General features: G+C 37.7%; 1 protein-coding gene and 1 long non-coding RNA gene across 7 annotated transcripts; one reads left to right on the top strand and one right to left on the bottom strand.

Moving 5' to 3' along the window:
* Positions 1-9850: 9850 nt before the first annotated feature.
* LOC135300081 (uncharacterized) lies at positions 9851-11132 on the top strand. The gene is made up of 3 exons (XR_010361959.1): positions 9851-9931; positions 10014-10125; positions 11008-11132. It is a non-coding gene; the product is annotated as an uncharacterized LOC135300081 (long non-coding RNA).
* Positions 11133-77310: 66178 nt separating this feature from the next.
* Positions 77311-138067, bottom strand: RAB28 (RAB28, member RAS oncogene family). Of its 6 annotated transcripts, none has more exons than XR_010361472.1 (9): positions 137720-138067; positions 131261-131357; positions 126075-126163; positions 117076-117205; positions 86934-87037; positions 84053-84130; positions 80615-80673; positions 78881-78978; positions 77311-77976 (listed from the first exon to the last, which is right to left on the bottom strand). XR_010361472.1 is itself a non-coding variant. In XM_064418633.1 (8 exons), exons 1-7 carry the CDS (start codon positions 137795-137797, stop codon positions 78886-78888), a joined length of 669 nt encoding a protein of 222 aa, XP_064274703.1. In that variant the 5' UTR covers positions 137798-138057; the 3' UTR covers positions 77311-77976; positions 78881-78885. The 6 variants fall into 6 exon arrangements, 3 of the variants coding, with proteins under 3 accessions (XP_064274703.1, XP_064274702.1, XP_064274704.1); XR_010361474.1 differs by lacking the exon at positions 80615-80673 and adding an exon at positions 80990-81154 and having other exon boundaries at positions 77899-77976; positions 137720-138060; XR_010361473.1 differs by lacking the exons at positions 78881-78978; positions 80615-80673 and adding an exon at positions 80990-81154 and having other exon boundaries at positions 137720-138060.
* Between the last annotated feature and the right edge of the window lie 6112 nt (positions 138068-144179).

Genomic DNA, 144179 nt, shown 5'->3' with positions numbered 1-144179 from the left:
TGAAAGAATGCATCTTCCACAAATCAAATCCTAGAACAAATATTGTGAGATATGTTAAGAAGGATATGCTACATTTATTTATACAGTGTCTTTCAGGCCAAAACATTTCAAAGTGCTTAACTAATTATTGATCAGCACAGATGCCCTCACAAGTGTATTCAGTGAGCAAAAGGTCACAGCTATCCTCATGTGAGGAACAGCTATAATTAATTCCCATGTGGAGGAGGAATATATAAGTTGTCTTCAGAAGTGGGGCAATTAGTAAATGTTACACTCCCTGCATGCACCTTCTCTGCCTGTGTCATAATGCAGTGGTCACCTTTTTAAGTAAGCGGGGACTTAAGCAACATAAAAATAAACAATTTGTGAAGGATGTGCTAGGATGAGAAGAACGGGAGCAGAGTTTTAAACATTATACCAGGCACTGAAGAAAAACATCACTTATTCCAATCATACAATGGGGAGGTCTTCACTTTGCTGTTGCAGAAGACTAGCATTAAGATTTTTAAAAGTAACCAAAGGTATTTTCACACTGGTGTTTCCAATTCCAGCACCCACCTTCACATATTGCCTATGAAAATCTCTTCTGTATGCTGACATACAGCGCTCCATATATGCTCTTCTGATTGAGACAATCTTGCAACAGTTTTGCTTTGACCTTGAAAGGAAAGCAAAGAAACCACTACAAAATAATGTCATCCAAAAACGGAAGTTAAAATAAGATCTAGATGCAGATTGCTGTGTCCTGCTTGGGCTGATTGTAAACAATACCTACAGATAATTTAATCTTTCTCATATTTTAATGGATCATGACTCTATCTTTGACTGTCAATTGCTGCCACTTATATTTTTCATCTCCTTTTTTATCTCCACTTCCATTTACACTATCAGAGCTACACTGCAGCCTACAGGTATAAATAGATTAATAATCAGTGCAGATCCTTCTCCCCCCATGTAGGCTACAGGTAGCATTTTGTTTCAACCTTCAGCAATGCAAATAAGCTGATGTTGGCAGTATATCATGAGCTGCTCACCAGTCATTTCCTTAATGACTTGCTAATTTTCCTCTGCATATCCTCCACATGACACACTGGAACCTCATATGATTGTGCAGACCAGCACAACTGAGAATGCAGCCCATCTAGATAGCCCTATGACTTTGTTTTTATGCCAGCTCTGGTTTCTCTGTTTTCCCCTTAAGGAATCTGCTCGTAATTTTTAATTTAGTCTCTGATGGTGACACAAATATAATTATTTAGATATTTACCTCCTCTGACTACTGTTCCTCCTGTTAATCCTCAGCTGCCTGAATTCTGTCATGAAACGCAGATGATTGTTTTTATTTTTTGTTCAGCATTTTATTCTTGTTCATTCAACTTACCCAAGTAAATACTATAGAGCTCTGAACCTAATCCTTTTTACTTTTTTCTTTTTAATTAAGAATAAAATAATTGTATCTTGAATTTACCCTCAGAACATTGCTTAATACATGCAGAACACAATGTAACCTTTCTTGGAATGGAAGACTATTTTCAATGAGTTTTAGAAGCCTTAATAGCTGAAAAGTACCATTGTATCCCAGGGTAGGCAATCTCCTTAAGCCTCCAGAAATAACAAGAACATTGTTTTTCTTTTGTATCATAACACTGGGATTTACCAGACTAATATAGTAGGACTCTCATTCTGAAAATCGTATTTTCCTATCTATTGACTGAAATAACCATGCTGTGCAACCACAGACCGAGGAACTTAAGTTTGTTTTCTCTTAGAAATACCATATGCTCCAGAGAGAAAGTCCTTAAGGCTGTCCTAGTAGGGTGTGTGCCTATGAAGCCACTGCCTAGAAGTCACTGCCTGGCTGGCAGTGGATGGCACAGCCTGAGGTGTCAGAAAACGGAGGAGGACTGAGCTCACACAGCTCAGGGCTGGGCAGTGGATCAGCAGTGGATCACCCTTTTCAGTGTGCAGAGCCTTGAAATGGAGCTGTCAACCAAATCGGGACTCCACTGTGTACATGTCATATGTGAGGGTTTAATACTTACAGAGTGCTTTTCCTTGGCCTGGTGACCAAACTGAAGAATGTTAGTAACAATTAATTAATGAAATATGAATAAATATTTTAAAATAAAACCTACGTGCTTGGTCTCCCTTCCTGCATACAATGGCTGGCACAGTTACCTGGAAAAGAAGAAATTCTGATTCAAATCTTCTTCCTTTAAAATCTCTAGAGATTTTAAAGTGGTTGAACTACATGTTATCCTACATTTACATCTGCCTAGTGCACACATTGCTTTTTGATTTTCCCTGGCACTTGTTACCCTTGGGTCAGCAATGTGTCAGCTCCTCATACTACGTTGTGCCTGAGCTGACTCTCATTTTGCTAGCATGATTCCAGGGTTAGAAGAGCAGAGTCAGTGTTGGTGACTTCTGGCAACTTTTTATATAAATCCAAGGCACAGCAGTACCATCAGAGGAGAACATAAATTCACTGCACATATCGTAGCTATACTGCAGCATCCTTACCCCAGGGAGTCATCCAGATGAGTAATCAGTAACGGGAGCTCAGGGGGAGAAAGCAAAGAGTTTCCTTCATGCTGAAATAAAATAGAAAGCACAGTCTGCATAAAAACTGAAGAATTCGATCATTACAGCTACAATACCAAGAGTAAACACATGCTCAGAGCAACAGAATAAGTCCAAGATGCAAATTTCAAAAAGTAGAAGCAAGGCTTTTTTTATGTTCTGTTGGATTGTTTTTCTTAATTCAAAGTTTTAAGAACATAAACATCTAATTTATGAAATGCATTACTGAATTCCCCCATGCTACTCAGATCACACAACAGTCTCTTACAAGCCAGTATTTGCTACTTAGTGTGTTTTTAAGAAAAGCCATCAGTGAAGCAAACCACATTCTGGTACATGTTTGACTGCTTTTGTAGTTCAGGACATGAGGTACTTTTTTTTTCCTTTTTTTGAAGGTAATCTAAGGAGATGGAGCACAGCCAGGGAAACAGCCAAGAGAATGGACAAGTAACATAAGAGAAACAGAAAGAGCTGGCAAAGACAAAACACAAAGGAAAAGAGTTGGTGAACAATAAATGAGAGCCAGAAGTACAAGGATTTGGAATTGATGTTTATTTTATTTGAGATTAATGGCAAGAAAGAACCTATAACTCTGGTACAAATTGCTCAATGCCCCATGTGGTGCCAATATTATGCCATTCATTATACTTGCAGGTGTATTATTTCTAGTTCCCCAGATAAAAAAATGTTTTCCATGTATTCCTTTGTATTTTAAAATGTATTTTTTCGCACTAAATTGCCAAAGGTTCTTACTCTTCCAAACTCAATAGCAACTAATCATTTTCCTGGCTGCAGTTTGGGAGTATGGTTACTATTTTGTACAGGTAATTCTTCCATCTTTATTAAAGGACCACTCTAAAATTCTGATCTGCCTGTATTTCAAGCTCTTTCATACACATTTGTTTTCCTCTGTGAGAAAGGTCTTTCTGTTAAATCTTATTCATGTCCCTAATTACAAATCTGGTTTCCCTCTGTTGGGATGAAAAGTTTCTTATTACAAATATTATGTACTTTCTTTTCAAAGAAAATTTTAAAAATTAACAACACAACAAAAGGAAATCAAACTTATCAACATCCTTCCCTAATTCTTGCAACCACTGTAAAGTTGCTGTTATTGCCTGACTTAATGGTGCTGCTCCACAGCAGATGTGGAGAGGATATAGACAGAGATAATAGTGTCCAAAATCCAGACCAAATGAGGCTGGAGGGGGTCCGTGCTACTTCTGATTCCCACTCCTCATATCCATTGACAGAGAGTCCAAATCTCTGTGGCTCCTGCAGTGGCTTAGCAAATCTTCTCAGTGAGGAAAATAATTGAGCTCCGAGTCTGGCCCTAGGACGTTTGTCCTGCCTACACAGACACCCTCATGCAAAAGGGAAAAGCCCCAGCTGCAGCCGGCCCAGGGCACGGAGATCCTCCTGTGTGACACCCCCAGGTCCTGCTGGGCACCTCCTCACCAGGCCCCTCCAGGGCATAATGGATCCAAGCTAAAAGCTCATGGGAATAGCCTAAAGTGTTAGCCTGCTAAATTCGGAATACTTAGCAGGCATCTGTCTACCCCTTGAGAAAGTTTTTGCTTTGTTTTAAGCGGTGTGCCAGCTTTATGTTACTGATTCTACCAGACACAGCCCAAGGAGCCTTTCTGGGTTTCCAGGTGAGTGTCTCAGCTTTGATACAAGATCTCAGCAGAACTAACTCCTGAGTTTTGCTTGTTTTTGAATTCTGTAAGTGAAGACATTTAAGATAGTGGTGATTAAGGAGAAATCATTCCCTCCTTTGGCAGTTAATCCTCCAAACTGAGGGAAAAAAATAAAATTCTGATATTGCCTTATGCTTTCCCTAGCATTTTAAAAGAACATGACCATGACAGTGTGGAGAAGTCCAGGCTCATTCATCCTCTTTTGAAAAGAAGATCTTTAGACAACATTCCAAGGGAAAAGAAGCTTTTAATAAACCTCTTCTTATTTTACCTTTTCAAGGAAATGAGAATTTTATGTTCTATCAATAATCCACTCTAATTGTGGATTATTACTGCCTTACTGTCAAGGAGTAAATTTCCTTCAGGCTCCATCCTGCAAAGTGTAATAAGGCATTTATGAAACAAACAAACTAAATCATGAAATCTGGTGCTGTGCTTTGCTATATTGTTACCCGTACCCTACAAGAAATATCATTTGGGAGGACGAGAAATCCAGAAAATCCTAGTAGGGTGTGTGCCTATGAAGCCACTGCCTAGAAGTCACTGCCTGGCTGGCAGTGGATGGCACAACCTGAGGTGTCAGAAAATGGAGGAGGACTGAGCTCACACAGCTCAGGGCTGGGCAGTGGATCAGCAGTGGATCACCCTTTTCAGTGTGCAGAGCTGAAAAGGGTGATCCACTCCTGCTATTTCCTCTGTCTCTCATGTGCACTCACACACCCATACAGATACACACATTGCTTCCAGTGATCACAGACATCATCATCTCTTTTCCTCACTGATCCTCCCTCCCTGCTGTCCTTGGAAGTTCATTGTTCCAATGCCAATTTCATTTCTTTGATTCATTCATTCACCACTCTGAACAATGCCGCTTTTCCACAGCATTTTTAGATCCTACCACAGCTCTGGTTATCTTACATACCATTGGCCCCTTTCTTCCAGATAACTTTATAATTGCAGAGAGCATTTTCATTTCTCAGTGGATGAGTTTAACATGTAACAGCAGCTAGAAACCAGAAGTAAACTCCACACAGATTAATCAGTCTGATCTGCAGACCACCAACAAATTCTCTCTGTATTTGTGAATGTTTTGGATTTAGGCTTTGTGAGTTACTGCCTGGACAACACAAGGTTTGACAACTCTTCTCTTTGTGTCCATTAGGAAATTTACTCCAAATGAAACTAGACCTGGAATCTACACAGATAATGAAGTATGACCAAGTTTTCAGAAAGATAGAGCTTTTGAGGAAAAAGCTGGTGGGTGATCACTTTCATATCAGTTCTCTGTGGGCATAGAACCTCCTCCAATTTTGCCTTTCCTCCATTCTATGTTGTTATAATAATCAACACACACAAAAATAAATAACACTCACTCCTCTTTCCATTTCAGAAATGCCTATTCTGGCTAACAGAGTGATGAAGAGTAGAAGGAAGTATCAGGTCCTTTACATAAAGGTGTTTCCTACAAGGCAATTTTGGCACTCATTTCCCCATTTAAAACATGGAAAGAGAGAAAAAAAACTTAACAAATCAATGCTGCAACTTAAAATCTGGCAGTGCTTGTCTTTCTGCTTCCCAGGAGAGGATTAATTTGTTTCTTCTCATTCTTTGCTCTTTATTATTTCAATTGGAGGATATAAAAGTGCTATTGAGAGTTTTGAAGGATAAACACTTTATGTGGTAACTGCTTAAATAAGAATAAAATTTATTGAGAGTGCAGACATTTTTATCACATTAATGTGACCTATTAATGATAAAGGAAATTCCCATCTAACGAGCTCTGTGTTTACAAATGTAACAAGAGATGTTTTAATTCTCACCATAAATCTAAGGAAGTTAAAATCTTAACCCCAAGGTACTTAATATAGTTGATTCTGTATTTAAAGGGAATGTTGTTAACATTTATATTGTTTTTGTTACCTACAACACAGAGATCAGCTATTTCAATATTCATTTCATTTTATTGGTAAAGTTAAACAGGTATTTCAAAGAAACTTACCTGTAATAAAAGTGAGATAAAATCATACCTGCTATAAAAGAAAAGGCTGCAAATTTCTCTGTTAACACAAGTAACACATGGAGTTGCACGTGACCAGAAAACCACAATCTTATAATCTAAACATATTTTAAAAATCAGACACAATTAATTTGACTGTATTAATTTAATAGAGACAAAATAAGACAAGGCTCAGCTATCCTTTCCTTCTGAAAATGCATTTTGTTGCATTTTAGCACAGTTTTCAGCAAATTTTTTTCATTCAAGTCAAAATATTTCCCAGAGTTGAAAGACTACCCATATTCAATGTGGAAGGAGTAGGGTTTGATGACTGGTGTATGGTCAGGTGCAGTTCTGCCACTAGGGACTGCCTTTCACACCCTATACTAGTCAAGAATGTCTGCCATTGGCTGTATCTCAGTTTCCCTAAAATTATTATTAACTCATTTATAAAAATTTATAAAATTATATTAACTCATTTCCCTAACTCATTATTAATCACTTTGCTACAGTAAGGAAGTGCTCAAGGGCTCTGGTCATCTCTTATATGACCAAGACTGTGCCCATCAAGTGATAAAAGTGTAGACAGTGTCTCAAAGTTTCTGACAGATTTTCATGTGCCTGGATGGTCCTAAGGATTCACTCACATGTTATGGGGATTTGGTTGGGTTGAGAAATGCAGGATGAGGCTGTGAACAGGTTTCCCAGCTAAAGCAAAGGGAAGCTTATTAAAACAAGAGGTTTTGTGGCTGGAGAGAAATCTGAGATGCAGTCAGGTGCAGATTCCACGTTTCTAAGATAAGTCTCCACCATTTTGAGCCTTTCAGTCTTGTCTCCTAGTGTTTCAAATCCATGAATATCTGACTAGTATACCTTTAGCAAGTACTGAGCTGTAGTCTCCAAGAATCACTTTACTTGTTAGCTCAGCTAAAGTTTAAGATCAACTCCTGCATTGTTGTGTGAGTTAAAGTTGCACCTAAAGCTATAATGCCATTGTGCCTTTCAGGAAACTCTCAGAAACTGGAGCAGAAATTTCTTGTGCCAAAAATGAGCCACTTCAGAGCCAGGAATCATGCCAGGTCAGTAATGTTCACTGGCATTGATGTATTCTACTGGGGAACATGAAAAGCAAAGAATATAGAAGTCTTAAGAATGTAATATCATATCTCCTCATCCAAACCACTTCAGTACTAGATAACACAGGCCATGATTTTAATATATTTCAAGATTCTTTCTCCATTTAAAAATTATAGGATTTCACAGTTTTCCCTATGCCACTTCCAACATCACAACCCTTTTTTCTCCAAGAGCCTGTCAGGTTAAATGAATGATACATTTAACCATCCACAGCAATTAAAGTGCATGGCCTGAAACCAAAATTTTCTGAGTTTCAGTTGCAAATATTTGCATAGTTTAAAAGGTAAAAAAATTACTTAGCAGTCAAAGTTTCATAAACAACTGGAAAAATTATTGAAGAGAGTGCTTTATTTTTAATTCAAAGTCCAAATAAAGAATAAGTATACTCTACATTTCTCTCTATGTGTATCTCAGCCATCTGTTAAAAAACATTAAGTTCAATAGAAACTGGCAGTATAAGAATCACATTCCTTCTGCCCTTTGCTCAGGCACCATGCCACATAAGTTTGATGCCATAAAATTTAATTTTTTTTTCATTTTGAATGATTTACAGTGGAGCAGAACCTATAAATCAGAACAGTAACAGGGGTTATGAATAGGGATGTATGTTTTTCCAAAATGTCTAAATGAAATATTTTGAAACATGGTAAAAGAACTGCACAGTTCTCCACCTGGCAGCCATAATTGAAGTTAATAACACTTGTTTAGACATAAGGAAACTCTTTGACACCTACACTTTTTTTTTTTTTTTTAATAAAATGATCAAACAATCATCATCTAGTTTTAAGAAATCAAAGCAGTTAGTTCTGGCAATATGTTATATGAAGACAGTCTTTCTTTCAGCTATGTCTCCAACTACGTCTAATAATTTTGAAAATACACACCAATTCCTTAGCACAATTCCTTATTTTAATCATACACCATATTATTAATCTTATTGCAGCTCTTAGGAGCCATTACCATAATGGCAGTGACAGGCAATATAAAACACATTCTATGAGGAGGCATTGATAACTTCAACATGTACTACTGATTTTACAGCATTTCAGATGCATGTTTAGATTTTGCAGTTTCTCCTTTGTGTATGTCACAGGCAGCGGATGATAAGGTACAAGTGCTTATTTCCCCACAGACAGTTGTACCAAGCCTTGGAATATTCCAATTCTTGTCCATAATGGCATTCAGAAAGCAAAACCTCATAAATGAATAGTTTCTTCATTCAAGGAAAAACGTTTCTTAAAGAGAATGAAGCCAAACTGGTAAAAGTTTCTCTGTTCACTTGCTAATTCCTTGTGGGCTTGGTTTTCCAGTGTTCTTGATAAACCTAAGGACAAGGGTGCAGGGAGATTGATGAAACTCTTATCTTCTGGATCTGAATCTTCAACCCAACAGATTTGCTCAGTCTGGAAAATGTGAAATAGCTTATCTCTCTTCCTAGAAGCTTTCTATGATCCCTCATTGATTTCTGGGTAGAACATCTAGGTCTTTTGTTAGCTGCTCATTTCTATTGTTTCCCCAAGAATCATGAAAGAATCACATTTACAGGCCATCCTGTGTTGGAGAGCTCCGTGCTTCCAGCCACCTCTATCTCCACAGTGGAAGGGAGGAATCTTTCATGTGACCAAAGTGCTGAGTAAAATATTTAGGAACAGGCATCTCACAACTAAGGTTTGTTCAGTAAGAGAAGGAATTATCCTTGTATTTAAATTCAGGCTCCTTTATCACATTTTCCTTGCATGTGTGGCTTTTCCTTTCCCTATTCAAAACTGTCTTTATCTCAACCCATGAGCTTCCTCATTGTTACTTTTCTGATTCTCTCCCCATCCTGCTGTGGGGGCAGTGAGTGAGAGGCTGTGTGGGGTTGAGTGGCCAGCTGGGGTTAAACTATGGCACCTATCTTTATATCATGCAGGCTGAAAATTCTCACTGTGAAGATTAATACTTCTTCTCCCAGATTTGTTAAACATCAATCACTCAGATGTTTTACAGAGTGCACCAATTCAACATAATGTGAGACTATAAACCTATTAATTTAGAATAAGTGCCTTGACTTGATTAAAACATAGATAATTTGTAGGGAAATTTCCACTTAGTTGGGAACAAAGCAACCTAACCAGACACCAAATCAGAAGTGTGTATGCTTAGGAATTTGCATTAAACCCAGATTATTTCAAGTTCATGTGTCTTTCAAAGCCTGAAGCATACTTATCCAGTAGATGAATATAAGATCCAGTCTACAAGAATATAATTTATATTGATCAATAATAATGACTGACAACCATCAAAAGTTGGAGTTTTTTTAAAGTTGTTGTAAAGGATCTGATCCCTCATGTTCAGATAAAACTCTTGTAGATTTCAAAGGGAAAGGAGGATCTCTGGCATCCCAGCAGCCCAAGTAGGCACAGGGCAACATGAAAAGCCATCAGATGGTGATGTCACAAACCAGGGTCTGCCCTTATAAACCCAGGAAATACCAATCCATTTATATCTCATCGTCTTAACCCTGAACTTCTGGGTAATGGTTTTACCCCGTATTCCCTCCCTTTCCAAGATGTTGTCCTGTTACCTCTTAACTTGATTTACTCTACTTATTTCAGCTGCTGACTTTGGCACTTTATTCCAGCTCTAACCAACCACAGTAAAAAGACACACGCCTGAGCTGCTCCGGTGCAGAGTGGCAGAGGACTCGTTCACAAAGCTCCAGCCCAGGTGAAGAAGATCCTCCTTGTAAATTGGGTTAGAAACACTTAACAAAGACCTCCAGACACCATGGGCAAGGATGCCCATACCTAGTAAGCACAGGACAAAAAAACAAGGTGGAAATGCTACCAGCATTTGATTTATTATTCCGTTTGGCTGTTTTATGTAGAAGAAAAATCAATCAAAGGGAAAGGCACATTTTGTAACCTCACAACCCAAACAGTGCACTCACATGCAGCTGAGGGAAGCCCTGCATTTTGTCACTTGAAAGTCTTCCTAAAATTTTATACATTTTTCACTCAAAAATCAAACACCAAGTGCATGTGCATAAAAGGCACAGTCAGATTCCTCAGCTGGGCAAATGAAGTTTGTTTTTCCAATTTGAACTACAGAAAACTCCTCCTCATATAATTCTCTTCAAAGTCTAAAATTTGTTCCAGTGATAATTGCTGAATTTATGTGTATTTAGAACCCAGTACTTAAATAAAACAGCTACATTGGGTGATTATGTTTAAACACTGTGCCAATTTCTTTGAATAGGAATGTAGTAAATTACTACTGATTACACAAATACTGATTAAAATTTTAAGGCAAATAAATAATGAAGAGGGATGTTATTTATTTGTCCAAATGCTCTTAAAAGTGCAGCCATGCCAAGCACAACTTCCAAGGAAAGCAGTGGATGGAAACACAGTGTTATGTCAGTGGACAGCCTGGACTGAATCATTAGGACAGCAGTGATTACTGTGTTAATATTTGCTCCATCTGCCTCTCTATTTTCCCTTATTCTCTCTATAACACTATAAACTGCTCTCTTACCAGGAAAATTCTGACATTAACTTTACACTTGCAGTTTGTGTTGAGCTTACTTGGGTTTTCCTTTTGCACAAGCTGACAGAAAAGTTAAGATGCAACCTGTAAAGTCAAAGGAAATGTTCTCAAATCTTCTATGTTGCTCCTCCATGCAGCACCTGTAAGTACCTTCTAAAATATTTTGATGCAAATGCAAATCTGCCTCTGGAAACCACTAATGCCTCTCCCAAACACTATCTTCAATCTGGTTTACAAGGAAGGATATTGACAGATGAATAATTTCTGCCTAGGGCTAGGCAGAGAATTATTATTTAGATACTCCTGAATAAAAATTGCTTCTAAACTAACCTGGTCCTTGGTAGACTGTGGTAATAGCATGTAGCATACACAGAGGATAAAAGTATTGAAGTTCCACATAATTCATAGTGGAGTCTCAGGTGACACCAATGAGTAGAACTTCAATTATACTGACAACAAGGACCGGAGGCTGATTTCATGAGCTGATGCTATGAGCAGAGGCAGTTGAAGTGATGTGACAGTATTGCAAAGAAAATCTGGGATCCTGGGCTGATGTACAGCTGGACAAGGATGTGTTATGCCTTGTCTTTGTGCCAGCTGTGAAACTGATCCCTAAGAATGTCAAAAACCATGATGGCCCATATGGAGCTGTAGGGCTCTAGACAGTATTTCTGTATTTCTCTCTTTGTATCAACATCTCTTCACACAAGCTCAAAGCATAGATGCATCTCTTCTCAGGTATATTGTTTTGGTTTGAAAAGACAGGCGTCTGCTAAGAAAGTCAGGAGCCTCTCTTGAAATGGAAAAATGTAAACCCCTCTCTGAATTATTATTATTTTGAAATTAAAGGGCTCTCAGGCAAAGACATGGGAGTAGGAATAGCAGTTCTTTATCAGGAAAATAAAAATAAAAATGCAGTAATACAGAGCATCACTGACAGAGTCAGGATACAACCTGATACCCTGTGGGTCAGCGTGTTGGTAGCAAGGCCATTGAATGGTGGCTGCAGTCCTCCTGCAGTGAAGGTGTGGTTCTGTTGAAACCGTGATCCTGTAGAAAGGTGTCATTTTCTTCTGAAGATCCAGTGCTGTGCAGATGGGCCTGGTCTTCCTCTGGGAAATCCAGTGATAAAAGGCTGCCTATGGGTTTCCAAATCTCAGATTATATCCAGGTAGGAATGCTTGGCTGGTCCCCCTGGGCAGAGCATCTCAAAATGGGATGATGCCATTTTATCAGTCATGCAGTGACACTCAATAGCCCATTAACAGAAGAGATCTCCCCAGAGGGAGGATGGGTCCTGGAAGAGGTAAAGAAAACTGCCCCACCTGGTTCTAACAGCTGACCCATTAACAGAAGACAACTGCCCCACCTGGTTCTAACAGATGGCAATAGAATACACACCCCCAGCCACATCTTGCATTGCAACCTAAGACAGATATTTAGTCCCCTTATGTTCATCCTGTTCCCTTTTAAAAGCAACCTTAAAAGGAACAAAATGGTCCAAGCTAGAAGAAATAGGTACAGGCATTTTTATGATCATGTTTCTAATGTGGGGGTTTTTCTTTAATTAAATTTTGAAACTGAATCATTCACACTCTAATTTCTTTTGGCAACTGGGAAAGAAAAGCTAAACCAGATGAAAACCTGTGGTTTATACACTGATACCAAATCTCATTCACAGATTTTCATACAGATTTTTATTAGAAACAGCATACACCTTAAATGAAAGGAGCTGCCCCTGCCCATCAGCCACAGAACAGTATGGTTCAGCTCACAGCAGAGCTGACCTTTTACCTTCACATGTGCTTTATGTGGATAAATATAACAAATCCACAGACACTGCAGAAGCAAAGCCTTTACTGATCATGAAGGAAATCTATAAACACATATACAGGCTCTAATTATTACATATAATCATTAAAACCTGGAATTACTTATCTGCTACTTCACATGAAGTACAATATTACCACACACATTTTCTGTATTTTTGTCTTTTATTTTCTCATTTCACCAACTGTACTGGATAAACAGAAACAACCCTAATGTCCCCAAAATGGAACTAAAAATAAAACTAATAATTTAAGTGTTAACTAAAAGGTCAATCTGTATTTGCTACTTCCCCTTAAATATTTCAGTGATCAGGTATATGGATCTCTTATCTATAATCTGTAGGGAAATTAAAGTAGTATGTCCAGTTTCTGCTCTAGTTTACATGGTTTTCAGCCCTGGAAGTACTCACTATCCCTGTTTTTTAACTACACCATTACTTAATCAAAATATTTTAAACACAGTCATAGGAATAAACAGAGCTAAACTGAAATGTTATGGTGTCTAACTTTTCTGTAGCTCTCTTTGTCTTTTATTTTAAGAAAAACTGCTATGGTACAATGCAGATAACAAAAATATGATGTCATTGGGGAAATCTATGCTTATTTTTAAAGATTCTGCTGGGAGTCAGTGTATATGTAGAACTGCTCAAACTGAAACTCAGGTTTTGTCCAGTTGATTTCTTGCAAACCATAAACCAGATTTCACTTCTCTCTGGTGTTATTTGTAGAAATACGTATCAGTGAGATCAGAAAAATATTCTACATTCTGTTTTTTAAACATGTCCCAATAAGAAGTCTGTTATATTTCTAGTAGTGGAGCATATTAAGTTACCTTTTAAGTCCCTGCCATTTGGGAGCTCCTTCATTCAAAGTAGAACCTCAGTTTAGCTTCAGGCTAGAACTTAGCAATAATCATGTTATTTTAAGGATATAATTTAGACTTTCTATAAATTCAAAGTGTTCAGTTAACCGTGTTCTGTTTATTTGTGGAATATTTTCTGACACCTTGTTACACAATTAATCTACACCCTCAGTTTTGACCCCAGTCCTAAGAATAGAGGCCTGACATACATAGCCCATGCCACCTGTAGCATAATGTATCCTTTCACTCTTATCCCACTCATAGATAACAGTCTTCTGAAATAAAAATGGTCACACTGAAAATCAGCTGCTCAACACTGCCAGTAGAAACAAAAATGTACAGAAGTGTAAACAAGAGAAAAGAGTGGATGAAAGAAATCATTAACATCTAAAGCCTCCGACTCCATTTAAGCAGGTAAGGATTTTGTCTTGGGCTTCATGTGGGCAAGAATTCATCAACATCCAAAGGCATATCAGGATTTGCATCTCAGCCTGACTGAATGATGCTATCAGTAGCTCCTGCAGTCAGGAGTTATGGACTCCTGCCGTGTGCATGACCTCCAGCACTTTCTTTGACTCAAACATGAAACAAAATCAACCAATTGAAAATCCAGGCTATCATCTCAATAACACAACAGACACTTACTCAAATATGACAATAAATAAATGCAAAAAAAAAAAAAAAAAAGTTGTGGAAATGCTTGGATAATTAATAAAAATATTGAAGAGCTATTTTTTTCTGAGTTACTGTCACCATAATATTATCCCACTTGTTCGTCTCTTTTTTTAGTGTATCCTAAAACAGCAGAGATTAATGGTCCTGTCTTTTCAGTAAAATCCAGTCTCAGCTGGTGTTGTTGCAGTAAACGACAATATTAACAGATACAGAAACAGTACTTAGAGTCTACCCTCATTTGGCAGTCTCACCATGTTCACAAAACCACCTAGTACACAGCATCCTGGTTGCTCTTTGTGACAGTATCAAAAAGGTACAAATAAATTTCAAAAAATATTTTCTTTTAATTTAAATAGAAGCTAAAAATTAATGCTTACAATACAATAGTAATTTTCATACAGTAGATTAATAAATAAATGGGGTAGTTAATCTGGGATCCTTTAAGATCTTTCAGACAAATTAAGGAAACTCTCCAGTCAGTAATAAATCTAAAACTCTTCATTCCCTTTAGCTACTTCGCTAAAGCCTATTCCCTTTTACTTTGTAGTAAACTTGCTAATATTTCATTTTCATTTCAGCTAGAGCTACTGAGAGATCTGTATGAGTAAGAAAAACTATTCAAACTAAGCAGCAGTTCAATATTTGTCTGTCAGAAAAAGGAACTAATCAAAGTCATCCCCACTTAGGGCACTCTAGTGCAGAACAGCATGGGCATAATAATGTATAGCAGCTTTTGTACATACATGACAAATGAAGCAAGATCTGATTAATTGTCTAGCAGTTCTAAAATGGTCTGTAATTTCCTTCACATGTCACTCCATTAGTTCTTAGCTCCTGAACTTGCCACTTAGAAAAATTACTTGTGATTTGCTGAGCAATAAATGTGCATTTCTATTCAACAGAAAAGTTTCCACCTTCCAAATCTTGAAATATGTGCAGAGTGTCAGATCCTATTATTGCTTTTAGATTGGAATTCTGTTTACAAACATTAACATCATCTTAGAAATGCACAGAGAATACTCAGAGAAATTTCTCTGGAAGAACAGTGAAGCAATAACTTGATCTCATAAGGGTTCCTAGCTTCAAATTCAGAGGAAGCCAAACAGAGAAAGCTCAGTGTTCTGGGATTAATGTCTCAGAGGTTCTATATAGGCTCAGCCAAAATGGACCTTGGGCATCTTGAGATGTATTTCTCCAAATCTTACTGACCCAATTCAGCCATCCTGTCTGTGCTGTCTCTGCACCGACAGCTGGAAAACTCACGGGTGCCAGGCTCCTAACTTAGGTTCCTTGTTTAGGTGTTCAGAGCTGGAGTAAACAAACATGGGTCTTGGAGTTCAAGTGAGTTGCTCAGGGCGGTACAAGATAAGAAATGGAAACGAGTTGGGAAATGCCAGCTGTCTTGTAGCACACCCCAGAATCACCGAATCAATAAGGTCAGAAAGGACACAGTCCTGAGACCTCAGCACCAAATACTGGGCAGAGATTCTGAGACTTCAGCATGCTTAGTGTAAAACGGCACTTGAAATATAAACTGTCTAGGTGTTATGGACCCTGACAAATCTGCTGAAGAGGCTTTGCTTTTAATGGGTTTATATGTTATATTACAATGTACAAAACACCAACCGGTACCTTGGTATCTTCACCTGAAAATACAGTTCTCCTGAAAGAATAATGAATAAAATCTTCAATAAAAAGAAAAACAAATAAATGAAAGTAAACCCCATGGGTTTAACACAAAGCTTTTCTTTAAAAAAAAAGAAAAGGGCAACAAGGCAGCAGAAGTTCAATTCAGCTTTGTTGATTACTATTTATTGTACACAAAAGATGTTTAAGTAAAATTATGGTCAATAGCAACCTAAAATACACATGCTATGAGCTGTGATCAAGAAGGGCAGTCCCACTCAGCTTCTTGAATGCTTGAGCCCAAGCAAGATTATTTATTTGTGAAATGCTTTACGTGACCTGGGCAATCTGACATTTTAATGATCTAGCAGGTAGATTTTTGCTTGAGTTGTGAAAATAGGCTTTCTGGAGAGTGGTTACAGGAGCCCAGGAACAGCTGCTCCTCAGGCCTATAGAAAGCTTTTATTCTACAGGCTGGCCTCCTTTCAGTGAGGCCCTCTCTTTAACCTGCAGGGATCATGCAGGAAACATAAAAGTTACTGAGGCCTCACTGACCTTGTCAAGGCCACGTGTGGGAATTTTTAATGTTTGAGTTGCTTCAAAATTATAGCAATTACTAGAAATATTCCAAGAAAAAAGGACTTTTATTTTCTTCTGCCAGTTCAGATTTCCCATCTGAAATTGTCATTTTCATCTGCTAGTCCTTTAAAAAAAAAAAAAGAATTATAGACACTGTTTAGTCGCTGGATAACAGATGTTATCAAACTTTGTGGCACTCAGTCATAATTAAGTCAGGCTTAATATGCATCTGTCAGAAACCATTGACCTTTTCTGATGATGGCAGGGAAAAGGCTTTGATACTCTAGCACACATTTAAAGTTTTTTGATGGAAAAATGTCAAAGGTTTGGGTGTTCTGGCAGGAAATTACCTCTTGCGCTCTTAATGACAAATGTTTTTAGCTTAATCTAAGTAAACAATTAAATGGTGTTGCTTCAGTTGGGATTTCTAATCCAAAATAATATCTTTCCTATGCTTCCCTACCAAAGAATCAAGGAATTGTAGAATTTATGTAATTTTTAAGGTGGCCATCTATTAGAGCAAAGGAGTAAAATGCAACTCATAGCTTTCACATACAAAATGTGGAGATAAAGGGAAATTTGGAAAAGGAATTAAAACAAATTTTTTTTTTAGGTAGAGTTTAACCATATGATTTTCCTTTAATACTGTGGACAGCACAAGGACAAGATACTCACAAAGCTTTTTGAAAAAAGGACACGTAGCCCATAAACAGCCAGCATTTGAAACTTGTCACATAACTAATGCTCCATGTTGCTCTTAGGTCTCCTACCATAAATTTTGCCAAAAATTGGACATCAGGTACCTGCTAAAGATCCTTGTTTACAAAGTCAAGACACCGACTTGAAGTACCCTGAATGTACGGGGAGCTAAAATGTCTCATCCTGTTGGTACAACCTCACCAAGCAGGCATTCCATGAGCTGGTGGGGGCTGCGAAGTGGGCTCAGGAAGAGAAGGCAGCACACAGGAATGCTGCCCAGTGGCTGCAACACTAATCTGACATCTCTGCAGTCCCAGCTGCAATCTCCTCCCTGACCAGGCTAATGGTGTTTTCTGGGCCAAAAGAATTTCAGTGCAGGTTCCCAAGCATATAGTCTACCAAAGCCTCCTGGCATCAGCATTATTGGAGGATTTATGCCATGAAATTCCCTTAATATCAGCCTGTGTCATAACTCTATACATAAAATATTAGTAATACTTCTTCAGGGAAGTGTTGCAAGGATTAATGAGTTAAAGATGAAGATGTAAGGGAGAGCACTAAATGCTTTCAACAGAGAAAGGTAACATTATTTTTCAAGTGCTATCACTTTCAGAAAGCCAGATGTGTATGCATTCATTACTGAATTTATTTAACAAAATTTATAAAGCCTGTATTGAGGAGTTGCAAAGAATATTTTAAAGGTCTTATTTCAGTATTTTACACTCATTTAATCTTTTATCAAGTTATTTTTATTATCTTTCAAAGGTGTGTGTCTATCCATTTAGATACCATGCTCCTAAATATCTTATGGATTTACCAGTGCACAAGAAAAAGGTGGTGTTTTTATAGCTTGATTATTTTAAGCAGGTTACTGTATTCTTTAGCTTCAAGGAGAACAGAAATTTACCTAAGCCCACACAGAAATTCAGGCTTGAAAGCTGTACAAAAGCCATGGCAAACAAACAAAAAGTTTATTTGGGAGATGAAGGAACATAATCCTTTCCCAGTGCATCTGCAGTGTAGACTGCAAGACAAATGGCAGCAAGCAAAAGATCAAATAACATTCCTCATTGGCCAAAACAAATAAATAATCTAATACCAAGGATTACAGATCAAATTGTTTAATATATATCTCCTTGGCCATTGGAAGAAATGTACATGGGTAGCATTTTATGTTTAACCTCACAAAAATTTGCGCCACGTACAGGGTAATCTGCATAATCGGATTTCAGTTTTGAAATAGCTTCTGCTTTCCTATTCCACAAAGGAAGCCAGTGCTTCCCAATGCTGCCCTGGGAATGCCATTACTGCACCTACCTAAACAACAAAAACAGAATGGAAAATAAACTCCCATGGATGAGAGAGGAAGGGAGAGGCAGCAGCCCCAAGATAGGAAAATAAAACTCTCCTCACATTCAGATGTGGCAGGGCTTGAGTTAAAGGGACAGTGCCAGGTGTTTCAGTCATCATTCACCTTCTGTGGTTTGATGGCACATAATATTGCTTGGTTTTTTTGTATTAACAGGGCTTTAATGGGGTTTCAACCTCTCAATGTCACACTGGCAACTTAAAATTTTGAAGTATGTTTCCAGTTTTTAGGAAAGACAGTGAAAATCACTTCAGTTAAGGAAGTGGTATTCAGAAGGAAAGCCATGACTCTGCTTTTGGTCTGGATTTTATGCAATGACATGTAAATGTTTTTATTAATTTTTTCCTTTTTATTGCTATTAAGTTTTACTGTAAAATTTACACTATCTTTATTATGAAATACCAGGCCTTTCTTCTGAAAGTTATTTTCCAACTGAAATAATGGGTCTGGTAATTTCATCTGAAAGCAATTTCCTTCAATGAGATTTGAAAGGGTAACAGATAATATTTTCTCCAATGAAATACTACTATATTGCATTTCTTGCTATTTCTCCAATTTCTAATCTTAATTAACCATGACAACATTAATTATCAATATTTTACATTTGTATAAGTCAGCCCCGTCACTGAAATGTAATTTTCTTCCCATTAGACCTATTCTGATTTTCTACAACCAGACACACAGAGGGCTCAAATTGGAAATTACAGGAGCAGTTCCAGAGAAGAGATTTGAGCTGTGCACATTGTCGTGGTTCAAGACCAGAGTCTAAGAACTGCCACACTCTAATTTCTTATCTCTGTCTTCAGAACCTGCAGACAGAAGTTGCCAAAGACATTAGTCATAACTTTTAATCCCAGGTGAAGACATTAGTCATAACTTTTCATTCCATAACTTTTAATTCCATTAGTCATAACTTTTAATTTTGGTCACTTTTACTTTCATTAGTCCACTGAAAAATTACTTCATTTTACTCTAGTATAGCAGTCCATTATCCCATACCTGTCCTTTTTCTCCGTTTAGTGCTACTCCCTTCCTAACTTATCATGCCCAAGAACATGGATGGACACTTTTTGGGTTCATTCCATATTTTCCTTCATTTAATTCCCTTATTAAACATTACTTTCTTTTCCCTCTACTTTTATGGGAGGCTCAAACCTCCACACTGATCTACAAACACAGCAGATGGTGTGGAAATTTGGACCCAAGCCTTGTGAACAGCTTCTACTTTTCTTATGATCCAAACTAAATGCCCTGATCTGGCAGGAATTCAGAAATCCAAACAAGAGTGCTGATCCCGCCAGACTCCAGCACGTATCACACTGCAGGGAGGCAAAAGGGCCGTTTTGCTTCCATGTCCTGGCTTCCACCTTCAAAGTCAAGCATGTACCTTAGCTGCCAAAGGGAAATTGCAGTCAGAGCTCTCTTTCACTCATGCTAATCCCTTACTGCTGGAACAGCATTCACTTTCTGCCCAGAGATCAGGTCCACACACAGGTGTCACCAGCCCTCCGGCCATCCTCTGCTCAGGCTGGGCTATCCATCCATCCTGAGCTATTCAGCTGCAGAGAGAAGGATGAGGACCTACACGTGCACAGTCAGGACAGAGCTGTCACAGCCAACAAGGAAGCATTGGATTGAGTTGACCTTACCTCCAGAGGTTGTTTTGATTTTTTTCTCCATCTGGAGGGCAATGCTGGGGTCTAATATTTATCTGAACATTCAGGGAACACTCAATGCTTTGTCAGGACTTGGTATGAATACTGAATTCTGAAAAACTTTGAGTGTACCATGAAACTGGAAAAATTCAGTTGCATGCTGAGAGGGGTGCCTGGGATGGAGGGTAAAGTTATAACCAGGAGTGATAGAAACTATAAATCTTGAAAAATTGTTGTTTGACCAACAAATATTCTTCCCTTGATGTCTATTAAATGCTACAGTGAAGGCAGTGCTCAAAAACTCAGAGGTAAATGTGTTACATGCAGACCAGCCTTGATGGTAAGCACTTGAGGGAAAAAAAACCCTTCAAAGAAGATGATGAAAGGCTTAAATCTAAACTGAGATGTTTCTTGCTCAAAATTAGGCAGATTCAGAAAGAACCAGCCACCGTTGAAGGGAAGGAAAATTTCTCTTGGGAAAAAATGCCAAAGCCTCTTTGTCTGAGTCTGGCTAACACTGGGAACACAAAACTGTCTGGAAGATTTCACTGGCCACACTGTGGTTTCTACCTCACTCTGACAGAGAAGAGGTAAAGAGGTATTTTAAAAACTTTTAAATACCTCATTGAGGGAAGGAAGGCTTTTGATTTCCCATAAAGGCCCTATGCTTAAGAAAAAATCACATCACTCAGACAAACCAAATTTCCACTGTCCACAGAAGGAGCTGTGATGAGAACTCTCACAGGGCTTGATTGACCAGATGCTATTGACCTGAACAGGATAGGAGATTGATATGATATGTGATGATATGATGATACAACCTGTTGACATCTATCCTCTTTCATCTTTTCATCTCTCCATGGCTGTGAGTGAAAGTCTAGTGCTGTGTCAGGAATTTCTCCTGAGACCTGTGCTGCTGTTAGGCAGGTTACAAACACAGGGAAAGCTGTGAAGGACTGTTCCTTTTCCAAAGCCAGCCACAGGCAATTGTTGTGCTTACTGTTGAGGACCTCATTTCAGACAGGTTTTGTCTCAGGCTCCTCAACCACAGGTCCTCTGAAAGGGTCAGGGAGCAACTCTGCTTCCACACAATGTCTCAGTGAGCAGATGGTACCACTTAATTTCCCTGCCTCCTTCTACTCTGCATTGACTGTGTTAGCAACACGGGTGGGAGCTAACAAATAAGACTCAATATTGTTAAGCCTGAGCCAGTTTTGGCTGGAGAGCAGAAAGCAGCTAGAACACAGCTCAGTTTAGTAATCTTTGACCACTTCTAGCGTCTGTGACAACAGTCAGCAACCTGTGGGGTTTATATCCCCACCTGCTGCTCAAAGTCTATGTAGCAGCAGCTCCCTTTTCCTTTTCTGTTACTGTGCCTTAGCTGTGGTCCTTTCTTTCATCAATAAATGTAGACCCTTGAGCAATTTATAGCCTACAAACATAACTGCGGGAAAGCAGGGGAAGTCACACTGGATAGGTAAAGATGAACGCCAGTCCAACGACAGGAAGTCATTAATCAGCTAAAGAACGTAAGTTAACATATAGCTTGCCAAAGGCATTTGTGATTTCCATTTGTCTCTAAACAACAAAAGGCTTCACATGGTTTCCTATGCCATCACAACTATGTAAGTAGATTTCTGCAAAGGTTTTCATGCTGTCATCAACTCACCTACACAATTGTGTCAACAAGCATACAGCAGATATAGGAAGCCCACTGTACTTGGAACCCTACAGACACACAGGGATGGAGTTGCCGCTTAGATCCACCCAGAAACTGAGTAAGGTGTGTTAATTCTTAGAAATAGCACTTGAGCAGTGGTCCAGGAACTATACTGAATACTTACCTGTTTCCAGGGGGAGCCAAGGTGTAAATGTTGATGAGTAAAGCCCCATGAGACTCGTATTTCTCCCTTTGTCATGTTACTGGAGCTGTTGATGGCAGCAATAACTCAAAATGAAGTTCTTGCTCCATATAAAGGAAAGTTTATCTAGTCAGAGGGACTTCCTTAATTTGCTTCTTGCCCTTAGACCAATATATCAGTCCATTCACTGGGAAGAGACTGTGATCTTACAGTGACTTTGTAACAGCAGAAAAAGGTGCAGAGATACTAGAACTCATGTCTCTTTTTCAGTGATGTTCTGTTACAATTTTCTAAGCAGGACTCAGATTTCTAGGTTTCTCTAGGAATTACATGTCCCTGAAAAAAAAAATCTCAGAAGCAAGAACAAGCAGAAAATTGGCTGCAGTCTGAGAAGTAAAAGGGAGGAACTTTTACAGCCCTCTTCAGTTAAGGTGCAGACAGCAGTTAACCCTAAGTTTCTCTCCCCTTGCACATAAGGGGTCATGGGTAATCACTTATGACTAATTGCACACTTGTGTCAGAGAGATGCCTTTTCACATCTGGTTCAGATAATCCCACAGTCCTGAAATGTTCCACCAAATGTTGCAAAAAAATACAACCTGTGCAGTGTAACAGCTGGCGGATGACCTGAGCCTGCAGACTGACACCTAATAACACATTTGTACCCTGCAAGAAGATCTTATTACAGCATGGTCATTTTACATGATGAAGGATTATCATCTTCAGGATGAGAATTCCACCTTTAAAGTAGAGCCATAAACATTTGAGGAAATGCTGACTACAAACTGACCAATGTGCTATAAAGCCAAATGCCAAACTTGGGGAGAGAGGTCAGGATAAGGAAAAAGATCCTCATTATGAAGTTTGAGTAGCAGCTTCCCAGTCAGGGGTCTGAACTTTGTGACACATCCACAGCTTCAACCTGCCCCATGATTCTTTTTTGTAAAGCACCCCCTACCCACCTCAAATGCCTTCTTTCTAATCTCTTTACAAAAAAGATTCAGTTAGATATGGCATTCCAGATACATGAAAATGGTGAAAATGGTTTTTTACTCCCAAGGAACTTGTGTTCCAGAATTTCAAATGGCTTCACCAAGATATCCTGTACTTCATTCACAAGTGCTGACCACACTTTGCCAGTCCACTCTCTAAGTGTTCTGAATTATTAATTAATAGTGAACTAATCAGCTCTCTCCAAAGTTTATGAACTTAGTGTTTCAGAAGTTTGATCCATGTATGACTTCTGTAGGTAGAGTTCAAGCCGTATACAACATGTTTTGTGCCCAAACACAGACTGCAGAGTGTCAGTTCATAGCACAACCTTACATGCATGACATTGAGGAAAAGCATCTCTCTGCACTGCAAGCACTCTTCCAGGACACTAAATTACTACTAACTTTTCCTTTGAGAAAAGGTAAAAAGATTGTCCTAATCTCCAAAGACACAAGTAATTAGCCTTCTCAGTTTTAGAATACCTGTCTTCCAAGATAAAACTGTGTTCCTACAGATAGTATATTCAAACATATATAAAGATTTTGTAGTGTATCAGAAAGAAAAGTGACAAAACTTATGGAAGGTATGACAATTGTGGGGATTTTAGCTCCAAGGTCTCAAATGTTTGGTTCAGTGATGTAAGATTTGTATATTCAGTGAACTATAATCACAGTGGATGTCTAGAGCTACAAAAGTAGCTCCAGAAATTTTGGTATATGTCGTTCTGTATTGTAGAGACATAGTGAGCCAAACAGTTCAAAGCTGCTTCCCCTTTGTTTGTGTGTTCTAAGAGTAAATTGAAGCTGACTTACAAAATTAATTGTTGACAATTCTGCAGCCAGGACTCTCATCCTAGGCCTCAGTGTTTTAAATACTTTAGAAAGAGAATACAACAGCAGATGTATAAAATTCTGTACTGGTCAAGAATCATGGATTTTGTAAAAGTGAGAGGAAATAATGTGCAAATACTCTTGCACATTAATAACAAGATAACAATAAGGCAATAATAATAATGAGTTTCAATAGTATTAAAAATAGAGAAAGACAAAAACTACACCCAATTCCAGAGAAAAGGTATATCAGAGAGGAAACTAAAATTAAATAAATCACCAAAAGTGAGAAGATGTAATACTGTAGCATTCAGTTCCTTCTACTCTTCCTTTCACAATACAGTCCTGCTGGTTATAAAGATTTTGCTTGTGTTACAGATTAGGAAGGCACATTTAAAAAAAATACACTAAATCCTGAAAGACAACCTTGTCTGACATTAAGTACCCAAATTGTCAGCCTGTTCTTCAGAGCACTGCATCCTCTGTGCCATGAGGTCAGCCTTAACACGTTAGCTAAATAACCATTTACTCCCTGGTGTGCTTGTAGAAGCGCCCCACATTAAATTTATCTACCTGACACAGACATATGAGAGCACCACAGCAGAGCTCTGAGTGCACCTGGCAGGTCCTCCCTCCAGAGAGGGGCAAACTCAGGTCTGTACTGACACCTGCCATAGTCCCAGGATGTCTCATCTGGCATGCACTGAGGCTGCCTTCAGACCACCCCATGTCATGGGCTTACATTCACACTGTTTGGAAAAAAGATATACCTGTGTTTGAGACCAAAATAAAAAATCAGTACAGTCAGCAAGACTGAAGTGAGCATTTGAATAAGGTAAGATGCTCCACTCAAAGTTGGTTTTATTACTTAAAGAAAAATTTTAAAAAAACACCAGGCTACATAAAAAACCCACACACACCAAACAGAGGCAAGATCCAGTCTGTTCTATTAAAAAGTATGGAATAAAGGCACAAACTTTTGGTGCAATTTTCTGTTTTCATGAGAGACCAATTACATTTAAATGCAAAATGTTTCTGTTAGCTGTGCCAGATACTGTTTCATGGAAGTGGAAGGCCAGTCCTTCTAACCAGAGGAGAGGGATCAATATCTGGTGAATGATGCTTCCTTTACAAGACCAATAATATGACTCTTGGAAAAAAAAGTGCTTTTCTTTTATTAGGATAATCAAGAATAAATTCCACCATTTAAAAGACTTAATGCTAGAAGAGCCAAAATCATTGCAAAAACATTGCACAACATGGACAAAATAGATCTCCAACACACAAATGGAAACCTACATTAATGAAACCAGATGGGAGTTCCATACATCCTCCAGCACATGGGCTGTATGTTCTACAAATCGTGAACTGCAGATGTAGAATAAGTCCTAAAAAGTTTATGTTAGGTGAGAGTCCACTTTATGGGTAGCACTGGCAAGACTCCACAGACCAAGTCAGTTTTGCATAGTGAAATACACTCCTAGAAACAAAACCCAGCCCTAAAGCATAAACCATTTTGTCAGAGCTACACACTACAGACTAAGCTGGAGAACAACACCTTGTGCAGTTAACTAAGTTAAAAATATAACAAAAAATAACTTTCAGAAAACAGTAAAGAAAATTAGGAAAAAAAACCCACAATGTAGTAGTTATATAATGTAACAAAAATTCCTGCAGTTGGGACCCTGTTCATAATCCCATCCCTCCAGCAGCTCTGCTAAGGCAGAACATGCTGGCTGCTCCAAAGAGCACACGTGTTTATTCACATCATATTGTGCACTCTACCTCTTATCCACGCTGGAATATTTTATGTCTCTGGAAAATAGAACCTAAAAGGCCATGAAGGGGGCAGCTCTTAAGGCTTTGTATAGCAGAAAGCTGCATGCAAACACATGAGACACATTATCAGCACCTAGCTATTTCAGAGCACCTTCAGAACTTTCACATTGAAATACGTCAGAGATGTAGATACATCTTTTGCTTACAAAGTCTAAAACCACAACATATCACAAGATTTAAAACACTAATTCTTTGACTGTTGTAAAATATGATTTTCCTTTTCTTCTGATCCTGGAAAGACAAGGCAAGGGGGAAAAATAGCATAAATCACAGAAAGGTTTGTGTGTGAAGGGATCTTAAAAATCACCCAGTTCCACCTTTCTGTTATATGTAGGGACACCTTCCACTAGATCGGGTTGATCAAAGCTCCATCCAGCCTGCCCTTGAACACTTCAGGGATGCAGCATCCACAGCTTTTGTGCTTAACTTGTTCCAATGTCTCACCATCACAGTAAAGAATTCTTCCTAATATCCAATCCAAGCCTGCCCTCTGTCAGTTTGAAGCCATTACTTCTGTTCTATCACTATGTGCCCTTGTGAAGAGCTCCTCTCCAGCCTTCTTACAAGCTCATCTTAGATATTAGAAGGGCTCTAAGGTCTTCTTTGGAGCCTTCTCTTCTCCAGGCTGATCAGCCTCAATTCTCCCAGCCTGTCACAGGAGAGGTTCTCCAGCCCTCTGATCATCTCCATGGCCTCCTCTACACTTCAACAGCTCCATGTCCTTCCTGTGCTGGGGACTGCAGACCCCGGTGCAGCACTGCAGGTGGGGTCCCACCAGAGCAGAGGGGCAGAATCACTTCCCTTGCCTTGCTAGCTGCACGTCTTTTAATGCAGCCTGGGATATGGTTGGCTTTCTGGGCTGAGTGCACATTGCTGGGTCATGTTGAGCATCTCATCAGCCACCACCCCTGAATCAGTCTCCTCAGAGCTGCTGTCTATCTATTCTCCACCCATTTGTGCTTGGGATTGCCCTGACTCAGGTGCAGGGCCTCACACTTGGCCTTATGGAACTTCATGAGGTTCTCATGGGCCCAACTCTCAAGCCTGTCAAGGTCCCTGTGGATGGCATCCCTACAGTCCAGTGTGCCAATTCCACCACACAGATTGGTGTCATTGGCAAACCTGCTAAGGGTGCACTCAATCCCACTGCCCGTGCTGACAACAACAAAAACAAAATATTTAATGAAAAAGCTAATGATGGCTTAATACAAAATTATTTCAAAACTGAGTGTCATTTTCTGGAACTATACAAGTAAATAATTCCATCATCCATTATGGCCTTTTTATGCTGTATTAATAAAGCAAAGGCAGCATAAATTTGCCTTGAGAAATTCATAGATCTCAGCAATGGCAGAGAACCAACACAGGCAGAGCCACAGTGCCCTGTTGCACTGGCAAGCTGGGAAGATGCTGGTGCAAGTTGTCATTTCCTCAAACTGCTCTAATTTATACCCTGGACTGGTCCTGACCAGTTTTTTTTTTTGTTTTGGTTTTTTTTTTACCCATGGTTTGTTTTTGTTTTGTTTTTTGTCATGCTTGTCTCCCTGGAAGTGGAGATCTTGAACCCTTAACCAGCATGTTAGTTGGAACTAGGAACAACTTCTTGATCTCGCCCATATTTTTCTATTTAGATTTACAAAAGAAATTTTAAAAAGCTTTATGAAAATCAGAGACAGGCTTGAAAACTTTAAAAAATATGTGTTAGTCCCAGCGGTGTTCTCTTGTTTTTTCTACAACCACAATATATAACTACATAAATAGTAAACTGCAGATTGACAAACCTCTCAGCCATAGGCTTCCTTGCTGAGCTAATAAGGTAAAATATGGATCCAGGTTCATGCTCATCCTTCAAGTTTTGTTTAGAGGTATTATTAAATAGGTTTTACATTGTTCCCCCACCCTTTGCCCTAAATTTTGGGTACTCTTGGCAAGTAGATTGGGTTGCTGTGGGAATATTTGCAGTGGAAGACAGAATTTTTTCCTATATATTCCTGTTGAGACCTTCAATAAATTAAATTGGTGGTTTTGAAGTTTTTCTGCCTACTTGCTACCATAAGTCTCTAAATAGAGCCTCTATAGTTTTTTCTGCATAACCCATCTTAGTGTTTATAAGGTGGTAGAAGTTGTGGAACTTACCTGCAGGCTTGCCAAGGTCAGTGTATGAGCATAGCTCTGCTTTATTAGACTTTGGAAACATTCCCATTTGGAGGTTCATTTTCAAATGTATAAATCTCAGTTGGTAAAATACCATGACCTTCTAGCAGCTTCTAAGCAAAAACCTACACTCACCTCATACATCAGCATAAATTTAACTCATATCACCTTTTATTCCTCCTCCTTCCACAGCTGGTCCAGGGCTCAGTGGGAAACTGCTGAGTTTCACATCCCAAGGGAGCACTTTGCTTTGCAGTGGTTGCCACTGTACCAGTGTGGCAAGAGCCGTTTTTATCTCTGTGGGTTCTTGCCAGAAAATAAAAAGATCCTAAAATTACTCTGAACTCCCAAAAATAATTGCTATAGCAAATAATTCTGAGCTATAAAAAATGTGGAAAAGAATTGCTCTGCTTCTTCCCCTTACAACCAAAGGCAATGAGATTAATTTTTCTTATGTGATTTCTGCAGAGCTGCTACAAATACATTCAAAGAAACTTTGGGGGAAAAAAATCTAAGACAAGTTTTATTCCAGCAGGTGAAGGAGAAACAATTTACACCTTCATGCATGATCAAGGACTGCTGCCCTCTGTGATGGTGCCCTCTCTACCCCAAGAAAATCATACCACACTGCCCTTCTCCCCAGACTTTAAAACTCCCTTGAACTCAGAGTCATCCCCAGAGAAGCTCCAGACCTACTCATAAATCTTCCTGGAGGATGTACAACACAAGCCTTGTCTACTGGTACCAGCCAGCTTGGCTTAAGTGATCCTCATCTGAGCCAATTCCACTAACTCCTTGGATGGTGGCAGTCTCCAGAGGTGGAAAGACTGCAGGCATCTGCATACTTATGTAGAGGTCCATGTTGGTGGGTGTTCTTGTCAGGATCGTGCTCAGCCAATTCAAGTGTGACTGAAAATGTGAAAATTCTACCATGTTGCTTCTTGGACTTGGAATTCTTCCTCCTAAATCTTGAAGATGAGGTTAGATCTTGCCTCCAGTGATGGATAATTTTATACAATCAGTTAAAAACCAAATGCTTGCACCTTTTTCACTTCTAGAAACAAACGAAAATAGAAAGAAAGAACAAAAGACAGGCTCAGAAAAATGGTACAAGTAAAATGTTGCAATTACCACCTCTTTATTACCACCTATAACCCAACATTTCCTCCAGCCCTCGGGACTGAACCTGTTCATGATATACCATGGGCTACGTCACATAGTATTGTTCAATGCAAAATACATGCTTTTATGATCAATACAACTGTGAAAAAGGGACAAAGAACAAATGCATTATTAACTCTCCAATGTAGAAACCATTTTCATTCTATTTTTCTACAGCATTCTTGTGGAATGTCTGCTTATATCAGAAATTTTAAAATGTTGCGAAATAAAAGAGAGAGACAGGAGTAGAAGACTTTTTTTAAAAAGGAGGTAAGACCAAAAAAAAAAAAGAAATTTGAAGTGCAGAAACCTACAAAACAAAGGAAACCAAGGAAAGGAAAGCAAGAGGGAAAGGGGGCAAGTATTGCACAGGAACACTCACAACCTGTGTAAAGACTGGTCAATAAAAGTGTATGCAAAGATATTTCTAAATATTTGCATGTGCAGGGAGAGTAACACTAAAAGTGGTGATGACCTGAGAGAAGGTAACTCCACCAGCAAGAGCTCTTGCTCCTCAGCCTGTGAAGTTTGGAGTGGGGGCTTCTCCACCTCCTCATTGCCTGGAACCCACGACCAGCTCCCCCAGCCCACCAGCCCCACACAGCACAGTCACTGCTGGGGACCAGAGGAGCCCTGTGCACTGTCACACACACACATGAGCAGAGAGGGAAACTTGTAGTCAAGGCTGCTCAAAGCATACTTTTCTTAAAAGATTTTCTTTTTAAAAAGTTCCAGAAATCCAGGTCCCCTGCACTACTCTATTTCTTCTGCCTCCTATAAACACTAGCATGCCCTCAGTGTTGGGGTGAGAAGTGCACTCCTACCATCTTGAATAAAAAGATCAATTTAAAGCCTTCCAGAATTCCCTAAAATCAAAATACTTTCTGACTATTACCCTGTCGGAAACATTACAGTCGACTGCTCAACAGCAGTATTACGGATATAAACAGTAGCATACTCTATTAATTAGTTTACAAAATGCCATGTACATTTTAGATGTTCAAAAAAGCTAGTTTCCTACCCAAAGAAACTACTTCATGGCACAATGACAGCACACTGGGTAGAAATGAAAGTAAACTGAGAAAGCAAACAGCAAGAGAGGCACCATTAAAACACAAGTGAGACATTCTACTTTGGCTGGGGATAAAGTGGGAGACAGAATAATAGCCCTTCTAGCACTGAATCTACACAGCTATTAAAAGAAAGTTTTTAATTTAAAGCCAGTTCAATTCACCATAGTTAAATCTCACTGAATTAGGGATTCGTACAAGCCAGATATTTGTGCGCGTGCTGCCGCTTGTGTAATTTACACTCCAGCCCTAAGTGATTACTGGATCGTCCAGCTGACATATGGGAAATATTTGCACAGAGCTGTGACACAGGGAAGTTTGTGGTTTAAAAAAAAAAAAAGGAGGGGGGACACACACACACACACACAAAAAAAAAGGTGCTGTTAGTACAGAGCCTGTGCCACTCCAGCTGAGTGAAGCCAAAGTTTCACTTGGAAATTTTCCCACCAGAACTTCCATCCTCTCAACAGTGTTAGTTAGAAAAGTCGTTTGCATTCATAATGCTTTGCTTTCACAGGAAGAGAGACCTATTGCAGCAGAGCAGCAACTGCATCTCTCTCTAAAAACCTACCTATTCAAAGACATATTACCAACTGAAATATTACTTAAATGAAAATAAGAGTTGTCAGGGGAACTCAGATGTTGAGCTCTACAGATGTTTGTGATGTCTGTCTAAGAGGAGAAATCTCAGCTGCTCTTGGTAGCAGTGCTGGTGACATGAATTCAAGTTTCTTTTCCTTTTCTGCTAACAGTGCTACTCTGCCACGCTGCAGTGCCAGGGAGTGCCAAAGAATAGCAGCGCTGCCTCCTTAGCCAGGCTCAGGTTCCAGCTCATCCCAATCACTGATCATTAACCACCCCAGGCAAGTTCTGCCACAAGTCACCTCGAGCTGCAAAATGTCTCTGAGTATGCATTGTGCAATTTCATTTCTCCCTGCTGCTGCTCTCTGGGCATCTTCAGATGGAGATGTTTGCTGTGCTCAGTGCGTGCCATGCTGCAGTCTGCTGCTACACACTGTTGAGCTGATGCCACATTTCAGGCCAGAGGTGGTTGGCTTTCAGTGGTGGGAGAATTAACACATTGTATAAACAAGCAAGGCTGTAAAGCCCTTTTAAATCCACCTGAATGATAACTGCTTATGTAGAAAAGGAGAGAGAGTTCACATTCAGTTTGTCTTTTCTGGGGTTGGGTTATGTTGCAGAAAAGGCACAATTTTGTACCATGGAACACCAGCTCATTTACATGCTTTGAGCTTCATCCTGTCTCACTTATTCAGCTTACCTCAGAAGGACAGGCACAGAGAGAGGGGCTACCAGGCCTTCAGGCTACAGCTTTGCCAAATAGGTTTGCCATTACTGAATTACTGCTAAGATATAGCTTCTACTCATATAACTAGCTTTTAGTAGGGAGAAAACTGCTCAAAATTCTTCCAATGTTCTTCATGCTTTAAAAAAAAAAAAAAGATTTGACACTTCATGCACGAGATGAACCAAACCAATTCATGGAAACGTACATCCCATAACTAGGGAAAGTATTTTGTTACCATTGGTGTTAGTAGCTTATGAGAACTGACAAGATCACAGCCCACAGTGGTGTGGCTAAATGCCTGCAGAAAGAAAAAGGCTTTTGTAAGTTTGCTGGAAAGAACCTACTTGCAGCCCTGACTTCAGACTGAAATGGAAGAAATATTCTACTTTCAAATGTGAATCAAAAAAATATCGCTAGCATATTTCTCATCGGCCAAATGATTTGTCTTATAAATACAGTTTTTTGCTAATTCCTCAGAGGATGACAGCTGGGTGGTAGATTTATACAGCTAAGAAAAAATTTGAGAGGAATCCAGGCATTTTGAGGCATCTGAACTTTTCCAAGCTTCCAGACCTTTAGAGCTTCATTCCTCGCTGTTAAACACACAGTAGATCCTCTGACTGTGTCATTACAGCTTACCATGAATAAAACCACCCAAAGCCTACATATTTAGGAATGCAAATCAATAATATCTTGCAATTTTATCTGAGGCAAGAGTCTAAAATTAATTACTTCTGAACATTCAATGGTTATTATCAAGGATATTCTTTCAGGATTCAGGGAAAATATGGAAGGGGAAAAAAAGATGGCATAGTCTTTGGCACGTTCATCCCCTTAATTTTTTAAAAAATAAAAACATTGAAATTTTTTTACTATTTTCCATTGGTTTCCTATAAGTAAGGGAGGAGTAAATGGATAGCATGATGGTGTGAGGCAAAGCTCAGTACTAGAAATCATGAAATACTCAAATTAAAATTTTTCATGATGGATTCAGAATTTAGGAAAAACTATAAGTTAGTATTGGCAAGAGAGTTTTCAAAAAGCAAACCAGGACATCTTCCTATAAACGAAACAACTGAGATAGAGATGCCCATAGTTACACAGAAGAAAGAGAAAAAAAACTAAGGAAAATATCACCACACTTCTGGCCTCACTGAAAGAAATATAATAGATGTGGAAGAATCAAAAGACATCAGGACTTTCAAGTAAGAACCACCTGCGTTTAATCTGAACAAATGCAAGCAAATAAATTTGGATCACAGGCAGAGTCAAAAAAGCCTTTCAAGCTGTAGCTCCAAGTTTTTTGAGAAGGGCTGACAGCTTGCAGAAACATCTGTAGAGGAGTCCCAAACCACCTCAGGAGCGCTGTGCTGAGCAGTGTGCTCAAAGCACGATCACGTCAGAGAAGGGTGCTCAGGTGATTCCTACCTTAGGTACCAAGAGCAGCTGAGCTCTGGAAGCACAGACTCCTGTGCAGGCTGTTCAAGCACAGCTGAGGATCAGGTTCTTCTCTGGGGTGTTTGGTGTTCACTCTTTGTTGGCTCCTGGTATCCAAACAGATTGATAAAGTGAATGGATTTTGCCAACAGTGCAACAATTGCTTCTTCGGTTTGCTTAAGTTCAATTACTGGTATGGATTACACTGCAGGTATGCACAATGAAAGCAGTTCAGCACCAAAAATTAAAATAAATAAATAAATTTTAAAAATAAAAAAATACTAAGTCAACCAAGGAAAAGCAAGAGAAGTCCCTTGGCTAAGTGACTAAAGCTTGATACCAGAACCATTTTCTGCAAAATTTTTTCCTGGCTCTGAAGTCAAACAGCAAGGACAGACATATATCTAAAAAGACATAACTCACATTCCATAACGCTTATGCTTTGCATCCTTAAAAATATCCTGTCGTTTTTACCGCAAATATTAATTTCTGTCCTAAACACTCTGTAACCTTGCTGTGTGCTTTTAAACAGCAGCCATGTTTTGACACAGGATCGCTGTATTCCAAGGGTGAGAAAAATCAATGCACTACTGTTTAAGTGGTCTGTAGACTGCTTTGAGAACCAACCAGCAAAAGTGCCCTGCATTTATTTCATTATTTATTGTTATTGTGCAGAGGTGGCTATAAAGTCTGCTGGAATTCAGTCCCCATGTGTATTTGATTGCTGGGCTCTGTGTGTGGACAGAGGGCACCTCTGTCCAATTAGGGGCTTTCCAAGGGAACATGGCAGAGGTATCCACTCCAGGGATTGTGTTTTATTTACTTTGCTTCTTAAACAGAAATATCAACCAGTTTTCCATTGCAGGACCTGACTTAGCAATCCTCATTCACGTTGGAAGGCAAAATAAGGTGGTTTTTTTCTTAAATCTGCCACACAAAGAAGTAAAATACACAAAAGTTCTTCCTAGTCAATATCAGTAATATGCATATTAAGAACAATATAAAGCATGTGCATTTCATAAGAACAACTAATGGTTGTTCTTATGAAATGCACATGCTTTATGTGCATTCTTAACCTTGGTTTCCTTAACAAATACAAATCTTTCATACGAATCTGTCCAGGAATACATGATGCTGAGAACATCTCAGACCTCATGGATTCATTCATAAATTATATATTCCAACTATTACATTCTACACCATGAGTTTTGAGTAACTTGTTGAAAATATCTGTACTAGAACTAGAAAATTAGCTTGTTTGCCCAAATTAAAGACCCAGGATTTAGTTAACCTGATCAGCTCTCTTTTACAGTGATAAACATTTGGAAAAGTAGATTGGATTCCATGTCATTCCATTCAATTTCATTTCAGAAATCAATCTGTAAATCTTTATTTTTCTATTTGCAAAGTGCAGCTGACAAAGAACACTTCATACAACCATGTTTTTCATGGTCTAATACTCCAGAGAGTAGACACAACTCTAGTGACAAACTGCTGTCATCTGACTGTCATCGCCATCCTCTAGTATCTAAATATTAGCAAACTGCCTAGGAACCTGCCAAGAGATAGGCCACAAGCCAGCAGTAAAACAACTTGAATGGAGGATTCTAAGATTGCCCACTTGCTATGTAGGGAACTTTTTAAAACATAGGATTTCTGGACTCTTGCCTTTAGGCTGGATAAACTTATAAACCCTCTGACAAAAACACCACCAAGAAGCACACCATGTACCCAAGACTAATGTTCAAACACTTCTTGAATTCTGCCAGGCTTGGTGTTGTGGAACTTCCCTGAAGAGCCTGTTCCAGTGCTAAACCACCCTCCCTGTGAAAAGCTTCTTCCTGATATCCAACCTAAAGCTCCCCCAACTCACCTTCATGCTGTTTCCTATAATCCCGTCACTGGTCATGAGCATGGAGAGATCAGTGTCTTCCCCTCTGCTTCAGTCCAAGTTGTGAAAATTATCTTCAGATTAATGACAGGCTTGCTTCAGTTAATAATGACAGTTATTTTAGTGCCCAGCAGTTTTAAGGAAGCCATTGCTCATTTCATCAAATCCTACTTTAAATATTCAGGTACTTTGCCACTCACAAGAGCAGAGGCTGAATCCACTGATTTCACTAGTATCCATTTATTGCTGCAGCATATATTACAGTTGTAATGAAAAGAGTGGCTTTTGTTGTGTTTGTTTGTTTTTTCTTTTTATTTCAGAATTACCAGAGGACTTGGGAAACTGCTGAGTTCAATCCCATGTAATACTATGCAAGAAAAATTAATGTACCTTCCATAGGCATTGGAAGAACACAACTGTAGAAAAAACAGAAGAGCAGACTATTTGAAACAGGCTGAAAAGGACAAACCTACATGACTTCATGTTGTGTTTAATGCTACATTTGCATGTAAAGATTACTCCACTAGATGTGGCCACTGCTGATATTTGAGACACGATGCAGAATCCATGCAAAATCCCACTAGGAAAGGGGATCAAATAGTTGTTTTCTCTTTTCTGCGTTGCTTAGGCATATTCATTTGTCTTGAAATAATCAAGTAAATTAAACAGATTCTTCATCTCTGCCTCTGCCTTAGCTCTTTACTCTCAAAGCTATTCCCAAAGCAAATTATATAGAATCCTATAAGGTAAATATCCCTAGTTGTACAAAAACAAACTCACTATATGCTGTTTATTTTTATGAACTGCTAAGAATCACAAGAAAAGTCATCTTCTCAAAACACACTCAAGAAGAAAAAACGGTCATATGAAGGTATTGGCAAAAAACTGATACAAAAGAGTATAATTTAAATCAGTCACAGCATTCATAAACAGATTTGTCTAAAAACATTACTTTGTCAATGCTTCCCAGATTTACATTCTTAAAGTAGCACTGTAATTAGTAGAATGTAATGCTAACAAGGAACATTAATCAAAAAAACCCACTGGAAACGGAAATTCTTTTGGTCACTCACAGTTAATCTATTTGAATTATCCTATCTATTTGAGTTATCCTATTTGAACTCCAAATTCCTCAATTTTTCTCAGACAAAAGCAAGGATATGCCTCACTCACTGACTGAACCAGTTTTGTCAGAGATTATTCAATAAATGTTTATGCAATGGACATTAAGGGTTTTGAGGGAACTTTCACAACCCTTGTTTCCTTCTTTTACCTCTGGAGGGAGGCACCTCAAACCAGATCCCATAGGCAGGGAGTAGCAGAACCTGGGTTGCAAAGATTTCACTTTGCTGTAGTAAAGCTGTGATGCTACATAAATTTCCTCAGAGCAGGGCTCACAGGGAAAGCATGTGTGGGGTCCCCACTACAAAGGAAAAAAAAGAGAAAATCTCCAGTTGGAAGGCTCTTGTGGATCCAGGATCTCACATCCCAGTGAACGTGTCCAAGTGACCAAACTCACAGCTAGAAGCAGTAACTTAATCCCCTCTTCCAAACACATTTTGGCAACATATGGAAGCCACTAAGTGGGTTGCAACAGATAAGTGACCACACATAACAAAATGAGACTCTTCAAAATAGTTGTAACAGGCTGAGAAAAATAAAAGAAACTAACAGAATGAAATGAAGGCATATTAGACCAGGCCTGGAAGGTCTGAGTGGAATCCAATTCACCTTATTTATATAAAATTTTGTTTGATGTGTCTGATTTCAGCTTTTATATCAGCATGAAAAGGGTTTATAGGAAACAACTAGTATCACTGTCCAGAGCTGGTATCAGAAAGCCCAGTATCAGAGCAGAAAGCTTTCAGCTGGCAGGCAGACTGAAGGAAGTGAGTTCTTGAATGAGTAAATGCCTGAATGAGTAATCTATCTACTTAGCGCTAATAAGAGTTAGTACAAGAAAGTAGAGAATCAAATCCATGCCTTTCTGAATCCAAATGATTTTCAACAGAAGCACACTACACAAACATTTATAGAAGTGAAAGGGTGACTCACTGCTTGCATATAAGTTTGTTTTAATGAAATGATTGTCTTACTTGCAGAGTTATATTTTAAGTAGGTGGTCTCCCATTTTTTTAATTAATATTTGCTTCCTTTTTTAAAGGCAGCTACACAGCCCATAAAATGTTAAGGCTAGTTTCAAAGTCTGGCCATTCTGTGCTGTTTAAATAGCACAGCTCTAGAAACGAACACATTTTGAACACATTACCCACCCACATTACTAGTCATTAAAGGAGCAGCTGTATCCCAAATCCTCATGCTGACTGGAGGAGTTTGGAGATACCTGAAGTCAGTGTGGGACCTACTGACCCACATTGCTCCTCATCTGGTGCACTTACAGAGGAGATGAGGCCACTGTTCCAAACACACCTCATCACCTCCCTTTGCTTCATTCTTTGTGATTTTCACAGGGTGACCTTTTCAGTCACCTGCACATTTTAGTTTAGAGGTCTTTGTTTGTTTTCCGAATAGTTCATATTTGTGGCTCTCAAGCATGTGCCCTTTGACTCCATCTTCCCAAAGGACAGTCATTTTGGTCATACCTACTTGCTTTTCCTAAACCACAAAACAACACTCTGAGTCTTATCATAAGGTGGTTACTTCTGCTGCTAATCTCCAGACACACAGCTCTCTACATCTGTTGCTATTGTGTCAAATCTCTTTGGAGGTGTTTTATCTATCAATGCTCATTTTCTTTGATCATAACCAAGATATATTTCTTCCAGATTTGATCAAATCAAATTTATTTTTTTTTGCTTTTTCCTCTCCTTAAGAATTGTTTTAACTCTTGAAAACTGCATAATTGATAAATGTCTGCTTGTATGATTTTGAAGTAAGAGATGAGTGTCATCAGAGACACCTTTGGGTATCATCTGGTCTGCAGTAGGAGAGCTACGTCTTCCCAGGGACACATGAGACCTTCAAAACTTCTGTATGATGCCTGCCAGCTCCACAGAACTGTCACACCCCCACCCTAGAGAATGCTTATAACATGGGTGCACGTGTCTGGGCAGCAGAACCGACCTCCATCGCTTACATCAAGCTTTCAGTGTGCCCTGCAAAAAAAACAGGCCCAGGAGCTCCCATCCCAATCACTGTACAGCACAAGAATTTATAGCTGCAAGACTAAGGTGCAACATAATGCCTATTTATACCTTGAAGATAACTGCAGGTGTAAACTAGCCAGGAAACAGCAGTCAGTACAAATTTTCAGAGGATAGGGACAGCAGGCTCTGAACCGGAGTAAGACAGAATTTGACAGTGAGTGTGAATCTAAGGGAAAGATGAAGGAAACTTTCAGAGGGACTGGATGGACAGATTTTTTAATAATTTAGAGGAAAGACAACAATCATCTGTGGTTAAATAAGAGTTTGCCACAATGACCTCCAGATTTAGAATTCTCCCTGCAACTTGTGTATACTTCAGGTTGAAAGATTGATTAACACAGATGAGGGGTCTCCACGGTTTTATGTTTTATGTGTTATGTGTAAACACACATATACAGAATGTCTTTTTTTCCTTTCCCTTCAGGTTCTTAAAAATCTCAAGAGACAGAGAAATATAAACAAGTAGCTGTTGCAAGTTAGTTTTACATTGAATAAACCTCTAGTAGAACATGAAACTGAACCCAAAATCCTGAGTACATGGTCAGTAGAATTCCTAAGCCCTAAGCTAGCATAACCCATCTCCCTAATAATGTTTTGTGCACAAGCACACACACATATGTCTAAGACACAGGATTGAAATATCAGGGCTGTTCTTAGCTATCCCAAAGCTTTTCCACCTGACACTAAACATTAGTTCCAGACAGCTTAAATCATCACAGCTACATTGAAATCATTAATCCTTCTTAGCAATTATGTGCACAATCTTCAGACATCAAATTTATAGTAAGCATACAAAGCTGAACTAAAAAAAAATAAAATTCATGTTCTGTGCCCATGTTTGACATAGTAAGATGCAATAAATGTTTTGCCTTAAATAACATTCATAGGAAATTTTAAATTATTGAGTGAAAGACTGTCACCTATCACCCTTGGTTTTTCAAACAAGCTGCCCATCTTTTGCTTGCACTGATTTCAGCCAGAGCTGCACTCCCTTAGTTTGTGTGAAAACTTCACAGTTTTCATACTGTGTAAACACAAGAGTAACAGAGAAAATAAGGACAAAGCAAAACACCTAAAAGGACAGAGCTGGAATATTTATCTATTACAGCAATCTAATTTTTATCTTCTTTGTATTCAAATTGACCTTGAGAGGGAAATCTTGACATGTTTTTGAAAATAGCTCTATTGGTAGCTGTAGAAAAGCTGTCAGAGGTACCTGGCCTTCTGCTGCTGGGTCACTCTTGCAGAAGATTTTTGAGCCAGTTCAGCCTCCCACTAATAACAAACAGATGTACTTAATGCTACTGAATGTAAATATTATTCTAACGCACTTTTGCCTAGTTTTCCATGAGGCCTTATTTTGAACTGCACATGCTTGTGAATCCCCCTGCCCAAGGGTTCTGCAGGTGGCCTATCTCACAGTGCCATTAGAAAGTTAATTACCTACAAGGGAAGTTTAAACAAGTTGTTCCAAAAGCAGTGGAACTAATAAAGCCTGGTTTCCTAGAGATTTGTGGCTTGCATCATTCCCTGCTCTGTAATGCTACAGTCCAAGCCCCTTTCCCATACTCCTTTGATAAATTCCCCTCTCTGTGATCCACCATGCTCTCCTCCACCCCTCCTGTATCCATCAGCTTCAGGTCAAGCAAGAGGCACTCTGCTTGTTTCTGAACACTGCACATGCCAGTGGCTTCATCAGGATATGTCTGCTGAAAATTTTCCATCCACCCATGTATAAATGCCTTTCCTAGCTCTAGTTTTCTCATAATAAAGAGAAACTTCACAAATTTGAGAAAACATTGCACTTAAATTCAGTAAAAATGGCCAACAAGTTCAAAAATTTCTTTAGAATAAAAATATCTAATCATACTCAATGAATGATTTTATTATATTTACTCCTTTAGAAATGTAGTTGAAACTATTCCTTCCTCTCATATCATCTGTGTATATTTTCACATTGGTAAAAAGGACATTTTATCTCTTAATCTACTAAATAGTAATCAAATCTTTAAGACCATTTCAATCATTGTCTTCTTCATCTCAAAGATAATTACGTCTACAGAAAGATAACTGCACACCTTCCAAAACTTATCAAGTAACATGTAGAACTAAAATTAAAATGAGAATTTTAATTTTTTACTGCTGCAGGGAATGAGATTACGGTCTGAACTGCTCTCAGATACCTGAACTCTTCAAGGACCAAAGTGTTTTATTTCCTTTTGATAAGCCTGTCCCACAGCTCTCATAGCATCTTTTCTTCACTAAGCAATGGTCTAAAAGTGTAATTTTCTTGGACTTTCCACTCAGTCCTCCTTATGACTGTTGTGAATACCATGGGTCTGTAATCTATACAGCGCAGGTTTCCTAGCCCCTCACTCACAGAGAGATTAGACTTTTACAAGAGAGACCTTTCTTAATAGCAAAAATAATAAATGTACCTCCTAAAATAACATCTGTGAATCTGGCCCAACTCACCCAAAGATATTTTTCTATCACCCAGTAACTATAACATGCATGCATATTATTATCCCTGAGCTCTGCGGGCCCATTTTGATTAATCTTTCCCCAGGACACAGAGCCTTCCAAGCTATGAATCACTTTTGCTTGATTTTGTCTGCACTTTTCCATGTCAGCAGTTTTCCTGCCCCACCACATGATGACAAGAGCAGCATGCAGCGTTTGTTGACTGCCAAGTGTTACACTCACTGTCACACAAGTAGAAAATGCAGTGGAAACAGATCAGCTTTGTTTAAGGACGTGCAGTGACTTTGTTGGCATCTCCAGCTTCATCTATCAAAATACCAAATGTCTCTTCCCAAAACAATCCTCAAGATTCCCCACAGACTGTGTGAACATTTGAGGCAAAATTGCTTATCACAGGTTGGTATGACACAGCCCACAGGAGTTAAAGTGGTCACCACACACTTGCAACTCCCTAGGGTAACACCCATTCCTGTAGGCTGATTCTATCTGGAGAGCCTGACCAGGAGCACCAGAAATTCCCTGTGGCACACCTGACCTCCCCAGCACACTTACTTTGCCCTCTTTAATGAGCACACAGCTGCCCAGCTTCTTTCCAATACCCACCAGTTTCATATCAGCCTTGCCCTTTGAACCTCTCCTTGCCCCTATTTTGATGTGTTGCTGACTCTGCAGCAAAGCTACACCCTTCTTTTGGTGGAGAATATGTTAAATACTTTTTCACGACAATAGTCATTAAAGATCTATCATGAGTCAAGCCTTTGGTCAGGACTTTGTTTATTCTGCATGAGAGTTTCAATGGAACTTGTTCCAACTGTGTGCATTCATCTTACAGCTGATGAGAGACATAGAGAGAATTTTGTTTTGACCTACCCAAAATAAACACTTTCAAGAAAAGAGATACAAAATAAATAGCAAAAAGACTGTAAAATATTGAGGAAACTTGGAATGTCTTCGAAGATTACATAGTGTCTTCCCATGTAAAGAGATTAATTTCTTTTCAAAATCCTCTTTAAATCGTAAATTATCAAATAAACATCTATTTCAGTCATTATTTAGAACTTAAAAGCAGAGGGATAAAATTACTACAGAGAACTTTTGAAGGAAGAGGAAGTTAAGGTTCTAATTTATTTTAAAATTGGTCCTGTCTGAAATCTCCAGTAGGATATTGTACACAAGCACATGGGCAGCAGCAAACGAAACCAACCCTCTGCTCAGGGTCCGGGAGAAGACGAGTCCTGGGGTGGGCTGCAAGCCCCAGCCAGAGACACATTTACCCTGCATACCACAGTGTCCCACTCTTCCCCATGCCCAGGCAGCTCATCTGGTTCTGCCCCAGTGCCTGGTGACCCCACAAGGACAGGGAGTGAAGGTGTTTTCCTTGCAGTTTTTCCCACTTCTTCAAGGGAAAAAGAGAGGCCGAGGCGCGGAGGAGGTGGGAAGAGAAATGAAGGCCCAGTTGTTCTCTGCAAGGGCGGCTATGAAGAAATAAACAACTCACATTACTCACAGGAGGGGGTGAAAGGAAAGTGGAGCCAGTCTGCAGGAGCTGGATTTTCCTGGCTCCAGCTAACCCCCCCGGAGCAATACATTGAGCCACCTCATACCCCTCACTCCCCTATCTGAAACAAACTGTCCACTTGCAAGAAGTGCTTTGCCTTCCCTCTGTTCCCTTACCAGCTCCTTCACACAGGTAAGGGAACAGAGGAACCAAGAAGTCCAAGGCACAGGCTGAGACTCCTGGGAGGAAGAAAATAGCCACAGGAGTTGCAAGGAGTAGGAAATTCCAGTATCATCCAGGAAAGAGATGGGAATAGGCTACGCTGTTTGCAGAGAGGTGTCTTCACTGTAAAGTTGCCAACTTTCCTTTTGACCTGCAACAGAGTTAGTGGTGTGGCTACCACACAGCAGGGAAACTGCACAGGGACTGAGGAAAGTGAAAACACCACCTCTATTTACTGCCGCAGATTTGAGATTTGAACGGCAGCATGGCAAACTGGAACACACAGTGCATCTGCTGTAGTTTCTGCAGACACAAATTGTTTGAATATGCTTAATCCAAAATATTTTACCAATTTTGAGAGGAAACTAAGAGAGGCAAAACACACATCTTCTTAGAGGCTTACATTTTAAATATACAATTTCAAGCACATGGAATGTTCAGAACTCTACGTATTTGCTTTGAAACCCATAGGTTAGATGATGCCCATGCTAGAGCTCTTGTCTTTCAAAAAAAAAAAATTAAAACTTCGAACTTATTTTACATTCTTCTGCACCCAGTACAACCTAAAATTACCTTTTCAACTCTCCCATTTTTTCAGAAAGATTGCATACTACCATCTATTTCTTTATATTTGCAGTAACTAACAAAATTGCAACTAAACTCACAAATTGACATAACCCCCCAAAATTATGAAACATACTGTGAGTAGTGGAAACTTCTGGGAAACACTTCTCTAATATGCAACCACCAGATGACTGCACAACACATTTATAACTGTATTAGGAGAGTAGCTTAAAATCTGAATATAATCATTGCGATGAATGATGGTATTTGAATTGTCTTAGACGACAGACCTCTCTTCCACTGAAGATACATCCTAGGGGAAAGATTTATGGAATTCACTTTTCATTCAACCCCCGTTTTTCTTAAAGCAATACAGAGGAACACACAAACTCCAGGTCGGCCCTGAGAAGACTGCAGTCCAATGGAAAGCAGTGACAATGCAGACTGAGCAGAGGACCTGCTGGGAGGAATGTTGGGAGGATTTTGCAAGGACAGGACCGTGTGTGACCCATCTGCTCCCAGGTCACCTTGACTCGTGAGTATCTCCAATACCAGCCTTCCACCCATAACCTCATTAGAGACTGCCAAACTAGGAATCCCACATCCAGCTTTCTGGCAGGAGCCAAATGACAGCCTGGTAGGCAAATGGACAAACTCATCTCTCAGTCACTTTCTTCAAACCCATTGTTTGGCACCTTTATTCAATGTCTGGGGTGGATTCTGGCCCCTACCTTGAATTTGAGAATTTCTCTTCCAAAGAGTAGAGCCCAGAAGTCAGGCACAGGCAATGCACAGGAACACCGAATCACCTCTTTACATTTGCTTATCAGTAGATAGATGACTTTGGTGTCCAACTCCATTTTTTCAGACATAAATTAGGCATCAAGAACCTCAAGATTCACTGGTCTGCAATAAAGTCAGATCTAACCACCACTGAAAATTTGAAAAATGTGTTAAGTTCCTTATCTCTGAGTTGACTTCTGTAATGTTTTTCCTTCAAGCCATTTTGGAGACAGGGACATGTCAGAGGACAAAGCTGAATGAATTTGCATCAGCTGTGTGTCTGTCTGCAGGGCAGCATGAAGCAAACGCTCATTCTGGTAGAGATCCAGGGATTCCAGGTCTCCTCTCCTGCATGATCCATTCTCTCTGCTAGTTACATTACATTGTCAGATAGTATTTTCAGTTATCCCAATTCTGACCAAGTCTCTTTGTCTAACATTAGGATCCCATGCAGGACTTTCCCACTTGTTGGCCAAAATTTACAAGAGTGGGCTTTGACCCAACTCAGTCTAACATCATGCACTGCCTAGCAAATGACAGACTTTATTAGTGGGCTCCCAGTCTTTAATCACAATATTGCTGTGCTTCAGCTAGCCAGAGTCCGTGCTACCATCATCAACATTGAACTTTCCAGAAAGAAAATTTCCTGGGAGTCATTTTGCAGTCTAGGGCCAGGGATGAAGCAACTTGCAGTAGTAAAAAAGAAAAGCTGAAATGTAGCTCCACTGGAGCTGGCTAGTGACAGAAAACCTGAACATTCACATACAAAATCCCGGCCCTGTTAAAGGCAATGAGCAATTCTCACTGATTTCAGCAAGATCTGGATTTCTCACAGATGCACTCAGAAAAATGTTTTAAAAAATCAGCCTCGACACTGAGTCAAATATTCACATTCCTGCTTCTGTAAAGAACCAAAATTCTCTCAACCCCCAGAGCATGAAAACCACCCCCATGTCTTATGTAATGCTTTTATCTTCAAAAGCATGGCAACTAGTCCAGAAAATGGATCAAGAGGCTTGTTAAATGTTAAACAAGTTACACTCTTCTGTCTCTCCCCTATGTTTCCTCCTGTTTATTTTAAAAGGGAGCTTTATAATCCAAGAACCTAATTCCCATCCTGCAATGTTTCCAGCAAATGAGTTATGGGCATTACTAGGCCGATAAAATACTTACAGGATTTCAGAATTAGTTTTACTTTTTCTAAAATCATCAATTCTTAAAATAAAGTAAGAGGATTATCCGGTGGAAATGTGTTTTATCAAAAGGAAAAAGACTGCACCTATATTTAGTCCCATTCAATACAGACAGTTTCAAAGGAGTACTGTAAGTAAAACTCTTAGACAACACTATATAAACACATTATTTAACCTACATTCTGGATCTGATTAATTATAACAGGAGATCAAATGTTAACAACTTAAGAATCTTCACTCCCATTGACACATATGGAGTACTTTAAAAAGAACTATAATTTCAGAGTAATAAATAAGAGCTCTCACCTAAATTATATGGACATTATCTTTTGATTGCTTTAAGGTGAATGCATAATACAGAGTTTTCATTGCAGGCTCATTTGGTAAAAGTTGCCCATATATGGCTGCTGAGAGAACCAAAGAGGAAAATTATGTTCTTTGTAAGAACATTTAATTCACAATCCTGTTCTGTTTTCTGTACAACAGTTATGCTTATGACAGGTATGCATTCCTGCAGCACTTACAATGTGCTTTTATATGAAAAAGACATTCATATTCATCCTTAGCTGAGAACATGTCTTGCGTTGCTCTGAGTGTTACAGTAATCCTGTTTCTTAAGAGAATAAGCCAGGCCAACTTTCTCGGTATTTGAAGTCCAAATTCAATTTGTATCCTTACCATTTTGCTTCCAGCTATTTTCTCAAATACTGGAAAACTTCCACTAAGCTCCACTTCTTGCAAAAATATATTGAATGTTTATTGCCTGATAACAATTACAGCAATTTTCAGTATGATTAGAACTGCCACATCCTGTAGTCACCAATTTAAATGAAAGGGAAAAACCATCTCCAGTCCAAACCATAACACAGATAGTCCATGCTCACTCCAGATGAGAAAGAGCAGAAACACAAGCATGTGATCCCAAGCTACCAATACAGGCTTTTATATGCCACATATCGCCTTATAAAATTCAGTAATGGAAGTGAATCCTTTATTTGAGGTTTCAGCTATTTTCTTTTTTCTTTCCCTTTTTCAGAAGCAGACATACTGGCCCAGAGTTTCATTTTGAATTAACAGTGGAAGCAGTCAACCTTTAATATGGAAGACTTACAAGGAAAGCAAGCCCAGTATTTTGGGAAAATTACAGCTGTAAACTACAGCTGAAATCTACTTCCCTGAATTTTCATGGTGCACAATCAGACTTTTAGGAGAAACACCTTTTGCTTAACATATATGAGTCTGGCATCAACCAGCAACCTACTTCTGTTGAAGGAGTTCAGCAGTTCCCAGACCCTGAATTTGGGTAACTTCAGCCCATGAAACATGGAAAGAGCAGAGGAACAGACACACAGCATTGCTTTTACTCTTGCTTCAGAGTCACATTTGAATCAGAAGTAGGCAGGATTTGTACCAAGTCACCACAGCACTCTGGTAACTCCAAAGATATGTCATCTTTATATGCCACTGTATCCACCTTCCATTCAAAAATGAACACCAGAAACCAAACTTGGTCTTATGTGTTCTGATGGCTGTAATAAAAACCAAAAGATGTTCCAGAATTCAAAATGTCCACTCCCCTATATCTATCACATCTTTATCCCATTCACCACAGATAACTCAAATACAAGATTTACCTTTTTCATTTCCTTTTCTTCAGAAAGCAGCAATTAAATGGTTCATACTGTTTGTTGTTTGACTTCTTAAATACAATAATTTTTTTACCTCAGAACTCAACTATAGTTTCAAAACAAACTTACTTTCTATTGGAAACATGGGAGGAAACAGAAAAAAACCCCACAATGTTTTATATTGAAAATTGTTACAGAAGAAAAATAAAAGTATCTTTCATTAAAATTGCACTACTCAATGTAACCTTATTCTTTGGATATGCTCACTTGTTTTCCATTGTATGCTGTTGCTTTCCAGCAATAAATGGATAAGCAGAATATATCTAATGAGATGTAATCGTTATTTCCAGAACTGACAAGGGAAGAACTTAGATATTTGATTGGTGTCTGAGTTCAAATGAGCAGTGACTCGACTGACTTCTATCTCCTGAAATGAGCCCCAAGACATCAGCCCTGCTGGACTGTCCCACCCTCTCCTCTGCCCTCCCCAAAACCATCCCACTGCACAGTGACATCACCAGGAAATCACCTCCTCTGAAACGTGACCTTTCGTTTCAGCCCCTCCATTATCTTCTTTGCTTCCCGAAGTTTCCATTCCTCACCAATTCCCATTTGGTCCATGGGCATGCACCACATTTTCTTTAGACATTAACCTCATGTTTCCTCATAAACATGCAATGAAGAGAAACCTTCAGAAAGAAAGGCAGATGATATGATAAAACTCAGAATCTGGGGTATTTTGCATTCTTTGTCTTACCTGCTGGGGAAGGCAATTTGCTGTAAGTCTAAAGAGGCACTGTGTTATTCATTGGCCTTGACCAGCTGGGTGCATATAAATATTTCTGTATAGTATAATTTCAGTCTAGATTATGCTTAATATTTAAAATGTATATCACACACTTAGGATGGTTTGTGTAGAAAACAGATATAAAATGCTACAGTGATGATGACAGCATTAACTGCATGGAAAACTATCAGTTAATTTTTTTACATTAATTTTAATATTTTTCAATACTGTGTCAGAATGATTTACCTTTTCAAAACAGCAAGTGGTAAATACAAAAACATAACTCCTGTGAATAAGCACTTTTTAGATTTCAACTGCATGAACTTCATAAGAAAAAGACAGTAAACCTTCCAAAAGGTTAGGTGATGCTTCTAAAAACATCTTTGTTGTTAAGGAGCTTAAGCATATATCTTTTGAACTTGCACTTAAGCAATTATGAAAAATATCATAAAGCAAATATGAAGACATGTAAAGTGTTGGAGTCTAACACCTGAACTAAGTTCAAGCCCTGTGGAATATGTTCATTCTTTTAAACTTAGCTCAGGATTAACAAGTAACACAAGTCAGAGCCAGGGTGAAATATGGAAACTGTCATATTGAGAGATGAATGCATAATACAAGCTTACAGAAACAGGTCTGGACTTTTTGCTTATATAATGGGTCAACCAGACAAAAGCTGTAGCTCCAGGTTAAAGGTACATATTTATGAAACAGGTGCCACCACCTTCCTCTTTCTTCTCTAGTCCCAGAGCATTTCTAACACAGCAGAGTTTTGTCTGCTGATGGTTTTCACTGCTATGACACTGTAGTGACTTGAAGGATGGAGCTCTAATTCCTTAACCTTTGGGAGAGAACCAGCCCTCCAGCTTTGTTACTTATTTACTCCATATGTGACTCATAGCTAATAGTAGTCCCCTGCTTTATTCTCCCTTCTCAACACTGCTTAGAAAAAAAAGAGAGCATATTTCCTGTCCAGCTAAGACCCGAAAGAATTATGATCTCTTTGGCCTTCTTGAAACTAGGATAAGGCAAGGAGTCTTTGACTTTGAGGGCTTGTGAGTCCTGTCACAAAGCCAACAAATCAGCTCAGAAGGCATAAGCAGCGGTGCTCCGTGTGCCGTGCAGTTTATCCAGGTCTGGCGTGCCTGGCCCTGAGACACTGGAACACGTGGCTAGCTCATGGTCCAGGACAGCCTCAGAGTGCTGGGCTCATAGGCTGGAAGCTCTTGTTTTGTCAGCTGCTGCACAGCCTCACCCCAGGAGGCAGGATCCCAGGAAAAGCAGAATCCCAGCCATGGTCAGCACAAACAGGCTCACTCTGTTCATTTCAGCTACAGCACATTGTCACAAATCCCACTCACTGTGTGCACGTGGCCAAGTGCCTCTGAATGCATGACCTGGGCAGCAAAAGGTAGAGCCCTGTCCGTAATGGAAATGGCTCTCCATGTGTCACAGCTCAGCCACACTGAGTACCAGAATGCTTGGATTAGGGGGGACAAGTGTCCACCTTGGAGCACTTGCTGCTGTCAATGTCCATGAAGTGGTTGGGTGATGTTCTTAGACAAAGAGTTTCAGTTCAAGATTGCTCTGTGTGAAGACTGGATTTGGACTCACTGATCCTAAGGGGTCCCTTCAAACTCAGGTTATTATTAATCCAAGGAGCTGGGTCTGGGGTGACTTCGTGGTTTTGGAAGACACCTTATTCAGTGCTCTAGTCCAGCAAATGAGCTTCACATGCTCCTTTCATGACAGAGATGATTGACATAAACCCTGCAAGGTCTGTAATTTTTAAAGACTGCTTTTAAAGGGAACAAACTGCTGAGAAGTAGAATCAGCTGGGACAATTGTGTCCCAGTATAAATATTTTGCTGTTATATGTGGACTGTCATTAACTTCTATATGAATGAAAGTTTCACAAACAGAGGTTCCACCTCCTTCAAAAAAAATAAAAATAAACAACTATGGGTGAGCCAGGGTAAAATTCACATTGTAAGCAACAGAGTTCAATGTGCTAAAAACCATTAATCATGCTGAGGTCAACCAGTGCTTTACATATTTCCTCCCCAAACTCTGTCTTGTGGGTGTCTGTCTCCTAACAGATTTTGTATTGCTGAGTTGTAAAGCGTTCCTGATGAATTGTTTTTGGCACTCAGTCCAAAGTCTTGAAAGCCCAAGTCCCTGAAAATAAAAAGCAGAACCTTGCTTTAACATTGCTGTTGGACACAGCACTAGAACACACTCTACATTGTGTTCATAACAGGAGAGGAGTCTATTGCCTGTGCTTTTGTTTGTGATATCAGGGAGGCACGAGGCTATCAGCAGTGTTATAAACCAAAGCCACTAGAGAAATGAGAGCACATTTGAAAGAAAGGCTATTGATATTAAATTTATTCCTCCTTTGCTCTACCCCAGTAACTCTGGGACTTGTTATGCCTCTCTAACTCCCACCATCAGACAGTGATCCAGTACATTCTTCCTGCTGCCCTGTTACTCTCCCTGCCTTTCCTTAACCTCTCACTCTCATTAGTTTCCTCACACTTCTGACAGAAATGTGCCTTACTCTCCTTCACTGTTTGAAGAAGAAATGCACAAAACCCATTCTGGCTTCCATCCTTTTATCCTGCCATTTCAACAGTTGCCATGAACAGTCATTCTGAATTCTTCCTCACTGACCTCATTCTTTACCCAGTCCAGTCTGAATTCTCCCTTGAAATTTCATCCTTCCAGATACAGTGAAGCACACCTCCTACCTGAATCCAGATGTTCTTATTCCACCTTTACAGTCCCTTAACTTTCATCTCTTTCTCATGATCTTCCTTACATACAGCCTTCCTCTGCTGTTTGTGTTTTGATTTGGCATTCAACACATCTTCCTTTTCTTTCCAGCTTTCAACAAAGAATCTAAACACTCCATCTTTTGCTTATGCCCTTTCTCTTTCAGTTTCCATACCTTCCATACCACCTTAAAATTGCAACCCACACAAATTTTTTGAGCAGAATAATTTAACAGCTGTGTATTAAAGAGTCAAATTCATTACATTCAAAATAATTAGTAATGAATTCTGTTATTCTGTAAACAGCAATGTTCATAGACTGCAGAGAAAGCAGAGCCCCTCTTTTTCCTTTTTTTTCTCTTTCTATCATACAAAATTATTTTCTGAGCACTGCTATGGTATTTTTAAGCAATAAGTACCAAAGCAATATATAATTCACTGTCATATGGCACTGTTATGGTATGCCATACAGTTATACCTCATCTACACATACTCTGTCATAATTTATTTTGTCCTTCAGAAGACTGCTCAGAACTTCCTAAATTTATGATCCATAATCAATAACATTAAAGGACAATTCTATTCTCAGAAAAATAAAACTTCAATTTATATTCCCTTTCAGGTGTGTAAATTATAGTGTTAATGTGCCTCGTGACTGGGGGTTTTAGTGTGTTTAACTACACAGGCTAATTTTTCATAAAGCTTGCATATGGATTTCAAAGATCATTTCTCTTTTTGTTTTCACAAAGGTCAATAGGAATCTATTCCTGGATTTCAGCAGAAGCTTGATCAGACACCTTCTTTTCTGTGATACTCAGCTTCATTCATCACTGTTATCTACTATTTATTCTTCACCACTTGACTAGGGTTGTGATTAAAACACAACTAAACTAAACAAGTCAAAGAAAGTTAAGAGACTTTAAAAATCATGGCAGCTTTAATTAAATAATAAATGCAAATAACTGTTCATAACAAAAATATAGTCTGCATAAGAATTAATAAACTGAAATGAAGAAAATTTTAATTAAATTCTGCAGTCTTCATTCCAGCAGGAATTTGTTTAAATACAGCATACAATAATTTTAAAAAAAAAACGTTATAGATTGTTCAATGGGATTAAAATTTCATCTATGAGTGATAAAGCATATTAATGTGAGGATCATCTCTTTCATTCATGTGATTACATTCACTTAGTTTTATTCCACTTTTTGTTGGATTATTTCTCCATGTCATGTCTTGTTCTTTTTTACCATTAAATGCTCAGAAATGGAATTTTCTACTCTATGTTTATAAATAACCTAGCACAACAGGACCTCCATCCTGGTTATGAGATTCAGAAACAATTCAACTTCTAATTATAGTGACTTCATAATTACTAATGGCCAGCCACAAGAACAGTCCCATTTAACTCTAGTTAAATAGGTCTGTAAACATTATTGCTGTCAGTCCCTTGTTTTTTGTAATAAAAGGTATAAAATAAATTAATGCTTTGAACATTATCATTTTCCCTCTCATGTATGAGACAGTATGTTTTTGTATAGTCTCTTCTGCCAATAAACTGATCATTTCATTCTTCATGGAAATCCCTGATCAATGTTCCACCCGGAAATTGCTAAGAAGGGCTGTGTTGGCCTCTAACCTCAGCTGCCCCAGTATCTGCTGGGGGTAAGTGGATGCAGCAAAAAAATTTCTTGGTCCTTCGAGCTTGCCCGTGGTCTGATTTAAACCAACCCACGCCACATCTGACTAGCTGTGACCCCAGGGCTGCCTGCCAGCTGGGATCTGCCAGAACATCGTGTGCTTTGGACATTCCCCTGTTCCCACAGTAACGTTTTGTCGGGGGCTGCAGGAATGTGCTAAGCAATGAGAATACCCAGCTGAGGAGACGCAGCAGTTTTCCAGACATCTACAATGTAGAATAGAGGAACTTATATTGACACACTCCAAAGCTGTTTGCAAAAGCAAATTCTCTTATTCCAGGATTGAGAGATCTCACCACGCTACCCCAGCTGTGGCTCTGAAGGAGAGAAGGGGCAATGCTGCCTATGAAGGCATTTCTATTTAAATTTATAGGATAGCTAAGATAAACATTGCAAAACTGCAATTGTATTCAGACAGAGAGCACTAAAATAAATCCAGATAACGGGCATCTGTGTTTTCAGGGCACCATTCTGTCTTGAAACAGTACTATCTATCTTGTCCACAATTTTACATGTGAATTTAAAACTGCCCATCCATGGAAAAATCATTTTTATAAACTCAATGTGTATAAATTAGTGAGATATATTAATGAAATATTTTTGCACCACAACTATCTTTGCAAGGTAAAATACATACATGGGATGGGCCTGAACCAATACCATCAGCATGTTAAATTACATGCTTCTTAAAAATGACTTTTTTTTTTAATAAGGCTTAAAAGTGAGGCTCTAACTGCCAGAACACTTAAAAGTCCCAACCCATTTCCAGCAAGGACCTAATCCAGTACCTTGGCTCATCATCTCCTGCTTGTTCCCGACCCTATTGACTACCCAGGGCTGCTCAACAGCATTGGGTGGTTATTGAATTCTTCTCCCATCGATCGTGGTGCTCCAGTGCTGGGTTTCTGAAGCTGTGAATAGTTGTGCAAATCCCCGATGAAATGCAAAAAGCACTTTGGGGGAAACTTGATAAATGAAAGCTCCATAGAACTTTTTTGTTTAGCACAAGAGCTTAATGGAGCATGATTGTGGTGGGTGGTGTGCACCTTCCATGGGGGGCGAGGAGCAAGCCAGAAAACAATCTTGCTGAGAGGAAGGAGAAGGCAGAGACAGTAAACATGCAGCCACGGGCTTTGCAAGAGATGATTTTTGAAACAAGCGTATTCCAGTATGCAACACATATTTTTCTATTGCTTTGAAATTGCATCTGCTTTTTGTAAGATTATTATGTAAGAAAGGCCTATTTGCCAGAGTATGTGGTTACACATTTTCTACTGACTTTACAAATTGTTCAAATTTCAGTATTTGTTGGCTTCATTATAGACCAGTGTTATTACTGGCAACTACTATAAGGTATTATAAAAACTTTTTTTATTGTTACTATAGTGTGGCATTAAGGATCAGAAATTCATCTGAAATAAGTGAAAGCTGAAAGGGCAGGAGTCAATTTACATTGTATTACATTTTAAAATCTTATTATAATAAATTATATTTTCCCAAAAGGTCAAGGTACAAACAGATCTCCCAGATGTGTGATGGCTTCTGAGGTGTCCTCAATAAGAGCCTTCTGTTTCAAACCAAATCCTGCCTGATTATTCTGCTCAGTTGAAGAGGCTCCCTTTGACTGGCCTTTGTGCTTCAGCTCACTTCCTGTCTAAGTCACTTTCTGGACTCATTTACAGTTGATCTTCCCCCCTACTTTCATATTTTCTATTGGTTTTGATCTCATACTAGCTGAACAGAGATTTTCCACCACAATCACCCATAAACATAGGCAGTAAGGAGGAAGCCACTGTGTGATGAGCCATGCAGAAGCTGAAGGGTTGGCCTAGGTCAAATGAACAATAACCAGCCCTGTTCTAGACAAATTGCCCACTGCTGGGGGAGATGTTTCCGTGTCACATTTCTGCCAGGGTGGCACACTGTGACAGGCAGAGGAACCAACAGATTTCAACCAATTGCTCGTCTAAGTGGCTGCTAATCTAATTTAATTGTGCAACTAATTGCCCATCTGAGTGGCCAAGAACCAGGCAATCCTGTGTCAGAAATGCAGGCTCCTTTGTAGCATCACAGAGGGAACAAATGCAGCATCTGAGGAAACTAGAAAATGAGAAAAAACTCCATTCCCAAATGAGATGGGTTAAATCTGTTCATTGCTTATGTTTTTGCTTTGTTTCATCAGTAAACTGAAACACATAAAATTGGCTTGTAAAATCTCCAATTATACACTCAGGTAAGTATTTTCCTTCAAAATACTAAACTAGAATTGTAGAAGCATGCTGAGTTTTAGGGCAGCAAACCTGTGCCTACATTCATCCTGATAAACTTAGACCACAGAACACTCCTACATTAATTAACAAGCAGAAAAATTTAAGGCTGAAAAGAATAAACATATATGAGAATGCTACATAAGCTGTTGATTTGGAAAATTCTACAAAAACATCACTTATTTTTCTGTCTTTGAAAGTAAAGTGGTCAAAGAACACGAGAATTGTTTATAATCCAAATGTCCTGAGTATGTGCAGGGCTTCCCTAACTTTTCAGAGACACACCAAATGCAGGGACTGAACTATTTCACTTCACAGAGCTGCATTGAGTGCTGATGTCAGCAGAAGCCACCACTCACCCCTGAGGCCAAAACTCATCAGGTCTGCTCTCAGGTCAAGGCATTCAGAAAAATCAGGTTTAAGGTCAAATGTGGTGGGACAAAAGGACAGAAAACAAAGCCAAGAAGCCAGCAAAATGAAGCTTTCATCTCAATTTATGGCAGCACTATATGCAGACTAGTAGAAAGTATACATCCAGTTTGTTAAGGTTTACTGGGGGATAGGGAAGGTTAGCCTGAGCAAAGGTCCAGTATCTGCTGGTCTCACTAGATTGGACACAACATCTGTAATAGAATCACTTACAGCATTGCCACACTCTTGATTAATTGCCACAACATCAGCCCCATTCTTGGGTAAGGACACAAGACCTCGCTGGGCCCACTCTTCATAAACACTGCACAAGAGAAAAGATGATCTCTCACCCGTCGGTGTCACACTGCAGTGGTACAAATGACAGGTTATTTTGACACCTACTGGCCAACTCCACGTACAGCATTGTTAAATTCCCAAATTCCCAGGCTGCAACAGTGCCAAGAGAAGGCAGATGTTTAAGCCAGAGTCAGTACAGTAAAAACTATTTTTCTTTCCTTTTAGGTTTGTTTTTTTTTTTTTTTCTACTGGAACTCAGTGTATGATTGGAAACTGTAAAGGCAGGACTGACTGCTAAATATCCCAAGCTAGTTTGAATCACAGGTTTACTTTAAAATAATTTGAGAAGATAAGGACAGAGAGAGGATAGGAAGGAAGAAGAACACAGGGACTGGGAAACTTGGAGAATGTAACATTTACTTTGTAAGCACCGGTGTGGTTAATGGCTCTAAAATAGCTCTTATGCATTGAGGCATGAAATCCATTGCCAGGTCCAGGTGTTGAAAAAGGACTTGACTGATAAGAAAAGGCTGGCCAGAACTGAGAGCACCACCAACGATATAAACAGCTGTCATTTGGGGGAAAAAAGGATTAATCACCACTGGAAGCTAATCAGAACACCATTGCCCCTAAACACCGTTAGGGGATTATAGTATCAGGATCCATGCAGAGAGAGGGTGCTGGTATATTACAAGTCAGTTAAAATGCATTATGAAAGCAAAACCTGTGGATTCACGATGAAAAGATTAATGAACCTTGCAATGTGTTGACACTGGGAGTCAGAAAGCATGGTTACTGTCAATCTGTCCTGACTGGCTGACACAGGTAGAGAAGCAGTAGATGCAGATACAAAGTGATGATTCTGCTTAGTTATTTAGATCTACAAAATGGAGACATTATTAATTGTTAATACTCTTTGAGAGAGGAACTGAGTGCACTCATTTAAGCACCAATCCCTGGGATCTCCAATCTTCTTTGCAAGAGCTTCCACACTCCACATTTCTCTGGCTGTGCAGCTGGACAGAAGAGGGATCCCACAGCACAAAGCTGTTCATAGTTCATAGTTCAGAGAAATGCTCAGTTGAAAGAGAACAAATTTTCCAACTTTCTGCTCTTCCCAGCCAGTCCTTTGGATTTAGCTACACTGTAAAAAGCTCAAGCAACAAGTCATACCATATTTTTTGCAAGTAAGTAGTACAAGCAACATATTGCAAGAAAACAAGACAAACATACTTTCCAATTTTTTTTAACCTATGAAATTTAACAATTAGCACCATATATCACATTATGCACAAAGGAGAGGTGAGAAATGGGCAAAATAATAGATTCTATATTGTTGAGATATAGTACTAGCTCACCTTAGCCAGCCAGACTTGGACATGCAGCAGCTGTTCAGTTGGAACACTGAAGTACATTTATGATAAGAGATGGAAAAAGTTTTCCAAGCTGAAAAGTTTGCAAAGAATCTTCATGCTGAACATTGGAAGGAAAAAAATTTTATTTCTTCCCTCTTTTATTATGCTAAGGGCAATTTATTTTCACTCTGCCATTAAATGGAAAATTGTCCTCCATGGATAAGGAAACTTGTTTGGGCCCATGGTGATTGCTCATATAATACAGATAGCACAGACATTTTCATACAAATTTCTGCCCTTTCTAGTCCTATTTCTTTATCACACTCAACCTTTTTTTGTTTGTGTTTTTTTTTTTAGAGAGAAGCACTCCATTACCTTTTTTTGCTTTTTTTTTCCACTGTTTTCCCTGCCCTTTTACCATACTCTTGAAATGAAATGTGAACCTAGTAATGCTCAAGATTGAGCTGAACCTTGAAAGTGATGATATCTGAGCAAGTTTCAAATTAGACAAAATGAATTCTTCATTAGTTGCTTAGGAAAAGATATCAACCTGTTTAGAGAGATGTGGGGACTGACTTCAGTTTTCAAACAGCACAGAATGTCTTTACAAGAATTCTGTGCAGTATCTGGGATACTGAGTCATTGCAGAAGGATTTTGTACCCTACCACACAGAGGGATCCAGTGTTGAGAGCACTCATACAGAGTTCTTATTTTACTTGGGACTCAGAGAATATAACCTTTTTTGAGGCAATCAGTTTATCAGTAATATCACCTCTGCATGGTTGCTATAAAGAAAGCAAAGCAAAGCAAAGCTGAAAATTGAATACTGTGAGAACCTCTTTTGAAGTTTGTCCTTATCTGGCAAAATGTGTCTGTTCAGGCTGTTTATCCCACTGAGATGGGGAACATTTTTTGCTCCCCTCTGAAAATTATAGTCCCAGTAACATAAAGCATTGTGGTGAGGGTGATATGAGCATAAATACAGATACAAGAGGAATTCCACGTGAGGATTTAGCCTGTGCCTATAAGGGCAATCATTGCACCTGCAGAGTAAGAGGTGCTGAGTGCAGTTCCTCAAGTGTTATTAAAAAACATTTTTCTTTGTATTTGACTTCACTGGACATGGACATCAGTGTGTGGGTGTAGCCTGACCCTGAGCAGAAGAATGTCCTCCATGACAGAAACAGTGCAATTCCAGTACCAGAGAAGAAGGTACAGAAACTGCAGATGTGCAGGGAAAGCGTAAAGAAAACTGAACAAGTCATCTTGAGGGGCAGCAATCTCAGTGGTCAGGTGCTAATGCTCTTTTTGTAGGCTTCTTGGGAAAACAGAATTTTAAGACCTGATACTTAAAATTCATCTGCATGTAAAGCCAGTGTCACGCTCTCCTATCCAATAAAACAATAAGAAAAATTCTTGAGTTTTTGCCCTCCAGCTAATTCAGCTAAAGAGCTAGAGGGAGCATCCATTGCACCTCATTTTAGCAGTGCAGAATCAAGGTTCTTGAAACTTTATACCAACAAATTAAGCTAAAAGTCCCTGGTAGCCATTGAGCCTGAGGTCAGATATTCCACAGCTGCACTCCAAACACAAAAAGAACTTTTATCTTAAGCCTCCCATGATACTTCAGATGCCTTAAGCAAAATTCTCCCCTTTCACATGCACGCTGGGTTTCATCTCTACTGGATTTTGCTCTCCTCCTGTGGGCAGTTAGTGGGATTCTCACTTGAGCAGAGCAGGCAGGAACGATCTCTTGATTCCTCAGGGAAAGAAGTTTTATTTTAACAAGGCTGCCCAGGAAGATCAGAAGGGATATTAACATTAATGTTGGTGTTGTTGTTTTGTTGTTGTTATTGAGACATTCAGCTCCCTCCAGAATCAAGAATGCATGTACCCATTCCTGTTACATACATGGAAGAACAGGAGGATTGTGAAAAAATTTTGTGGCTTCATTCCCCTACCTCACCAAGATTTCATCTCCTCATTGTATCATTAACAAACACACCACACTTTTGCTGGTCCTGTATGTTAACACATACCTGAGTGTAATAGCTCAGGGATGGGTTAAGAATTACACCCAAAAGCACTTAATAAAACCTTTACTTGCAGTGATGAAGGCTACATGCAGGTACTGAAGAGAATGAGTACAGGAATGACAGGGCTAGTGTAGCATTAGCATTAGTGTTGTGTGCTACTTGCTGTACAGCTGTGGTTTGTATAAGCAGAAAGAAACCATGTGTCAAGAGAGGGGAGAGAAGAGGGAGTCAGTAGTCGGCCAAACTAAGGCAATTTTGCATCTGTATGGGTTGCAGATATATATATGGGCAAAACAAAGGAAACCCCAGAGCCCACTTTTCCTTCCACTAACTATCTGGCCTCTGAACTCTGATCATCTGCTCCCCCTACAGCTATAGTTCTCCTGGCTTGTTTGAGGATTTAATTTCAAATTATACATGTGCAAAACCAGACTGAAATCCCATTTTACCACTGGCTTGATCACTACTGCCTGAACTATAATTCTAAAATATAGTGACTGTAATGTAGTTATGCTTCTTGTTTGCTCTTTGTAGTGTAATAAGATGCAGAAGTCAGGAACTCACTGTGTCAAGCAACGTGCAAACATATCCCTGTGCAATTCTTCCTCCATGAGTTTACAATTTAAATACACAAGGGTTGAACTATGTTAACAGTACTGCTACTTCCCTTTTTTTTAACTAGGCTCTGAAAGACCTAAACACCAAGTTGACTGTATATGTTATAAACATTTTCTAAACATTATTTACCCAAAAGGCAGGGTAGCAGCTCTGAAAGTATAAGTATGATGTAGAGTCACTTAAAACACACATAACTTTCCCATGCCTCTCCCTTGCAATCCATTTAACACAAACACCCACTACTGTTTTCTCCGAACACCTTTATGTTAAGTATTTCCAAAGCTTCCCTTTACCTTCAAGGCACCATTTGACAATCACCTCATCCCTTTGCCCAAATACCAATATCTTCTAACTGCCCCATTTCTGACTGTGGATTTTTCCCACACTATCATAACTTTAGCTGAACTTCCAACTAGACATGGCAGAATCCGTTTAAAAATATTTCTGTTGCAAACTAATTTTCTCCTTGCTGCATTTAGTAGATAGCAGTTTCTGTACTGTGCTAAATTACCTTTTTTGTCTTAGATGATGCCCAAAGATGGCAGGTCCTGTAGGGCCTATGACTGAAATGGCTCCAGTGGACAGCTTGACATGGAAACAGAGCTGAAATTTATGATAAATATAATGCTACCTTCACTTCTGAGTTAATTCCATCTTCTTCTTCCCAAATATGTAACTTGAAAATTAATCCTTCCAGTGTGTTTCCCAGTGCATATTCTCTTTCCACCTTTAAGCACTAAACTGAATGAGCAAGGGACTGGTTCTGTTTTGTATCTCACATGGAACTGAGCAGCTCTGTACTTTGTGATGAATATGTGAAAGTGAACAAGGGAACATACCACCTGAAGTTTCCATTGCAGACCACTGACTAAATTCATACCCAGACATTAAATACTGACTTCCAGAACAGACTGGAATTGTTTCTCCTTTGTGACCCACTAAGAGACCTCTTATAATTTAGCTTTTTTCTTTCAGGAATCATATACTTAAGGTTTAACTAGTTGATTGAAGTTGTGTAAATTTATGGTCTTGATGGAGATTCTCACTTATTGTAAAAATATGTTTCTTGCCCTATTAGAGAAGCTATTGCAGTCACAAATTATTTAGAAGTCATTATAATAAAAGAATACCTCAGAATCTTTTTTCTGTCACATGTTGGCATTGCTGGCATTGCTCAGGATAACTTTCCACATTTTAAAGTTTACCCTTATTGCCATCAGTGTCTTCATCTTCATATATTGAATATTAAATAACTGATTCTGGTGATTAAAAAGATCCAGACATTTATTTAATGGACATTTATTTGGTAGCTTTTAAATTACCATTTAAAATGGTAGCTGAAGAGGCTACCATTTTAAAGCCATTCATCATGTGTTAAGTAGTTTATTACATGTAACTAGCCCATTCAAAATTCAAGGAGCTTTGATTTCACTAATATTAATATTTGTCCTAAGTTACTACTAATGATGGATACCAGTTTGAAACAATCCCTTTTCCTTTATGTATATGACCTGCAACCACCCAAGCTGTGAGCCCACTGCAGATGCACCAAAGTATCCATCTTCGAGTTACAGTCATGTCTAGGTTTTCCTCTTTGCTCTATACCTTATCAAAACAGCTGTAGGAGTTTGGTGAGAAACGAGCAATCTGATTTTATTGTGTATTCTAAATAGTTGACTACTCAGCCAAAATAAACTTTGGCCCTCTAGTAGCTTAAAGGCAGTATTGGCACACGTAAAACAAAACACACAACAATGCATACCATGATGAGTGCCAGATGTTCATGGCCAAAAACACACAGCTGTTGGGCTTAGATCACCTGAACTCATTTTAAAGCCAAAGACAGCAGTCACCTTTGTTGAGCTGTCAGATTAACAGCGGGACTGCAAAGACTGGAAGCAAGGGTGGGTCGTCTCAGTTACACTGAAGAATGCCAATTTATGCCTCATCAGCCAGCTGTCATGTAAAATTCCTTATGATAGACAGAACTAAAAATAACCCATTTGTTTTAAATGCAGTTTTGTACTTTGAAATAATCTAGTTGTAGTTACTCTTCTATCAGAAGTTGAATGTTTCTCAAGCTAACTGCAAAACCCAATAGACCACAATTCTTCTGTTCTTCTATCCAGAAATATCATTCAGCAGTTCAGAGAGAACTTACTCAGGAAAACTAAATATCACCATGCCATCAATCACGAGCAAATGGACTGCCAAACCCTGAATTCTATATAATAATAAAATAATAGCTAGGAATTATTATTATCCTGCATACTCAAGCACAAGATAAATATTGGGTGATACATATCCCTGATATAGAGCTTCAATAAAGATTAATAGATTGCAGCAGACAATTAAACTATTGAAGGTGGAGTTACCCTATTGCTAAAGAAACTGGCAAAACAAGTCCCCAGAAGAGCACTTCCCTTAAAAGGATATAGCTACAGGATTTTAAGTCATTTTGATGAAAACCAGTTGTAAGACTAAACACAATATTCCATTCCCAGTGCTGAATTACAGTAAAAGTAATAAATATTTTCCTCAGTTTTCTGAGCATTCAAACAGCAGGATTGTGTATTTTGTAAGGATTCAGGAGTTACAGTGTTTGGATCAGTGATCTAAAATTCTGCTAGTTTGCACAGACACAAACACAAGCAAACTATTTGCAAATGGCAATAACCAAGTGAATAGTCTATTTCTAAACCTATTTTTGTTGGTATTTATCCTATGAATGTATCCTGTGGAAGGCACTTAAAAATCTGTTGTGTTTACACTTGTTTCGGTTCTTTCTCTGAAATTCAGTTGGGGCCAATTCCACAAGTATGTTTATCTGTGTGTTTTATTTTCTCATCTTCTTACTATTTGACAAAACCATCTTTTTCTCTTTTTACTTACATTAATACATAAAATATAACTCCTTTTGGCAAGATATTCTTGCCCATTGTAAGTAAATTTAAAAATGTACTTATGATCACATAAAGAAGCAAAGCTTGAACAAAAACTATCTTAACTGGCAGCCATCATTCTACTTAAGACACGAGAGCACATCTAGGATGTTTTCCCTTACTGAAAACAAAAGTAAAATTCACATGGTGCTAGCTCACAAAAGATTTGGCTCCCAGAGTCCACACCTCAAATTCCTTCTTCTAAGTGTCCATGTGCACATCCATGTTGAATTTCCCCAGGACAACGTTGTAAATGGTAAAATTATACACTGAAGTTTTTTTGTTTTGTGTCTCTTACTTAAGAGGACTTACTCTGGCCTCACTTAGAACCATTATGCTCTAATATTTGTCTGATATACAAATTAGGTCATGACAGAAAGTTCAGGATGTGTTAAACATTTTCTGAAAAATTTAAATCAGCCTTTATGGAAAGACTTTATACAAAGAATCTATGAGGCCCATCTGCTTTGCATAGGGTATGAGAGCCCATGAGATTCTTACAGTTTCATATTCTGCTATTAGTTAAGGACTTTATTGCTTCCTAAATAAATACGGGAATTCAATCCATAAACTTACCACTGTATAACATATTTGGTATGACAGGCCTGACATTACCCATCTGAACATGTGATTACCAGAGACAGGTGAACAATTCCTCCTTCAAAGCACTGTATTTCTACATATGCTGAAAGAAACATCAAGGAAAAAAAATGAAACTATCATAAGGAAACATAACAAATATTTTAAATATTTTCATTGCTGTAAAATCTCACAGGTGGTCTCATGGAAATACCCCCTTTTTATTAAGTCTAATAAATTCAATGCTTCCTAAAGTTGTAGCCTCAACTGAAGAATTTAATTGCTAAAATAGCACAAACCTTTTATTCACACATCTGGTTGAAATTCCTTTTCTCTGACAAATTTAATCAGTAATTATCTATTTGACAGACACATAGACAAGAAAAAACCTCAACAAGATACATGCTTCAATTAATCTTTCCAAAAATTTGTATAATCTAACAGATGGATCAAACTTTATGCAAGTATTTGACCAAAGGCTATAAATCAACAGTGACATGTTTTCTTTCAGGCAAAGAAATTAATGTTGTTTCACAGATAGACAAAGGAATTGTTAATCTTACAATAGTTCCCTTCTTCATAAAACTATCTGCTACGCAGAGAATATTAATGATACAGCATTCTTAACCATGGCAAAGAAAAGATAGGTGTAATATGTGTTGTTCTTGTTAAGTAATTTTCTTTTATTAATGTAAGAACTTCATAGATTTGCACTACAGCAAATTATTTCACAGTAACACTAATGAACAAACAGTAAAACTGCCCAAGAGGCAGACCCCACAGTTATCATCTAATCTCACAGCACTCTGTCAAAGTGACAGTGGCAGCACTCTGTCAAAGTGACTCTGCTCTGGTTTCATATTTTTCATTGCATTTTAAAAAATGCAAAAAATCATCATATGAAAATAAAATTTGACCAAGGAAGGTGGCAATATTCTAGGAAAAGCTCCAAAAGACGATTTGTGCTGTACAGGAGAGAGGCCTATGTCACTGCTGACCCTCCCTGCACAGATGTCACCGCAGCACTGCCTGTCCTGGCCAGGAGTTTGTGCTGCTCCAGTGTCCAGAGCACTGGCACCACCGGGCTGGGCACACCTGCAGCTGGCTCTGAGAGCTGCTCTGGGTGTATCAGCTGAAAGCCTCTCAGTTTAGAGCAGCCCGGACCTCCCAAGCTGCCCTCAGAAGGAAAAGTAAACTCGCAGCTTCTCCCCCACTAACCAAAACACACAGCAGCTGAGGAGCCGTGGTCTGCAGCAGGTCACCGTGTCACCACCCTCTCGCTCTCCGTGCCCCCACACACCCACCTGGCCACGCTGACAGCAGCACTTGCAGCCTCAGCAGCCACAGGAGCTCCTGCCACCCCCCTGAGGAGTGACACACCAGACACAAGGCAGATCTCATCAGGGGAGGGGGTCTTCTTGCAGCTGAGTGCCTGCGGGCCATATAAAGATGGTCAGAGCTGCTGCTGCCTTCTACACAGTTGTTGCTGATCAGCTGGGTGCTGGCATCTTCCTGCTTCAAATAAGGGAAGAATTAAACTTGCAACTCTCTCCTGCTATGAGAGTGAGCACCATAGCTAAGAGGAATGCCAAATCCATGCATTATTTAGGCAACCTTCAAAATGAAGCCTCGTTCCTCAGCAGAGCATGCTACCATGCTGCTATCACAGAATGCCCTAAGACTGGTACCTTGGAGTGGCAATACTTCTTGCTCTTTTAAGCACAAGTGAGAAGCCACAGGAAAAAAATTTGTCTGGCACAAAAATATAGTCTCTTGGATATGACCTTCAGCATTCTGCTCTGTGAGAAGTAATAGGAGCTTTGACAGCAATTAAGGAGCTGGTAACATGCAGAGCAATCCAGACAGTGTAATGTAGAATTGGGTGGGAGCAAGAATTTCATTTAAATCTTCCACTTGTTAAATACATCTTTCCATCTGTCTCTGAGTCAGCAGCATCCCCCTCAAGGCTGACACAAAGCTCAAGAGGAAACGAAACTGCTCCAAAATATTGTTGAACTTAACCTATCAAGCTAAAATTTAAAACCATCTGAGGTTCACTCACTCTCAAAGAGAGGGTGGGGGTATTCCTTTATGAACCATGAGTGGACTTCAAAGGTATACTCTTTTCACTTCAATGTGAAAAGCAGACCTAGTCCTCTAAAGCTACAAAGCCCTAACGCCCTTGATGTCTTAGAGATTATTTCAAATCAAATCAAAATTAATACCAGATGGGGAGGGGCAAGAAGGCCAGAAGAAGTGAAAAAAAATTAACTTTCTGTTTTATCTGCAGTTATTTTTGGCATTTCATAGAGGTACTTTAATTTCTTTTCCCTTTAGTCTGCTATGACTAACTAATTCCAAACTTAAATGGTGGTGACTATTGGCAATTCTGCTTGCTTGTCAGATAATCACAGCAGTTAATTTTTCCAGATTTTTTTATTTCATAGTGCTAGGCAAATACATAAAAATTTATTTGCAAATACTATTCCCTTGTTGATTATGTCTTCTGCTTTTTCACTGCACTGGTATTTGCAACCTGCTTCTTTACTTGGGCCTGGATCCTGCTGGAGCTTGTGGACAGAACTTGCTGCTCAGTGGAGCCAGGCAGTGGGACAAAAGCTATCTCATGCAGACCATGAATATGTGTGGTCAAACTTTGCATTTAGAGGAAAAAAAAACCAAAACCAACTCTTACTTCACAGTATAGAAATAGCTATTACAAATTCAACTTGGAAACAGGGAGCAAGATAGCACATTTTTCAGTCTTATGCTTTCCATACGGAAACAAAAAGAATAATGTGCAAAACCAACAAATGATCCTATGGCATGAAAAACTTGCAGGAACCAGCATAAGAAAAAACCCCACAGACTAAAATTAATTTGCACGGATTACTGATGGAACTTTAAGAACATGAACTCATTCCCAACACAACCTGTTTGTGGTAACTTGGAATAATCTTGAGGGATATATTTTAAGAAGATGAAAAGGTCCCTTTTTACAATGTTACTAGTTCAATCTAACTGAAAACCCAATAAAAATATAAGATAATTTGCTTTAAAGTATACTAAACTTCTCTTGGCAGCATTGGCTTTACCATAGCTTATTTATTTATGCATGTATATTATATCCAACATATATATTATATTATACTATATCTGTAATATAATGTAATGTAATGTAATGTAATGTAATGTAATATAATATAATATAATATAAGATAATAATCAAGAAAGCCATATGGAAAACAATTAAGGTTCCAAAACCAGAACCAGGAATGTTAGCAATAAAGGCAACATTGCCTGTTCCACCACAGTGCTGTCTGCTCATGCCTATACATTTTGACACCATCTCCCATTACACAACTGCTTACTCTTTCCCCTAAAGAAACTCCCACCCAGATACTGGATGAGATATTTTCTCCCTCCCTCACCCAGAAAGGTGTGGCACATTCTGTTACTGCCTGAAAGCCTTGCTGTGAGGGCAGGATTCATTTCCTCAGTGGTGGATGTGGTGTTGCACATTCCCATAGTAACTGACTGCTTCAACCACGAGTGCATTTTCACAACACCCCTGTCTCCATCCTCCATCACTCTGCTTGCTCCCAATCCCTTTGGCAGCCCACCACCTTCCACAGTTTCATGCCCCAGTCACCCAATTCCTCACACAATCTCGGTCTCAGCCACACCTAGAGAATAAGGTTCCCATCCAAGTCATAACTCCAGCAAAAAAAAAATTTAGAAAAGGTGGGGTTTAGCCCAGACTTCCTTGAATTCCTTCTGATGAGCTCCTCTCCAGGGCCTGAAGACTCACTCGAGAGGCGAAACAACTCCAGCAGCCAAAATTTGGCAAAAATTTTAAAAACCCTGTGCAGTTAATTGGAAGGGATAATTTAATGAGGTGAATCATTACAGAAGAAGTTGCAGCAGCTCTGCCAATAATTTTTATACAAGACACCAGTTTCTAGGAAAAAATTAATTTAAACTGAGAAAAAAAAAAAGAGAAAAAAGGGTTAAAACCACCCCCTGGAGTAAAGGGAAGCACCCACAAATATCACTTTCAAGATACTTCATTCTGCACCAATTTAAGGACCAGTTCTCAGCAAAACATGCCAAGGAGAGAAAAGTAATTTTGTAGAAAGCAGGCAACATTAACAGTTGTAGTGAGAAGTGCTGTTAATATGTATTTTCTAGTTCATAAAGTAAAATATATTACATATTCTGAATTGACTCTTGCTATCTTTTCAGATTTGAGGCTTTTTAAAGAAAAAACCAGTAATATGAAATGACACTTCATTACTGGATTTGTTGTGGGGCAGGAGTAATGTTTAAACACAAGGTTAAAACTTCTTGTCTCTACAGTAACTAAAAAAAATATTCTTGGAAACTTTCTCCATTAAAATACATTTTGGCAGTATCAGCACACTGATGCATGTTGAGGAACAAGCTCTGTTGATGAGTTGGTCATTCACAAACACAAATCCAGATTCTCATTACTAAGGCTGTCCCTGCCTGCAGGCTCTCCTGGAACTGACCAAAAAAGCTGCCTGACAGGATGTGATCTGGATAATTCAGGCAAACCAGGTGTGGGTGCACATCTGGGACCAAATGTATCTCTTCTGCACTACTCCAAGGCTGAACTCCATGATCTTGGAGGCCTGTTCCAACCTTAATGATTCTATGATCACTGAGCCCCAGTTCCTAAGAGGAGACCATAGAGCCACATGGGGAGCGCCACACTAATTTAAAAATTTACTGCCCTAAAACCCAATGGTCTGTCCTCTGTTGGCCTCTGGACAGGTGCCTCTCCAACCCTCAGAGAATGGCACTGTCTCAGAGTTCACAGTCTGAGTGCAGATGCTCGGGGCCAAGTCTGGTGGCCTTGGGGGCTGCCGGGCTGTGTGCCCTCCCTGGGCCACCGCTGCCCCTGGAGCCCTGCTGAGCCTCACGTGCACTCCCACAGCCACAACAAAACATTTGCATTCATGCAGACTCAAAAATGCCACGGCAGCATGGACACACTGGCCTTTCGCTCTGCAGTTCCAGCTCTGGTAGCAAATCACTGTACAGGCATGAACAAAACTAACCTTTTCTTTTATCAAATAATTTATACACCTGCAATGTCAGCTTCCAGAGAACTCAAAGCAATCAGGAGGATTCAGACTCCACTGGAAGCCTCCCCACCTCCAAACATCATAGAACAAGGCAGATAAATCTTTTCTACTTGAAGCTTTAAGAGCAAGTACAATATGTCAAGTAAAGAAAATAAAAAATTAGCAGCATGTTGAAAAAAAAAATGGACTGGGGTTTATTTCAGTTTTATTAAATCCCAGTAAATTTCTGGAACATTTATTCAGCTGTTCTGGATAAAGAGTAATATCTTAAATATTTTGAAGTATCATCAGATATAAGACTCTCTCATAAATTGCAAATTGAAAGGTCAATGACTTCTGTGAGTTTAAATGGTAACCAATTAGAAATCAAAGGCAGCAATCCAACTATTATGAGATCCACCTCCTCACTCTACTAAGAAGGAGATTAAGTAATGTGTAGCTCCATGGATAAACTCTTAGTCCTTTATGCATCTATTATTTATTAAAATTTAACAAATGTTTTGAAGGCCCCATCACCTTAGTATAGGAACAACTTTTGATTATTTTGTGACAAGACCACCATTTGTTTCTGCATTAAAACAGCATCAAGTTTTGGTAATTCCAGAACAACATTGGTGTTTTAGCACTTTCTGATAAAGATAACATATAGATATTTTTCTATTTCCCCTGGCAAAGAAACAAAACCCTCCAAATCACAAAGAGGAATGTCTAGATTTGATTGATTTGACCAAATGTCTATCATTTACATGGCATCTTCACTTATGCGGCATAAACATTTACATACATGACATACTCACACGGCAAATACAAATTAACAGGCTGTTCCTAAGGATTGTAGTTTCCACACAAGTGGCCAACTCCAGCTTTGGTGCAGGTGGGCATAATGACATTAGTCAGTGACAGCCATATGCTAAACACATGATTCTCCCACATGGTTGTTCTTGATCCAGGAACAAAACAATACAAGAAAGCTTCTAACCAGTATGGAGTCAAACATGCCATAAAGTTACACTCCCTTCCTCAAGTCTCTTATTCACCTTCAGATGGAAGAAGAGAATAGAAAGGTACACTGGAAACTGCAACTGTTCCTTTTGTGGAAAAAGTGCCAGAAAACACAGGGAGGAATGTAAAGTGTTTCTTTGCAATGGATTTGAGATAGGCTGAAAGGGGACTCTGTGCATGTCCTCTCTCTTTCTTCTCTGCTGTTTCAAGAAACCACTAAAGAGGTACAGAAAAAGGGTAGGTCATTTTGTGCTTAAGGTAATCATCTTTTTTTCATTGACATTTATATTTAAAAAGAAAACACAAATTATTTTATATAAAAGGAAGTTAAAGATATCAATTTTCAAAACCTCAGGTAACCCTAGTCCTGGAATCAGATGCTCAAGTACTCATCTCATTTTAGGCATCTGAAATATCTCCTATATGGAACATAGTCAGACCTGTTTTGGTGCCAGATATTCTTTGATGGGGCAACTGATTATAAAAAAAAATCTTGAAAATCATTATCTGTTGTGTTTATGCCATTAACAGTAACACGAAAGGGAAAACAAATGATGGTTTGAATATCTAGGAGCCCAGGAAAGGATGTGTTTGCTGACTGGCTTTCTGCAGGTGGAACTGATGTCAAGAGGAGGTCATACAGTGGTGAGCAGGATGAGAAAAAGGTCGCTTGTCTTTGCAACTTTTGGATGGCCTGAGGACTGCAGGTCATAAAAAGGTATACATTTTGCCAGGTCTGTGATTCCATGAGTTGTCTTCACTAAACACTGACCACTGGTGCCTCTGTGCTCCAGCTGTCACCTCAGCCATGCTTAAAGAATGCATGCCAAGCCACACTGATCCTGTCTTCTAATGCTGCTCTTCCATGTTTTTTAAGCTGGATCATTTTCCCAGTTTATACTGTAACATAAATAATTGTGCTGCCTTAATGACAGTGAAGTGGAGGGAGGATTTGAAATACTATAGTCTGATACTGCTGTGAACATCCAAGTGCTTTGGTGGAATGACAGTGAGAGTTTGCATTCCTATTCTCCAACCATCTTCCCATTGTGCTACTTTGCACTGCAGCTCTTATTGCACCATGTAAATAAAAGAAGGTGAGTTCTGGTCAGGAATGCCATTTTTGCTCCACAGCAAACAACATTGCAGTGCTCTGCAGGGCTCCTTGGACCTGCTTTATTTACTGTATCGATGTAGGCAACATAGTTAGGGACAGATGTAGCTAAAATGTACCACTAAATATTGCAGGTATTTCCAAGTTTTAGCCATGTAGTCTAATATATGCTTCTAGCATATATTGGCTGAAAACAGTAAATAGAGATAGGTGAAGAGAGAACTCTATGTTGAGTTCATAAAACTCTGCTGGCTCCAACTAGCAAGACACTCGTTATGTGCCAAATTGTATGGAGGCTCCCATACATTTACATATACAAAGATGCACGTGTGTGTGTGAGCAGAACAATGTCCTCCTAAAGTACACAGGGAAAGAAGAAACAGCTCAGAATTATTGCTGCTGAGGGTGGCTGCAGGTGCAAAGGGCACAACAGAAACCACAGCTCCAATGATTGGAACAGTAAAAGAAAAAAAATATTTTTTAAAAGGGGTTTTGCCAGAATGCCTCAGTGATCACCTGCATTAGCCTTCAACTACCAGTTGTGTGTCTTCAGAGCAGAAATAAACATCTTTTAATGTTTATGGTTTGCACGATGTAAACAGTCAACTAACCTTGCTGGGTTAACTTTCATAAACTTGGGCCCATTTGTTACCTGAAATACATCATGTCCAGGTCCATCCCAAATATTTGGCTACATGAGGGATACCATCAGACTGTACACTTGCACAATGGAAGCATTGACAAGAATCCTAGAAAATATTACTTGATGCCTCCCATGTCTAAACAAGGAACCAGTCAAAGCTCCCACTTCACCACAGTACACAAGCACAGGACATTCCCACAAACGTCCACAGCAGCCCTCTGGATGGAGTACTGTGGTCAGCCTGCAAAGAGTTCCAAGACATAGACAGCTTAAGTGGTTTGTACAAATGCACACAGGGAGCATTTGCAGCTCCTCCAATTCAGAGCCAAAGATTCTGCCAATTTCCATTGAAAATGCTGGTCTGCAATGTCCCATTCCAAATAAATTCAAAGACATTGTCATCTGAATTTCTTGGTGAATAGGTGCCAATTAGATTAATAAGATCCTATAAACAGGCAAAAAAACCCAATTCACCAATCACCAATTTTCATTGCCTAGCACTTGTACCATGCTAGGGAGTAGAGTAACAATCACAAAGATCAGAATTCTCATGAGCTGCTTATAACACCCCCTTTGAATGGATACTACAGCACCATACTGAATGCTCCTCGGAGAGTCAGCTAATGAAGTGCCTGCCCAAGGATCTGGATTCAGACTTTCTCAAAGCTGCATCAGAAACCATGTCCAACCTGAATCAGTATGGTTAGTGAATCTGCACTGCAACAAGCTTCTCAACCAAAGAAGAAAAGACTGTCCACAGCAGGAGGATGCAGAAACATCCAACCTGCTGTCACAACTAGAACAACTACACTAAGTTTGCACCCACCTGAAAATAAATAATAATAGTAATTTTTAAAAAGTCAGTTGGTGCCTTATCCAAAAGACAGTGGAAGACATTCAACTCCTGCTGACATGTACAAATCAAACTAATTGTGTCTCAGTCAATTGGTTTGCATTTCCCCAACTGCAGTATCTGGCTGAAGCTTCTCCAAGCCTGCTCAGCTGCACTTCAGTGTCACCAGTACCTATCACATCAATCTCTGCTGTTGGGGACCTGGCTGGCTCCAGCTGCCCTTGACAGAGGAGATTGGGAAGCCACCTCATCAGTTCAGCAGCTGACCATATGGAAACAGAGTTAGACTCTGAACTTTCACAGGTTGGTTATTTAGTCAGGAAAATTAGCAGAATCTGAGTGATATAGAGATAGAACCTGATAGATAGAGAGCACCCTCTTTAAGACTCCTGATGATATTCAAGCTTACTGGCACAAACACAAGTCGCACTTTTGTATAACCTGTTGAATACAGGCTTACTTGCATCCCTGAATTTCTGCATGATAAAAGCAGTGAAGAGATTCAACTGAAAAACTTCCATTTCCTTTCTTACATCAGTGTGTGATTCCTGGGGGATATGATTCGTTTTCTGGTCGTTTATGCTAGGTTGTGAGCTCACTCCCTGTTATAAATGGGTTGTCTGTATAATTGTTACCAATTACATGCAAATTGCTCCTAAATGGCACAGACAGCCCATTTGTGCCAAACGTTGGTTTACACTTTGCTCTCTTTCCAAGACAGTGGAGAGATAAAAAAGCAATTGGATTGATGAGTGGGATGTCAACATTTCTCTCCAGTTTCCATTATGCAGTTAAACATTGCCTCACCATTCTTTGACAAATATTGGAATATTTCCAGAAATCACACTTCATTTTTTCCAAGATGGTGATCAAATACCTCCCCAAATCTGAGTAAGAAGTACCAACTCTTGTTTATCCTCCACGTCAGATCTGCAATTCAGACACTACAAATGAGAACTTCATATGTTTTCCTGCACAATCAGTTGGAATTCAGCTTGCAATGAGACTTGTCAAGCACCTCCAGATTCTTTTGTTTTTGATTCATTATGGATCTGAGAAGCATTTATTCCAAAAACAGCAACTTGCCCAATGTCAAGTAAATGTTCTGCTCACAAAACTGAACCACATTTCAACTTCTGTTTTTTCAATTTCCATATCATTCATGCTAGGGAAAATATCAGCAAAACAACCGACCATATGAAAAACATTTTTTTTCTTTCCTTTTCTTTTCAACTTGGAAATGTCTTTAGTTTTAGTGGCTTTAGTGGCTTTATACCCTTCACAATGGGTAGAAAATTTAACACTGAAATTCTTGAAAGAATTTTATCCTCAAAGGCATTTATTTCAATGGAGCCAGAATTTCTGTGTCAGCAAAGTATGACAGAATGTATTTAGCTTCAAGTGTGTACTTAAACAGCATAGACTTCAAGGGAACTTAAATACATGCTTAATTTTGAGCATATGCTTAAGTGTTTTTGGTGAATAGTATTGAACCACAGCATTCACCTCTTTTTTAAAGGAGAGAATGCCTTCCAAAGCAACATTTACTTTTCAGGGCACAGTGTGTGTTTTTTAAATCCTCCTTTGATGTTTCTTGGTCTACTTTGTTTTTAAAAGCTCACCAGAAATCAAAAAGGATTAGTAGGTCATGATCCTCCAAGCTACCTGGTATAGATCAGCCCAGGAAAGGACAGAAATGGAGTTTAGCTAGCAAAGAAAAAATGCTTGCCTGAAGCAGTTTGAAGAACTTTTTCTGAGGCACAAATTAATTAAAACTGCTTTGGTATTTTGTTTTCTATTTATAATCATTATCATTTAAAGAACACTTTAAAAAAGTAGAAAGCAGAATATAGGATATTTCACAGATCATAACAACCAAATATGAATATTACTGTGTATTAAATATCTTCAACTATGCCAGTAATATTTCATACAACAAGCAGTTTTTTCCACTCATCCTTAAAAGAAAAACTTTCCTGAACCAAAGTATACTTACCATTTTTTTTAAATGGGAACTTGAATTAATATTTTCTTAAAAGCATTGATTGCTAGTATGACATTACAGAGTAGAAGTAGAGGAAGTCTTGAAAGTGATATTAAAAAAAGATCTGGATTCCTACTTCCTCCAGAATTCAGTGCTCTAAATGTGGTATCTGAGCAAACACCAGCTCTTGACCTCAAATCTATATTCTTCGCTGAGGTTCATCCACTAGGATAAGGACTGCTGTGTAGCAGTTAAATACAAAACAAACCTGAAATTTGTACCTTCTGAGGTTTGGTTCTGACCAGCCTTTGAAACAAGATTGCTTTCAGTCCATCGGTTATTTCAGCACTTGACATCACCCCTACATAAAACAAGGCAAATGGCCAATTAGCTAACTGGAACTTTTCCAGTTCAAAATGGTGCCAAAATGAATGAAGATGAAGTGGAGTAGAAAAAAAAAAGTTTAAATTGGCTGAACAGTCAGCTCTCTATGGGAAGCTGAAAATAGAAATCAGTTCATGGAACTCAGGAGCTTCACTATCTTCTATTTGGGGAAGATCAAACTTCGGCATTTGCAAGTTAAACAGGGATCCCCAAGGCTTCTAGAGAGTACTTTATAAAAAGAGGTTTTATACAGGACCTGTGTATTTTGCAAATAAAACTGCAGCACATTAAATTCTAATCACATTCTATTCATAGCATCTGAAATCAGAGTATAAATTTGCTTCCTACAGATAATTATCTGGACTGAAGTTTTAATCTTATACATATGCCATTACCCCTATGCAAACATGGGTAACTTTTGGCTTTTTCTTTTCAGCAACATTCAGCTATTTTGACATTTTAAATGGTTATGAGTTGGTTTTAAATAAAGACAGCCTAAAGAAATCAGATTATATGTTAAGCAGTAGTATTTGAAGTGAGAAAGAAAAGAATACAGCATTGTAAAATAACATCTCTGCTTGGGAAATAATGTGCAAATTCCAGAAAGAAAAGTAGTTAATCACGCCAACTTTGTAAATATAACTTCTATAAAAGTCAGTGCTGCTTTAAATACATCTATCAGGCCCCTCATACAAACTGCTAAGCTACATCAGAAATGCATTTAAGTATTCTAAATAGGAAAAATTCCCCCGCAGAAAATTTCCCATTATTATAAACTTGTTAGTTATGCTACAGAACAGCACTTCAATCTTCTGTCAAAACATTAGCAGCACAGTACAGTCCAAGCTACATATACCAATGTTTACCTACTAAACAATACTCTCTACTACGACTTTGTAAAACTGTCAAGAACATCATGAAGCAAAGGTTATAAATCTTTGTGGAAAAGCAACCATATTCCTGATATAAAATACACTTTTAAAGGTATAAAAAGTACAACTGCAATTTATCTAAATTGCCATTCTCAAAAAAAAGCAGAATAACCAACTTCAAATATTACTATGATATTTTTCTTTACAAAATTATTATAAAATTTTGGCTATCAGGCTATCAGGTGCACCTGCTGACAAGCAAATTAGCTCTGCATTTAAAAGACACTGCCTGATGCAAAAGCCCTTTTCTTCCAGTGAAAATCAAGCAGTGATTTAAAGAAATGGGGGTTTCAGACAGCTAATGATGCAGATAGATAGAACTGACAGTAATCAAATTCCTCAAATGAGTACATTTCACATAATTTGGTAGTGGCCTTGTATGTGTCCAAACTTTAAAAAGAAAAGTTAGTCCGGTTAAAAAGCAGCTTCACGTGTTTTTATGACTTTTATGAACTGTCAAAAGAACAATGTATTCAGAGAGATTATGAACTCCTCACAGGTTCTGGCACTCACAGCATCTGGTTGCAAGGGAAAATAACTTCACGCTGTTGTTTGTGAAACAAATTCAATTTGACTCCACCAAACTTTAGAACCACAGAAGACAAGAAGTTGCATGAGTCCAATAATGCTTCAGATCCATGTTTTTAAAGCACTGATACTTGGCCATGCAGACACAATGAACCTACTGCAATCCACCACATCACGGAGACTGACCTCAGCAAGGAGCTGAACTTAGCAACAACCTTTAGCTGCAGAGCTGTTACTGAAATGATTAGTTACAACAGCTCTGAGCAGGCAGATCACTTCACCAGTGTGCATCTGTGTAAGATCAGGGCCTGAACATGTTTCTTCCCTTCATCTGGCCTCAGCTTCAGGAAAAAACATGTTTCACTTGTCCCAGCTCACTCCCCATGTCAGTGGACATTAAGCACATGTCGCCTCACTTTTGGAGAGCATTGCATTTTTTGACCTCGTAACTGTTTGCTGAATTGCATTCCACCAGTTCTCACCTTGGAAAAAACTTTTTAAGTGCATTAACATGGCACAATTCAACTGTACTATACATGAATCACATGAATCACATGAATCAATAGTAGTGGGACATTACTTACATAAGGCAACCGGATCCAGATTCCTTACACAGTCTTTCTCTAAGTAGATTTGTATCTATCCCTCCAGTCACCAGAGCCCTTGCCTTCCCTGCACAACACTGTCTAGTCCCTCTCTCCATACCCCTTAATCCTCCAGAACCATCTCTAACCTTTCTGCTCCACCTGGAGGAACTTGTGCCATAGCACCAGCAACAGCAGTGCTGAATCTTCGACCATAGCTGCTGCAGCACTTCAAAGGCAGATACCACAGCCAAGGATTTAGACTGCAGCTGGAAATTGAAGGCTCAAGGTGGGGTCCCCAGGGCTGAGCAAAAAGAGTGAAGCTCATTTGTAAGGATTAAAAGGTGGACAGGTAATGGATCTCTGTGGGGCAGGAAGGAGAGGGAAAAGCAGAGAGAGTGGAAGTCAGTATACAATACAAAAAGCTGAGGAGGTTAAGAGGGGCAGCAAAGGGAGGGGCTGAGGGCACAGAAGAGAGGACATTCCTGGTTAGTGTAAATAAAATACATGTATGTTAGGGAGGAAGAATGAGGGCAGTCTGGAAACATAAACAAAAATATCTTCAGAAAAGGTAGGCCTTTAACATAGCAGTTGGTGGAAAGATTAAGAGGAATAAAATACAAAAGGATGTACAAGTCAAAGACAGCTAGAAAAATAGGCACTGAGAATAAAAAACTGTGATGAGACCAAGAAATAAAATCAGTCTGTAAAACAGCTTGCACTGGGACACATATAACATCTTTCATACTGCAGGATACCCAAAATGTAAAAGCAAAAATTTTTTATTATTCAAGGTAACAATGGACTCTGCATATGAAGTTATAAAAAAGCTTATATTTTCTTTTGAAAAGTAAAATTACAGAAATTTTTAAAAGAAAAAAACCCCAAACTTTACCCAAGAAGTCAGTGTTTAAGACCATGCTACATATTAGTTGGGAAGCAGGACCATGAGGATGATACACATGGACTAGAGAAAGACCACAGCTACATTGTGCTCAGCTTCTCAGAGGGGGCAGTTCTAGTCAATATTTGAACATATGAGCTGAGGCCACAAACACACCAAGAAATGTAAGGGTTTTAAACTTTCCACCTGCCTTGGAGACCATAAACTTGTGAAGTGAATAACTATTAAGAAAATAGCTTTGAAGAGAAGTTCTCAGCTGGTGGTAGTAGAAGAGACTTATCCTCACAGTTGCAGTTAACTATACAGTAAAGCAATGCAGTGGGACACAAACCCTATGGAAAGGAGCAAGAATTCAGACTAGAATAAATAATTCACTGCAAATCACACCTACCTTAGTGTAGCATAATTTCTCAATATCTCAGCTTCTTAGAATTTCCCACATCTGAATGCTAAACAATATACACTAAAGTCATATCACAGAGTTATATAACTGTGTTAAGCTAATAAATAGGATTTTTTGCCATCTGCAATACTTTCGAAAATAGTTAAAATAGTTTAGCTATTTTGTTAAACTACTAATAGTTTAATTGTTGCTTGAACAGCTTAATAGTAACATTCACTTGAAGAACCTCATAATTTTCACTTGTGATATACAAGCCTCCTTCATAGCCTTATTACTTTCTGAATCTCCAAATGTTTCCTTGTAGTTATTAGAAAGCACATTCTAGAGTTTAAACAGGAAAAGATTTCTAGTTTGGGCATTGAGATGGCTTAATTTTTTTTCTCTCCTTAGCCTTCTGTTCAGATGTGCCAGCAGAGAACTGTGTGCACTGCTAGGAAAGCAACAAGGGAGAAGTGTGAAGATCACAGAGGACACAGCTTTTTATTTGTCATTTATTCTAAATTCAAAATAAAAGAGTACCAGGCCAAAAGTCATTCTGTTAGTTATTTAAAGTGGCTGATGCTAATTGATCTATCAACAGTTTCTAATGCATGTTGAATATATCACTCATCATTTACAGATCCAACTGTTCACTGACATTCATCCATATTCATAAAGATGTATAAGCCTATCTATTAGTGCAAGAAGTAATGCTGATGTGGTAATAAAAATACACAAAAACACTAGCATTTTTCAGAGCATCCATGGAGACAATTTGAGACTTCAGAGAAGTGACTATTTTTATAATAACAGCTTTATTTCAAGCACTGTTTCTCACTGGATACAACATTTTGTGCTAAGTGCATATATATTAATTGAACACTTTCAAAATTATCCCTAGATAAAATATATATTATGTGTTTAAAACTATTCCAACAACAGCTTTTCCAAGTAACATTTTGTTGAGTGTTAGTTCAAATAAATGGAGGGAAAAAATTAAAAATGCTTTGGCAAAATACCCTTCCATGGTGATGTCTTTAAAAGCATTTTGAATGCAGGGCTTCCTCATCTATTTTTATTCTGGTATCAGTCAAATAGAGAGGAGGAAACATAAACACAGTTATACAGTTTCATTTAAATATAATTTTAAAGAATATAGACTGAAATTTTTCAAGTGTGTGGTCTCATGTTTGAATTTGAGCCAGTTTAAAAACTGCCTGCTGCTTCGTAATGGACAGTGGTACATGTTTCTGAAACCTCTAATGGCATTGTTGTGCTGGTCCCTGTTAAAACAAAGTTCCTGGTTTCCCAGAGCCTGCATCAAGGCAGGAGCACTGCAAAGGTATCAAGCCAGAGAAGAACAGGCTGGTCACTGAACTGCACACATTGAGCTCCTGGAAGGATTGACGGATCTTGTCACAGGCTCCTGACTGTAGTTGACAATATCTGCCTTCACCACTCTCTGTCATAAAAGAAAACACAGTAACAATCAGAAAATTGAAACTTCTTGCGGACAAAGCATTCAACAGATTTTTATGAAATACAAAGGGAAAAATAACAAACAAACCAGTATTTTTTTTCACTACCTTACAGGAAACCTTATCGGGTGCTAAGTCTCATTATAATTCGAGGTTTATTCATGCTAAGCAGAAGCAAGTGCCTTGGTAGGTTATCACAACACTACAAAAGCAGTAGAATTATCTTGCTGAAGCAATGAATGCAGTTTTACTTCCATGAAAATTTTTCTGTGTCAGAGTAATAAAACAGAATTTATTTGCAAAAGTTGTGCCATTCATTCTTTAATAATAACTGCACATTGTAACTGGAAATTGTACCTAAGTCTTTTTGTCTTTACTCCAAGCATTTCATCAGAAAATATGGACAGAATTCAAACTGAATTTTAAATACAGCCATATTTTTAAAAAGCTTTGCTATGCATACTGGCTAACGATTACGTTAACATAAAAAGAAGCTCTGCATACTATATTTCTTCTCTAATACAGATCTAACAGGTATCACGCATTCTATTTACAAAGCATATGATAAGACTGATGCTCTCTCCTACATGAGGAGACAGAAATGTAGAATTTTGTATCCATTTCCATCTGAGACAGCTATGCAATATTTTGAATGTACAGCACTGAATACAGCAACAGGAAGAATTTCAAAGTTTCTACAAACTATCTGATTATTAGAAACACTATGTAATTAATTGTACACAAAGTTACAAAATAATATGTTGAGTATTACAAGTACTTACAAGTACAAAACACAATCTTCCAAAAGAACTTACTTTAACAGTTGTTACTTCATGTAAAAGCAATGCAGCTTATAAAAAAGAAACAAACCAAGTTTTTCATCAATACCTGAACTACTGCATTGAGCAGACTTTGCTCTGGCAGTTGGAAGTGTGATGTTGGTTATCTTCTTCAGGATATTTCACTAGTTCTGCCCTGACAACATTCTGTTAACCATGTATCAACATGATGGATAGAGGGCAAGGAGAAGAATGTAAAAAGAAAAGAGAAGGAAAACAATGGAGAGATTAATCAGTAGTTGAAAAGAATGAATGGATAACATAAGATTATGCAGAAGCAAAATGAAAGTGCATTTTCAGGCCCTAGGCAGATATAAGAGCAACACGTCTGGCTGAAAGCAGCACTCCCAGCACCAGGGCTGCTTGTCGAGCTTTCTCCAGAACATGCCCTCTCAAAGCACCAAAGTGAAAGGCTCATACATGCAATCAGCAGGAGTGTGTTAAAGCTAGAGAAAGGACAGAATAAAAAGGCAGGGAATTCAGTGAAAGAAAAGATGACAGTGGCCTATTCCTCCTCAAGTGAAAGATATTTAAATATTACATTATCGGCCTGTAACAAGTGCATTAGCTGCACACATGCATCTTTTCCATCACATAACTATCACATTACACCTAAATATGTAATCTAAAAGCAGTGATCAAATTAACAACCTCATGTCAAAATGCTTGCAGCTTTGATTTTTCTTTGCTTCATTTAAAAATAAAAGGTTCCAATTTTTTCCCTTAAAGACAAACAAAACTGTTTTCTTATTGTTAATACAGATAATGGATACAGGGTTCTCATTATTAATACAGGGTCAATACAGGGCTCATGGAAAGGGAAGTAAAATTCATGGAACAATTTCAGTAAAGAAGAAGCAAGAGGAGGTAAGTCTGCTATGAAGGATACCCTAAACCAGTTTAATATTTTTTCTTAATTACTTCAACTTTCCTTCAATATATTTTCAAGGTCAAAATGAATTAATAAATAATTAAATTCCATTATTTTAAGGGAAACAATATATAAACTGGATTAGGAATATATAAACAGTATACATTAAAGATTACCTCTGTAAATAAAACCTGTATGTCAAACAAGCAACAATAATTGAATAGGCTGGCAAAGAACCTGGATTTATTAGCTGCTGAAGTACTCTTCTTGAGCTTAATTCATCACATTCATATTATCTTATCTAGTGGAAAACACTCATGATTTACTGGACTCCTGGCCTGATGTTATCAAGAGAAAGGTTGCCAAATCCCATGTAGGGCAGTAGTAGGAGTTTTAGCATTAAACAGCATTATCTGACCTCACAGGACCTAGTTTCTTCATACCAATCTTTTGACTAGAGCTGAAGGGCAAAAAAACCCCAAAAGAAAAAGTCCTGCAATCAGTAGGCAATTAATTGTTCCCCAAACATTGGTCTAAATCCCGTCCTGTAAACACAGGCAGATTAGTGACCTATGCTTAGGTACACTGTAGCAAAAAACTGATGATCATAAATGACTTGGATTTTCCAATGGAATTTCATCCAAATAAGAGTTTAAAAATATCATTGCAACATTTCTTTCATTAACTTTTTGGTAATTAAAAACTTGGGCCTCTGCATCAGATTCTACATCAAGTGTATAATTGCCATGGTTCAAATCAACATAAATAATGAGAAGTAACCTTTTCTTGGTCCAGGTGCTCTGTATTCCAGATCTGACTTATCTGCCAAACACTTTATTGTACAAAGCTGGCACACACACACTGGTCTGCTGAACTGGTGTTTAGTTAGAGAGAAAACTACACATCACTTACAAAAATGCTAGCTCTTGCCAGTGCCAAGGAACAAAGCTGTACCCCATGCAGTTTTTACACTACAGTTGAAAGTAAAAAATACAGAAAGAAAAACATTTGATTAATAAAGGAGCTATTTCCTCACATTTCATCAGACCCTTGCAATTTAAAAGGGAGAGTATTTTGAGGACTGAAAATAAGTCAGAATCTGCAATTTTATTATTTTGGAACGGTTCTATTTCAAAAAACATGCTCTACTTTCCAGTCACGCATGAAGAGTAATCTAGTTCTTTGTTTCACCACAGTTTTGTCCAAATAAAAGTTTGATTAACAGCTATCTCAGCATGTTACCAGACAAGGTTTAGTAGCTCTAGCTGAGATAGTTTAAAGACTTACCACCCCCAAATGTCTGTCCTATTCCTCTGCTGGATGCCATTGCTGCCAAAGGAGAGCTGCTGGAATGTAACGTGGACTTGCACCTCATCCACTTCAGCACAGTCTGGCAGCTTCTCTTTAAAACAACTTTCAGCAGCAGTTTAAGCTAAGCTGCTCAACTTCACCCTGATGTGGCCAAAGCACATGATCACCTTCCATGTTCTGATTCTGATGTGGGAGCAATACATTCCAACAAAAAGGCAGCAGAAAATAGCTTGGGCTGCATTAATATCTTAAACTGCTGCAGCTGTTTTCTGAAATAATGCAGAGTAAATATAATTCAATCTCTAAGGCTTGTTCTTGCAGTCAATTAACAGAAGTTGTGCTGCTAATTTGAAGACAACTAAGAACCTTATATACTTTTCACAAGAGCATCTGCAGTTCTGCTAGTCATCAAAGCTCAAAAGTCATGAGCCAAAATCCAAAAATTCATACAAGTTAAAATACTATGTTTGGGATTCCTATTACTTATTTGTATCCACCTATGACTCACATCTAAGATCCTCCTAGACTGTAACAATCATAACTAACTCTAAACACAAGAAATAAGATATTCAGGCACAAAATCAAGCACTAGAAATAATTTTAAAGTGTATTCTCAATACTAGACAATAAAAAATACACATATAGCATTTGAGTGTTGGCATTTTACAAAAATTCAATATTTTATCTTATATTTTGCTACTGCCTAGATTGAATGAACATATCTGATTCTCTCTGACAAATGGATTCAAGCAAGAACCATCTCAGCAATAAGGAAATCTCACATTGCACAAAATATGGAAAACTCAAATATACAATCCAGTGTGTAAATAGTGCACATTTGTAAAAACCAAAATCCTTATTTAAAGATTGAATCCAAGTCAACACTTGTATACTTTATGGATGAGTCACATTTTCTATTATCTTGTATTTATTAGATTCTTTATAGCATTTATCTAGCATCTGTTTATCCACTGATCTAATTTTATAGCCCAGTAGCTAGAGTATTCAAGGTCTAAAAACTTTAAGGAACACACGTTATATAATTGTCCCACAAATTAAGGAAGACACGTGCCCATTTTAGAGATGAAAGAGGAGAAAACTCCCACCACCACCACTGTACTGAAGGGGCCTGCACCTGTCATACAAGAGTCTGTGGTAAAACAGAAATCTAATAATGGCATCATCCTCTAACACCACCTCCTTCCAGCCAAGAGACCAGCTCCGCGCTTTTGGCAAACATCATCCACACATCACTTCAATTAGGCTTTTCTACTGCAGACAAATGAATTTCTCTAAAGAGAATTTATCTTTCCGAGAATATGAAGATTCAAGTTTTCGCTCTCCAGATTATGAAGAAACTTTCCCTTTTCTATTCTTATGAAGTAATGGGGATATTTGGTTCCATACAACAGTGAGCCTTAAGATACAGCTAACAGACATTCCAATACAATTCTCATTGGGGAAACTCTTAGAATCCCTTCAAAATAACCCTCTCAAATGGAGCAAAGGTTTTACTGATAACAAAGACCTATTGCTTGTTTGGAGTAGATTTAAATTATGCTCCATTAACAGAACTTTGCAAATTAAGCATCTCACACTCTTTAGCTACACACACTGTTGCACCACACAATGACTTCTCCTGTACCTAAAAGGCAACAGTGAAGTTTCTTTTCTGTCCAAATTAATTTACTGGCTTTCTTTTTTTTTTTTTTTTTTTTTTTTTTTTGTGAGTGGTGGTGGTTTTTCAGAGACATTTTTTTACCTTTTTTTTTTTTTTTGATAATTAGAGCCTGGATTCACATCAATAGTAATATATGCCACAGTATTTAATTTATGCAAATTAACTATTTATAGGCTATTGGTAATGCAACTTGTGTAATATCAACTGACCCATATATTGCATATTCCATTGATCTACTCAACAAAATTAAAAGCTAATTACAATACTAAAGTAGAAGGAAGCCTACTTAAATCTAATACCAGTTTGACATAATTAATGTACTCTTGAACTGGGGCTATATGGAGCTTCCTACTTTAAAGACAACCTATAAGAATGCCCTTTCTTTAGAATTATACAGTTTTCCCTATAACCGTATTATCAGTCTCCTTTAAATTTAAGGTATTTATACACTTTTCTACAATCTTAGACCTGAGTTACAGAACACCACTCAGAGCACAGAGAGGTCTAGGAGTGACAGTCCAGTGCTAGCTAAACAACCAAAGTAAAATTTAAGAACTCTATGTGCTCAATTATTTAGCACAAATAATGACAGAGCTCAAAATAATAGATGGATAGTGCCTTAGTAGTAAAAGAACATTTAAAAGACACACTTAGTATTTCTCTGCCTATAAATTACAGCTTTTTAAAACTAATTTGTTGCTAAGTATGCTCTGTAAGTTTATTTTACAATTTTACTGTTTGCAATACAGTTTTCTAGTCAACCACTTCAACACAGATTGCAAACACTGCTGTGGCAAAGCACTTTCAGAAATTACATATTTATTGTATATTTCAAAAAGAAGGACACCAAGCTGTACATAAGGAATGCTTTGCCATTTATTTTAAATAAACTTACTGACTTATTTTGTGGTACTTATTTAACACTGGTACTGAAAAGCAGATCTAGGATGTTACACCACTAGAATAGAAACATTTGGATTCACTAAGTAAATTTAAATTGGGTTGTAGAAAAAATTTTCAGTTTAAACCCATGCATATAATATAATTTATATCTTCCATACTACCTGTATATGCACACATATTTAATTTCTAAGCTAATCTTAAGTGCTATTTCTAAACAAACATCCTTAGAACTAAAGTTTTTTCTTAATTTCTGAACATGTTTTTTCTTGTTTCAGATAGTTGATCATGATGGATAAGTAAGGAATTATCATATTTCATAAAAGCTGTTGTGAAATTGAATATTTATCTTCAGAACAACAGATGAAGATTTATTTAAAGAACAGTTATAAATCCACAAGATCACTTTTAATACTAAATAAAATACTAAAAAAATCCATGTATTTGTGAAAAATCACCTGTGATTGTTCCAATTCTGCTTTGTTTAATTTGATGCCGAGTATGTCAGCAGCAATTCTCTGAAAACACAGGAAGACCTATGGAAAGAAAATAAATTGCATTTCAATGATTAAAAACAGACATCCTTGAGGTTCTTTCAAATATATCAAACCATTCCTGAACAGTAAACAATGATATACAAAATTATGACCTGTGCAAAACAGATCTGAAAAAAAAACCCTCAGCTGGTACTTTCAATTTTGTTTAAAAAATTGAGAAAATAATTCAACAATGGTACAAGGAATGAACAGTATGCTGGATTGTTAAGCAACACTTCTACTTTGCCTCCAGAGACCTAAGTTTAAACAAGCTTTTACACAACCCACCTCTCAAATACTACTCCCGGTGCTATAAAATATGAATAAGGGTATTCACTAATGTTGAGCACAAAAATGTATTAACAGTGTATTGTGAAATAAGAGATGTAGGTTTCTGAAACTGAGAATAACAGAACTGTGCATCGACATCACCAAAATCCCTACTACATATGTCCAAAAAATAGCAGTATGAAAGAGTTCTGAAGAATCTTACAGAACATACACTGAAGAGAAGTATCTAGGAACAAGCAGGATGTTGTACAGCCTGTAGCAGCAGCCTGGCAGAGTTAGACTTTGGACGTGGTTTAACACATAATACTGGGTGGCAATGCTGTTTTAAATAATTTCTTTAATTCATCTCAAGACAGTCGACCTATCTCACTGTTTAGGTAAAACTGCATTTTAAATGTAATTAAAGAATATGACACATTCAAGAGGAGCAGCTTAAGTGTGCAGTGCTGCTAAACACTGTATTGCCAAGCTACAAGTTACATTTTATCTGCAGGGCTGCTAACAACATCTGAGCTCACCATCTAAATACCTAACAAATGTTGTTTTGCATCATGCAGCTGATACCCACAAAAAAAAAAAATCTACGTAAATGCTCACCATCATTTTCAGTGAAAATTAAGAAAAAAAATACTATTTACACGGTCTCTTCTAATATCCAAGATGGAAACCAGAAATAAACTAGTGGCACAATCAACAAAGTGTGGTTGCTTCCAAAACAATTGCTCTTTCTCTCAACTCCTTGGTGTAGTACTGGTCTGTTCTACCAACATCTACACAACAAGAAAGGGCACACTGAACAGAAATTCTGAGGCTCAGAGACCTACTTTAACCCACATCAAGATCACAGGTGCTCTGAGCTACATCACCTGCCCTGAGGACACTCTGTGCAAAAAACATCAAGCACAAGTGCAATGCTTCAGCTATGTGATTTGGTGGACAGTAACACAGTTAGTAATAATAAATCTTCCATTAATTTTTTTTTGCCCCTGAGATGACTTTTGGAATTTTCTATACACACAAAATCATCTTTTGCAAATAGGTCTGTTGAAAAGATCTGACATAAACAAAACAAATCATTGAACTGAGTAAGACTCCTCTAGTCTATATTCACAGTAGCAACGGATGCCTCTTCTTAAATCACTGTCTAGGATAAACACTCCATCTTCTGAATGATCAGTGTGCAGCAGCAGTGAAAGGGATAATGCAAATTTATATTCAAACTAAAAATTAACTACTGAAACTACTTCTTTTGTTAGTATATATTTAGGCAGAGATTTCCTGTTAATATTTTCTAGTCATGTTCAGATTTACTTTTGCTTTTAAACAGTAAGCTATTAAAAGTACAATCAGTATATATAGTGGAATGCTGATGTAATTAAAGACTTAATTAAAAAGCTGAAATAAAGATTCTGTCATAATTAGCAATGATAACTGTATCAATTATAACATGAACTGATTTTGGTGGTCTCCTTGAGAAAAGAATACATTTTATCAGATGCACATGTTACTAAGGGTAGAATTATGATTTTTTTCTTCTGTTGCTAGCATAAAAAGCCAGTATTTCCACACTTAAAACAAAAAAAATATGCCAAGGTTTTAACACAAACTAAAAAGAGAATCAGGACTCACTGCATTTGTAACAGTAGCATTGTTAGACTTCACAGAAAAACTATTATCTTACAAAATTAGGCAGTTCACTGCACAAGATTCATCTAAGACCTTAACAAGTGATTCCATTTGTGTACTATACTTCCATGTACATGACCATGGTCTTGCTATTCAATAACATTAAAATAAAGTAAACTTTCTTGTCAACAGTAATATTAAGGAGACAGATACAAGACTGTTTTATGGGAATGACAAACTCATTAGGCATGAGACAGAAATCAAGCAAAACAATATAATAATATTTAATTTGACTGATAGTGTCAACTCAAAAAGAACCTTTTCTTTCATACACTTCCAACTAAAACAAATAACCCAGTTAGCTCAGAGTCAAAAAATTGTTCAAAAATGTACTCTGCAAAGCATCTGGTACAAATGTCAGAATGTTCAAATTTCAATGGAGCTGCAAAGGGAATGTCTGTCATGGCTCAGGACTCATATTAAAATCTTTTATTGCAACAGGGTCTTGTCACATTATTTACCAATTGTTGGAAAATGCTATATTGATGGGCTGTAGATGGGACTCCACCAGGAATGAAGAAATATACTTAACTACAGGCTGACAGCAAACAGAGATTTAGTTGGTCTCAGTTTTCACGCTGATGTATAAGTCAGATCATTTCCATTAAAATCTGTACCTCAAACTGAAAATCAGATGAGAAACCACTGTAATTTAATAAGAATAATACACATTCATACAAAGATCTACTTTTCATGCAACTAAGGGAGTCAAAAAAGGGCCTGCAGCACTCAGAGTTCTCAACAGTTCATATGAAGTATAATATAACTGCTGCATCTTGAAAAAAAACTACAGACATCTACAAGTTTGGGGTTTTTCCTTACTTACAGAATCTCCTGTCTTGGCTGACACAAAATGGCTACTGAAGTTGTTTTCCTGACAAAATCGCTGGTGCTTGTCAGCTTTCACTGTGCGAATATGCTCCAAGTCAACTAAAAATAAGTTGAAGAAATGAAAAATTATTACACTGGAGCCCATTTAGTTACTGACCTTAGAAATTATTCACTGGAAACACATCAGATATAATACTTTCCTTTACAGGTATATGCAAATGCAAGTTTCTTTCACTCTATAATCATTTGCTAAAATAAAAGCAATTAATTATATCAGACTAATTTTATTTGCAAAACTGAAATGAAACCACAACTAAAATTTTATGGCCAAATGCAACAAATTCATGTCTCAAAGTACAAATTTATTTCTGGATACACTCAAATATTTTGTAATAACTTTGCTGCTAGCTACATACAAGACAGAATTAATATTCCATATTCTGTTTGCAAGATGCATATTGGGGATTCCAGTGTAACCTGAAGACTTTTACAAAATAAATTCATGAGGAACATCTGCATCGACATATTTTTCCAAAGTAAAAATGTAAATAAGTTATAAAGAATTTTACTGCAGAACATGGCAAAGCAAAAACATTCACTATAATAAAAAAATTGACTGAGTAAAAGCAGTGATGCTTAGTTACTTACATATGAGACTTTCAATTCCACAAAGGTGTGGTTCAGAAAATTTTAAAAAGTAAAATTCACATTTCAAGACTCACACATATTTTCATTTTTATCACTTTATAACCATTGGAAGCAGAGTAAAGCTTCCAAATGGTATTTTGTGCTGAAAAGCACTGGTTGCTTCCAAAATCTCACAGAACTCAAGCCTTGTGCAGGTTTTATTGTGTACATTCCAGTTTCTCCAATCTGATCCTAAGGTAATTGGAAACTATATTGAACAGTTTCTCTTTTTTTTATTGCATTACGGTTCCTATAAGGGTGTTGACTCAATGTAGTCAAATTATAAGGCAAATATATTCAGAAGGATTTAAGGACAAGCAAGCTCTTTGAGTTAATACAGGAAAAAAAAACTTCAACTGATTTCCTGAGGAAGGGACCCAACTGACTTGTAAAAACTTGTAAATTTGCAAATCTAGTAAGCCTGTATAATAGTGTTATTTGATTATCAGCTGAAAAAATGCTCTCCTACTACATAAAAGGCTTTATTTTTAAATGATATTGGAGGTCTTTAATTTGTAGGCTCTGGAGATTTTCTCTTGGAGATTTTTAGCCTAACAGGGGATTCCTACACCCCATTTATACTGCTTACCTTGGTTAATGTGGAGTTTTTGACACGTATTACTGTTCCTTGCACATCAGTAAGGCCTTGTTTGTAAGAACAGGCCTAAAATCATCCAGTTACCACAGACATTAATTTGTGAAGGACTAAAATACTAAACTATTAACACTAATGTTTCTAGTATAGTTTTTCCATAACGCTAAATGCCCACTATGTAATTAAGATTCATTTAAAAAGGGAAGAACAAATACATTTACTAAAATAAAGCCCAAAGTCAATAACAATTTTGTTAAAAACATGCATTTAATTTTTTTCTCTGAAAAATAACTATCAAGATAAAAGATAGACTCTTTTGAAATGCCTTTAAGAATAAAATACAGCATACTGCCTAAAACATTTCATTATTAACTATTATTTTTATGTTTCATATATTAGTTTTAAGTGCAGCTTGGAAAAAACAACAGTAAGATTACTCTTTTGGGAAAAATAAAAATGTATTTTCTTTATTTTCATTTCATGAACTTTTAAAGGAACTTTAACTCCATCTCCAGATTTCACTCATTATATTTCTCTGATTATACCTGAACTCAAAAAACCTACACACAATTACAATACAATTATAGATAAATAGATAGATAGACAGCATTTACACTATATTCCTTTAAAATACCACTACATGCTTACACAAATACATAAAAACAAGTTCACTAGTTACATTCTCTCTCAAACTCTCTTTCCCAGGAAGGAAAGAATACAGAGTGTACAAAGAAAACAACGGCTAAAAGGCTGATGGATTTCCAGGAAAAAAATGCCACAGGCATATTGGAAATCATCCTCAAATGCCTCTTATTTCCTATGAAGAAACATCAATAATAACATATGGTCAGTAGAGTATATACTTTACTACAGAAGAGAAATTAAAGCCCACGAGATCATAGAAACAAACAGATTGAACGTGAAAAATCAAGGTGTAATTATGTTTTCAAACTTTGTGTACTACTCAGTCCTTCTCCCCAGTCACAAGTACTTCACTTTCTGCCTCCTGAATTTTGGGCTGTCTGCTCTGAACTGTACAGGCATTGTCATGCCAGGGAACTGCCAGGTGACAGTCCATGTGTGCATTCAGAGGCCACAGAAAATGCCAGGTGATTCATGTTACATTAGCTTGTGGTGAAAAAGGGCACATTTTCAGTACAATAAGTGTTTCAAGAGTTAATAAATATTTAACTACCCAAAACTGCAGTTTGGAGTCAATGAAGGGCAGTGATCCTAAGTCCAATTCCTTTGCATTGCCCACGGCCAAGGGCATAATTGTAGAGTTACTGAAGATCAGCTAAAGACAGTGAACAGTTACCCTCCAGTCCTTTTCCTTTAACATCTGACACTGGTCAGCTCAACAGGCAGAATTCTTAGCACACCAGGAGATAAGTCTTGTCCAGCTTTTATTTAGACATCACAGCAAAAAGACTTTAGGGAGAGCTTTGGAGGAGAAAAATTATTTTCTAAAAAAGATGTTTATAAGGAATGTAGGGACTTTATAGACAGAAAACTAACAGCTGGCTAATGTGGGCTCATATGATGAGCCAATTAACAGCAGGAATAGGTATCTTGGGATGAAGAATGATATGAGAGTGCACTTATGCCATGAAAAGTTTAACAGCAAAGACAAATACGTTTTGGATAGAAAGAACGTGAATAAGATACATAAATACTGTTTGATTTTATAAACCAGGCAAATGATCTTGCAGAATATTCTAAATGACTAGATAACAAAGCAATGGCCAAGAAAAAGGAATTATTGAAATTTAGATACAAAATGAGAACATTCTAACTCTGGTAATGGCTATGCTAGGCCATATCTAACAAAGGTCTCAAAGAAGGAATCTGCAAGATTTGGCCACACATCAAACACAAACATTTAGAGAAAGGCCCAAAGTGAAGTTTACGTGCCAGATGGTACAGTCATCCTCTTCATCTTTAGGGAATGGGAAAGAGGGTAACAGCAGGGCAAAATTAATAGCTTCTTTTACCAAGCAGAATATAAACTGATGGCTAGAGATTCACAATGGGATGAATAAAGGAGACAAAAGGACACAAGACACAAGTTTGAAAAGTAGAAAGATTTAACTATTTGCAAACAGTGACACTCTACAGCACACAAATGTTACAAACCAGTATTTTTGGTCAAGGGCTTGAATACAAACTCTCCTATCTGCACTAAAGTATGTTTTCTGATCATAAAAAGCTAAGGCAGTGAGGGTATTTCTTTGATCTCTCATTTCAAAAATTCTAAATGTCTTAAAAATGGGATCAACAGGCAGAAAGGGCTGTTAAAAGTATACATTATGAAAGCAATAGGTAAAATGTCAATGGGGTACATTGCTAATTCCCTCGTTAGAATGGAACCACTTAATATATTTGCATTAAATGGAATACTTGCATGAAAACTTGTATCAAGAGAAGGAGAGGGACGTCATGAGCAATGGGGGAAGGAGAGGGAGATAGTATTGTTCCCCTGACTAACCTGATCAGGACAGGAAAAGTGGGCTCATCAGCACCAAAGTATATTCAAAGTCCTTTTCAAAGAAAAGGCATCCACAATACAGGCTGTTGCAGTTTTGGTCATTTTTTTGCCTGAAATACACACTAAAAGCCTCGAGTGAAAACTACAAAAAATACATGGCTGCCAGATATCCTCCAAAATTTATCTCCATTGCCTTGCTTATGCTCTAAAGAGCCCTTCTTTGATTGGTTCTCTAAAATAAGACTAAACATTCATCTTTACGCTTTTCTAGTATGAAGAGTCACTTCAATTACACTAGCAAGATAAGACTGCTGTTCCATGACAGGTTGATATACATCTGTATGTACAGGTATCTCATAAAGATACCAGAACAACAAAAACAGATTAGAAACTTTGGGAATTCAGATGCAACTCTCAGCAAGGCAAACAGATCCAATTAAAATCTCCATTTAAAAACTGAGCAAGCATAGATCAACATCTGCTGTTGCAAAAGTCTAGGTAAGACTTACTAAAATGCTTGCTTCTCATGAATTCCAGGGAGTTGCATTTTGATTTATAGGTGAGATTAAACAGAGATCTAGTGAGGTGAAAAGAGAAAATAGAATCTAGGAGGAAAGTATTGAACTCCCACAGAAATCCCAAGGATACTCCCTCTAAGGCATTCCTGAAGACTTCTTGGAAGAAAATCAACTCTATCCCAGCCAAAACCAGCACAGAAAGAAAAAAAAAAAAAAAAAAAAAAAAAAAAAAAAAAAAAAAACACACCTGTAAGAACAACACTGCAAGTGACAGTTCAAAGAAGGACAAAGAAGTAAGATCAAGTTATAACCAGAGAGACTTGATTAAGTTACAGCTTCAGGTGATCTATAAATGATTTTCAAATTGCTGTTATACATCAATTATTCGTAGTGAAAATCTCACGGACAATGCTAAATCAAAATGGAAAAGGAAAGCATACTTTAAAATACTGCTAGGTAAGATACCAATTCTATGATTTAAAAATTCTGAGGAAACACTCGAGACAGTATAAATTCTTCAAAGTCAAAAGTCCATATGAATTTACTTGAGAAATTAAGAGTAAGTCAGTGAAATTTTAGTATATTGGGCTGTGGCAAGGGAATGGAAAAACTTTAAAAGTACGAGATAAAACACAAATGAGTGCTTTACAATCTATCCACACCCAGCCATCCAACAGCAATTACATCTTGATTGAATAGTTCTGCTGCTTTTGGCTCTGAAACCACTAATGGTAAATAAATTAATGTCAAAACTGTTTCTCTTCCACTATTTAGATGCTTGTGTCATTCCATAAGTTAAAAAATGGCCTGCAATAAACCACACAGCACCACCATGCACAGACTATCATTTCCATTCCACTACACCATATCTGGTGTAGCAGCTTCAAAACTACTTGAACTTCACTGCTTCTCTAAAACCCAGGAGCTAGGACTAATATAATTAGCTCACCAGTGTGCTGCAAGGAGTAAAGAGTGATATCTAATCCCAAAACTGGACTGTCTTAAAATTAAGGCAATAAATAAAATAAATGTAACAGTTTACTCAATACAACTGGTACAAAGACAAAGCCAGGAAGTACTTTATATATCATCAGTCAGAAGAATGATGAATGTTCTGGTTTTATAATCTTTCAAAACCATATAAGTAAATAACTGCACATACTTTAAAAAGACAACAGAGCATCATTTTTGCAGAATGTAAAGGCTGCTACTCATTTTATTTATCTCTCTTGCCCCCAGGACTGCCAGTCTCTTCTTTCATAACAGCACGGAAGAAGAGCTCCATGTAAAATTACAGGAGTTTTTTAAGTAGGAAAACATCCATTTTTCATGAATCTTCCTTTCAGGTAATTTTGGAAGAAACACAAAAACTGTCTATAATTCATACAGGTACTTCCAAGCAGCTGAGAAACTAGTGACAGTACTTGCTGAGGACAGTATAGGCAACTGAGTATAATGCATGTGAAGCAAGTCTGAGTGTTTAATACTTGGGACTTCCCCTGGATTGTGAGATTACAATTGCAAACCATAAACTGTTTTCAATGATTATACCAGTGATAATTAACCTACCCTCTTTCTAAAACATATGTATGGAAAGAAACAAAAGACAGTTTGGAGTTTCAGTAAACACACGCCTCTCCACCCAAATCTGACGATCATCTGCTTTCAGACCTTGAATTGTAAAAACTGCAAGGGATTCATTTGCAAAGGGGCAGTTCTCTTTAAGATGGACCTTTTTTAATTGATAACAGTATTTTCCATTAAAACTGGCAGTAACACATAAATGCAGTTACAACTCTCTGGTTTTTTACTTATCTTACATATTATAGCTATTTCGTATTTCAGTATAACTAAGAGTAGTTTTAAAGTTATGAGTAAACATCTTCATTAATCTATGGTACCACACAAAAATATGTTCTTTTATAGTATGCTGTGAAAAATGAAATATAAATCTTTCTGCAAAGTATTTGCAGCTGTGCACACAAGGTATACAATTACATAATGTTTAAATAATGAGCTATCACGATTAGCCCACACAGACATGACAAGTAAAATGCTTTAATAATTTATTAATTTGATTTACATGTGCTTAAAATTATGTACACATTTTCTCTTCTGAAAATACTTCAGGGTCATTAAAAAAGGGGTCTGTATATGACAATGTCTTTTTCATCCTATTTTTTGGTATAATTTCTGACTGATTTCTTAAGAACAAAGCTAGCTTGGGCACCTGAAAGCCTAGCAGACTGAGGACAACAACACATACAGCACTGTCCTCATGCAGTGCACGCTGCTCAACAAGTACAGTCGGTTTAATTCCAGAACGTGACAGTTCTGCTTCCTCCATGCGTAAGCAAACGTGTATGAAAAAGGGAATTAAAAGAGGGATTTCTGCATGAGGTGCCAAATATCTGCTATTCTAAAAAATAAACCAGAAATCAAGCTGAACACTGACAACATTCTAGGCAACAGGATTTACTTTCCAGTTTATCAGACCTTTTTCTCATAGCCTGTCAACAGGGAATAGCTCAGCGTGGCCCATTGCTCTGGCCAGCAGGAACCCCCTTTCAAGCCTCTTCTGCCGTAAGCAATATTATCTGGTTTTAATCCTAATTCTACTATCAATCCAAAGAAAAAAGTGAAATTTAAAATTGGGCAACAAAAAAACCCCTCCCTAGTTTTTTATTGCACAGCTTACCAGCAACCTACTGCTTTCCCACTAAAACATGGAACTATTTCATTATGTCTTAGATTTTAAAGAGTTTTTCAGTAGGTAAGTTAAAACTTCAAGCAACTGCACTTTCATTTTCTATTTAGACACAAAGGTTCTTTCTGGGTAAATAAAAAAGCATCCAATATCTAATTATTGTTATCCAATATCAGATTTATACAGAAATAACAATAACTTAATTTGCCAGAAAACTGGTCTGAAGCACTACCACACTTTCAGCTAGCTTTTTAAAAATCTGTTGTGATTTGGTACTTCTAAACTACTACAGCACGCATTCTCGAATATTCAATCCCAAATGTCAGAGTGCAAACTGCAGCTTTTCATAGTTAATTTTCTGTTAATACTTTCAATCTTCTTCTCACACTAAAATTGTGTAACTGCCAGAAAAAAAAACTCTTTCATGGAAGTCCTGAAAACTATGCCCCTACTCTGATTTAAGGAAGCTCAAAAGGAAATATAAATATAGTTCCAGTACAGATTTTCTCAGTAATTTTTTTAGGTTATCAAGAAAACATCTAGAGTGTTGATCTGGTTATACTCATGTCAGACAAACTACATGTCACATTAACTACCTCCAGGAAGTTATTCCAAACACAAAATAAACTGTTTATGCCACTTCTCAGATAGATAGCATGACAGATTGTTATTAATTGAAGACAGATGAAATACATTAATTTGATTGCAAGCATGTGTTTACTTTCTCACTGTCATGTACACTCTACTGCTGATGCTTTCCTATGAGGACATAGTAACAAATCAAATCTTGTATTAGAAGACTTGCTAAGGCAGAATAATAGGTGTTGCTGCACTTAAATACTTTTAAAACTACATTTAACGTTTCCAGCTACAACAGGAAATCACTAGTTTCAGAAAGCAAAAAAAACATGGCTTAAAAACTCTTGTAATTTACATAAAACACTGTAACACTTCCTCCTCTAAAAAAATTAGAATTATCAGCAAATATGCTTCTCAATTACCATAAATAAAAATATATCTTTCTAAATAACAAATCTATGATCTGAGTGCCTTCCAGAAGACAAATTCCTACAGATACAAGACATGAAAATATATGCCTAATATGGGAAAGGAAAGGTGAACAATTCCTAGGTCTCTGCTTAAAAACAGAAAGACATCATGCCTGTGAATGAGGTTTGCCTGGTTTTATGCACACCTCTCATATAGGCCTCCACTTATTTGTACGAAGCTTATGTGGAATCATCTTTCTTGTCCAAAAAATGTCATACAAAGACACAAAATCTGAGCTTCTTGGAATAACAATATTTCACACATTAAAATCAAATTGATGAAGCTGACAGTTTGTTCTAACACAGGAAATAATAAAAAAAATGTGTTTAGCATGACAGGTTCTCTATTGGTATTTATGAAAGTAGCTGCAGTTATTACATTAACTTCTTATTACAAAAAATATCCCATATTAAATGAGACTTTCAAATACTGTTAAACAATAAACAATTACAGCACTTCAGCTAAAACTCTAAAACACAGTGGTTCTTGAGCATCTTAGGTTAATGAGGTTAACACTTGCAAGACTTAAAATAGGTTTCAACAGAAAACAAGAAGAGCAGCCAGAAGTAAATGCCTCCATCTCAGCACACCAAGTGCAGCTAACTAAAGAGGACACAGTGTGACAGGATTCTTGTCTAATAACAAGCATGTTTAATGTCTGGTAGATGGCAGGACATTTTTAAGATGATGTTAACCTTTGCAAATACAAACAGCAGGCATATTTTCATACAAAAGTAAAATTTCTTATGAAGGAAAAAACAATACACCCAAGTTTCTTTTCAAAACTAGAATGACAGATGATTGGCTTACACAGCTTAAAGAGACAGATAAAGAGAAAATAAGAAGTTTTTTTTCCCAGCTAGACATTTCCCATTTTCATTTTTAATAAATTCTTGGCAGAATTTCTTGCAACAATTTCTCATTTGGCTAAATGGACTAAGACTACACTGACAGCTGGAATCTGATCTCTTCTGTTAGGTACCTGTACCACTTACCCCTACCCGTAATGCTGACATTTTTGGAAACAAGTATTCAGAAAAGATTACATTATTAAACTAATACAAATTTGAGTCACCTTAAATATTATTTTAGGATTAAAACATAACTGGAACTACTCTACTTTTTTTTTTCTTTTTGAAAGGGTATAGTAAGGCCACAGAAAGCAAGAGAGGTGGATAAAAGGTGTTGCTCACTGTCTTCTCCCCACCCTGCAACTCAAGTGGCAAAGTACACTGCAGATCTATTGAGGCAGCAGACCGTGAACTCAGAACACATTAATCGAGGCACAAGGAGTTCAGATGTGGTGCACACACCTCTGTGCAGATGATTTTATAATGTATCTCTGCTTGCTGCAGTGTACAGACCTAAACGAACACATCCTTAGGGTAAGCTTAACAATCAAGTGGGGCTGTGAAAGAAAGAACATGAAACACTTTTGTGCATTCTGGTATGGAGAATGAACAGCCTGGCTTCAGCAAACTAATGCTACTTTCTCAATAGTATCATGTCACAAGACTCTGATGCTCTTTAATTTCACACCTATGGTTAATTAGTTTTTACTTTTCCCACAGAAACATGTCCTAAGATAACAAGTTACTCCTGGAGAGAAGACAATTTGTTCACTGTTGCTTTTTATCCAGTCTGTCAGATTCTTATATGGCCCTAGCGCCCATTTACAAACCCTTTACAATTAGTAACAGATCATTTGCTGACTAATTTGCTTCCCAGTAGGCAAATACCATTCTTTTTTTTTACAAAAGGAAAATGAAACACATATGTAAAGATAAATTTAATACCTTGCTAAGATCATAGGAAATTTCACTGAGCCATCAATTTACTGCTTTGTGCACTAAGTCATCTTTCATCTTCTCTTACACTTGTGTTCAGCCTTCCTAATCTTTGTGCCAATGAGAAACTTAAGTTATAAAGTTACGTTAAATGTGTTAATCTAGACTCAAACATCTTTATGAGTGCCTGTTTCCTAAAGACAAGGAAAAATGAGAAAAAGCCTAGGACAGGAGAACACAACCCAGCTGAATTTTTCTTGCTATATCAGTCCAATTATAAAAATCACAGGGCAGGCACAGTGACCAGCACAGGACAGGAACACAGTTGAAAATGTTTATGGAATGATGCTGAGAAAGCAAAGCAAAGAAAAAAAAGCAGTGTTCACACAAACCATAATCCCCAATGCCCAATACCATGTACATTAATTCCAGTCCCCACAGGAACACTAAAACACCAACATTAGATAAGGATACGTTTAATGAAATTATAAATTATACAGCAATAGCATTGGTGTAACCATCTATGAGAAAAAGAAATTCTGTTAATGAAGAACCATAACTCAAATAGAGTAGAGCATGAAAATATGTAATAATTCTTTTGTATCTCTGAAACTCTAGTTGCTGCATTTCTTCTCACATTCTTAAAATTTTCTGTAAGTAATATATATGGTATTTCATTTTTTGATCCAGCATCCTTCACAAACACAGTAATTAGGCATACACAATGAAAAAAAAATCAAGTTTTAAGTGAGACATCATGTGCTACTTGCTAACATTTTAACAACACCAACAAAAAAGTTATACCACTTAGAATGAAGATTTTCACTCGCCAGTCTAAGACCACCCTTTATAGAGCAACATATAAGAAACACAGAACAATTTGATTCATAATATTTTGACAGTATTTTTAACACTGAAATGGCTGCACTATATTTTTTAAGTGTTCATATGCACAACTACAGACAAGTTCATTTCTATGTGCCTAAATTGAAAAACCACATTTCTCTTTAGATTAGACATTACTGGGTTTGATAGTAGTTTCCAAAGTTCCCTGTAATGGAATTTAATGACTGCCCCAGCACTTCAAAGCAAGACTTGCTGACAGAAAAAAAAAAAAAACCTCTTCTCTGATTCAACATGAAACTATTTTTATCAGGATTACTGAAAGTTAAAAAACAAATGCTTAGACTGATTTAGCTGAGCTACTAGTGACAAACTGCTGGGCTCAATAGCTTTTTTCAAAAATAAATTTCCTCCTTATATTATTAAAGGTATGTTTTAAGACAGAGATTAAAAAGGGTAAAAACAAAAAGCCTATTTTCCTAATAATCCAAATAGAGATGTCCATTGTTTTGGTTTGATTTAACAATTCCAAAAGGGTGACAGAGTGTAAAAAAAGACATTATGAATGATTATTATTGAATGAATATTAAGTGTTCTTTAGTGCATTATTGAAGACATGAAGTTGCAGTGTACTAAATATTCAGAAGATGGTGCTAGTCCAATATATCCACAAGCCATATGTGGATCAGCTTTTCTTCATCTCTTTCAAATATCTTCTCTAGTTTTCATGTATCTACTACATCATCACAGAATTTATCAATACCAGGATAAAGTATAGTCATCATCATTCAAGTACTAAGAGGAATACCAAATGATACCAGTCTAAAATTCATGAAGATTTACAGGATTTACAGGCATAAAATATAGAGCTCACTATAATTTCACAAATTCAGGGTCTTGCAATCTCCATGAAAACTAATACAACATTTCTAACATCCTGCCTTCAGTCATTCACATCTGTTTCCTTCTGCAGTCAAAGTTTCAAGACCTACTGATGCCAGCACCAAAGTTTGGAAAGTCTCACCTGTCCCACTCCTGGCTCTTCATCCCTGCCTTCATGCCAGAGTGTAACTGATCCCTCCTCACCTACTTAGGAGGCCATGCAACTCCTGTGAGCTTATGGAGCTCAGTGAGCTGATCCATGTTAAAAATAGCCATTTCTTTTTGGCTGCTCTGTTTAACCCAGATCAAGTCTCAGATCCGATTTCCCATGGAGCAGCAGTGGTAACTTCAAGCTGCAAACGTGCTTCACCACAAGGCCAACCAATTGAGAACTGCAGCCTCCTTGAGCTTGCAGGGGCTGAATTCCTTCTCAGCACTGAAAAGGGCTGGCAAGTTAACAAGGTCAGTCCCATTACTGCATATGAAAAACTAATTTTTTCATATTATTAAAGGCAGATATCTATTTATTAAGATATGAGATGCAGTCTGTAGCTATAGACAGAAATCAAAACTAATTCCATCTGCCCTCCCCCACCAAGCTCCTACAAAATCTTGGAACCAATTTCCAGTTCTGCTTATTATTCAAACATTATACAGCACCTTCCATACTAAGTACAGTTGGACAAATACTTTCTTCCAAAAAATAGTAAATCTAGACATATTAAATTACCAAGAAAAAGTCTTATCCTTTCCTAGCAATTCCTAAAACAGTGTTTTCCAAATAATGCATAGGAACATATCTCAGAATGATCTATTTCATGAAGCCATAGAAATTTATTAATACTAAACTTACTTCTATAAAAAGCATTCATCTAAAAAAACCCAATTCCTCAGAGGGCCCATGCCAGCATTCTGGAGAGCTACTGCTGCATCCATCCACACAGACTGTTTCCACAGGTATGCTTCTGTTGACATCAGGCCAACAGCTATGTTTGGCTATCCTCTCCAGTGTGATGCTTTTATCCAATACTCTGAATTACTTGCTCTTACCAGAGCCAGCCCAGGTTAACTCCAGGGCCCTTCCATGCCTGATTCCTTCGTGGTTCCAGCAGATGTAATAAGGAGTTGGAGACACTTAGTGCTTCTCCTACATACCCCTCTGGGAACTCTCCCACAACAAAAATTATAAATGAATGTGAAATCATTCACTGGGATATAAAAGCAAGCCTTAAATGTTCAAAGATCAGGCCAAGTCAGTATTACTGTTATTACAATAAACCTCCAGCATTAAGCAATTCCAAACATCAGTTCTTCTTCCAAAATTTTTCAATGTAGAGACAAGATTGGCACATATCTGAGAGAAATTACTCAGTTACTAAGCAATTTATTACTGCTTAACTGTTCCATGTGTATCAAATCCTGTTTAACAGCAGCCCAGTTTTTCTTCCATTTGGAAGCTTTTGTAACTAATTATTACTAAGCCAAACTGATTTCAACTGGCAGTTAAAAATTAATAGTCCAACTGAACTTTATATTAAATTACTTTTTATAAGCAAAAAAGTGAGGCTGCTTAGTAAATAAATATAACATACTTCATTTAACTACAGAAGGAGAAATTGAACCCAAGCACATTCAGATCAATGATAATAAATTTACCAGCTAATTCTTAAGCTGAGCCACAGCTTTTCAAAGACTAGAAAGAACTGAATTCAAGCTACTTATACTTTACAATATGATGATTTCAGAGCAGACAGTAGAAATCCTACACATTTGCCAACTCACATACCTCATTATCACAATCTAGTCATGCAGGCACAAAATCCTACCTGAATTTTAATCAATACATCAGTTGGTTCATCACTGTCTTGAAGAACTGTTCTTACCTCTGAGCAGAGTGAGCATATAGCTCATTTCTCCCTGACATAAATTTCTATCATAATGTGAACATGTGCTCCAGAACTTCATTAGCTTAACAGAAATGTATTATTGACTCAGATATTGAGGAAAAGCTACAAAAGCCTTTTCCCAAACAAATTTAAAACATCAATAGTGGACACACTAAGACAGATTATACTAATATTGTAACTTCACTGTATTAACCAGTTTCAGATGAGCAGAGGGAACCAAGTCATCAGGCTAGCTATAAGGGACTGAACAAAAATCATCAGCAACCTTGTCCAAGACTTTAGAAGCTATATAATGCATAAAGGAACCAAGGGAATAAGAAAAGTACTTTATACATTATTTGTTACAAATGAGGGCCCATACCCTTCTCAGAGCTAACCCAGCCATCTGCCTTTGCAAAGCAATCCAATTCCTTCTTATTGTTTCTCTCTCACACACAAACAGAAAAAAAAAATAAAATTAACCAAATCAACCTCACACCAAAAAGACTTTCATCAAGAAAGTAGATGGTTCAGCAGAGTTGGCAGGCCTGATATCAGTTAGAAAAGTGATAGTTTCTTTAGTAGTTTAAGCTACCATAATTGCAAATCAAAGGGATGATCCTGGCTTTTCCTGGGCTACTGGCTGAGCACTTCCACAGCTTCTCAAATGATAGCACCACTGCAGAAGAAAAGGAACACACATGTTCATTCAAAGAACTCCTCTTTGTTCTGCTCATTTGAGGCTGGATTAGTGAACAAAACTGACTCCATGCAGTGCTACCATGACTGCAGATGACAAAAGTGAAAATGGGTGAAGACAATCACGAAACCACCTCAGACCAGGCTGTGCTGTGGGAAATACATCACTGAGAACAGCTAAATTTGAACATAAGGTAAGCACTCTCATAAGTTTTTGTCAGGATTCATTTTGATTTGAAAATATTAAGTAAGTTAGGGTTCAGCTGGAACTTCTTTTTTTAAGCTTTTTAACATTTCTTTTCTAAAACTTCCTAAAACCAAAGGTGATTTTAAGAGTTTCTGCTTCATTCTATTTTTGTTTAACTTAGAGAAATCAGCTACATCTGACCTAAAGCAGAACTTTGTTGCTGAAACTGTATTTTCCCAGACTATTTGGTCAGTCATGACCTCAAACAGTGAAACAAACCCAATCTATTTTTTTATAGTTTAGAGTCCTCAAGGATCAGTAGTACTTCCTTTGCTAGGTTTGGAAAAGTAAAGGAGAATTTGCATCAAGCGAACAAGTCCCTTGCAAATAACCCCAAGACATTATCTACTAAAATTTTAGCACAGCCCTGGTGATGACCTAATTTCTCTGTGACTTAGAATACTCCTCCTCTTCTAATATACATTAAGAGTTTCCACAGGCACAGTTTCCATTGGTGAGGTGTTCTAAATTAGGATAGTAAATCAACTTTTTTAGCCAATGGTTAAACATTTGTTTAAGCCATCAATGACTAGTCTTTGATAAATTTATGTCAACATCAAAATTCCATTTAAAACATATTAATAAAATTACATTAAAGAACATGTTAGATTCTTAGAACCTTTCAGTATCACAATTTTCTTTAACATAGTCTAGGCAAGAGAGGGTTTTCAGAAGTGTCTGTGAGATTCATACTGGTTAAGAGCAGATACTTTAAAGAAAGACCTTTAGAAGGCCTAAAATTAACCAGGCACTACTGAGTACTCAGTATTTCTCTCTGTCCCCCAAACTTCTTAATTACTTCATCCAAAGACAATTGTATTGAAAAATAAATAAGACTGCAGAGCAACCACCAGAATCCAGATCACATTCTCTCACCTGCACTGTTCCAACCACCCAGCTACAAATACACAAAAACACAGCTACACAACCTAAGGCACTGAGGTCAGAATTGTAAGGATGTGTGGAGGTGTTTTGTTCACTGTCCTACAAGGTTCTTTGGAGCTTGGAGTTGGGGAGAAGGAGTTGTAACAGCTCGAGAGAGTGAATTTGGGGATTTTTTAAATCCAGTAGTTGAAGGTCTAGCATCGTCCACACCAGCAACTTCGGTTAAAGAGCGTTCAGCAGCAGGTACTGAGGCAGGAAAATAAGAAACAGTACAACTACAGTGATAACTCCTTGATACACACCCCACTTTGAGGCAGCCTGAGTTCTCAAGCATGACATTCCTGTTGCCAGGAATACAGCTGAAATGTTTTCTAGCCACTGGTGGGCCAGCCCTTCACAAGTCTCTGTGGCTCCTTTCTGAAGCCATGTGCACTTCTGGCTTCCACAATGAATAAGACTTCAACAATTTAGTTGTTTACCATGTGAAAAGTAATTCAATCTGTTTATTTTAAGCTTGCTGCTTAAACAAAAGGCATGAGATTTCCTTAGGTTTGTATTGAAAAGATGCCATCTAATTGCTCTCTACCCTCTTTTCATAGTTTTATACATCCATTTGTCTTTTTCTGACTTCTAGGCAACTCAATCTATTTTGCCCCTCCTCACATATAAGCTTTTTCATTCCTCTGGTCACCACTGCTCTCCTTTGTAAACTGGGATCACCTAAGTTTTTCTCAATTCTTGAGGATAATTCTGAGATTCAGATTCTAATCCCAGTCTTATCAGAGCTTTGCAGTTTGACACCAGAAATACACATTGTGTTAGGAGGAAATTACTCACTAGGCATTTTACTTGTCCTACTTGTTACTTCATTTCAGAAATGACAGTAGGAAATTTGTAGGGAATTCAAGCTAAACATAAAAATGAGATATCCAACAAACTGGAAGTGATAAAAAAGCTTTTTGGGTTCTTACTTTCTAATAATATGAAGTCAAAACATACTCAGACATATAAGGAGAGAACAATAACCAAGTAACTTTAAAAGAATTCACCTTGCAACTCAACTCATCTTCACCAGCTGCTCATACAAAGCAAATAAGGGCATATTCCAAAGACAGATGTGTTAAATGAATGCCACACCAAACCTTTGAACTTAAAATATTTGGCTGCACACCACAGGCCACACTGTTAGGAGCAAAAGTGATATTGAAGGTATTTCCATAAGTGTGGAAACCCCAACACAGCAAAGCAACAAGTACCAAGACCAGTGATGGCACCAGTTATGACAGACTGTAATCTGCTAAGATAAAAAGCCAACAGACACCCCAACAACCTCAACTAAATAAATAAAACTGCAGCTTTGAAGAAATGTAGCATCTCTGCTGCCACAAAAAACATTCAATGACTACACCTGAGATGCTCCCCAACTGTCTGAATACAATTCCACATGCAGATGCATGCTCTGACCAAGCACTGACACAGTAAGCTCAAGCTAAGTGAACTCAGTATGGCCCTGCCACAGGATAACCTGGGGGGACAAGTCCCACCTGCTCCAAGTGCCACCAGACATCTGGGAAGGCTTTGCAGCGACCATGTATCACTTACGGACTAGACCAGCTAGAAAAGGACAAAAAAATTGCTCAAACAAATCCCAGAGATATGTACACATGGATATTAGGTCATAGAGCATTTTACACTCTAGCCCCATGACCCCTAATATCAGTAAATACAAAATGTTCTTGAAGGAACGACTTTTTGCTTTTGCTCTTTCAGAAGGTGGATTGAACAAGGCAAAGTCTAAATCTTGCCTCTTTCTTTTAAACATTCAACATCAGATAAACTCTCTGCCTATTTCTGTCCAACTGATTTTAATCAGATTTAGTAACCTGGACTTAAAAAAGAGAAATCCTAGGATTACCTCAAAATACTTAAATCATGAGCAGGACTATAATGCTTGCAAAATATGGCACAAGGGAAGTATTATGCTTAGTCTTGGAACTTGGGAATTTCAATGAACAGGATCCCTCATTAGAATCAAATGGGGACAGATGTACTTACGTGTGGGTGGGCATGGGTGGACATCAGCCCCTCCAGCCTCTCTAATGAGCAATTTCCTCAGATTCAAAGAAAAATTTCATAAAAAGTTAAAGAGAAATGGCAACTTGCCTCCTATTACCACTGGCCTAACTGCTTGGGCTGCTGGTTCTATAAAAAAGGTTTTTTTCAAAGAAAATTATTGTTAAAACCATTTGGCTGAAAGTGAAGAGCTATTGAAAAGTACATTCAAACTGGCAGCTTGCTCTTAAAATTCCCCCCACCACTTTTATAAGTATCGTTTTGCTTGTGGCTTTTAACAGCTGTTCACACACGTCTAAGCTAGATGTGAACTTTTATTTTCCCAAAACTAAATGGGAAGCTTTAAACAGCATTTGATTTAATTTTTTTTTAATTAAAAGCGGAGGTTAAAAGGACTGTGGAAATGGATGATGCAGCTGTGCTGATGCTAGGGAAAAGAATTCCAGAACAAGAAGTGAGGTAGAGTAAACACACAAAATAAGTTTCCCTACACTAAGTGCACACCACACTGAAGGGATTTGATTAGCTAAAGAGAAGTTAACTCTATGTTTCTTCAGAAACATTTTGTAAAATTAAACTAAATTGTGTTTTTCAAATATAATAGAATTGTGATGTCTACTATGCTTTTCCCTTGGACCAATCCTAAAATAATTCCAGAATGAAGTGGCTTTACAGGTTCCAATGTTATTCACAAATTCATTTAGACACTCAAAAAACTCAGACACTCAAATCAGAACTAGCTCATTAATATCTCCATATATTTACTTTGGTTTGGTTATCAAAAGAATTGAACTTCCCCTATATTTAGACATCCTCTTGGAAGAATTAAATATTTAGAGTCACATTTGCAATGGTACTGAGAGACTGAAAGATGAAAGCAGGCATTCCTATGGGCACTTTTTAAAGTACCAAAGCAACTGGGCAACTAGGCAATAGTTTAAGCCCATTTGAAAACCCCACCAGACAGCAGTGTACATTTTTAAGAACCAGCATACTGACAAAAAGTCTGCCTTCTTGGCCTAATTACTTAATACGCAGCACTAAATACTAAATTCTAACAAAAAACACACAAAGAATAAAAATAGCACAGCTTATTTCTACTTGTACATGTTAAGTACAAAAGCACACTATGACAACATAACAATTCTGGATAGCAACATACATTTAAGGATTCATTCTACTAAAGTTCTTACAAAAACATAAAAGCAGCTCTAAGGCAGAAAATGCATAGGATTATGGAGGAAATACCACATTAATTCATGCAGATTATGTACCCTGTAGATTGTAACAGCTCCAAAAGAAATCTTCTTCAGTACACGAGTGGAGCTACTACTTAAACCAAAAGAATTTAGTAGTTCACCCATCAAGTTTATTCAAAGAAGCTGTTAGAACTTCTATAAGACATCCAATTGAGTAAAAAAGTATACAAAGTAAGCCACACGTCTCAAAACATAACTACTGAAAAGGAAGAAAAGAAGAGAAGAAGAAAAGAAGAAAAGAGGAAAAGAAGAAGAGAAGAAGAAAAGAAGAAAAGAGGAAAAGAAGAAGAGAAGAAGAAGATAAGAAGAAGAGAAGGAAAGGAAAGGAAAGGAAAGGAAAGGAAAGGAAAGGAAAGGAAAGGAAAGGAAAGGAAAGGAAAGGAAAGGAAAGGAAAGGAAAGGAAAGGAAAGGAAGGAAAGGAAAGGAAAGGAAAGGAAAGGAAAGGAAAGAAGGAAAGGAAAGGAAAGGAAAGGAAAGGAAAGGAAAGGAAAGGAAAGGAAAGGAAAGGAAAGGAAAGGAAAGGAAAGGAAAGGAAAGGAAAGGAAAGGAAAGGAAAGGAAAGGAAAGGAAAGGAAAGGAAAGGAAAGGAAAGGAAAGGAAAGGAAAGGAAAGGAAAGGAAAGGAAAGGAAAGGAGAAGAAAAGGAGAAAAGAAGAAAAGAAGAAAAGAAGAAAAGAAGAAAAGAAGAAAAGAAGAAAAGAAGAAAAGGAAGGGGAAGGAAAGGGAAAGGCTTGGTATATTGGGCTGATGAAGCAACACTTCCTGGTCATCTATGGATGAAAAGAAAACCAACAACATTAAGAGCATTGCCTTTGCACCAAGCACAAGGAACAAAGTTTAAAGAGTATGAAGATGAAAAAATGTAAGAAAAAGACAAGTAACCCAGCCTGGACAGCAGCGCCTAACAGAGAGAGGCAGATGGAAAATTACAGTGATACAGTCATTTGTTTGCTTCCCTTGTTCACCCACATACAAGAGGCTCACTATAAATATGAAAATCTGAACAAAACAACAAATCCAGAACATTCTAGTCAGGTCCAATAAAAAGTATTGCAGCCTGGATCCCTTTCTTGGTTTCCTCTGGGACAATAGCCTCTGGGATATTGTCTTTGATGACACAAAGCCTTCATTTCTGTTGGGTTAGTTCCTTGCTAAATCCAGGGCACAAATCAAGTCAAACAAATGAAATTACAGTCACAGGTGAAACATTTTATGCAGGTGCATGTAAATTACATTTGTACATTTTAACAAGTCAAAAGCCAAAAATAAAAATTCACCACAGGTAAACACAAGGATATAGCAAATCCTTGTTTGATATAGCAAAACATTAATGTTTCTGACCCTTCTATAAAAAAACTCCATGCTTTAAGAACTGATATTAATATACTGAACACCACTTGCAGATAAAATTATTCAGAGTGCACCAATTCATATTTTGCATTAGACAGAGCAGAAAGGAAACAATTTCCATAACCATGAAAATATTATAAGTCATTTTTTGTTTTATTTCCTAATAGTACTGTCCTCAGCACTACAAATAAACTAATTATAAGAGTATCACTCAATGGAAAGACAGAAAGAACTATCAATGACAATATACATTTTGCCAAAATATAGCTTCTTAATATTCCGTAAGTGAGCTGGAGAAAAAATTGGCCAAGCAACTTCAGAAATGGATACACACGACCAACCAACATGACACAGATTCACCCACACTACAAAATGTTCCAAAATGGATGGCATAGAAACAGAAAACGTCTTGCTACTACAACACATTTCTTTGTCCAAAGGACTATCAGATATCCTGTCTTTTCCCTACTGTCAGTTAGTATGAGCCTAAATGTATGAGAAGATCACTCCCAAAAGGTACACAGAAATTTTCTCGTCCTGAGAATTCTCAGCTGCAAGTGTTCCCCTCAGATTAAACAACTACAAAAGCATGTGGGTTTGCAACCTAATAAATAAGGCATAACACAGTGAAAGTAATCAAATTCAGATGAAAAGAAAGCATTCAAATGAAAAGTAATAATTTCCATCAATAAAGCAATATAATCTGTTTAGGACAAGGAAAGTGGTTTTATTGCACATTTGCTCAGTATTCCTTCTACACACTGGTTTCCTAATCACAGACTTTGTCAAGAACCTGACTTTATTTACTAATGGCAGGCTATTAGCAGTCTCTACTGCTTCAGAGAAAAACTGATGGCCTTCCAAAATGATCTGCTCTAGTTCAGTCTGAATTGCTGGACATGAAGCAAAAGGTAGAGAACAAAATATTATGACATGTGCTGTGCAGACCAAGCCTGATTCTGAAACAAGGCTTATGGCTAAAATCTCGGAAACAAATCTTGGTCACACTGATGTCAAAAGCCAAACAGTACCACTGAAAATTGAACTAGACACTCAGTTTTAAACTTTTGATTTTTCAGTTCCCTCTCAAAACAGATGAAATGTTAAAGCTTACCCTCACATGTCTGTCAATATGACAAAAAAGTAGGGAACTATTCCATGTAAACATCTCAATTAAAATAATCTTTCTATGATCATTTATTTCAAAATTAAGATATAAGGGATGTTAACCATTGTTTTGGTGACTGTGAAAGACTGTAAGTATGCTTCAATTTTAGAGAAACAATGTACAAGATATTTTTTCTGTCCAGTTTGCTCTCTAGCATCCTGCTTCCATTATTAGTTCATTGCCATGCTCTAAGCTGAAAAATATGAAGGAAACTGAAGTCTTGTTTCAGTGCTTTTGAAGGCAATGAGACTGCTTGGAACAAGTGAGGGTAAGTGTATATGGTGGGACTGTGACGTTGCTATAGTACTCTTTCATGAATAGTAATTACTCTGCAAGTGTGTAAAGCAGACAGGCCCCGTTGCATAAAGCTCAATGCAAGTTTTATGAACTGCAGAAAAGCATGATTAGTATGGGGGGAAAAACATGTTTCACACTTTTATTGTAAAGAACATGAGAATCTCACAGAAACTGCCAGAACAGATGTTCATAAATTGGGCCCTTAATCTGCAGCACTTTCCAGGTTTTAAGCTATATCCACTGGTCTGTAGAACATATTCCTCTCTTTTTAATATAATTCTTCTGTTTAGTTTTTTTAATAAATAAGTTTATGACTTTAGTAGTGTTGCCAGCTGTTCAATTTTGATTTACTGTCAGAGTCTGCTTTAATATATAGTGGCTTTTGTGGCTTACCCATATAGATTACATTTTAAGCTTCAAGATATCACTATAAAGCAGCTGGAAAAAGTGCTGGCTGTGCTCAGAAACCAGCATTATTGCCCTAGTGATCAACCACTGAAACATGCAACTAAACCAGTAACCATTCTCTAATAAACTTTTGTATACACCATTCCCAAAATAAAACTGCAAACCTTACAGTGTAAAAGCAGGTCATCTTAACACATGTACTTTAAGAAGTCAGCCCAATAAAATTGCTAAACTATTAATTAGGGCAATATATTAGCTAGCAATATATTGCTAGCTAATGACTGCTCTTTATTCTTTTCTTATATTGTTTCCTTTACTTCTACTGTGCAGCTTGAGAAAACTTAAAAAATAAAAGATTTTACAGCTGCTTTATGAAGTGCTTTCTAAAAATTTTCTTTAAAGCAGTACTGAATATTACTGGGAAAGAACTGTCAGTGTTCTTCACACTGAACCACTTTCAACCTCACAGAATTACAATACAACCTGACTAAGCTTCTTTTCTCCAGCATCTGCAAGTACACAGGGTAATGTTATTAAAATAAACTACCACAACAGTATACTTAGAATTAAACAATTAAACTCAAAAACTCTGGAAATTCTCTACAGCTGAACTAGTTCAGAAATATCAGTCAGAACTACTAGGGCTCATATATTACACTGAAAATTACTGGTTCTGATCAAAAATATTCCTTTTTCCATATAAAACTAACTCCCTAAAAAAATTCCAGTCAAGAGAACCAAACAGTTTGATTCAGAAAGATCAGTATGGTGCCTTGTGAGAGGAATTTTTTTGCTTGTCTTACACTTTTATTTTCTCTCAAGTTTAGACTTGCCAGTTGGACAGTATCCCTGCTGCACTACTCTCACAAAGTCCTATCATCCCTAAGGGGAAGGCCTTCCTACATCATGGAAGATATAATGGGAAAAACAAACATTAAACCAGCCTTTCTACCACAGCATCAGGAGCAAAGCCTGTAGGAGAATGAAGAATGAAGAGAAGCATAAAAATGCACATCCCATGAGACAATGCAGTGGCATCTCCAAAACAAAACACGTCAAGCTCCTGTAAATGTATGAAATAAAGTTTTAGGAAGTGACGGTCTCTCTTTCTGTCCACAGCATCAAAGGTGTGCTATCTGTACAAATCCTGGTTTTTCCAGCCTTCATGTTAAATTATCTACCACAAAAAAAAAATGCTTGGTTACAAAATCCAACAATTTAAAGCTGTCCTCAATACACATCATGATTATATCCCTGGATTTTTCCAAAGCAAGCCTTTCCCAAGGCATTTTACTGTTCTGTGTGTTCCATTCAACTACTTAGGCTGTAGCTTTTTAAAATTACTTTTTGTTTAGCATGTGAAACAAAAAGCAATAGTCCTGATGGCAGTTTTTAACTGGGATGACCTAGGTATGATTGAGTTCTCCAGTCAAAGTCAGAAAGAGTTAATGTTATTCCTCTTTCTGTACACATATTTCAAAATTTTAATAAATTCTACCATCTGTGGAATTCTACATACTAGCATTATACCAGTACAATATATTCCTATTATCATAGATAATTAGGTGAAAATATTGGACAATATTTACAGCCAAAGAAAATTCTCATAGTATACAGATTAAAAAAGGTAATCCAGAAGAATATTATAAACTAGGGGCGAGCAAGAAAACACCAGAGTGAACTTGGAGTAGCTTGTGAAATGTGCTCTGAATTTACACCCATGTAAACAACAAAGTTTCTTATCTTAAGCACTACATCTGAAAAAAATACTAGAGTTAAAAAACAAAAAATATGTCATGAAAATTTCATAGGGAAATCAGTATTTTTGAAACAGAAACTATGTACAATGTACATAAAGGCCTCCTCTTTTACAACCTTTTTTTAAATAAATAAATTAGATTACTAATTTACCATTCATCAGCACTGTATTCCACCCTCCTTAACCAACACATTTCAGTATATCTTAATTGTTTTTTAACTGAATTTATTGCGAATTCTTAGCTCTCTCCCTCAAAAACAAGCATATTTTGAAGTTATCCTCCAAACCACAACAGCTGGAAGCACAGAGTGTAAATAACAGCAACAATACTCTCTGCGTTTAACCAACAAGCTTATCTCAGTGATCTGTTTGATACTGGCTTAGCAGTGACTCCTGTGGTAACATCTTCACAGTCAAATATTACACACATATAAGGAAGGATACATCTTTTTTTATTTTTCAAATACCATTTTTCCCCTCAAAAAAACATGATCTATAAAATACACCAAAGTAGAATGCAGAAAGAAACTGCAGCACAATTGGTACCTCATCAAGACATACCTTCTCAAATACTGGAACAATGAAGAACTCATAACCATAAGTGCTTAATATGCTTAAGGCTGTATCAAAAAAGCCACACATTTAGTGGAGCACACGTTCCTGTACTGAAATGGGTATCATGACCCCACAGTGTCTCAGGAATGGAGCCATAACTGTGGGCTAAACTCGAAATGGTACCATTAATTTCCACTCCTCTAGCAAAACCCCAATAAACATGATGATGTCCTGACAATTATACAATTAAAAAACATAGATACAATGCATTCGCTATCATTTTTCTTCTTTGTTCTTCAATCTGCATGCACATCATTCATACTATACCACAAAGAAAGCAAAGGTTATCCATTGTGATTATTCCCCATATTAGCATAGACTATCCCTCATTCTCTAAACTAGAATTCTCTGAACTAGAATAATAACTGCTTACTTCCAATAAAAGTCTTAATTTTTTTTTTTTGGTTCATTGAAATCAGTAGAAAAAGCTGAAGTTTTCTCTGCTGGTTAGGAATAAATTTCTCTTCCATACTTTCTGCCCATCCAGAGTATCAAATATATTCAACTGCTACATGCATTTCAGTTGAAACACTGTACAACTGTTACTGCATTTATCAGTATTACTCTGAAGCTTTAAAAAAAGATTCATTTATTGACTTATCTAGCTTTTAAATAGAAAATAATGCTACAATAGCATTTGTCTTTTTCTCCATTTTGTCAAAAATCCTAATAGTAATGCCCTATTCACACTCGAAATTTGGTTATCCTCTCTCATCAACTTCCTTCAATAATAATATATGAGAATATATTTCCACAGTAGCTAATGGAGACATTCCTACAAATCAATGTGCTGCAGTGATACAGAAATAAAAGCTTACTTCACTGTAATGATGCTTCCAGACTTCCCTCAAGTCAGGTGGTTACTTGCAGTTAATGATCTGTGACATACCACACAAGTAGTCCTAAAAAGACTTATTATCCACTGCATGTGCAACAATATTTGCTTTATGGATGGCTAAATGAATGAAGACATTCAATGTAACTGTAAAAGTAAAATCAAAAGAAAACTTACAAGTAACATGTTTTCTTTGAGTAAAAGAGCTGTGAACATTTTCCATTAATACTTAACCTTTTGCTGGAGCAGTGCAACCACATATAATGCTTGAATCCATAAAGCCCAAGAGCTGCTCAGGGTTAACGCTGATTAACTACCCCCAATCAAATGTTATAACTTTTTAAAATTTCAGAGAGTTTCCCTCCACTAATGACATCGAAATTGCATTTATGTCATGTGGCAAAGGTAGAAGCAGGACAACCAGCAAAGAAAAAAATTCTGCCCCATTTTAAAAATAGGTATTTTTTTTCAGTCCAATAAAACAGACATGAATTTGACTGGGTTTTAGAACTATGTATATTATGCTCTACTGACTTCTATTAATATACTAATAGAAAAGAATAGCAAATTAACCTAAAATAAGCTCTGATCCAACAGCACAATATCTCCCATGTCTCTCAGACTGTGCAGACATCCACACATTTTCTGTTTATAATTTTTTTCATTTACTAGACTCAGCTTTTGTCCACCATATGTCCACCGTAGATTAACTATTCCCTTAGGTACAATTAGGGGCTTTCCATTTGTTGTAAGAAGACCTAAGTATGAAGGACGCAGCCAGAAAAAACATTTCTACCTAAACCAAAAACAGAAGCACATTCAGCCTGAACTATAGTTTATGCAGCATCTTTTTTTATTGGGCGTATGTCTACATTGCTAAATAAACCACAGACAAACTCCATGGAAACAGTAAGAGATCTCTCAGCATTTCATTTGTGTATTATTATAAAAGTATGATACATATACTGTTCTAACCTTTGTATTTAAACAGTTTACTTCTATTTGCATTTTTCAATGACATCACTACAGATTTTTTTCTCAATTTAAGCATAACTGTTAGAGAATGAGAATATATTATTTACTGGTACTTCTGTAGCACTGATGTTTGAGTTCCAGCTACACTAACAACAGTCTACCAGGTCCTTGAATTTGGTTGTGGTTCTTGGCTAGCCATAGCAGGCAAAACTCAAGTGCACAAAACAAAAATCTCAAGTGCAGCCTCAAGGCTTTACATACAGGAAGAAGAAACCATTTTATTCATCGTCACTAAATTTTTTTAAAAATGTAGCATAAGAACTGTTTATTAGTTGGAATAGTTCATGACCATTCTCACTTTGTTGTAAAAGCACTGTATGACCCAAATGAGAAAACATTTTTTCTGCAAATAGTTTGCACAGATCTAAACTGCCCCGGTTCAAATGAATGCAAATTCATTGATTTTCATAGAACTACACCTGTTTATGTCAGGACTCTGTCTAGCTGTACAAATCTCAAACTCAGACAAACAGTAACGTATCTTCTGTGTGCAAGTTGTGTATATTGTTCAGCTTCAACTCTGTCATGAACCCCAGACTGCAGCAGAACACAAATGAAAAAACAAGCTCACTACTAACAAATGCTATCTGGGCTTAATACAGGCATTTGACAAGGATTATTAATTATCTTTTGAGCAGCATGAGAAAAAGGATTCACCATCAAAAACTACATTGTACACATGCTTCAATAATGGCTGCAGCACTCTAAGTCCAGGAGTCTAAAAATTTGTCTTTAACCAGGTTAGTAATCAGCTTCTGTGTCCACTGCCTACTCATCCAAGAGATCGTTTAGTGAAGGATTCTGATAGAAGGCTCAGAGAAAAACCTGGGCTGATTTGCAGCCCTTTGCAACAGACACATTTATCACAGCAAGTCACATGAAGACTGGAGCCAGAATGGAATACATATGCACAGATCCTTTTAATCTTTCCTGCCAGGTGTTTTCCCTTCACAGACAATACAATATGGAAAGGTAAATGCTACACAAGAGCAATAAACTTTCCTTCTTTTGTTCTGTATAAAGTTCTGTAAGCTCAGATCCTTTCCGAAGAACAGCACTTGAGGCTCAAGCTCTGTCTACTAATCACAGTTTAGCAGACTTGTCCACATGGCAATTTAACAGACATAATTAAATACATCTCTTCAGCATGGATGGTACGCAGCCCTATTAATGTTAAGCTAAATATGATTTAGAATCAAAATCTTACAAGACAAATGCTTTCTCAGACAAGCAAGGTAATTTTTTCACTCAAAAATGTGTGTGCTCCCACTGCTACAGTAATACAGAGCACATTGAGACACTGAGTTGTAAATACAATATTATGGTGAATAAAAGATCATTTTTTACTTGTGGTTTTCTCTTCAATTAATTTAAGTTTCTTGTTAAAAGTTAACTTTTAATAAAGTAACCTGACCTTTGAAACAAATCCATAGGACTGCAATTTTCTATTAATCTTACAAGCTGGTTGAGACAAACATTCTATATATAATTTAGAACAGGATATCATTCTACATTTATTCAAATGAGTTGGTAAAATGATTGTAGCACCAGACAAGGTTTTCTTTTTAATGGAGTCTCTACAGGTAAGTAGTTTACTCTCCAATCCCAAAAGCATGTGTAAGGCTCAGGTGACCAGACCTGCTGCTGGCATACAGGAACTTTACTTTAATCAGGCATAAGACTCTAAAGAACAGGGGTCTCTGCATTAGCTGCTCAACACTTGTCTTAATTACAGGTGAAGGACTTTAAAAGGACAAGCCCACGGGAAGCAAGAACAGAAAACTGGGGTTGGTTGGGAGGTACAAGAGAATGAATGCACAGCTCTGAATTTAAATAAAACAGATTATCAAAGTGAGTATTAATAAAGAAATGTTCCGAGTACAACAGGGGAGACTAAGTATATAATGCAGCAACAGAGCCAAAAAGCAGACTGGGCAAGTCCCATGACCAGCCAGATTCACAACAGTACACAAAACACCAAATGTTAATTTGTATCTGGGCTGGAAAATGTTTCTTTCCGTGCTCAGATAAGATAGGTAAAAACATTTTACATTGTATGTAAGGGCAAGTTAAAGGGTATACTGAAATGTAACCTTTAAACTTCACGATGTAACAGCATACCACTTCCTGTTCAGAGATAGCACTCCAAGATCAATTAATCACGGCTAAGACGAACAAACGGTCAACATTCTTAATTAGTGTTGATGCATTCTCCTCTGTGCCCTCATCTGTCATGAAGATTGTTTAAAAATCTGAGTTATTAGTCTTTATTGAGGAGTGGATCTGGTTAATATCTCTAAGAACAGAAATCATTCATCTAGGCACTATACTCCGGTACCTGATAATTCCTACCCCCTATATAAGCTACAGATAACCACCGCCCTAAGACCATCTTGGCAGCTATAAATCAAAGTGAGTATAGCTCCCATGCAACCTGGGTTAATTTTTGTTTACAATATATCCACTGAAAATGCTGGCATGACACTTGAGGAGACTGCTTATAGATTAGTGCAGAAGAAAATACATAAAGCCATCAAGGTAGAAAGGAAGCAAACACATCAATCATATGAAACATGGTAAACCCTCTCTAATTCACACTTAGTGACTAGAAGATCCATTGTGATCACTGAACTTTATCAATACCTAATTTAAGCAAAGATAATAAGTGCACAAAACACAATTCATTCACTTGATAACCACCACAATCTCATTTATACCATACAAATCAAAGTATTTGACAGCAATATATATACAAAAGTTTCGAGTTATTGCATAGAAAATCTAAAACATGAAGTTAAAATTAACAGTGGTTAGTACTACTAAGCTAGTACTACTTGCTTTGCACTCTTAATTGGGTGTGCTTCCCAATTAAGAGTGCAAAGCCAGTAGTACTAGCAACAGAGATATAAACACACTTCAAATATACTTTATATTCAATAAGAATAAAATAACATAAGTTACTAGGAAAGCCAAATTTAAGATTCAATATCAGCTGTAAAATTCAGGATTATTAAGATCTTGTGACTTAGAATTAATAAGAAAAATTGGTTCTACATTAAATTTCAAATTAAATTCCTTCTGTTGTTCACAGAAGGAACAACAATCCACAGACAAAAATCTGGGGAAAGACAACAGATAATTGAACATCAGTGCAGAAAGTAGGTCTGGGCAAGATCTTCATTCAGATCAGCTTTCTACTCTCTGATCAAATGTGGAGGACAGCCCATAGAAAAAAAAAAAAGAATAAAGGTACAGGAAGGAAAAAATAATGAAAACTGAAACTAAGCACCCAGAGGGAGCAACAACAGCTTAAATAAAGTCCTGGTCTTACAACAGAGATCTGCATTTCTGAAGCTCTTGCTCTCCCAATTTTTTTTAATAAATTAGTGGGTAATGACACACCTTCATCTAAAAAAAAAAAGAGAGGTGGGAAGGTCCAGAATTGATTATATGAAGTGACATATTTTGGCGGTCAGAAGAAAACTATTATATCATACTTATGTGATCACAAAAAGAATCCCAAAACAAAAAAAAAATCCCAAAACAACACAAATCACCTGATGTGCACAACTACAGATAACGTTTAAAAAAAAATCTCATAAGCAACTCCTAAGTATTATAGTTTTTTAAACATATACCAGTAGTTAATCCAACAGTCTCTTAACACACAGAATCATGAAATACACCTTTTACTACATCCAGAAATGCTCTCCATTGCCATGGCTATATCCTGGGGCACTACCAAATTCAAACACGGGTGAGTGATCTCCCTACTCCTGTGTGCTGCTCTCCAAACAAAGAGGACACAGGGAGAGAGGCTGCAGCAAGCAGCATGATACAGCAAGTCCCATAACATAATCTATCTGCCCAGAGCCATAATTCTGAAGTATACCCAAATATGTCATCTGTACACAGCAAAAACACACAGCATAGTATTTAGTTGCATTTTATTAAGTATACATATATATAATATATATATATATAAATATATACCTTATGTCATTTCTTCGATAGCAAACCACATCCAGACTATTTCAATTAATATGTAAATATGAGTAACTTACTTTTATTTCCAACCAAGGCCACAAGTGGCTGTGTTTCTGATCCTTCATTCACTTTTTTTACCACATTATACCAGTCTTCCAAATTTTCAAAACTCTGGCCATTGGTAATATCATAAACCAAAAGAATGCCCTAAATAAAAAGACACGTTTAAAATGTTACAGATTATAAAAGAATTTAGCATTGTAAGATTTGCATCAGTCTAAATTATTATTGTCATAGAATAGAGCATTAACAAATAGTGGCATAATATCTTTTGAGGCTCAGTTAAAGGAATTATAAATTTCTATACTATACACATTATTACAGTATTTCTCCTGCATTTCATGTGTCCAAATGCATGTTTAGGAAAAAAGTGGCAACACAGTCAAAAGCACAATTAGTTGTATCAGAAATAATACAAACTGCATATGCTTTATGATAAACCCAAAATAGCATTTCACACTAACAGGAAGATAAAAATTATACTGGAGAAGGTATTTTATTTTAACAAATATTAGTTACAGCTTCAATGTTCCCTTTTTTGAAAAAAAAAAAGGCAGTTCAATTGTACATTTCTGCACATTGTCTCTGATGCTTTTGCTGTCTTTTGGGGATAAAGGCCAAATTCCATTCCTTCAGTGTTGCAGAAGATAAGTAAGAAGTACTGGCAAGCTTTAAACTTTCAAAAGAGAACCTAAAAACATGGTGAGAACTCAAAAAGGACTTCCATATATTTCAGAGGGCTTGGGCCAACAGGTGACAAATAATTAAAGCAGACACTGCTGATGTTTCGTCAACACAAATATCCAAAAATAAAGCACAGCCTATTAACAGTCCAAATGTCATCCCCGTCCCCTCCACAATTCTAAGATCAGCTCTCAGATCTTATTGAGTCTTCTGCCCCTGCTTTCCACTACACCCTAATAAAATCAGTATCTTGTAAATGAGGAGTAAAGTCAGAACTGGTTTCAGGCACACTTGTTGGAGTCCACACCTGGCAAAAAATCCCCTACATCTGCACACTGTTTCTCACAGGAAATTTTCAAAAATATTCTGAAAAAACAGTATGGTCCATACAAAAATAACTGAGTCAATGACCTACTGTCAACAGAAAAGATTTTTCAAGGTTTTTCAGGCTTTTGTCTGGACCCAGTTTTAACTGATAGTTAAAAAGAGGAGTGCCTTAGATCACAAAACAGTGTACACTTAATAATTTCACATTTGGCAACAAATTAATATAGACTACAAGACTATTTGAGGAGAGTTCAGATTCTATGATGACAAACAGCGTAAAAATAATAAGATGCAATTCAATAAATACTATGACAAGTTCAAAGGAAGCAATAATCAAGTGCACAATAGGAAGCATCTGGCTCTGTAGCAGGTTCCATATAATAGGAACAAGGAGTTACAGCTCACAGCTGAATATGTCGAGCTTATTTTGCAAATATCACACTTGCATAAAACATTCCAGATGAAATAATGTATCCATCTTTGGACACTTGAATGTCAAAAAAGGGTACAAAAGAAGAAACCAGTAAACAGTATCATAGGTTTGGAAACCATGACTGACATGGAAAAAAGTGGGAAAAGAAACCTGACTGCCTCAACAAACATATGACTTATGGTACGCATGATGATGCTGGTATGAGTTTTAAGAGAAGATGACAGGAGTTCTCTTTGTGTACGCTTTTACACATAGTTTGCAGAAGCAACTAAATTGGGAAAACCAGCCAGTGTGCCCGAGGGCAGGGTTACCACAAAGGGGTATGTAGACACACTCAAGGAATGGGTGAACAGGAACCTTTCCACATTCAACAAGGACAAGTGCAAAGTCCTGCAGCTGGGAAGGAATGAACAATACAGGCTGAGGGGGGTAATACATGACTGGCTGGAGAGCAACTGAAAATGACCTGCAGGTCTTGTCAGACAGCAGACCAAATCCAAGCCTGTGGAGACCCTGAGAAGCATTTCCTTGGTTAGAGAGACACAAGAAGCTTCCCTCAAGAGCTGTTCAACCCCATTGGCTCCTTCCCTTGTTCCTATGTCCCTCAGCCATTCCCTCCCTATTCCCCCACTGGCCCCCATCTTTGTACTGCCCCATACCATAGTTCAGCCCCTACCTCTAGATACACAGGGATCTGGACTCTCCCAATGAGTTCTGCCCTTGGACCCCGAACATCTCACCACACGGCTAAATTAAACATCTGTGGATACTATGCAAAGGCCCTTTTTGGTTCCTTACCCTGGATTTTACTAGCAGCTATTCTGGCTGCAACATGAGCCAGCAACATTCCCTGGCAGCAAGGATGGCCAACATGATCCTGGGCTGCATTAGCAGGAGTACAGCAAACTTTTCCACTCAGCACTTGTTGGATCATATCTAAAAGAACACACCCAGTCAGAACACATCTTTAGGCCCCTCAAGACATCAGAAAAGTGGAGTAACTTCAGCAGAGAGCTAGCAAGATGATCACAGCCTGGAGCACTTGTTTTATGAGGAAGAGATGAACAAACCCAAATTCTTCAGCATGGAGAGGAAGCAGCCCTGGGAAGACCTAAAAGCAGGCTTCCCATACCCATGAGGAAGCAATGAAGGAGATAGAGCCAGACTCTTCACAGCAGTGTACAGCAGGATAAAACTCAGTGGGCATAAGCTGAAATAAGAGAAATTCAAACCATAACTAATGAAAAGCTTTTTCACCGTGAGGAAAATAAAGCAGGTTGACCAGAGATTGCTCAGTCTCCATCCTTTAAAGTTTACAAGCAGGAACTCAATAGACCCTCGAGTAGCCTAGCTCCATCTCTCAGTTGACCCTACTTAGAGAGTGTTTTATTTCAACCTCCTGACACCCTTCCACCCTGAACTTTCTTATGAATCTGTGATCAATACAACATGTAGTGATAGGTTTAACTCACAGCAAGAAGATTATAGCAAGAGTACTAAAAACAAGCAAATAAACAAAACAAAAAACCCTATGGAGACTGTAAGAATGGCAAAGCTCTGAAACACACCACCTATAACAGTCACCAACACTGGAAAAAATTTTGAAGGTTGATAAAAGTCTTTACACATGGATAGCTTTGAAGGAGGGTAACAGATCCTATTGAGATCCCTCCAACTTCTACTTTCTTATGGCAGTAATACCAATCTATCTCATTTCTTCCAATGTGACCAACTCCTTGGCAAACCTGAGTTTTTGTTCCTTATATTTATATAGTTGCTATTAATTTCTGAGGAACAGCTTTCATCAGTTCCTTCAGGGAAATTAAGAATTATGACACACAACTTTCCCCTTGCTATCTTTCCTTCTTTACTAATCAAATATAATATTAAATATCCACTTCCCTCCTCCAATTTTGGTGCAATTTATTGCCTAATATCTTGTATCTCTAAGTTCTTCTCAGTTAATTCCTCCTGACTATTTTTATAACTACCCAAATGCCTGGGCACTTGGTATTAAATTGTCAAATTAAATTGTCTCATAATCCAAGTTTTGCTCTAGGAAGGACATATTTATGTTATTAAATACTCAGTGGAAAAGAAACTCAATCTAAAGGATAGGATAAGGTAAAGGTTAAAAAAAATGCCAGCTATAATGCTGGAAGTTGTAAATGAGAAAAGAGCACACAGCAATGCTTCTTTCATCAGCTGTCGAGTTCTCTCACCAGTTTGCAGAAGAACAGATTATCTAAACCATCTTCAACACTAATCAAAGTTTGATGGAAAAAAATAAAAAAAGTGTGAGCATTTAACGTTAGCCAACTCTTTCTAACCAATTCTTCATCAAAATTCTACTCTGCCTCATGTTCTCTAGACAACAGTAGCCTACCTACCCCTTTGGATAAAAGGGTATTCACAGTGGATTTACCATCAAATAAATCATTTAACAAAGTTTGCAACTACAGCTGACTTAACTTCCATTTGGTCCTTTTCTATGTGATCTAAAACACTGCTTCTAAAGCACATTCTTTTATTGAACTTTTTTTTAGTCTTGTCAATATTTGCTGCACTTGCAAAAAACAAAGATGGCAGGTATCATATAGATGTAAAAAAAAGGCAGCATGGCATCCAGGTCATAAAGAATACTTTCTGCTTAGATTTTCACCACAACAGCACTCTATAAGCAACTTAATATATGTAATTAATGAAGGACTAGTCACAAATCCATGGCTAAAATTTATTATATCTTTTTCTTTTATTTAACAGGAAAATCAATAATTGCTTTCAAAAAAAGAAAAAAAATACATCATATTTTCCACAAAGTTACAGTATATGGAGTACAGACCAAGTAGACAGCATAAAAGCTGTTGTTTCCCTATTATGTGTGAGGAATTAAGGAGGAAAATTAACACTGGCATTTTTACACAAAAGTACTGTATTTCCCTGCCATGAAAAAGGTTTGAAACACATGGTAGACGACATGCCAAGAACAGCACATTGATTCTCTAGTCTCCAGCAACATGGTGAATAGTCCCTGCTTGCATAATTACACTCCACTAAGAGAGACATTTTGCCTATGTTAGTGCACATGTGAGTGCTTTTTGTTTAGGAATTATAGAGCATTTTCAAAAATAGGTCACTGGAAACTGAGAATATTACAGAAATTATTTGCTGCTCCCTGGAGAATGTAGAGCCTGCAGTACTCCTATTAACAAGCCAATTTATGATGTAGCATATGCCAGATCTTAAAGATAATTTAAGCTAGATATGTGGGTAGGGGCAGCAATTACAGGTAAGCTATGAGAGTGCTTCTGAAAGATTTACCACGCAAACAGCAGCAGCCTTATTTCAAAACTGAAGTGCTAGTATGGAAGTGCTGTAACCAGGCAATATATTTGTACTGATAATCAAAATTTAAGACACGCCAAGTTTATGTCAAGATCTGTCACAATAAAAGGAAGCTAGAGAAAACAATAATTAAAAACATATATTTTCTTCTTCATTTAGCCTCAGCTACCCTCATCCTATGACTGACTTTTGCACTAAGGAACTAAATTTTCAAGTTTTCATTCATATTATATAATAAGCCAGGCCAAAATTCTAGAGTTTTTTTTCTAGCCACAGAATATTAATTTAGCAAAGAGCAACTTAATTGTTGCAGAAATGTGCAAATGAAAACAGAGTTTTTGTAAATGAAAGCAGCTTACAGACCACACATACTTAACCACTCCTTTCTGTGCTGATACTGAGGACGTGGTCACTCAAACACATGTGATTAACTTGCCATAATTGAATTATTTACTCTCTATCAGTACAGCTGTGGCAACTGACTACACAGTTACTGTAAGCATCTCTCAATTCTGAGGTCAATGTGGTATTTTTAAATAGCTTTCAGTCAAGTGTTGATTATTAACACCCTTTATTTATAAAGAACAAAGGGCTCTTCTTTTCCCCACTGCTTGCAGAGTTCTTCTGCCCCACCACTGAAATTCAGCTACCAAAATAGGATGCAGCTCTAAATGAGCACTATCAGAGGAAAAAATGAAAAATGTGCAGGGAGAAAGCAACTGCTTAAAGACAGAAGTGAACTGCAATTTCTCCAACTGCAACCAATGCAACTTCTCATGCTCAAATCTGCCACTCTTTTTTTAAACCATGGCACAAGAAATAGGGGATCTCAATCAAAATATGGCATCTTAACACTAATCTAACCAAAAGATCTATCTTAGAGAATTGATTAATCTCTCATTAGAGAGAAAGACACCTCTAATGGCAAGATTTTTGCGGTGAAGTTTAGATAGATGCTCCATTTACTCTTGTTGATGTTCTGATCAAATTTCAACCAAGATCAGGTGAACTGCAGACCATAATCTTTTCAGTTGCTGGAGATTCTCTAAACTTCCCTCTCCAGCTGGCCATAGAATTTTAGAAGTAGGCCATACACAAAAATAAGAATTTAGCAACTTATGTTTTCCAAAACTCACAATGACCAAATAGACAGAAATCTACACAAGGCTACGGGCAACTGCCAATACTGTATAAAGGCACAGCACATGCCATAGATATGCTACAAGCAATTCCACACATGTACTTTAAATCTGAATTATTTAGATTTGAAGAACACACAAACACAATTTCTGCTTTGACAATAATCTGCCTTATCTGTATCCATACAGCTTGTGTACTTTATAAACAAGTTCAAAATCTCACCACACATGCTGACCAAGTGCACATCATAGGCAGATACACTTTTTTTGTAGCTACCTTCACTCAAGTTACTTCAATATTTTAAAGGCTCTCTTGCACTGGGGAACCCCAAACTGAACACAGTACTTCAAATGTAGCCTCAAAAATGTCAGAGAGCATGATACTCACTTTCCTTGATTTGACTACTTCATTCTTACTAACATAGATCAGTACTCAATTAGCTTTTACTCTTGCAAGCATGCATTGCAAAGTCCCATTCAACTGTTTTTTTACCTCAATAAGACATCCATCCAAGAGCTTTTTCCTCCAAAACCATTTCACAGAATGCCTGAGGTTGGAAGGGACCTCTAGAAGTCATTTGGTTCAATGATCCTGTTCAAGCAGTGTCACCCAAAGCCAGCTGCCCAGGACCACATCTAGACTGCTTTTGAGTATCTTTGAGGATGGAGACTCTACAACCTCTGTGGTCAACTTCTGCCAGTTCCCCACAAAAGAAAACATGTTTCCTGATGTTTAGAAGGAATCGCCTCTGTGTCAGTTTGTGCCTATTGTCTGGTTCTGTCAACAGACACTAGACAAAAAAGCCTGTTTCTCTCTTCCTTGCACCCTTCCTGCATGGTGTATATGTAGTGATTAGCCTTCTATTCTCCAGGCTGAACAGTCACAGCTCTCTCAGCCTTTCCTCACAGGAGAGATGCTCCAGACCATTAGCCACCTTTGTGGCCCTTCACTGCACATTTTCCAATTGATTCCCAGCTGCATAAGATTATTCTGTACCAGCTGCAGGACTTGGCATCTGTCATCAGCTGAACCTCACAAGGTTTCTGTTGGTCCACTCCTTCTGTTGGTCATGGTCTCTCTCAGCAGCAGCCCTACACTCCAGCACAGTGACCATTCCTCCCCAAACTGGTAATATTGGTAAACTTACAAACAATATTTTGCTCCACTGATAAAAGAATTAGTAAAAGACACAACCCCAGTACCAACCCTTAAGAAATAAAGCTTATAATCAGGCATCAGTAAGACACTGAGCTATAGACCTTTAAATCCAGCTGTCCATTCAGATTTTCAGTAAATTTATGGTCCACCCATTCCACTTGTATCCCTACATATTATACTAATATTATGGGAGATTATGTCAAAGGCCCTGCTAACGTTAAGATAAATTACATCCACTGCTCTCCTCTCCACACAGCTAACCACAGACAACAACCAAGTTTGCTGTGCACATTTTAGCTTTACAAACTCCATGCTACCTCTTCCCAGTTACTTTCTTGATGTTTTGTTGTCCATTCACAGGAATTTTTATCCACATTTAAAAGTATTTACCTTTATAAATACTCCTACCTGATCTACTTTGCTTTTCCTCTTTTTCTTATAAAAAGGTACAGATGTTCAACATGAAATCAGCTTATGCCTAGAAATAAGCTGAAAGCAAACTATTCAAACTACTCATGTCATTTCATGAATAGATGAAAATGGAGACAAATTTTTGCATCTTTAACAGACACTGTTACAAAGCTAATAGAGAAGTGTGTTAGAATTCAACTTTCATGATAAGAAGCCTCTTATAGACAGTGGCAATACATGCCAACACTGTGAGAGAAAAATCACTAGTCCATTAAAAAAATTGGGTTAAAATGAGGACTGGAGGAAGATTAAAGACAAAGAGGTTGGACATAGGGTTTTTTGGTTAATGTGTTCTGAATGACAAAAAAAATCAAACTTTAGTCTTATTGATGTCAATTGCTTATACACTTTTGGGCACTGGTATTAACTCTTTGACCTGCTATTTTTGGTAAGAAACTCCTAAGTTTATCACCAAATTCAATACAGACAAAGCTAATAGCCTTTTATTTCCTTCATTAAATTTACTTTGGACATATGGCAACAATTTGTGATTAATCAAATTCCCTCTGTCAAGGAAGCCACTTTCTCCTATTGCTTTCTAGGTCTGTAACAGGTTAGCAAATCAGGTTTTATTAAAAAAAAAGAATATCCTATAAACAGATGCAACAGCTAAAAACATTGACTTTTTTTTAAAAGTGACAAAATGTTACATGGACAAGTCTGTCTTTATTCAATTAACTAATAAATCCCAATCTGTTTCATTAGCCATTCCTGTGTTGTATAACATTATCTAACAGCACATGTTATGTCTATTGGTCTCATTACAAATTCCAAATTAAGGAACAAAGCACATTTTAGGATCACTCATGCTAAGAAGTTTGGCATTTATACTACATCCTCCTAAATCATCTCATGACTCAAGATGCAGTTATAATACTTAGTTCTTAATCCTACCATCCACTTCAAATTGCTTAGTTAACCTAAAGATAAACTTAATTTTCATTGGACAGGAGTTCTGCAAAAATATTTAGCTACCTGGTTGTCTCCTTTTGTTTGCCCTCTTATAACCCCAGTTGCATGTATGAGTTTAATGGTGTAGGATTGCTCTTAATTTCCTCCTTCTACCTTTTCCCCCCAGGAGGCAGCTGTTCTGAAAGCAGCCACTCTATGTACCATGTGGATATCCAAATAGCCTTTACTATTTATTGTGATTGCTTTTCTTAACTCAAGACACAAAGCCTGGAAACAACCATCTGTTCTTGGGAGTTATTCAGTTCTATAAATGCACGCACTTGCTTTGCTTTTTATGTCAGCTCTAAAAAATTAGCTACACACCAAAATTAAAGTAGCATATTAATATGAATTAGATTGAACAGACATTCAATGTTTTTGAGATTCATGAATCAATCAACTAAAAGCTATATATAATTTATGTACATATGTATAATTTTAAGAACAAAGTTTCAATTAATTTTATGTCATTGCTATAAGATATAATTATCAGTATTTATACTGTACCTGAGCTCCATAAATATATTTATCCAGCATTTTGCCTCCTATTGTTTGTCCCCCTACATCCCACACTTGAAGAGTAACATTCAGATTTCCTAGAAAAAAAATTATACAGATATTGTATAACCTGGAAAATTTAGATACAAATATATTCAACAATAGCTTTTAACAAGTATACAAGAAACAGGAACTAAATTTTGAAACAAAAATTATTGTATCATCTGGTAAAAAAGTCATTTGTGTCCAGCTAAGTCATTAAGATACAGTAAAACTATAGCTAGTTATTAACATATCCAGTATTAATACAAAATAATTAGAATTGCATAAAGTATAACACTCCTGAATAGAAATTATATAACATATTGCACGGAAAAAACATATAAAACTGCATGAAGAATGTTCTATAGCATGGTACTTGGAACTGAAAGGTAACACTAATTAATGCCAACTTATCCATATTATTTCATGCTGCATGTCCCTTCCTCACCCCCTCTCCAAATATTCCTTACAAATCAAGAAGTGAGGAAAATCTTCATGATAACTTCATTTTGGTAGTGATGCTGATAGCAGTATACAGTCACAGAATTGTAAAAAAAATAGAAAATGTAAAATTGTAAAAAAATGGAAATGCTGACACACATCTAAGTTGAGGATGCAAACTGCGATTACTTCCTCCACTCACTACCTTAAGGCATGAAGCTAAACTGAACATGATTTACATAGTCTCATCTGCAAATAATCTACACCAAGAATAGACCCTCCTTTCTACTCTAAACCATTTTTAAGCTATGTTGAAACTGTTAACAGTTGTTTGGGGTTTTTTTAATTAACAAAAAAAAATCAGTGTAAATGCAGAATATTTAACATCCTACAAATCATACAAATCTGCAATACAACTCAGCAACTCACAAATCAAAAACATACACAGAAAGGTACGGTACCATATACATACAAATATATTGAAGTATATTTTCTCACATTTTGCGTGGTAAGGACTGTTTTCAGAACTGTACTGATTAGCCAGGAGGACCAAACTATAACAGAGTAAAGACTGACTAATTTTTCACATGACACTTACATGTAAATACAAATTCTACATACTCACAACTAATCAAAACCGCCCATTAATTTTACTTCTCAATTAAAAAAATGCAACAAATTTCACATCACAACAATTGCAAATCAAGTGAAAATGAATACATTATTTTGGCTTGCTAAGAAAGATATAATCTTAATTCAACTATTTTATGTAGTTGACAATCTGATTTTACCCCACATGACCCATTCAGCTGTAAATTTGTAAGTGACACACTGGCATTGGTTACACAAGGGAGTGTGCTCCATGGAAATGTATCACTGTACTAGGTGAAAATAACAGCAAATTGTAGCTATAGAGCTGAATATATACTACCAGTGATATTACATGTACCACATTATATTTTTATAATGCATCTTGCTTTAATCTGGTTAAAAGAGCAGATTCCCAAAACTACTACCTTGGTCTCAAAAATACAGAGATGAATGTGAAACTGCTATTAAGCTACTCTGAGTTTTACGTAATGCAAGAGAATTTCTACATGGAGCTTAGAAAACACATCATTAACGCCCAAATTCAATCAAGGCAACCTTTTATAATCAACAAAACGCTTAGTTTTGATGGTTCATATACTATGTATTATAAATTAATTATTTCAGAAGCTTAGGACATAAAAAATCACAAACAATGCAGGAAAGTCTTCCATAAAGCATCTGGCATGGATAAACTAGTGCATCCTCAGTCTGAAAAGGCTATACCTCCTCAGTGGGTAAGCAAACTATGCAGGCTCAAAGGCTCACCATGCTGCAGTATTCTACCCCTACATATTCTGCTGGAAAGTCACTGTGTCATTCACGACAGCTATTTTGGAAAAAAAAAAAAAAAACCTTTATAAATATTAGCACTTTCAGTAATTTTCAGATGCCTAATTTTGTGCTCAAGTGCTCTTAAAAGTTTCAACTTCATTTTTCATCCTAAGGAAATAATTATGCATAGCATTCTGGCCTTAGTATCTGGATAACTGCATGGAGTGACCTTAGAAATTTTCAAGTTAAATTTAATAGTCTAACTGTGACTGTCCAACTAGAAAAAAATCTCCTATTACAAATTATTTACTCTGCTTCATTTAATGATAGAAAAAAGAAATGGGGAGGAAAAAAGAGATTTGTATGTTCATTTAATGTGAACTCCTTCTTAATTAAGACTTCGCTAACTATGAAATTCACATTGATCATCTCTTGTGCAAAATGCTTCATTTTCCCTCTTTTTCAGTTAGGTTTTGTAATATCTGCCTTGTGCTCAGATTGATGCTGGGGAAGAAAAATGGATATTAGCATTATTCTGACAAAAGGAAAAACTGCAGGCAATTTACCTAGCAAGTATTTAATTAACAACTGAGATAGTAGCCCACAAAGTTTTCTGAAAAAAGTTTGAAATCTTTTATTTTTTCAATTTAACAGGAACATGAAAACTAGAGACTTAACAACAAAACAAAAAGAAACTGTGCATAATAAGACAATTCTTAGAAACAGTCTTAACACTCCAATAAAAATAACAGAAGAATCCCATCAAAATAACACGTAATACGCTATTAAGAAAAAAAAATCCCCAGCACTTCTTTAGTCTGTAGAAAATGCACACAAGTGCAAAGCTGAAACACGCAGCACAGGGCAGGTGTGCAGATTGCTGCTGGCATGGACTGAAGCCACTAAAAGTCATTACACCAATGACTTTTAAAAAAATCCTTTTAACAGGAGAATCCTGTTTACTGAGCTGCACCCCCAACCCCCCAAAAAGTATACAACTATAGCTCTTAAGAGTCTCTGTCAGCAGACCCTCTGACTAACAGATATAGTATTTAAGCACTAAAACCTACACCACGATTGCACCCAGACTATACAAGATTCTGCATCAATAAATATAATGAAACTGACTAGCACTTTAAAAAAAAGTATTTTGAACAAACTGCATGAAGTGAATTTGTCATGTTGAACACTAGACATATGTTGAACAACACTGAACATATTCAAAATTTATCAAAGTATTTCTGATTTGTATTAAATTGTACTGTTTTACCACGCAAAATATTTACTATTTTCACTGACAAACTGCATTAGTTACTAAAACAACTGGAGACAAATGCCACTTTTATCTTAAAAAATAATTTAAAAGAAAACAAAAAAAAACCCCAGAAAAATGGTATTTTATTTTGTAAGTTATAATATATTTCAATGAAGCCAAATGCAAACAGCTGTGCAATTCTAGAAATCTAATTTTAATTTCTGGAATCTTTGCTTACATTGAAGAAGAAAAAAATCAACTACTGAACCATAATTGTTCATCAGTTCTCCCACTGAATAAGAGAAATTGAGTCTTTTTTCCTACTGCTACACATAATTTCTGTGCAGTGGTATCAATTAACCTGTCAAATAAACATAGCAGCTCTGCAAACCCAGAACTAATCAAAAAATTAGAAAAATCCACTTACTAAAGTAATGCTTCCTATTCCAGTGTTTAGAAATGTTATCTCCCTCCCTCTCACTCCCCACAATTAATCCAGTTTACCTATGAAACAGAGAGCCACATATACCTAAACACATACACAGGTATAGGCAAAACCAGAGTGACAACCTACAGAAAAATGTTTCTTCCTGAATATGAATACAAATGCTACTGTTTTGAGGAAAACAGATGTACAGATTTTTTGGTGCTATTTTTACCCGCATTCTGATTTTATTACAAAATAAACTATGAATGAATGAAATTCACACACAATATAAACTATGAACAAAAATGAATGAAGCAAATTGATAATTTTCCAAATTTTCTACTCAACAAGGATATTTAGAATCCCAGTAATGTACTAATAGTTTCTTTATGCTTAACAGCTGGAAAAAAAACTTGCAAAATACAAGTTCTCAGCATGCACACTGCATGATTTGTGTACACATTCCACTTGCAAGTACTGCTGTTAAGTATAATACACACTGGTATTTTTAGAGGAGTGAGCACGACAAAAAAAAATTATTCTGTTGATTTTATGGAGAAATAAGCACTGGGATTTGGTACTTTATCATTCACCAGATACTAAAAAGTACAGCAAAATGGCCAAACCAAAATAGTGAACATAGGGGTAGTCTGAAAAGATTATTCTGTTTCACTTAAGAAAATATATAAATATAATCAAGAAATTATTTGCAATATAATTTTTTTAAAAAGAAGTTCAAGAACTGTATGCATTTTCTTATAACTTCAGGTTACAGATAAAATGCTTACTTTCTGGGTTTGCTTCCCTTCTCACCCTTCACAAGGAGAAGACAGAACTTGCATCAACTTTATCAAATCTCACTACAGCTCTTAATAATTACATTAACTTTTTCTAACTTCTGATTTCTGAATCCAGAAGTAAATGTTTTTAATTAAATACTTGCATACTTAGAATATGAGCACACACAAATCAGTGAGAAGACATATTTTAAACCCCAATTGTTCAGAGACAAACTTAACCAGCAATTACTATTTTTTAATTATTTCTTTGCATTTTCCATGCAATGTGCTGCAACTGGCATCTAAATAGTTTCTTTGCCGTCGTGAAGAGAAACATCTTGAATGCTCAAACTGTATTTTTATGAGTGCCGAGGGACCCTAAATTTTAGTGGTCTATTAAATGTCAGCAATTTCATGCTGCCTTGCATAAAACAGCATTCACATATTAGAGCACTGCAAGTCCATAGCTGCATTATGCTTCTCCCACACAACTCAAATATGAGTTGTGTATTTCATTTTAAAAAATATGTATTTCTTTCAAAACACATATACTTTTTCAATTAATATGTTTAAAGTTCCATTTCATTGTTGTGTGTTACACTATCCACATGGAAAGTGAGTGCACTCAAGCAGGGATTATAAAATTCATCACTATAGATAGCATTCCTTTTACTTGAATTCAGTGTTTTACTTAGAGATCTAAGTTGCAAATGCATAACTCTATGACACCTGGCAAGAAAGTATGAACAAAATATTCTCCAAACAACCTAATTTACTTTGCCATAAAAATCACTGCCCTAAGCTTACTTAGTACACATTACTCTGAAGAATGTGTTTCTGCAAGTCCTGCTGCCACCCAATCTTCCAGTGTTAATTTTTATTCTCTTACCTGGCAATAATATCCTTTTCAAGAAGAAGTCCAGTCCTAAGGTTTGTTTGTATTGTTTTCCAAACGTCTCTTGAGCAAAACGTGTAGCTAAGGATGTCTAAAACAGAACAGTATCAAATTAAGTTGTCATTTTTAACAGCAACAAACTTTATGTTAACCCAGAAGTATGAAATACAGTTAAGCACTTTTGAAATCAATGAATGCTAACAGTGTTCATGGATTTGGATTGACAAGCACTCCAGTCAGTTTCAACATAATAACAAGGAGGTGGCAAAAGCTACTAATTTATGCAAAAAGAAGCAAGGTGCATATTTGCATTGATTTCAAAAATACTCTAACAGTCCTATTACAAAATATTGTGCAGATTTGAAGGAGGTATCATTAGTATGCTCAAACTGACAAAATCCAGGTGACACCATCTGTACCTGAAGATGTTAGTATTTTTAAAAAGCATTCATTTCCAAAACAAGGGTCCTGCCCTGGTAAGGAACACCATGATCCCAGACCAATTTCTGGGAGAGAATAGAGACCTGCACAGTGCAGAATCCCACAGGGGCTCCTAAGTGAGGCAAGATTTCTGCCACTGTACATCAGCTTCAGGATCAGGGATTATAGGAACTCTAAAATGGGAAGAGTCCTTTCTTGCACATAGGAAAAAAAGTTAAACTCATATTAAGAATGCACATTTATAGAATCATTCCTTTCAGCAGAAATTTGAAAATTTATTTCTTCAGTTGGTATTCTGTGGATTTATGAAAGCAAGCTTTTCACTGTTAACCTTATAATAAGCTTTTACTATATACAGCTGAAAGGATATAGAACTAACCTAGGCAAACTACTGAAGCAAGGCACTCACATTCTGTCAGTAGCAATTTAGTGTCTCCATTCAAGACAAAAAAAAAAGAGGTAGGGGTAGAAAGGGAAATAAATAAAGAAAGAAGGCCCACAAAAAAAAGTAAAGGAGCAAATAGCGATACAATCATAAACAATTCAAAAGTTTGTATTGTGAAAAAATAATACTAAGTATTAAAAAATATAAAATACAACCAACATCAAATTAGTGTACACTTAAAAATCTCTTGTTGACATGACATTTGTAAACAAAAATACAAATTAACAACAGAAAAAAATATTCAAAATATTTATTTACCTATATAGAGACGAAAAAATACTGGGAGGCTCACAAAACCCTTACACTGTCTGAGAAAACTTAAAACAGGCCAGAAGATTTTTCTTGCCAGTTTTCCATTCATCAAGCCATGAAGAGATAAGCCACACAATTGTTATCAGAAATTGCTGTTAAGAGCACATTTAATAAAAAAATGCAATAGCAAAATGATGCCAATAGTTCTGAAATATGATAGGCAAGGCCCATGAATACAAGGTTATAACAAAGACCTAAATTAGCATAATGGCAAATGAACACAGAAAAACAACCCCTTTATTGCATTAAAACATGATCACTAGAGCTCCAGCATTAACACTCTGGTATGAATAGGAAATATTTATTCAACTATTAGATTTCTTATTAAGTAAATAAAACAAGATTTATTGTTTTCATGTTTCTATATCATATTTATATTCCTATCACTGTCACATATATAATGAATGATATTTTCATATCAGAAGATATGTTTAGGAAACAATTCAGTAAGTCAGTGTTAGCCTATGGCAACATTTTCATTAACTTCATTGAACACAAGCCTCAAGAGGATTAAAAATAAAAATTAAAAAAAATAAAAGGGGGAAAAAAGCAAGTAAACTAGAAATTGCATGAATACACTTATATATTTATATTCCTGTGGAAAGGGGAAAGACCAGAGAGGATGAATCGAGAGAAGATTCTTCTGCCTTCAGCTATGTGAGAGTAATACTAACAACACACAAAACACACACAAAATAAAATTCAATGCAGATTCAGACTACAGTATTGAAAGAGTCAGTAGAACTGATTCATTTAATCCCAACAGCACAGCAAGATTACAATGACATCTTTAATTTGTCATGACCTTAAAGAGGTAGATGAGAATAGGACAACTGCAGGAATACACCATTTAGTCTTCTTGAAATTTTCCTTTTTAGAAAAGTAACTGGTGCCTAGAGTACTGATTCAAGTATCATCTGACTCTATCATAGTATTCTATATTCTCCAACATACTAATTTAGATCCTCATTAAATAAGTAACCACTCCCTTCTTGTTTTAAAGGCTCAGTAAATATTAGCTTATCATTCTGTGGCACTCAATATTCCCTGAGGACTTCTAGGGCTGTTAGTAAAAAGAAACAACACACATTCAATTAACAGCCAACCTATAAGAGCAACAAGTAATCAACAGCATGGCAAAGTCCTCTTAAACAGTTTTTCTCCACTGTGCTCTTGAATGCAAAGGAATTTATACCACAAAATCATTGACTAACTCCTTCTTAAATTTTTTCCCAATAAATGTTAGAGCTCAAGGAAGGTGTTGGATTACCAGTATAGGGTCCTCTCTTTATTCACAAAACAAGCATTTATCCACAAAATACTAAGAGCAACAGTTCAAACTTCTTTACAACAATAAACAAAGAAGTTATGTCAATGCATATGCAAGTGTCTCTACAATGCAAATACTCCCTCCAAATCCCAGAAGTGTTCACTGCCATGCTTGCCAGAAAAGATTTTGCTCAAGTTTTACCTGAGGATATGTTGAATACAATCTATATAAGAATCAATGGAAGTTAAATAATGGTTCAGTAGAACTGTAGCTGTAAAAATAAATCAGTAGTCAGTGTCCATTTTTTAGAAACGTTGCATTCCATACAACTCCACCCCTTAATGTCAGGGTCGGGAAACAGCACGATAGCATGAAGGCCTTTGTTCCTTTGCAGACAAACAGGCCATCAGCTTGCATAGCAGAATTTCCAGCAAAAATTCCATCAGTTTGGAAGGCTCACACACCTGACTTAAATACTTCAAAGTGAATGTCAACATCTTATTCTAAATATCAATACTCTATTGAAGGGTGGGGTTAAAAAATCCTGTTAAAAACAAGAAAATGTCTTTGGGCTCTAATATACAGCAACCAATATAGAAATTAAAAAAAAAAAAAGTACAGTATTCTAAGTTCAAAATACACTAGGATATTTGGGAAGTTTTGGTTTTTTTTTTAAATAAGATGAAATTTAACCTTACATAAAAGGCATGACAGTTCCTTGCTTCTATTTTTCAATGTCAATAATTCAGTATAAACTGAATTTGACAGGCTGTTACTGAAGATCTACATAATGAATAAAGAGGGGGGGAAAAAGCAAAGAATATCTATGAAATAAACTAAAAAGTAATTAAATTGGAAGTCAAACAGAACAAGCAATGATAGCCAGCTCTGACAATGACTACTCATCAGGGTAACCAAAAACTTGAAGGGAAAATCCCACCAATGACAACTCTTTGAGTAAAGTCCTATAGAATGACGTTTTGAGAAAGAAGTGCCAAAGTGTAGTATCAGAGTTGTAAGAAAGAAAACTAAGCCCAAAATTCAATTAGATGCAAGCACGTACTTCTGAAGCCACGGATTTCCATTCACACACGAACTTCAGCCACAAATTGAAAATCTACAAAAACCACATCCTTTCTCTCACTCCATTCTGAAACATCAATGCCATCATCCAAGCACAGCTACACTCATCCCTCAGCCATGTCCTATCTTATTGGCAACATCAGCAAATCATAATATTCTATCTCCAATCAGCATCCTTGTATATTTCAGTCTTAAACCAATCTGTGCAGAAAAAGAGTAGAAATATCTGGCTCCTATCACTTTTTTTCAGTCCATACTAGTAATGTTGGTTTATTTTAATGTAAAATCATTTTGGCCCAGGAAGAGTGGGTTGAATTAAAACCTAGACACGTAAGGCTGCTGTGTGTATATATGTCCTTCCTACATTAAAAATCCAAAAGCCAACTGCTATTAATAATTGCTGGATTTTTTTCACCTCACATTGTTCCCACTTCTGAGTGCTTTTTAGATTGTTTTCCTAGTTTGACTAGTTCATTAAAATCATCCTCTATTATCTTCTGACTAACCTGTCTTGCTTCCCTCAATTTTGCTTTTCCACAGTTCACCATTACCTTACCATCTGTATTTTCCCCTAGGAGTTTTACAGATGCTACTCTGTCTCACTTCCCTTATGCCTTTTTCCACTTTTACTCTCCTCTACTTGTGTTTGCTCCAGCAGCGCTTATTGCTATCCTTAAAATTCTAAGTATCCAATTATCAATTCAACCACCTCAAAAGAAATTAATAGAAGCACAGCACGCCTCCCTTGCCTCATGGATAGAGCAATTCCTAGCTAGTGTAAGTACAAACACTACCTTTAGCTTGAACTGATTTGTTTTTAAGCTGCTACCAATCCTTGCACAGAACCCGAGTCACATTGCTTCCAAGCAATGAGTGAGGAAAAACAGCAAGTTTCCACCTGACCCACAACAACAATTTTTTGTTGTTGTTGTTGTTTTGGAAAAAAAGGAGTGAAAGAGGCTAAATGTGAACACCTCACACTAAACACAAGAGACAGTATTTCAGATATATCCCATCATTTTCTACACACTCCTGTCTCATGATCCCAGAGTGGCAGGAAGAGACCTTGCGCAGTAAAAGAGAGATAAGTATGCATGTGTGTAAAGACCAGCTGTGAACCAGATGTGAGAGCCAGGCAATTTAGAGTTGAAAACACAGACATACACAGGTTTCAACAAGTAAGCGGAACGAGCAGACAACAAAAGAGAGGAACCTCAACAATTTAGTCTTCTGAGGTAAAAAATAGTAGTAGGTACATTTTATCCTTCCATTCCATGACCCAATTGCTTCTTTATTTTTACAAGACCTTACAATAAATCTGTGAGTGCTGCCAGGCCATTGGGATGGTGGGAAGGAGCCTCTATTACAGCATCATCTAGGGGGGACGGGAGGAAAAGCAGCCCACCAGAGTATTGCTGCTGCTCGTGCCCAAGAACCTGCCGTGGAAGCGTGAGATTCCCAGAATTAGCAGGAGATGCAGTGAGCGGCAGCTCTTGTGAAAGAGGCAGGAACCAACAGGAATATACATCAAAACTCAAGAATGCTTGAAAATCCATGCTTGGCGAGAGGTCTTGCCACAAGCTGCTCAACAGCAGCAGTGAAAGGATTCTTCAGTTTGAATGGAAAACTCCTGGGAAATGCTACCCATGAAGCAGCACTTCAGCTGTCAGTGCTGTGCATTTATTATGCTCTCATCACACAGCTGGTTGGAATTGCCCATCTACTGACTCAGATGAACACAATACCACTTCAGACTGGGTTTAGAATCACTGGAGACAAAAAAAATGTTTTGTTTCTTTCTAGAGCTCTGAATAAGTAAGTGAGCAAAACCACATGTACTTTCACTTAGAGCTCATTCCTTAAGGCAGTTCATTTAAACCAGCTCTACGAACATTTCCACTTTTCATCTGAACTGTAAAGCAAGCAGAATTTGTTCTCCTTGTAGTTTCAAAAGTTAACAACAGAGGAAAGAACTGTATACTTCAATAATACAATAAATTTACTATTTTCAGGTGTATCTCACAAAATTATTCAGGCTACATATGACTATATGTTTAAGGGAATATTTTAAATGGTTATTTTAAAATAACTATTTTAAATGGTTAAGAAAGTGGCCTTTCTTTTGCATTCTTTTGCCTCTCCTTGTCAAAATTTCTCTTTTACAAAGAGAAATTTGTTGGATTCTTGTTTGATTGTTTCGATTATTGTTGATAAATAAACTTTTATACACAAGATTTCATTATGGTGGTTACAGATAGGGGGGGAAGAAATCCCAGAAACATAAAAGCTACAAACGAAAACTAAACAGACCCAGCAGTGCCTTTCCAAACTCTGGAACAGTAACTCCACTAGATGCCAACTGCTCTATCCAGCTCGGGAGGTTGGTAGCTCTGTATCCGAAACGAAGGGCGTCTGCAGACCCAGCTAAGGACCTTCCCTGCTCCTCCCTTTGCAGGGGAGCCGCGAGCCCTCGTGCTCGGCCCCTATCCCAGCCCTCCACGCCCGGAGCACTGCAGGCACGGGGAAGGGCTTGGGGCTGCTCCAGCCGAGCAGCTCCTGCCTGCAGGGCGCGACCGGCAGCGCACGGGGATCGCCGGGAAACTCCGTCACACAACGCGAATCACGGTGCTCGCCGCTCCTCTGCCTACGGCTCAAGAGAAGTGGATTACAGCCGGGTACGTCTCTGTTGGCGATGCCTGCTGGGGTGCGGAGCCCCGCCAGGAGGGCTGGCTGCCGGGCACGGCGCGGATCCCGCGCGGGGCCTGGAACCGAGGGGAGAGCCAGCCAGCTATCGCTATCCGCCCCTCAGCAGCAGAGCCGGGGCAGCGTGAGAGGGAGGGCCGCGAAGGGACTCGGGGCACCGAGGCGAGGGAGAGGAGCTGGCGGCGGGGCCGGCACTGACCTTGCCAGTGGTGCCGTCGCCCAGCACCACCAGCTTGAGCTGGCGGTCCGGACTCTCCTCCTCCTCCGAGTCCGACATGATCTCTGCGGCACCAGCGAGAGAGAGGCTGAGAGCAGCCGGGAGGAGCGGGGTGCAGGAGCGAGGACGTGACAGAGAGAAGAGCGAGCGCCGCGCTCACGAAGCCGGCAGCAACGGTGCAGCGACCACCGCCATCTTCCTTCGGCGCGCCCTCCGTCGCTAGGGTCCGCGCGGGGCGAAACCACCGACAGCGCTGAGGGAAGGGGGGAAACGGTAAATTGAGGGAGGAGCTACACCAACAAGCCCAGTTGCTGCTTCGGGACACACCCACTTCTTCCCCCACAGGATCGGGAGATGGTTCAGCCCGGCTGTCGGCCGCACGCCGCGGTGGCTCGGGCCCCGCAGTGACGCCGTGCGCGGTAACCAAGCAACGGGGGGCGGGGAGGGGGCGGGGCTACGGTCCGGCCGCCCCCGCTGAGGGACGGGGCCGGCCCGTGTGGGGCTGGCCGGGGAGGCGGCGGGCTTTGCTGTGGCAGCTGAATAAATGGCTATGGCAGGCGAATCATCGTCACTGCATGGTTTGCGTTGGAAGGGACCTTAAACACCATCTCATTCCAACACCCCTGCCATGGGCAGGGTACTTTCTCTGGACCCGGTTGCTCAGAGCCCCGTCCAGCCTGGCCGGGAGCACAGCCGGGGATGGGGCAGCCGCAGCTTCTCTGGGCAGCCCGTGCCAGGGCCTCACCGCCCTCACAGTGAACAACTTCTTCTTGATTGATAATCTAACCCTGCACTCTCAGTTTAATTCCATTCCCCCTGTTCTATCCTTGCATGGAGGTGTATGAAGTCCCTTGGTGGCTCTCATCCCCCCTTTAGGGGGGTGCACAAAGGCCGGTACAGTAAGGTCACTGGAGCATATTCTGCAGACTGAGCAATCCCAGTCCTAGGGACTCCACCGCTTTCTTACACAGAAAGTGTTTCTGATTGCTTTTCTATCCATATAAGCAATCAGAAAACTTGTCGCTGAATTTTAGTCCATTACTTTATTACATATAAAATACATTACATAGCCAGGGACAACAGGCTAAAACCTCCTCTTTTGCATCATCCTTCCCTGAGTTTGAAAACGGCCACTGTCCCTTCAGCCTGTCATCTTTCCCATAGACTAAACAACTCCTCTTCAGTCAGTCTTTCCCTCGGTTGTCTTTTCTAGACATCTGATTATTCTCGTTGCTTTCCTTTGGCCCCTCTCCACTTTCTTGCAGTACTGTGCCAAAACCAGGATACAGTACTTCTGTTGAGGCCCTGGGAATACTGAGCAGAGTGGAAGTATTACTTCATGTGTCTTGCGTACGAGACTTCTGTTTGTATATCCCAGTATGATGTTTGTTTTCTTGACGGTATGACATTGCTGACTCATACGAATCCTGATTTACTAAAAGAGCCTCTGGATGCTCTCCTGTTATTGGGGTTTCATACATGTTGAAGTTTTATTTCTGTTTGACTGCAGTGCTTTCTGCTTTTCCCCATTGAATTTAATCCTGTTTCAGGCTACTTGCAGCATTTGTCAATAAAATTTTATTTATAATGTTGTCGTCCAAAATGCATGCCAACCATCTGAACTTGCTTATATCTGGAAGTCTAAGAACCACACGCTCTATTCAAAAGTCATTAATAACGATATCCAATAGTACCAAATTTCTTCGAGCCTCTATTTGACATATTTTTCCAGTATGAGTGACAACAATTCTTTGGGCATAGTTTTTATGACAGTTTGAACAGAGACAGCTGGAACTCTTTTAATAGATGTATTTTAATGGATTCAATAACAAGCTAAGAATTTTTAGAACAACTTGGTATAATGTCTGAATACGAAGACATTATACAACTTTGTATAATGTCTTCATAGTTAAAGGAAATATATGAAGTGAGTTGAAAAGCACTGGAATTAACAAACAGATCACTAGAGTAAAAAAAAAAAACATTTATAGCAGTATAGAAATAATTTGAAACTCTTATACATTTTTAAAATACTAAGAAGAAATCCTTGAGCAGTTACTTTGAATGGAGTTTCCACTGAAAAGTGCCTGGGTCACCAAGTGACACAGAAAATAAATATATATTGTTAAATAAATATATATTATTTGACATTATGTCTGTGTTTTGTAACTCTCCCTAAGTAGAATCATTGCAATTTCTGAATGAGTTTTTGGGAGACAGAGGTAGTAGAGTGTGACAGGACAGGCCAGAGATGTTTAGGAGAGGAGACAGGCAGCAGTGGAGGAGTCAGAGCTTATATGTAGGTAGGAAAGGAGGGCTGGAAAGGGAAATCTGTGGAATTTCTGAAGGTCAGAGACAAGAGTGGGAGATTTTAGTATTCACTCTTCACAGTCCACATTTTTATGCAACATCTTCATCCATCTCAAGAGACCGAGCCAGCTACCCAGCTCACCTCATTTGGGTGTAAAGGAACTTTCTTCCTGGCCTCTGTGAATTTTTATGTTGCTCTTGTTCCCTTCTTCACGTTTTCCCCTACAAACCTGGTTAAATTTTTTGGTGCAAGCCATTGATTTTCATTTCTGCTCATGTTCTGAGCTGGCAGTCAGAAATACTCTCTTTTTTCTCCTGTCATTTTGTTACAGTTTAATTAGAAAACTATTTTGGTAATCAGTTTCTGTTTGAAAAAATAGCACAGTTCCAGTTTTTGGTTCCTTTGCCTCCTTGTTCTTAAGTTACCCTGACTAAGTAATTGTGGCATGCACAGTCCACCATGTTTGCAAATGCAAACTACAAATGCAAACTAGACCTCTGAATATGGGAGGCTTTTTTTTTTATAATATAGTATTGCATTCCCTTAAGCATCTACATTGTGTTCCCTTATGCAAGTATCTACAAAACCACCAAAAATCGTTGCCTACATGGAAAATAGATGTATGCTTCTCCCAAGCTCTGAGAAAAGGTGTGAATCAAGCTGAATGGGGTGGAATCTGCAATGAGAGAAAAAGGAATAGCATGTGTGAGAGCCTTCAACCTTTTTGCCATCCTCTTCAAGAATGCAGGGTCATTAGCTACCAAGTCATCTGGGCTGTCCTTACAGCACTTGATGGAAACAACACACTTCTCAGAGTGATTGACATGAACTGTGTCCTCTGTTACCAATGCAAGACATTCTTTTAACATTTGTTCTGCTTTTTATTCCCATGCTTACACAACAATACTCATTCTCTTTTGAGTTTCATTCATACCAATTTTTCTGTTTCAAGTCTCTGTAGCTGGGATCTGCACACAGTCCTCTTCTTCAATGTGGAAATTGACGTTGCATTTGTTTGAATGAGGAAAGTGTCCTTGAAAAGAAAAGCAAAATTGTTGCCACAAAAATGGAATGTGCATTTAAAAAGAAAAAACACTTACTTCTATTATAATGTTGGGTTTGCCACTTATCTCTGGAACAGAGTAGAGAGCAGCTGTTGGTTTTAATTGCACTACAGATTTGCAAATAAAACCCAAATTGTTTCTACATCATCAGTATCATATCTAATGTCTTTACCAGACACTGTTTTCTTCTGCGCTGCTTGATGACTGTGCCTTGAGTGAAACTCAGTGATTAATGTGCCTGACTAGACAGACAACTGAGTGGAAATGGTAAATAATGACTTGTTTTTATACACATAAAAAACAGTTCCTACTCAAGTTGGAAATCCTTGCTTTTGGAAGGGCATTCTTCCATCTTGCTTCCTGCTAACCTAAGGTCACGTAAGGAGTAACTGTTTTTAATGCTGTTGACTGCAGTGATGTAAACGTCTCTGGCCCAGACGCTGCAGTGAACAAGACTTTCCACACAGGAATATGGTTAAGCTGAGGGCCGCAACTTTTATGAACTACATTGCCTAATAAAACAGAGAAGAACCACTAGCCAGCTGTTCCCCACAAACTACCCAGTAAAACAGGGCCAGTGAGGTTCACCAAGCACAAGACTGTGGAGGCCAAGCTAAATGTTTAAGAGAAAGCTGACCGCATCCTCCCTCTGGCAATAGTGACCATGGTATGTGGTCCCACTGAAACTGTCTCCTCCTACACTGACTCTGCTGGTGAGGGGAGAGAAGTGTCAGCAGTAGCTTTTTAATTTGTATAAGGCACTGCCTTTTTCCCTGTATTGTGGAAAGGGAAATAGCTCACTGACACCTGGCTAGTATTTAAGACATGAACAGTAATTCTAGCCACAGTTAACGTGAAAAACCCACATTGGAAACCTGCTCTCCAGTTGTGTGAATGGACAAACAAGTTGTCTTGTCTTTCCACTAGCTGAATTTACTAATAAAGCCACACCACATTTTCAGTGTGGTAAACACCTTTTCTCACTAAACCACACTATATAACTCAGAGTATAAAGTCCAGCAACAGCAAGGCTAACAACAACAGTTACAGAAAGAGAAGGGTCAAAAACACCTACAGAATAAGAACTATTTTTTAAATTAAGTACTTCTAACTTCTACTGAGATGGTCGTGCAAGTTTGGAATTTCCCACATGAACACAGAGGATCACTGGGAACACCTGTTTCTTGTCCCCAAACCACAATGCTTGTTGGAAAAATGGAGAAAGCTGTCTTTCTCAGAGTCTTGACCTGTTACCAGTTAAAAAAATAGCTTTTTATTTTTTTCCTTTTATAACAACATGGAAAATCTAGAATTATTTTCCAACCCATACTGCAGCTTTGGAAGGACCCACCTAAATCACTGGTGTCCTGTTGTTGAATTCCTGAAGGATACCATCAAGGTCCATCACAAGAGCAGGAAAGCCTTCGCTCTCACCACTCTTCTTGGAAGTTTGTTCTAAGGCCTGGTGGTTTCACTCCATTGTATGGGTTTGCCCTTCCAGTTCTTCCCTGTCCTGCTGATGGTGGAGTGTGCAAGCAGCTGCGTGGGGCTTGGTTTGCAGCTGGGGTGAACCACAACATCCCACCTGATAGAGAAGCTTCCACCCAATCACTTGGTCTCTCTCCCTCAGCAGGAGCAGGGAGAGAATCAGAAGGAGAAAAGCAAGAGAATATTGAGATGATCACAGTTTAATAACTGAAAAAAAGCTACACACACAAGCAAAATTTTTTAAGGAAATTAATTCTCTATTTCTCATCAGCAGGCAGATGTTTAGATGCTTCCTGGAGGGCAGAGCCTCAGCATGCCTATTTGGGAAGTACAATAATCTCAAATGTCCATTCTCCCTTTCCCCCAGCTTTTTTTTACTGTGCATTTGCTTTTTTCACACAGAAATCACATTTTCAGTAGATCTAGTAGCCATCTCGTTCTTCTCTTAAACCACAAGCTATTAAATCTCATCTTCTCTTGAATATTTAGTTACTAGCTTCCAAGTGTATGACTTTGCAGTCTATATCTGAATCTTATCCCCACATCAAGGGTTTTGGGCCACAGTTACTGAGTTCTTTTGGCCCAGTATCTTGAGCTTGCCAAAATCCTCTTACCAGTTAATCAGCCTGATCCTGATTTTTGTGGGCAGTTCTTTAAGAAATGCATTACACAATGTTGCACCTGAAACTTATTGCTCATGTGGCCCATCCCCTGCAACCTGATACTTCTTTCAGTTACATCCATCATAATTTTCTCTTTATCTAATTCTCCCATCTTCACCTTGTCTACTAATTTCCATTTTTCTGCCTCAATGTGTAGCTACTCTCTGTGAAAATCCACACAGAGAAATAAACCCAAAACCTAAAACACCTTTCTGTCACCCCTACCTTTTTCCCAGGCTCATCTTCACTCCCTGATTCTCCAGCTCCTTCCCCCAAGGGGTACAGGAGGATAAGGAATAGGGGCTATGGTCAGTTCATCACACATAGTCTCTCCCTCTCCTTCCTCTGCAGAGGAGGACTCCTCACACTCTTTCCCTGCTTCACCATGGGTTTCCCAAGGGTTCTCACAGCCTCCTTCAGGGACCTGCCTGTTCCAGCACAGAGTCTTCTAGGGGCTGGTGGTGGATCTCTGCTCCACCATGGAGCTCAACAGAGCACCTGCCTCCCCAAGGTCTGCACTACAGGCTGCAGGGGGATAAATCTCTGCTCCAGTGCCTGAAGCACCTCTTTCACCTTTTCCTCCACGGACCTTGGTGTCTGCATGTTTGTTCTTCTCATATATTCTCACTTCTCTCTTCAGATGCACTTGTGCAGGTTTTCCCTCTCTCCTTAACTCCTAGAGGTGCTGCCACTGTTGCTGTTGGCTTGACCTTGGCCACAGGCAGGTCCATCTTGGAGCCAGCTGGTATTGGCTCATGTTGAACATGATGGAAGCTTCTGGCAGCTTCTCATAGAAGCCACCCCCACCACCTGCTACCAAAACCTGGACACGCAAACCTAATACATTAGCATGTCTAAATTGCCCATGTCTAAAAAATCTTTCAGCAAATCAACTGTCACATTAATATGACATGTGA

Source organism: Passer domesticus, chromosome 4 (genome assembly GCF_036417665.1).
Source record: "Passer domesticus isolate bPasDom1 chromosome 4, bPasDom1.hap1, whole genome shotgun sequence".
Taxonomy (NCBI): domain Eukaryota; kingdom Metazoa; phylum Chordata; class Aves; order Passeriformes; family Passeridae; genus Passer; species Passer domesticus.
Note: the sequence above shows the minus strand (reverse complement) of the source record. Positions and strands in the feature narration are given on the sequence as shown.

Excerpts from the sequence above, each read along its gene's own strand:
- RAB28 (XM_064418633.1), bottom strand. The coding sequence starts at position 137,797 with ATGTCGGACTCGGAGGAGGAGGAGAGTCCGGACCGCCAGCTCAAGCTG. Across the intron at positions 126,164-131,260 it reads GAAAAGGATATTATTGCCAG|GAAATCTGAATGTTACTCTT; the intron begins GTAAGAGAATAA and ends TTTTTTTTCTAG. Across the intron at positions 84,131-86,933 it reads CAGCCAAGACAGGAGATTCT|GTCTTCCTGTGTTTTCAGAG; the intron begins GTAAGTAAGGAA and ends TTCTTTCCATAG.